General features: G+C 42.8%; 2 protein-coding genes and 1 long non-coding RNA gene across 5 annotated transcripts; 1 reads left to right on the top strand and 2 right to left on the bottom strand.

The window, feature by feature from the left end:
- Positions 1 to 2202: 2202 nt before the first annotated feature.
- Positions 2203 to 60471, bottom strand: drd3 (dopamine receptor D3). Of its 3 annotated transcripts, XM_055644442.1 has the most exons (9): positions 60183 to 60471; positions 58484 to 58669; positions 48085 to 48206; positions 41073 to 41366; positions 31567 to 31676; positions 29731 to 29867; positions 28203 to 28405; positions 8970 to 9291; positions 2203 to 5441 (listed from the first exon to the last, which is right to left on the bottom strand). In XM_055644442.1, the coding sequence occupies exons 4-9, from the start codon at positions 41343 to 41345 to the stop codon at positions 5245 to 5247; spliced, it is 1242 nt and encodes a 413-aa protein (XP_055500417.1). In that variant the 5' UTR covers positions 41346 to 41366; positions 48085 to 48206; positions 58484 to 58669; positions 60183 to 60471; the 3' UTR covers positions 2203 to 5244. The 3 variants fall into 3 exon arrangements, with proteins under 3 accessions (XP_055500417.1, XP_055500418.1, XP_055500419.1); XM_055644443.1 differs by lacking the exon at positions 58484 to 58669; XM_055644444.1 differs by lacking the exon at positions 48085 to 48206.
- Positions 60472 to 64731: 4260 nt separating this feature from the next.
- On the bottom strand, positions 64732 to 80877 carry LOC129702617 (uncharacterized). Its single transcript, XR_008724409.1, has 2 exons — positions 80595 to 80877; positions 64732 to 67040 (listed from the first exon to the last, which is right to left on the bottom strand). It is a non-coding gene; the product is annotated as an uncharacterized LOC129702617 (long non-coding RNA).
- A 182-nt stretch (positions 80878 to 81059) lies between these two features.
- b4galt4 (UDP-Gal:betaGlcNAc beta 1,4- galactosyltransferase, polypeptide 4) lies at positions 81060 to 115695 on the top strand. Its single transcript, XM_055644445.1, has 7 exons — positions 81060 to 81112; positions 90063 to 90471; positions 94528 to 94760; positions 95305 to 95492; positions 103563 to 103685; positions 109366 to 109470; positions 110288 to 115695. Exons 2-7 carry the CDS (start codon positions 90210 to 90212, stop codon positions 110469 to 110471), a joined length of 1095 nt encoding a protein of 364 aa, XP_055500420.1. The 5' UTR covers positions 81060 to 81112; positions 90063 to 90209; the 3' UTR covers positions 110472 to 115695.
- Positions 115696 to 116627: the final 932 nt, after the last annotated feature.

The following is a 116627-nucleotide window of genomic DNA, read 5'->3' on the forward strand; positions in this document are numbered from 1 at the left end:
ACTTCAGCGTGTGTATGTCGTGCAACTTGACGCTTTTATGGCCGCCAGTCACTGACGCTCCTCAGTCACCCAAATGTCACCCAAGTGGGACGGGCCCTTAAGTAACACTTGTAAATCTGTGGGCCCACTCCACTGCAAGGGGGATCTGGATCTTGCCTTCCCCTGTCCTTGTAGCAATCCAGTAGTGGGAAGATTTCCATGAAAAGGTTGGTCAAGCGGGAAATATTTTCTGTCTTACAGCTGAGATACAAATGTGGTTAGGTCTCCATTTATAAACCCAAATAAGGATTTTGCTCATGTTAAGCAATCTATCAGAAGCCTGTAGGAAGTGGCCACCTATTCAGACAAGTAAGTAAGTAAGTTTTATTTATATAGCACGTTTTAAGTTAACTTGCATTGACACCAAATTGCTTTACATAAAATAGACAATAAGTTTCCATACAAACCGTAGAAAAAGGTTAAAAAATAAAGAAAATGGACACAACACATTATAGTTCAACACAAATGTCCCCCTTCAGCAGAATCAAAAATTTCCACTGTGGGGAAAGGCACCAGAAAGTTAAGTCCTCTTCCTCTGAAACACCCAAGGTTGGGGCCCATTTGTGGCCTTGCAGCCAGTCCGATGATTTTCAGGGCCCTCTTGCCATGAAAATGGAACATCCGGCGTTGGGTGAAACATTCCTCAAGCAGCTTGGAAAGTTTGGAGCGGCTACCTCCTCCCCGGAGACCGGGGCACTCGTAGCCCTCAGGCCGCGCCGGTTGGAGCTCCGACCCTGGCGAACTCGATCCCTGGCTCCGCGGCGCTCCAAATCCAGCGCCGCCCGCGGCCGGACGCCCGCAGCCACAGCTCCGCAATGTTGGGAGTCGGCGGCCACAGCGCTCCGGAGCTTACCGCACGGCGACCCAGTAAGGCATTGCTGCTCCCTGTTGGTATCCCAGCTCGGTGCCGCCGCCGAAGCTGTAGTCCCGGCCGGTCCCGACAGGAAACGCCGCTCCTTTCTCGATGGTAGACCGCGAGGACGGGGCGAAGAAGCAGCTTGGAGGGATGCTGCCTCTCCGACCAGGTAGGTGACTAAGAATTAATGTTTCCCCCTTTCCCCCCCCCCCCCCCCCCCCCCCCCCCCCCCCCCCCCCCCCCCCCAACCCCCACATAAAAGACCTCCAACCAACTAACTAACATTTTTTGTCATACACAGACGGCGCCCACTCCTGCACATCCGCCAAGTAATAGGCAATTTGAACTCTCTGCTTTCTTCTGATCTCTGGTTATAATCAACTCCAAATTTTATGGCTAAAGACCAAAAGTTTAATGTGGAATCTTTAGGAAATGATAATACAATTTAAATAAACCCTTACTAGAAATTTGAAATAAAAGCCTATTCAAGATAAGGAAACAAAGTTATCTCAGATTATTTACATGTTTAAAGAGGGGTCCTTGCAGAAATTCTTTAATTACTGGAGATAATGTTTCGAATTGAGACCTTTCTTCAGGTCTCGACTGGAAAAGTCGCCCATTCCTTCTCTCCAGAGATGCTGCCTGTCCCGTTGAGTTACTCCAGCATTTTGTGTCTATCTTCGGTGTAAACCAGCCCCTGCATTTCCTTCCTACACAATCCTTTAATTACCCAGGGCAACAGCTGGCCTATGATTCAATAGGGTTTTGTCGATTTGATTATCTTGTTCTCCAAAGCTAATCATCCTCATACAAAGTTACTTATTTGTCGATAAACTAGGAAACCATATACTCCTGTTTTACATAATGAAATATCAACCTTGAAAATAATATTATAATTTTACAATTTACATAAGATATCTCTGGGAAAGTAGGACTATCTTTGTCTTGTGCTGGTAACTATCTCTCAAACCAATCCATTATCTATGGAAATGACAGCACATTTGAATTGTGCTGAAACCTAATATTGGCTGTTCACTCTACTAAGGGGATGCAAGCAGAAGCCTCCACGTGGTGCATTCCGGGCAATGCTGACGACAGGAACTGTACCGCAGTGACTGACTGAAGTAGCCAATTCTGCAACCACTGACTGTCAATCACTGACCGACCGGAAAGACGTGATATGGAAGATGGACGGACACGAGGAAGAAGACTCTACTAAGGAAATAACACGTGCTAGGTATAATAAAGAAAGCAAGACGATTTTGAAAAAACTATTCTAAGACAGTACATCAGCATTAGTGGTTTTATTCATCATTGTAGCTTCCACAACTATTTAAATATATGTGCATTTACTTTATTTAAATTGAATATTTGATATGTGAAAACATTTAAGAAACACACACAAGATTAACAGAATGATTCAGTTTGGAAAGGAAAAATCTTTGCAACATTTCACGCTTGTACACAACCAGAGATTGCTTCATATAGTCAATGCGAAGGAAAATTTTCAGTCTACTTTGTGTTTAAGCAAATATAAATGTTTTGGAAAAAGCCTCCTGGGCCCTGAAATTCTGACGTACCCATGGTAATTCAGGTACAACAGTGGAAACACCTATAGTGCTTGAAATTCAAGACTCCAGGTGCTATTTGGCAAAATATATATGGGGGGCAAGGGAAAGATGGGTCGAGGGAGAAACACTTGGCGACTAGAGTCCTCAGATTAGGAAGATGTGCAAGAAAAGTGGTTCACGGATGGGTGTATCTCAAGGGAGAACAGGGAAAGAGAGGTAGGGGAGATGGATCTGCCGGATAGATTGGGACTGGGAAGTTGTGCAAGATCAGGGACGGGTTGTGGGTGGAGGTGATGATTGATCAATCTGATCAGATGGCGAGTGAAGTAGATTTTGGCAACGCAAAACTGGGCAGCAGAATTATATGGCACCCAAATATGCCCTACGTATCCGTGGCCTCACCATTTCCATGAAGCCAGGGGTTCATCCCTTGTTCAATGAGCTTTGCAGAAAGGCCAGCTGAGATAACTAACTGGTGATGATTTAAAATAGGATTCCTGCCATGGAATCATGCAATGGACAGAGCTGATTGACCTCACAACCATTGGATTAGATCAGAGCCATGAAGCAGGTGGGTGTTGGAGCTGGTGTACTAGCAACCATGTGAAGCTGGAAATGCTGAGAGAATGGCCCATCCGTTCCTCCAGAGATTCCCTCCATTGCAGACTTTGAAAATAATATTGCAATTTTACAAATCACATCAAGATATCCCTGGGAAAGCAGATGTCATAAGTATCTTTGTGCTTCTCTAGCTAAATAACTCTCAACCCAATCTGCTCGCTATGGAAATGACAGCGCATTTAAACTGTGCTGCAACCTATCAGCCAGTCCAATACACACCACCAGGAAATGGCTGAGACCATTGGATGTAGCAAATGGCTTTGGCCCCAGACAACATTCCAAATTCAGCCCTGAAGACTTGCACTTCAGAACTAGACATGCCTATGATCAAGTTGTTCTTGTACAATTGCAATAAGGATATATATTTCACCAATACAGGAAAGACCAAAAAGCAAGTGAAATCCAATCTGGCTAATTACAATGTCTGAAGAAGGGTCTTGACCTGAAACGTCATCATCCATTACTTTTCTCCAGAGATGCTGCCTGCCCCACTGAGTTACTCCAGCACTTTGTGTCTATCTTCAGTTTAAACCAGCATCTGCAGTTCCTTCATACACTGACTGCCCAATTAGTCATCACTCGATTAACAGCAATGTGATGGAATGCGTCATAGACAATGCTATCAAACATCTACTCACTAGTAACCACATTGATACCTCTTGTGGATTTCACCAGAACCATTCGGCTTCATCCCTCATCACAGTCTTAGTCTAAACAAGGACGAAAGAGCTGGTCCAGAGGTGAGGTGAGAGTGTCTGCCCTTTTAGATGGAGGCAACATTTGAATGGCTGTTTCATGAAAGAGCCTCAGTAAAACTGAAGTTAACAGATATCATAGCAAATGCACTCCAATGGTCAGAGTCACACCTCCCTCAATATAAGATGGTTTTGTTCATTGGTGGCCAATCCTCCAAGCCCAAGTTCATCGTTGCAGGAGTTTCTTTGGTCTGTGTGCTCAGCCCAACCATCTTCAACTGCTTCACCTATGGCATTCCTTTCATTAAAACAATCATACGTGTGGAAGTTTAATGATGATTGCATAATATTCAAATCTATTCTCAACTCTTAGTCAAAAGAAATGAAGCATATGTGCACTCAGCAAAACCTAAACCATATTTACGTGGAGGCAGTTAGTTAGCTAACCCTAAAAATGCCAGGCAATGACCATCAATAACAAAACCAGAATCTAATCATCGATTCATGCCATTCAATGGCATTGCCATAAATTCCCCTCCAAGTTGTTCATTGGCCTATCTTAGAGATATATTGTCATTCTTTCATTGTCCGTGGTCTGGAGCTCCCAGTGCAACTCTGCTGTACCTTCAAAAGAAAGTGCAGGGCATCTCAAGTAGGAGGCTCAAGGATAGTTAAGGGCAGGCAATTAATGCTGAGATCATGTGAATTGAATAATAAAATGATGACAGATGTTGGGAGTTTGGGTACGTGATCATGGACCAGGGCTCTGGGAGCATGGAATGAGATTTGGGTTGGGGTGGTTGGAGTAAGGGTGACGAGAAAGTAGAATCCGTATTGTATTTGGTTGTTGAAGGGAAAGTGGTTTGGGGGGGGAGGGAAGGGTTTTCCTACAGATCACAAATGTTATTACAATCTGCTTGTCCCAGGAGAGCCCAATGCCAGGGCACCCAAGGACTACCTGGTTCAATGTTCCCACAATAATCCCGGCATGGAGAATCATCCCATTTATGAATGGTGAAGAGAATGTACAGACATGTCGTTGTGAAGCGCTCTGCAAAGCGCATGCCTGGTTGCATTCCTAGAGTGACACAAATCGTTCCTAGGATGGATGTCTTTGCATTTCACTCTACTGTCAGTTACGAAACACTGAAAAGCAGCGTTAAGCAATTAAATATCTAGGCCACATCTCTCTACATTTGAAGAATATCAAGCAGAAGAATTAAGTCACAAAGCTGTCTCACTGATCAGTGCGCTTCAGTTTTAATGGAAAAATATCGCGAGTGGTAAGAAATTTACATGAAGAAAGTAAATCTGTACTTTTACTGGGCACAAATTTAATGGAAAATGAGATCTGACCTCTATTTCAGCAATAATTTCATTACGGTGGTTAGGATTAAGGGAAGTTAAATGTTAAAATCCCAACTAGCAATATCTTTAATTAGTAACATCTTTCAGACTTAATTTAGCAAGACAAAATTCTGAGAAATGCTCTTCTGAACTCGGTGTTGAAGGTAGTGTAGATGATGGGATTTATTGCACTGTTGACATATCCAAGCCAAGTGGTAGCACTGTAGAGTTCTAGTGACACATGGCATCGCTTGCAGTGGGTGTTCAGAATGTGCGTGATAAAAAATGGCAGCCAGCAAATGAGGAACATACCTGTGAGCAGAAGAGACAACATAGCATGAGAACAAGCATTCGCAAATATTTCTTAGGATAGACCCAAAATGTTGGAGTAACTCAGCGGGACAGGCAGCATCTCTGGTGACGTTTCAGGTTCGACCCAATATTTAGAGTATTGTGTTCAGTTCTGGGCACCATGTTATAGGAAAGATATTGTCAAGCTTGAAAGGGTTCAGAGAAGATTTATGAGGATGTTGCCAGGACTAGAGGGTCTGAACTATAGGGAGAAGTTGAGTCGCTGGGTCTCTATTCCTTGGAGCGCAGGAAGATGAGGGGTGATCTTATAGAGGTGTATAAAATCATGAGAGGAATAAATCAGGTAGATGCACAGAATCTCTTGCCCAGAGTAGGGGAATCGAAAACCACATGACATAGGTTCAAGGTGAAGTAGAAAAGATTAAATGGGAATCTAATGGATAGCTTTTTCACACAAAGGTTGGTGGGTGTATGGAACAAGCTGCCAGAGGAGGTAGGTGAGGCTGGGACTATCCCAACATTTAAGAAACAGTTAGGCAGGTACATGGTTGGGACAAGTTTGGAGGGATATAGACCAAACGCAGGCAGGTGGGCTAGTGTAGCTGGGACATGTTGGCCCGTGTGGGCAAATTGGGCCGAAGGGTTTGTTTCCACACTGTATCACTCTATGACTATGACCCTTTTTCAGTCTGAGAGTCAGGGGAGAGGGAGATTAGAGATATGGAAGGGGAAAATGACAGATCAAAGCAGACGATTTGCAAGGAAATGTAGTTTGATTCATTGTTAGCTGAGATGAAGGTGACAACAAGTCATATAATCAGTAAAATTAATCAGGAGTTCAGTGAAACTAATCGAAAAACTAGGGAGGGGAAGGGGTGGAGAAAGAGGGAAAGCAAGGGTTACTTGAATTTAGCGAAGTTAAAGTGGTTGCTAAACACTCCTGTTGAGATAGTCCAGCATTTTGTGTCTATCTTTGATGTAAACCAGTATCTGCAGTTCCTTCCTAAATATTTCTTTGGTGCCATCCTTAACTGAATGTAACTGAATAAAAATCCCTTTATTTCACCCAGTAATATTCCCTACATGTAATCTGCAATCATGCATATCGACATTTACATTGACCGTAAAGGATGTCCCATTAGAGTACTATAATTATCAGAGTACATGCGATCATTTCTCTGTCCTGCTTTTGGATGTTCTTGTACTGAATAATGGAGTGTTAAGAAGACACACATAGACTTGGAGAATCAAGGAATTTGATTCTTCATTATGATAGCAACCATTCAACTGGCTCTGAAGCTTGGTACATATATAATGTTACTAACATCCACCAGGTTCCTAAAATAGTGACAGTTAAATTAGTGAGTGATCACACTTTGCATTGGTCAATAGAAGGAAGTTATATCCACATCCATGTCAGTTTGGCTGACAGTTTTACACGCAAATCACTCTCCAAAAAATCTGAATAAATTTCACTTTCCTACAAATTAAGTGAGAAATCGTTAAATAGATAAATAAACAAAATATGAAAAAGCAACAATATTGGCCCTTTTTTAAAAACTCGCAAATCCTAACTACGGGTGCTGTCTGGACGGAGTTTGTACATTCTCACTGTGACTTGCGTGGGTTTTCTCCGGGATCTCCAGTTTCCTCCCACACTCCAAAGACGTACAGGTTTGGAGGTTAATTGGCTTGGTATAATTGTAAATTGTTCCTATTGTGTGCAGGATAGTATTAGTGTGTGGGGATTGCTGGTTGGCGCAGACTTGGTGGGCCGAAGGGCCTGTTTCCACACTGTATCTCTAAACTAAACTAAAACAAATGCATATCTTATTCCAAACACAAAACGGCTGAGTTTATAAAATTATAGAGATTTGAATGTCTCTTTTATAGAAAATAAAATACAATTTGGGACCTAAAGATGTCCATCATGGAGCATCAAATGAAAGACTGGCCTACACAACTAATAGTCAGCAGATGCTGCACCTCAGTTCATTTTGATCACATCTTAAATGTTCTGTTCCATCCTGGTAAGACTTTTGAAGAGACAGGACTGAGAAATTTGCGGAACTGATCTTTCACTGAAAGGTCTCGAACCGAAACGTCGCCTATTTCCTTCGCTCCATAGATGCTGCCTCACTCGCTGAGTTTCTCTAGCATTTTTTTCTACCTTTGACATTAGAGGGCTGAGTTATGAGGAAAGAGTGTTAGGATATCCAGAGCTTCTCATCGTTAAAAGGTATTAAGTGTATGATGACATTAAAGATACAAAATGCAGAAAAAGGCATTGATAAAATTTCTAGCACCCTTTCATAATGGATCACAATAGTCAAACTGATGTGAATTAAGAGCAGGATTTTCATACAGTGGTTTATTCTTTAATGACCCAACAAGCAATTGTATTAATGCGATTATAACTAACTATTTTGTCTTCCAGATTCTCTTGAACCTTCCATTAAATAATAACAAAAGCAATATACATGTAACTGTCACAATGTGTTCACTCCCTGAGCCTTCTAATATTCATTCGGCAAAGCGTACATGCCATACAGATCAAAGATATGGAATGGACCTACAACAGGGGCAAGCAAAATGGAAGTATTGAAGATAACAATCTTACAATGAAGTTAGCAGTCTCACTTCTGATGTGGAGTCTTCAACCTGAAACATTAACTCTTTCTCTTTTTCCAGCGATGCTGCCTGATTACTGAGTGTTTCCAGTATTTTTTTCTCCCAGTTTTTATTTCATTGAGGAAGGTGATGGGGTTGTAGGACTGTTCTTGGAGGACTGGGTCAATGGCAAGAGGAAGCCCCTGCAAGGGATTTCTACATAACGCTTTGGGTGAAGTCAAACACTGTGGAAGCAAAACCAAATTGAACCTATTCTGATGTATTTGGAACGTTACTATAATTGCACAAAAATGTCTCCCTTTTTTGCTTGTGAATATATATTTATTAATACATACACTAAGTAACTACAAATAGTATCTGTGGCCATGTGCTACACAGCTTACACATTTTTCACACAGAGAGTGGTGAATCTCTGGAATTCTCTGCCACAGAAGGTAGTTGAGGCCAGTTCATTGGCTATATTTAAGAGGGAGTTAGATGTGGCCCTTGTGGCTAAAGGGATCAGGGGGTATGGAGAGAAGGCAGGTACAGGATACTGTGTTGGTTGATCAGCCTTGATCATATTGAATGGCGGTGTAGGCTCGAAGGGCCGAATGGCCTACTCCTGCACCTAATTTCTATGTTTCTATAAATCTGTGCCACTCGCTCTCATCACGTACATACATAAATCAGTCCTGGACATTTCTTTCCATTTATTGCAACTGAGAATGTGAAATTGAAACATCCAAAATTCACAGGCTACAGTATTGGTCTCCATAATACGTGCTCTTTTGGACTACAGCACTGCATTAGTTCCAACATTGTAGACTGAACATCCTTCTTGGTACTTTCCATCCTTGATGTCAAATCATCTTTATTTCATTTTCTAAGAGAGGAAGTAAATGACTGGCCACTTACCCAGCACAACCACCAACATCCGAGTAACTTTCCTCTCTCTCGTGTGCAGGTTCCTGTGTTTTAAAGCGGGTCTCAGGGAAGTGGCAGTTTTTCCGCTGGACATGTTTTTCACTTCGGATGCACGCTTTGTTGCACAAACGCTCTTCTTGTCCGATTTCTCAATTCCGTTCTCTGAATGTGCAAACAAAGCCTGGCTGATGGTGCAGTAATTTGCAATTCCTATGGGGGACTGCAGCTCACTGTTTGGGGATAGACCTGTTCGCTTGCTAACGTTCAAACAGGCCAGTGAATGAAATATTTTGGGAAAATGCTCTTTCTTTTCCTAGTAATAAAAACAATTGTCAGATTTAAATAAATCATCTAGCATCAATAATTTGAAATTGTCTCAATTAAAGCAGAAAAAAAAGCCCAACACAAAATAACTAAATAACTAACGAACTAAATAAATAAATAGGCAGAAATAGTCTTGTTGGATATACAGTATTGCAATGCTTATTGCTGAGAAATACATGGAAACACAATCAAGAACATTAATGGAACGGTATTTATATTTACAAACCTATTGCTTTTCTTAATTTGTAGGTCACGGATGTCAGGAACCAATTTCACCCTAAAAACTCAAAATAGTTTCCATTTTAGCGCAACATGGTACTGCCCCAGTCCCACTTAGGAAACCTGAACGGAAACCTCTGGAGACTTTGCGCCCCACCCAAGGTTTCCATGCGGTTCCCGGAGGTTGCAGGTGGTTGCCGGAGGTTGCAGGTGGTGGAAGCAGGTAGGTAGACTGACAAAAACCTCCGGAAACCTCCAGTCTGGAGGCAAAGTCTCCAGAGGTTTCCGTACAGGTTTCCTAAGTGGGACAGGGGCATTACTTTCATTTTTTACTGTACAGTGTTCTGAGGGAAAGTGCTCTCCACCCAGGGTTAAAACAACAGCAGACGTTGGAAACAGTAAGAAGAGGAGGTAATACTTGAGGCCAAGGCAGACTCATTCTTTGGATCATTTGAAAATTAAAAAAATAAATTTATAGAGCAGCTCCTATGATTTTAGGATGTCTCATAGCTATTTGGAATAGATATATGACTACAGTAACAAATTCCATTAACACAGATCACAACTTACATGTTCTGTGCCAAAGTGGTTGATGGTACGATCGACAAAGAAAGACGTTGGCTCTTATGAAAAGTCATTAGGGTCGATGAACTAATGCCTGGTCAGAATGGCTTTTTTTTTGGAAGCATTTTAAAAGAGAGACAGATAAATATTTAGGGAGGACACTTTCAAGCTCAAGTCAGGCAAAGGTACGGTTGTTAATAGTGGCACAATCAATTCTGGAAAGATCACGACACTTGAAGTAGATGAGCTTGAAATATCTTGAATATACTACTGGAGGAGCATGAAAGCAAAGGCTACATGAACAGGTTTGAAAGCAGGAATAGTTCTACAACTTCACTCCCTTCCCAATTGCAACAGGTATATTTTGAAATCCCTTAAAAGAGCAATCAGACCCTTCCTCTAATTTTTGAACCTGGAATAATTAATTGTTCTGCTCTCTTCAATGCTGCTTTATATGCTGAATATTTTCTTTTCAAAGTGGCTTCAGTTGATGAATTTCTCTTCCTGATTAGATGCAGTGATTCAGTATACAGCTAACAGCAGACCTAGCTGCACACTGCTTAGTTTAGTTTAGAGATAGAGAGTAAAAACAGGCTCTTCAACCCCATGAGTTCATGCTGATCAGTGATCATTCATTGCTCAGTGAAGGAGGCTCCATGCTCAGTGAAGGAGGCTCCATGCTGGATTATACTGAAGTGTCCTAATTGCAATCGTTCCTACCTACTTTTGTCTTGACCGACCAGCCTCCCTTCGTTAGACTTTTCTATTAGCAGCTTCTACTCCTTGTCAAACATTTATTCAACCTTTCCTTGCATCGTTCAAGCCTTTTCTGTTGTTCATCTACACCTTTCTGGTTCTTTATCAAGAAGTAGGGTCTATATTGTCTTTGCAATGCAACACTGGCTTTCCTATATTGTTTAAGCCTTTTGTATCGTTTAAGCCTTTTCTGTTGTTTATCTATTTGTCCACTTAACTCTTTCCGATACCAACTCATATGGAGTACTGACTGCACTTTTACAGTAGCTCTCTTTTGCTTAACCCCCTGCCTAACCATCATACTCTTGTAGGACTTAATACGGCGTGCTGCCTTGATTTTCTCTACCAATACTCTGGCTTTGATCCCGCGGTATAAGGCCTGAATACAAATCACTGCTTTTCTCAAACTATCATACTGTCTCACTTGGACATCCCTTATCTGGCATGCACGATATCGTTGCTGTACCGCAATGCAGACCAGCGTAGTTTCTTAAAATACTGATGCTGTTTATGCATCTGATAATAAGTCTGTATGACCTTGGCAGATTTATGCATGCCCCGCAGTTGCTTTCGAACAAGCATTCCTCGGTAGGCTGCCTGAAGCAGTACAACACTGCTGCATACCTTCATGTAAGTTTTGCGATCACTTATCATTTGAAGGTGTGCCCTATAATGGGTTTGCACTGTTATAGCTGCCAATCTCATTGCCTTGTATTGATGGTATACTCTATGCATTCTAAATGCTGCTTGTATTACCGTTGCTGCCTACTGTTTCTTCCGGATCTCTCTCCGTACCTTCATTCCTCATTGCCCTTTGAATGGCAATTTCCCTTTGCCTTTGACTCTTTTTCCTTTGCCTTTTCCCTCTGCACTTGACCTTTGTCATTCTGCACTTGACTCTGGTCCCTTTGCACTTGGCCCTTGTCCTTTTGCACTTGACCATTGTCCTTTTGCACTTGACCTTTGTCCTTTTGCACTTGACCTTTGTCCTTTTGCACTTGACATTTGTCCTTTTACACTTGACCTTTGCCCTTTTGCACTTGGCCTTTGTCCTTTTGCACTTGACCTCTGTCCTTTTGCACTTGACCTTTGTCCTTTTTCCACTGAGGGACTCCCTGCCCTCTTTAGTTCAGGCTCCTTGCCTCTGGATGCCCTTGGAGGTTTTGGCGAGAAATGAGCTCCTCGTACGTTTTCTCTGTGGGCTTTGCTGGCAGCAGTAACATACGTAAGGTATGATAACCCTCTCTTCCTATGCCTAATATGAACCATTCTCTCTTCTTCTCCTCTGTAGTGATTTCATTAGAAATGAACGAAGCCTCCAAGACTCGTCCATTTCTCAAAATTGCACCCAGAATCTAACTGGGGCCACTTTCCTACAATTGAAGTAGCCATGCTACACTGTTGCTATTCAGGTACACTACAATCTGTTCTCTCACACCATGTTCTCTGCACTGGACTTATTTATTTTACATTCTAAGAGATTATCCAGCTCACTAACTATTTCTTAATCTTATAATAATAGATTCATACTAATAACCAACATTTCAGGTTAATGCCAACTAGAACATTTTAAATCATATTCCTTCTATGCACCCAGATTTACTTAAACTATTGATAACAGTGACCCATACATGAAATCCAAACAGCCATGCTTTAACTGTGACAATGCACTACATTCATAGAGGACTTTTATTATGAAGGCTTTCACTGCTCCAGCTTGCTGCTTGTGGACTCCGATGCCTTCTTAACCTCTCGAGCCGTCCCCACCGGTACTTTTGCTGTGGGCCTCACCGGAGTTCCACTGCTGCTTTCAGGCTGGCTTTTGCTGGCCCGCTTGCCTGCTGACCTTCCTCTCTACCACTGCTCCGCCGACTTGCCTGCCCGCTGTCTCCACAGCCCTCCCGGCTGCTACTGGACCCGCTGCACGGCTCGTCGCTGGCTCCCGTGGTCACCCTGCGGAAGGTGACCACGGCACGAGCCCTCACGCGATGTTTGAGGTTCAAACGACGGACGTTTAACTGCCCTGCTTGTTTTCCTTCGCTCTTCCCTGAGCTATTGCTTCCTGTTCCTGCCTTTTTTCTTTTCTTTTTTTTTTCCCTTTTGACGCTGATTCAAAACCATTTGGCGCCAAATCTTTAGGCTTCGTGCTGTTCCGCTTTATTTTCAAATACGCTTCTTTTTTTTTTTTTTAAACTGTTTTTGATTCTTCTTGCTGGCCTTGTTCTTATCTTCGTTCTTTTATCCTCGTCACCAATTGTTATGTATTCGGGATCCAATTAAAATTGAATCTGAATCTGAATCGGACTCTGATCCCGACCAGGCCTTCTTTACTTTCTTCCCCCACCGGGCTGACTGTTCCCGGTTGGGCTGAAGACTCAGCCTCTGTCGGTGACTCTCTGAACCTGTCCGTGGCCTACTAGGTACGAGGCCCTCACTCAACGTCTGTGGCTGCTACTGGGGCTGGCCGTGGGCTACAGGGTCCTCTTCCGTCGGTGCTTCTCTGGACCTGTCCTTGGCCTTCATGGTACTAGGCCCTCACCTGTCATCTGGGGCTGGCCGTGGGCTACACGGTCCTCTTTCGTCAGTGCTTGTCTGGACCTGTCCGTGGCCTTCACGGTACTAGGCCCTCACCTGTCATCTGGGGCTGGCCGTGGGCTACACAGTCCTCTTTCGTCGGTGGCTCTCTGGACCTGTCCGTGTCCTTCACGGTACGAGGCCCCCACCCGACGTCTGTGGCTGCTCCTGGGGCTGGCCATTGGCTTCACGGCACGAGCCCTCACGCGATGTTTGAGGTTCAAACGACGGACGTTTAACTGCCCTGCTTGTTTTCCTTCGCTCTTCCCTGAGCTATTGCTTCCTGTTCCTGCCTTTTTTCTTTTCTTTTTTTTCCCCTTTTGACGCCGATTCAAAACGGCATAGTTGATTTAGACTAGGGATAGAAAAATAACTTAGAAAGAAATAAGGCAGAAACCAGACTGCTAGTAGATTAGAAAGTAACGATATAAGAACAGAGAGAAATTCTAGATAAAAAGTAACAGTAGAAAGACTTCAGCAGGAGATAGTAAAGAAATTAGAACGAAGGGGAAAGGGACACGAAGTCACGCTCAACTACGCATGCTTGATGAGATTACATGAATATGTACGCACACCCACTATGACAAGATGCCTAATTTAAATGCACATGCGATGCATGATATGGGAGGTGTCTTTGACGTTAGGTGGGCGTTCCGAGACGTTCTCGTGGGAAACAGGGCTTTATGTTATGATTGGAAGAAGCTCAATGGGGAGGGATGAGAATGTGATAATAATGAAATGAACTGTATAAAGATAGAAAGCATCTCCATCTTCTTTGTGCCTCTAGAGGACATCAGAGGAGAGGCACCTATTCTGCAGAATATGAAATTAATAAAAACACTTCTTTGTCTGAATTTGTCTCAAGAGCATTTGTGATTTTTGAATCTCACAACTTGGGGGCTCGTTTCCGAGATCCAATACTCTAGACAGCTGACGGGAGTAGACGGACGAAGGGAAGGTGCACCCTGCTGAGTTCAGCGGTCTCAGACTCCTTGCTTGCCATCAGCTGTTTAAGCAGTAGTATCCGGACCACCCACAGAGACTCGGCAAAGAAGTGGGAGTAGTTGGAAATCGTGAAAAATCAATCGAGCAATTTCTGTGCACAGAACCCAGGTAGGAACAATGACTAATAAAGTACTTCCTGGGCGATTGTGGAAAGACCTTGTGGTTGAAGTCCCTATGATGAATTCAGAATTATGGAAATGTATGATGAACACTGTAAAGGAGAATATGGAGAAGCCAAATCCCCGATTTATGAATAGTCCGTTGGGCAATGCTGAACCGCTTATGATAAATAAGGTATTGGAGAAGAACGGTAACATGGTATTAAGAATGGGCCAAAAAGGATAAAAGGAATTAAACAAAGGCTGGGGGGGAAATGAGGCTGTGGGCCAAATCCCCGCCGTGGGGCAATAAACCCCATCTGCCCAATAGTCCGTTGGGGCAAATGCTGGACCCTGGAGGGAAATACCCAGGGGTTGGAGAAGCCAACATGGGATAGGTATAGTCCGTTGGGACAAATGCAGAGCCGGAGGGGGCCAAAATACCCAAAGGAAAGAGAGACAGGGGCCGGGGTGGACGAAGATCACCCGGCCAACAGGACGGGGAGTCAAAGGGCAGAAGGGGAAGATAAGTTCGGTTGAAATTAGACCCCCGAGGGAGGTACCTAGGAGAGGACCCTGAGGGGGAAGGGGGTTTGTTAAATAGCCTCCTTGAAGATCCTTTAGGTCTGACAAGAACAGTTAGATCAATTCCTTTTCACAGAAGTGAAAAACAAGTAGTAAAGATTATGTTGCAGGCAGTAGAAAAACAGCAAATAAAGAACAGAGAGAGACAGGATGATGAGGGAGTTACTCCCGAAAGTAGCAGATAAGAAGACGGCAAAGGCCGGGGACAAGAGTGCAGGACAGGGAGAAAATATAAAATGAATAATCTATTTGAAGTAAGAACGGAACGAATGTGATTTGTATGTAAAAACCGGTTTGGAACGAATGGTTGTAAGATGAAAGGTTGGAATGAGCAAGTTGTAAAATTGAACACAGTGGCGGGAGCGAGATTTCCACTGTAGTTCAAATTGGATTGCGAACAAGCTGTAAAATTAACTCTTTGTATCCTCGTAACCTGAAAAAGGGAAGTTGTAAAAATCAGTTTTTGATTTTCTTTTAATCGTTTCTTGATGTTCTTTTAGATTTCTTGTCAGTAAAGTTAATTTGGAAAATTGTTACTAGTGCTAGGAATTGGACATTTAAAATAATGGTGAATATGGATTGAAATAATTGGAAATAAGTTAATTGATGAAACATGACCAGCTTTTATGGTTTGTTGTTTTATGGTAGACATTCAAGTTGAGAAACAGAGAGAGAGAGAGATACAGACACCGAAACAGAGAGAGAGACAGAGAGAGAGAGAGAGAGAGAGAGAGAGAGAGCCAGACACAGAGAGAGAGAGATACAGAGAGAGAGAGAGAGAGAGATACAGATAGAGAGAGAGAGAGAGAGAGAGAGAGAGATACAGACAGAGAGAGCCAGAGACAGAGAGAGATACAGAGAGAGAGAGAGAGAGAGCCAGACAGCTTTACTCAGAGAGTGGTAGCTGTGTGGAATGAGCTTCCAGTGAAGGTGGTGGAGGCAGGTTCGATATATGGTTAGTTATATGGTATACCCTTAGAAAGTATTTGCTGATGTGGACAATTTGTTGGTTTGTTCCACAAGTGAAGAGAGAGAAATACTTCAGAATATAAGACAGCAGATGATGACCTTGGGAAAGGCAGGATATAGTTCAGACTAGATTGGAAATTTTGAAATTGTATGGTGAAATGGAAAAAGTACATGTCAAAGAAGTTAAATTTAAATGCAGACCAAGCAGCTGAAACAGCATCTGGAAGAGATGTCCAGGGTAAGTCTGAATCGATTTAGGTATGAGCACTGTAGTGTCGTTTATGCTGAATAAGGTAATTAAGAGGTTTGGTAAACCCACAGAAATCAGCTTTGACAACGGATTGTTTTTTTCATTTGATGAAAAGTACCCCCATAATAAATGGAACATTGAAGGTTAAAATAAATATGATTTGTGTAATGCTCTGCCATTGGCACTGAACTGAAGAAAACCATGCATGCAAACTAACCAGCAGGTGGCACAATGGAGAAGTTCCTGCAAGGGACCGAGTTTGGAACAGTTACAGATAGAATTTAAAAAGTATATGAAACAGTTAATAATGATATACAAGTCTATTTATGAACAGGTAAAGTAAAAGCTGTCGGAGATGGACCAGGAGGAAGGACCCTTTAAACCTGAAGACAAGGTGTATGTATTTATTCGGCCAAATTTTAGAGCAGGTATTGGAGGATTTCCCAGGTCACGGGGAAACGCAACTATTACAGTATGTGGATGGCCTCCTTTTGTCAGGAGCAAGAGAAATGGAAGTAAGGGACGCCACAATAAGCCTGTTAAACTTCTTGGGAAGGAAGGGGTTAAGAGTGTCCCGTAACAAGCTTCAATTTGTGAAACAAGAGGTAAAATATCTGGGACATTTGATAAGTGGAGGAAAGAGACGAATAAACCCCGAAAGGATAGCTGGGATCACGAGAGTACCACTACCAAAGAATAAGAAAGAGATCCGAAAATTCCTGGGATTGATAGGATACTGTCGACTGTGGATAGATGATTACTCCAGACAAGTAAAATTCCTGTATGATAAATTGGGAGAAGAAAAAGACAAAGTTCAGTGGACTCCAGAACAGGAGGTGAAATTTGGGAAATTAAAGAACAGTTTGATTACTGCTCCCGTGTTGGCTCTGCCCTCAGTAGAACAACCTTTCCACCTGTTTGTAAATTCAGACAAGGGGGTGGCACTAGGGGTACTCACCCAGAAAAGAGGGGGAAATCGACAGCCAGTGGCCTTCCTCTCAAAAATATTAGATCCAGTCTGCAGGGGATGGCCGGGATGCATACAAGCGGTAGCAGCTACCGCAATATTGGTGGAAGAGAGTAGGAAATTAACCTTTGGAGGCACTCTGGTTGTTTCTACACCACACACAGTAAGAACCATACTCACTCAGAAATCCAACAGATGGTTAACAGACTCCAGACTTTTAAAGTATGAGGCCATCCTGATGGAAAAAGACGATTTGATGATAATTACGGATAAGAACCTTAACCCGTCCCAATTCCTGTATCCAGCAGAGAAACAGGGTGACAAGGAAGAGGGCCCAGTACACTGCTGTAGTGAAATAATAGATTTACAGACAAAAAGTAGAGAAGACTTAGAAGAGCAACCTCTGGCTGAGGGCAGCCGGTGGTTCATAGATGGATCCTCCAGGTGCATAGATGGAAAAAGACATAGTGGGTACGGTATAGTGAACGGGGAAACTATGGAGGAAATTGAAAGCGGCAGGCTGCCTGGTAGTTGGTCAGCTCAATCTTGTGAATTATATGCATTAATGAGAGCTTTGGAATTATTGGAGGGGAAGGAAGGAACAGTATATACCGATTCAAAATACGCTTTTGGAGTAGTACACACCTTTGGGAAGATCTGGAAAGAGCGAGGAATGATAACAACTCGAGGTAAAGAACTAGCACATGAGCAATTGATAGGACAGACACTGGAAGCATTGCAAAAACCAGAACGAATAGCCATAGCACATGTGGCAGGGCATCAGAAGGGTAACACCCTGGAGGCCAGAGGAAATAGGGCAGTGGATGAGGTTGCAAAAAGAGCAGCCACAGAACAGATGGTAGAAATGAAGTCACTAATACCGTTAAGGGAACCAGAGGAAAAGATACCTATCTTTAGTGAGAAAGAACAGGAAAACATGAAAGAAATGGGGGCTCAGCGTACTTCAAATGGGAAATGGTGGACACCAAATGGAAAGCAGCTATTGAACAAAGAAATAATGAGGGAGTTATTAGGGAGATTACATGGACAAAGCCATTGGGGAACACAAGCCCTCTGTGACACCCTCCTCAGAACCTACGCTTGCTGTGGGATGTTTACCATGGCCAAACAGGTCATAAGGGGCTGTGTGATATGTCAGCGAATTAATAAGAAAATCATGAGAGCAGTCCCAGGAGGAGGACAACCATTAGCAGTTAGGCCCTTCCAAAGAATACAGATAGATTTTACCGAGCTGCCCCGGGTACGAACATGGAAGTACCTGTTAGTGGTAGTGGACCATTTCACCAGATGGGTAGAGGCATTCCCCACGGCAGCTGCCACCGCACAGACGGTAGCCAAGATATTATTAGAACAAATTATACCCAGATATGGGATTGTGGAAACAATAGACTCAGATAGAGGGACCCATTTTGCCTCAAAAACACATGAAATGATATGTGAAGCACTGGGAATAGAATGGAAATTGCATACACCATGGCATCCCCAGAGCTCAGGAAAGGTGGAAAGAATGAATGGCACCTTAAAGACCCAAATTACCAAGTTGATAGAGGAAACGAGACTCCCCTGGACTAAGTGCCTCCCGATAGCCCTGTTGAGAATCCGAACGGCACCTCGAAAAGACATAGGGATATCACCATATGAAATGTTATTCGGGCTCCCATACTTAGGGAAGATAGAAGGAGTCCCAACAATACAAGGGAACGATGTGTTCCTGAGGAACTATTTACTGGCAGTGTCCCAATCTCTTGCAGAACTAAAAATTAAAGGATTGCTGGCCCAGAGCCCACCACTGGACTTTCCAATTCACTCAGTCAAGGCTGGAGACTGGGTATTAATAAAAACGTGGAAAGAAGAAAAGCTGCAACCTAAGTGGACTGGACCCTACTTGGTATTACTAATCACGGAGACAGCAGTACGAACAAAAGAGAAAGGGTGGACACACGCAAGTCGAGTTAAGGGTCCTGTGGAGGCCCCACCAGACGATATCAGCCCGTGGACAGTGCGCAAAGGAGAAGAACCATTGACTTTAATATTTACCAAGAACCCGCAGGAAAAATGAAGATTTCGTGTTGGTGGGTCGTGTGTTGGGTGGTTACCCAACTTGTAAGTAATGTAACATGCATAAAAATCACAATACCACAAAATAGAAGGTCCACCACCATCCCATTTAATGTATGTAAAGGAAAAAGGTGGTGCGGCTATAGAATGTATGTATGCACCCATCCCTGTAAAGATTGGCACGCGGTGTTTACTTCATCAAAATATGGGTGGCATCGGACCACCTATCAAACTGATAGGTGGAGAGTATATCAAAACCCAAACGAGAAATTGCCAGGACGCGTATATGTGAGCATACAGAGTGTTCAGATACAGGAAAGTGGTAGGTATTGGATATGTGCAGATAAAACAGGGAAGGACGCATGTCTGAAGTTTGAGATAGAAGTAAAGCGAGATGGGAAGATGGTAATATACGAGGATAGGGGAGAGGTGTTCAAGATAGATGACAGTCAGAATAGGGATCCCGGGGCAACACCTGCACCACCAGTAGTCAGCAATGTCACCAGGGAAAATGAGTCTAAGAAGCTGAAGATAATGATAGTAGCAGGAGAAACAGGATTAAGGCAGTTATATGAGAAGGGAATACCAACAGGGGGAAAAGGAGCCAACACCTGGCTTGCCTGGATGATGTACACAGCCAGAAGTATGCAACGAACCAATTGTTACGCCTGCGCCGGAGCTAGGCCTCAGCTGGTCCCAGTACCATTTCCCCTGAATTGGGATAGAACACCTAGGGCTATGACATGTATACTACAGCTATTCACGAATCCCCTCTTACCAAAAAATGAGATATGCCAGAGTTATCATTACCTATTTCCGGCCAGCAACAACAATACGAAGGGCCGAAGGGAAGATCCTCGACCTCCTCCATTTACCATTCCTTTTGGGGAGGAGGGGTTTGAGTGCTATACAAGAAATAACCCAGAGGGACAGGACATGGGGGAGGTGCTCAACTGCAATCAGACGTATAACATAACGGCTGAGGAACAGGGGCCACTGTTCAATAGCTCCTGGCTGAAAAAGCAGATAGTCAGTAGAGCCGATGTCTGGTGGTGGTGCGGGGAGAATACCCTGTGGCCCCGGTTACCAGGGTCATGGACGGGAACCTGTACCCTCATACAACTGATGATGCCCTTCACCATAGCAGTAGAACATGCTGTAGAACTCAATAAAGGAAGCCGACGACAAAAGAGAAAGGTGAGAGGATCATTCGACACACACATCTATATAGATGCGATAGGGGTGCCAAGAGGGGTACCCGATGAATTTAAAGCCAGAAATCAGATAGCTGCGGGCTTTGAGTCCATACTCTTCTGGTGGTCCACAATTAATAAAAATGTGGACTGGATCAACTACTTATACTACAATCAACAACGCTTTATAAATTACACTCGAGATGCAGTTGAAGGATTAGCGGAACAACTGACAGCTACCAGCCAAATGGCCTGGCAAAATCGCATGGCCTTGGACATGCTACTGGCTGAGAAGGGAGGGGTGTGTGTAATGTTTGGCGAACAATGTTGCACATTCATCCCCAACAACACTGCTCCGGATGGGTCAGTGTCAAGAGCCCTAGCAGGGCTCACCTCTCTGTCTATCGAATTGGCTGAGAACTCTGGAGTTGACACCTCCTGGACCGGGTTTCTAGACTCCTGGTTTGGGAAATGGAAGCACATCTTTACATCTGCCCTAACATCAGTGATAGTCATGGTGGGGTTACTGTGTTTGTTCGGATGTTGTATCATTCCCTGCGTACGGGGATTGGCTCAGCGATTGATAGAAACAGCCCTGACGAAGAACAGTGCAGCCACCATAATGGCCCTCAGAACACAGTATGACCTACGAGAGGAGGATAGGGAGGTGAAGAACCTTCTGCTAGCATTAGAAAAGGAGGAGATAGTATAAATCAAGGGTGCGTAGCAAAAAGAAAAGGATGGATTGTGAGGAAAGAGTTAACAGGCATAGTTGATTTAGACTAGGGATAGAAAAATAACTTAGAAAGAAATAAGGCAGAAACCAGACTGCTAGTAGATTAGAAAGTAACGATATAAGAACAGAGAGAAATTCTAGATAAAAAGTAACAGTAGAAAGACTTCAGCAGGAGATAGTAAAGAAATTAGAACGAAGGGGAAAGGGACACGAAGTCACGCTCAACTACGCATGCTTGATGAGATTACATGAATATGTACGCACACCCACTATGACAAGATGCCTAATTTAAATGCACATGCGATGCATGATATGGGAGGTGTCTTTGACGTTAGGTGGGCGTTCCGAGACGTTCTCGTGGGAAACAGGGCTTTATGTTATGATTGGAAGAAGCTCAATGGGGAGGGATGAGAATGTGATAATAATGAAATGAACTGTATAAAGATAGAAAGCATCTCCATCTTCTTTGTGCCTCTAGAGGACATCAGAGGAGAGGCACCTATTCTGCAGAATATGAAATTAATAAAAACACTTCTTTGTCTGAATTTGTCTCAAGAGCATTTGTGATTTTTGAATTTCTGCAACACTCCCCAGGGCAATTATATTTAATATGTAAGTTCTGCTATGGTGCGTCTTATCAAAATGCAACAACCCGCATTAAAAATCTAATTAACTCCATATAATTTGATTTTAAAATGTTCTTTTTTGTTAATATTCCTGTGAAGCACCTTGGGATATGTTCACTGTGGTACAATATTAATAGAAATGGCTAAATATATTCTGAAGAATTAATCTTTTATAACCTGAAATATTACCTGGTCTTTTCATCGCTGTCAACATTTCTGCTTTTGTTTCAACCCATGATGACCAACTCTTCCTTTCTAAACACTGTATACTAACACATGTGCAAAAACAATGCTCTATTGCAGCCTTTCTGACCCTTCGGGGATGAAAATAGCTAATCTAAAAACTAGGACAGTCAATAGGTTTGTAGATGAAATATAATCACATTGCTGTTCCGAAAAGGGATTAAATTATCTTCTATATGCATAAGCACTGCAGCATAGTTAACAAAACTATTATTCAATAGCATTTTCCCTCCGAGCATTGGATCAATGTAACATTTAATAACCTAGAACATAGTGCAAACAAAGAGATCACTGTGCATTAAATTGGGGATCTAGGGTTTGAATTGTAAAGGGTGTGTTCAGCATTGTGTAGCCTTTACAAAGCAACACAAAACTTTAGTTCTCAGTTTCACATGAACTTTACTAACACCTCCCAGATATGCCCCTCATATCTGGGACTAACCATTGATTGGGAGCTAAGGTTACGAGAAGTTAATATTCTGCCCAATTTATTTTAATACAATATCTTATAAATGCTTCTATTTTCCATCAATTCTACACACTGCCTTTATTTCTTTTATAGGCTGATGTAACTGTGTAATTATACTCAACAAGTATAATTATACATTTAGGTGTTTAAGCCAGATGGCCGTGTCAAACATTTTTTGATACAAATACATCTATAGATGCTCCTGAACACATCATCAGTGATGTAACCTGGGGTCATTGGGTGTTTCGGGTCTTTCAGCATCAGACAACCTCACCCAGGCGACCCAGCCGTGGTTGATCAGACCACGACTTGTGTTCAGGTGGCATTCACTCCTCCCCATGGACCTTCTCTCCTGATCCGGAGCCATCTTGAGGCCTTCTCCGCTGCCTCTGTGGTGTTCTTGATGGCTCTTCTCCTCGCCATTCCGTTGATGCATAGTGTATCACCGCAAGAGTTCTAAATGTGTTTGTGGATGAGGCAGTCTTTAACCCGACGAAAGGACTCAACCCAAAACGTCATCTATTCCTTTTCTCCAGAGATGCTGCCTGACCTGCTGAGTTAGTCCAGCTCTTTGTGCCTATCTTCAATCTATCCTGATGTCGAGAATTGCACACTGGAGAAATGTTAATTTTCCATTTGTACATCAACTGTTCACATTTGCACAACTATAATCATCGAGCCACATCGTCAAAGAGAGAGACAGCCCTTTTGCCCCACCGACCCACACTGAACATCAACCACCCATTTACACCAGTTCCACATTCCTATCAATTTCTCCCACATTGTACTAACCTACATGCTAAGAGAGATTTAGTGACCAATTAATTTGCCAACTTGCACACCTTTAGAATGTGGGAGAAAACTGGGGCTCCTAGAGGAAATCAATGCAGTCACGGGGAGAACATGTAAACTCCACATAGACAGCACCTTAATCACGATTGAACCTGGTCTCTGGCACTGTGAGGCAGTGGCTCTGAGACTGCACCATTATGCCATTTTGACCCATGTGGAACATCAAACCTGGGGGATCTTATATCATGTGTTTGTTGGTGAATTTCTTTAGCATCCATTCAGCTTTCCAAGATTTTTTAGAGTTTGCTTTGCTTTGCTGCATAGGGTCACGTGGCTTGCTCACGTGATGGCAGAAGGATGTTGATAATGTTCCTACACACAGGCATGCCTGTATTTTCCTCTGAGCTGGATTTCCCAGGAGTGGGAATGGGAAATGCTGGAGAGGATGAGGGTTCAGCTGATACCATTCACTGGACCTGGGATAGTCACACCTGGTGCATACAAGGGTTACTGAATGCACAAGAGCCATCACTGATGACCAAGGTCTTCTCCAGCATATGTGCCTTCATCTGTGATGTTAGTCTCAGAGGTTAACACTATATTCTGCATGGCTTTATTGTATTGATGTATAGTATAATTTACCTGGATAGCACACAAAACAAAGTTCATCACTGTATCTCGGTTCACGTGACAATATCAGAGGTGGGGTCTACTCGGGTTGAAAAGGATTCCTCCCCAATTGATCAGGCACTTTCTATACATTCTCCATATATTTTTTGCTGTTTCCAAATTCTCTCCTTTTGTCATCTCTTTTTCTCTCCCTCAACTTTTACAGTTCTCACACTTTGTGGGTTGGCATAGGTTGCACTTCATACTTTTCCATTGTTACATGAATGAACTATTCTTACTTTCTAAACAAATTCAATCATATAACTCCAGCATTTATTTCCTCCTTTTGTCTATCTTTCTATTACTAACCAATTGTGATTCAATGTATTCCTCTCCCTTTGTCAAGAAAAACATGCTGCCTAGAAATGTAATCCTGGTCAGTTGCTTTAAAGTTATGGAGGTGGTATAATTGGAAGACCAAAAAATAAACTGCACATGCTGGAAATCTGAAATCGGAACAGGGAAAATTGCAATTACTTCGGAGATCAGAGCTCTTAGGGATAGCGGAGTTAATGGATATGGAGTGAAGGCATGAACGAGGTACTGGTTGTGGATGATCAACCATGATCACATTGAATGGTGGTGCTGGCTCGAAGGGCCGAATGGTCTACTCCTGCACCTATTGTCTATTATCAGGCACTATTCGTGGATACAGAAATAGTATTAACACTCAGGTCACTGACCTTCCAACAAAACATTGCTTGCAAAAGGTCATTGGCCTGGGAAATTATCTCTGTTTCTCTCTCCTGTTGCCGCCTGAGCTGCTGAGTATTTCCATATTTTTTAATTTTTATTTCTGTGTGTTTTACCCTGCTTTTGAACTTCAGTTAGATGGAAGTCAATGGGATTTAATTTCAGAAGTGCCAGATGCAACTGTCGCTGCAATGTGGCACTGAATAGAGATTATTAATATCTTGAAGATTTCAATTCTGTTTCCAGACTTGGGTAAATAAACGAGGCTGCTTTGCTTGTGGCAAGGTTCTTCAGATAAGATGTCAAACGACAGTGCCATCTAATCTTCCAATGCACCAGGCAGCACGACATGTGATAGATTTGTAGACTCATAGTCTATTTAAAGAATATTTGGACACTTTCCAGATGTCCTAGAAACATTCCCCTCTCATCTCACACCAAAAACAAATTGACAGGACTCTAATCTTATTGTCTGTGATAAAGGGCATTGATAATATTGCCCCAATGGATGTTTCTTTCTTGGTATCAACTTCTCTAAGCAACAACAATCCCAAAAGATTTATTTTGAGTCCTGAATGAAATACTTTATTAGTTTTATTAATATTCTTGTCAGTTTGGGCTCATGCAAGTTTATTGACTGTTCAATCAGCCATTTTCTTAACAAGTTAATGTTTAAGCATCTGCTGCATCTGCTGAATGTCTGCATTCTTGCACACATAGAGTCACAGAGTGATACAGTGTGGAAACAGGCCCTTCGGCCCAACATGTCCCAGCTATACTCGTCCCACCTGCCCGCGTTTGGTATGTACCTGTCTAACTGTTTCTTAAATGTTGGGATAGTCCCTGCCCCAACTACCTCCTCTGGCAGCTTGTTCCATTCACCCACCACCCTATGTGTGATCATATCTCCAGCTATTATCCTGCTATAATGTTCAAGGTCCTATGTTTACAAAAGTAGAACACTGTTGACTATTGTTATATTATAAATAAACATTTCTGATTAAATTTACGGGTACTTTTCATTGTATTTTACAAATAATTATTCAATCAGTGCGCTATTTCTTTGTCAGCCTTCCGGTATTATTAGGTTCCCCACTGCAAATATAGTTTGCTTATTTCCATGCTGTTTGTTCTAAAATTATATCATGATCATCTTTAGTTCACATTTATTTAGCCTTTGAACATAATCCTTGCAAGTAATTCACAGTAAATGTGTGCACCTGTGATCAGGCCCATAGCATCAATGTGATGGAGGCTGATTGTTAATTATGCAATGATGTTGGACTCTTTGTTGACTTCTTTCATTTTTAGATGCACCAAGAGGCAATATGTAAATTACGGTCCTTTACAATCTCCACTAATAACATCAGGTGATGACTCTAATTTCTGCTTGAGTGCCCTGCAGCATTTAGAATGATTCTCATTGCCACCATCTTTTTGGATCTGATACGCCACTGCTGTTTCTGATGATGGATATATCTGCCTTAAGGAAGCTATGTGTGCCAATACTACACAAATCTGTAGCATAAGAATGTTTGCATAATCAATGACCGTCCCATAATTACATGTAAAGTGGCATTTAAAGGAAAAGTGACAATTAAGGAACATCGCAGTAAGCATATTGACAATTTCGATGGACCGGAAAAATTCCAAGGACAGCTGAAAACATTAGCAGAGATTTGCAGGGATAACACATGCATACATGAAAATAAGACGGGGTCTTCTGCCCCTTCAAGTCTGCCCTACCCTTCAATATCACCACAACTGATCTACTCAGCTGCCTCAGCTCCTCCACTGTGCCAGATCCTTAGAGTCCCTATTTCCCTAGTCTTTACTCAGCTCCACTTTAAACACTTCCAAAGATTCAGCCTCCACAACTCTCAAGGCGCAGAAAATATCAGGGATTCGCCACCATCTGCGTGAAAAAATGTTGACATACCTCGGTGTTAAATAACTTGCTCCCTATCTTGAAACTACATCCACTCCTTGAAGACCCACAGTGAAAGCATGTCGGTACCCACCCTGTAGAGGCCCTTTAGGATCTTATATGTTTCACCCTTCATTCCTCTAAACTCCAAAGCTCACGTAGTGACAAACACATACAAAAAAAGAACAAATAGAAAGTCTAAAGTAAGAGTACGTCCAGCAGCATCTTTGGAAAAAATAAACTGAGTTCATATTTTTGTTTGATAATCTTTTTTCAGAACTGGTGGCAAGGCATTGCTCACTTGAGGTGATGCTATTTTCCATGTCAATGCAGCAAACCTATAAAGTTGTCTCCAACCGCCTCCTACAGGATTTGTGGTTGCTCAAGGACATAGCTGACTGATTATGTCATCGCTACACCAGTTCGCAGTCAATGCCAGTTCTTGCTGCTGTTGCCAGATGCACCAATGCCCCCCCCCCCCCCCCCCCCCCCCCCATTTGTCTCACTCACTTCAATCTACAGCTTTAGTTTAGTTTAGTTCATTGTCACGTGTAGCAAGGTACAGTGAAAAGCTTTTGTGGTGTGCTAACCAATAAATGATGGAAAGACAATACATGATTATAATTTAACCATTCATAGTATTCAGATATGTGATAAAGGGAATAACATGAATAACGCTTAGTGCAAGATAAAGTCAATAAAGTCTGATCAAAGATAGTCTGAGGGTCCCCAATGAGGTAGATAGTAGTTCAGCACTGCTCTCTAGTTATGGAAGGATGGTTCAGTTGCCTGATAACAGCTGGGAAGAAACTGTCCCTGAATCTGGAGGTGTGCATTTTCACGTGTCGATACTTCCTGGCCGATAGTATTGGGGAGAAGAGGGGGTGACCAGGGTGTGACTCGTCCTTGATTATGCTGCTGACGAAGCACGAGGTATAAATGGAGTCAATGGAAGGGAGGTTGGTTTGTGAGGTGGACTGCACTGTGTCCACAATTCTCTGCAATTTCTTATGGTCTTGGATGGAGCTGTTCCCAAAGCTGGAATGGAGATATTTTCCATGGATATTTGATCCACTTCATGACTGGTACAGCACAGTGATGAAGCGTGCAGAGCAGCTGCCTCACAGTTCCAATGACTGGGTTCAATCCTCAGCTCAAGTACTGGCTGTGGTGGAGTTTGCATGTTCTCCCTATGACAGTATGAGCTTCCTGCGGCTGCACTGTTTTCCTCCCACATCCCAAAGATGTCTGGTTTGGTATGTTAATTGGCCAATTAATCCCAGTGCATTGGTGCATGAAATAATCTGATGGCAGTCATTGGGAGATTGAGAATAACCTTGGATTGGTGTAGGTGGTTGTTTGAAGGTCTGCAGGAACCGGTTGGGCCTATTTTCTTGCACTGCAACTCTATGACACATTGGAAAAAAATGCTAAAACAAAGAATTGAAAGAACAAATTCCATTGTATAATTAAAATTTTCTTTCACCTGAATTATCTGGCTCTGTGCTGCAACTTTCGTAGCCACGGTAGCACTGTTTTGTCGTAGACTAATACGCTTCCTTCTCTTTTTCAGTACAAAATAAATACGTATATACACCAACAGTGTGATTAAAAATGGCAAGTAGAAGGAAACAATTGATGAGTACACAACAAAATCGGGATTGGATATCGAACATAACCTTGGGTCATCTGCAAAATATCAATAGCAAAACATTAGTGGTGTTATTAATTTATTAAATGTAATTTGATAATGTATTGTGGATCTAACCATTCAAATAAGTAATTAAGAGATAACAGCAATATGTAGATAATCCTAAAACTCTATGACTTTTGCATTACTACTACACTGGACGTCCAATGCAATAGAATTAACATGACAGAGGAAAGCACACTGCTAGGCCCAATCAGTCGAAGATGGCATTTATGTTCCACTGGCAGTAGTGAAAGTTGCACAACACAACATAATGAGTATTCATTTGATACCCAGGTATCAGTCTATACAAGTGAAAGGTTTGGATAGAGTGGATGTGGAGAGGATGTTTCCACTAGTGGGAAAGCCCAGGACTAGAGGTCATAGCCTCAGAATTAGAGGACGTTTCTTTAGGCAGGAGATGAGGAGAAATTTCTTTAGTCAGAGGGTGGTGAACCTGTGGAATTCCTTGCCACAGAAGACTATGGAGGCCAAGTCAATGGATATTTTTACTGCAGAGATAGATTATTGATTAGTACAGGTGTCAGGGGTTATGGGAGAAGGCAGGAGAATGGGGTAAGGATGGGGTAGATAGATCAGCCATGATTGAATGGCGAAATAGACTTTGTGGGCTGAATGGCCTCATTCTGCTCCTATCACTTATGAACAGTGTGAGTATCCATTCCAATCCCAAGCAGTGGTTGTTGAAACACATTTTTTTAATCAAACAACATCAGAATGTGAAGTTTATGCAGTCTGATTTCATTGCAAATGCTGGTATCCAGAAGCATTCATGCTTACTACTGATGACGTTCATTTCCAGTGGAGTGATTAAATGACGAGTAGTGCAGCTTGCAGAGCCATTTAATGCTGACTTTGGGTGCTGTCTATGTGGAGTTTGCATATTCTCCAATTGACCGCGTGGGATTCTTCCTGTGCTGTGGGGGTTAATTGGCCACTCTAATTTGTCCTGAGAGCAGAGGTGAATGGCAGAATCCGGGGAGAACTGATGAGAATATGGAAAGTATATAAACTAGGTGCAATGTAGGATGAGTGGTTGGAACCATTGGACCAAAGTCTTTATGAGTAGGAACTTGGCCTTTTACTTCTTTACTGGTGAATGGGCGATGGGGTACATAACCCAATCCCTGTTCTAATAGTACGACATTATAGAAATCCGGGCTTTGCTAATTATCACCCTGAGTGGGTTCGTGTTATCAATATTTATCAAACCGAACAAGATTTCTGAACGGAGGTTCCTTAATCATTATGAACATGTTCTAAGCGTGATATGATTATTTCATTTAAAACAACAAGATTTTACCTGTTGTATTGAAACCGAACAGGAGAGGACAAGATACTGCCAAAGATAATATCCACACGGCAATGATCATTCCAGTCACCCGCCTCCTGGAACTGCAATTTGTGTTATATTGGATTGGCATCACTACAGCAGTGTACCTGAAACCAAGAGGAAATGAGCTTTAACGAATTATTATTCAGTCCCAGTACAACAAAAATGTTCAGGGCAATAACTTGTTTCTCCGTGGATTGTCACCTTGTCGTGGTGGAGAAGCTTGTGTGGTCCTGTGATCCGGAGAGCGATGCCGTCTGGAGCTATGCTCCTGGTAGGGTCACCCATGGCGGTAAGGTCGGGCGGGGGAGGGGGGAGGTCTCTGACAAAGAGCAATCCAACCAAGACCTCAACGGAGGAACAGGCGGAGGATTATGGCTGACTTTAGTGGACCGTCACAACGGCTGGGAAGGCGGATGAAGGCTGAAGCAGAAAAGGGTCCCCGGTCGTCTTGGATTCCATGCCACTGGATTCTGACCCAGATCTGTCAAGGACCGTGTGGTGGCTGTCTGTGCACCAGTCTCCCCATGTTAAATAAAGTCACGCACAGGCATCCTCCATGAGAGGACAGTCATACTCGGTTTGAGTGACTGCCGGTGATGATGGACTAGCATTGACTCCTGATAGCAATTGCAACATTTGATATAGTTTCTGTCTGGGATGGTTGAGGGCAGAAGTGGAGGGAGATAATACAGAGAAATCAACCATTTCTCTTGACCCAAGCACCTCTGGCAGGTCAAGGAAAATGTACTTTTTTTTAAAAAGAGAATGCAGAACGGTTTGTTTTTGAATGGATTTGAGGCAGATACATCAAGGATGTATTACAGTGTTCATTGTACTAAAACAGCCAGGAGTAGAATATCCGGAAATGGGATTCTGTAGATTGTGGGTATCCATGCCCCCACATGTGAGAAGATTCTAATGTTTTGCCTCATTGGCTTACGACCAATTTCTTGCCTTTATGCTCTCAACTGCAGTCATAGTCATACAGCGTGGAAATAGGCCCTTCGGCCCAACTTTCCCACACCGACCAACATGCATAATCTACACTAGTCGCACCTGCCTGTATTTGGCCCATGTCCCACTGAACCTAAACCTATAAACCTCTCTAAACTGTAAGACAACAGAATGCTGAAGGGCAGGAACATTGGCTATGTGGAGTAGTTGATTGGACACTACATGTGGTGATCTTTGTCCAACATTGCCTGTGATGTGTAATTATAGCCTTTTGTTCAGAGGGGGATCAGTAGAGTGAGTGAACCTACGCACCTGAGGTGTTTGGGGAGGCAGTTGCAGCACAATGATCCAGCAGCTGTGTTGTCCACATGGCAGCACAGTAATGCAGTTAATGCCAGTGTATCTACTACACATAAAGGATCAGCATTCAGCAGCAGGAAGGACCCACTGCTTGTGCTTTGTAAAAAGATTGATCACTTGAATGATCAATCATATCATTCCTGTGGCTACTAGTTTCAGTAAAGCAATACTTGGTGCTTTCAGACATCTTGTGAAAATTCTCAACAATGGTAAGTCAGAAATTCTGCTGAATTCAAGACCTCAAAAATTACCAGCTGTTTCCGTAAATGAGAAACCATTCCTGGCGGTGCAAGCTCGAAGGGTCGAATGGCCTACTCCTGCACCTAATTTCTATGTTTCTATGTATGTTTCCAGACTGGAAGACTGTGGAGAGAGCAGGATTCCCATTCCTGAGTGGTCAACTAGTAGCTAACCCTATGCAGAGTCACAGAGGTTAATGTCCAGTGAGAGGTGTTGCTGTGGTTTAATATGTATGAAGAATAGACCTACCTGTCAATGCTGATAGCACAGAGGTTTAAAATACTTGCGGTGCACATCATAACATCCAGTGTCACAAAGATGTTACAGCTTGTTTGACTGAATCTCCACACCCTTACCACCTGTGGGGAAATAAGGTTCATATTACAATCTTTTGGTGAGATAATAAAGTTAGGAAAGATGCATAAAATTAGTCCAGGTACCTTGCTTATAGCCCTGTCCCACGGTACGAGTTCATTCCAAGAGCTCGTCCGAGTTTTTAAAAAATCAAACTTGTGGGAAGCACGGAGAATGAACATAGCGGGTACGTCGGAGCTCGGGGACCTCTCTTAGTGGCTCGTAATGCTAACAGCAGGTACTCGGGAAGACTCGCTAACGGCAGGTAAGCACGGAAAGACTCGTGAAGATTTTTCAACATGTTGAAAAATGTCCACGAAAGCCCCGAGCACCGACGAGTGGCCATTACCGTAAATCTCCGAGTTCGAATCAGGGCAAACTCGGGAGAGCTCTTGGAATGAACTCGTACCATGAGACAGGGCTTTTTACTTTGATTTCTTCTCACAATTGCTGTGTTAAAAATTGGTAGAAACATCCTGCAAGGGGATGGTTTCTACATTCTCGTCGGTATAAATAAACTTTAAACATTATTTTCCTCAGCTGGATGAACCTCCAGTGTATAACTATACTTATTGTAAAACTAAGGTGTTTGAAACTATGTAGCACCAGCCCAGGTACTAACCTAACAAACAGTGGATTATGCAAAAAACATGACTTCAGAAATTGTGTCTTGATTAAGTCATATTTGGCAGAATTCGGACCTAAAATGAAAGCAATTTAGATCCCAAAAAATGATTATATCAATTCTTAAATTATGCCAGATCCCAGAAAATTACCAGCTGTCAGAAAACATGCTGAACGAACAATCCAGTTCATTTATGTAAAATTGTGTTGTGTAATGAGAATACCGAACATCATCATAATGTTTAACTTTCAGGGCTAGAGTGACACAGAGTCAGTGTTTGGTGATTTCCACCAGTATCATTGCTAGTTGCACATTAATATTTTTACTCTTACCTTGAATGGAATATTTTTTGTCTTGAATTGTTTATCCAATTCCTACTTCCTTACCTTGGTTAACTTGTCATAATTCATTCTCTCTACCTGCAAATATCACTTTCAGCCTCCTGCTATGCAACTCAAAGTCACCAATTGCTGCACTTTATTACTGATTCATCTACCAATGGACATATACGCAGATGGGTCTGCAGCTGCTGTTTTACAAAATGGATATAAAACGCAGGAGTAATTCAGCAGGTCAGGCAGCATCTCTGGAGAACGTGGATAGGTAATGTTTTGGGTTGGGACCCTCCTTCGGGGGGGAGGGGGAGGGGGGAGAAAGCTGGAAGAGAGGTGAGGGCGGGACAAAGTTTGGCAAGTAATAGGTGGATACTAATGAGACCAGGTTTTGCTTGGCAAATTGTTGGACAAAGGGCAGAGATGAAAAGACAAAAGGGGTTCTTAAGGGGTTGGACAGGCTAGATGCAGGAAGATTGTTCCCGATGTTGGGGAAGTCCAGAACAAGGGGTCACAGTTTAAGGATAAGGGGGAAATCTTTTAGGACCGAGATGAGAAAAACATTTTTCACACATAGAGTGGTGAATCTGTGGAATTCTCTGCCACAGAAGGAAGTTGAGGCCAGTTCATTGGCTATATTTAAGAGGGAGTTATATGTGGCCCTTGTGGCTAAGGGGATCAGGGGGTATGGAGAGGGCAGGTACGGGATACTGAGTTGGATGATCAGCCATGATCATATTGAATGGCGGTGCAGGCTCGAAGGGCCAAATGGCCTACTCCTGCACCTATTTTCGATGTTTCTAAAAGACTGTGAGATAAGAAGATAAAATAGGAAAGAAGATAGGTGGAGATGGATGGGAGATAGGAGAAAGGGAGAAATGTGTAATCAGCAGTGGGGCTCAAGGAAGGGAAAAGAAATGGGGTGAAGGGTTTTGTTTGTAGGTTAGTTACATACAATTGGAGAATTCAATGGTTATACCATTGGGCCAAGTTACCCAAGTGAAAGACGAGGAGCTATTCTCTCAACTAACATTCTCCTTTGCCTGGCAGAACTTGGCCTCATCCTTAACAACTTCTCTTTTGACTCATCTCACTTTCTTGAAGTTAACGATGTAGCTGTGGGCACTCACATGGGCCTCAGCTGCGCCTGTATTTTTGTTGGTTACCATGAACAGATTCCTTGTTCCCATTGTACACTGACACCATCCCACAATGCTTTCCCTGCTCCATTCCCTTGGACTATCAGTAACACCTGTCTCCCCTTTCTTGATCTCTCTGTCTCCATCAAAGAGGACAGACTATCGACTGACATCCAATACAAACCCACCAACTCCCACAGTTATTTAGATAACACCTCCTCCCACCCTGCCTCTTGCAAAGATGCCACCTCCTACTCTCAATTTCCCTTCTCCAATGCATCTGTTCCCAAGATGAAGCCCCCCCCCCCCCCCCCCCCCCCAGAACAGGTATAGAGTCCCCTGGTCCTCGCCCTTTACCCCATTAGCTACTACACCCAACACACCATTCTCCAACATTTCCGCCACTTTCGATCACATGATCCCACCATCAGTCACACTTTCCCCATTCCCACTCCTTTTCGCTTTCAGCAGGGTACATTCTCTATGCAACTCACTCATTCACTCATTCCCTTCCCACCCAAACCAAGCCTCCTCAGGAGATGTAGCACTTCATGAGTCCATGAAGTTTTATTGTAATATTTTCTGAAATTGAACAATTCAATTCTTACCTGCAGCAGCACAACAGATATGCAAAGATAGCACTCAGCAGTTTTAGTTTTAGACATACAGCATGAAAACAGGCCCTTCGGCCCATCGAGTCCGTGCCGATCAGCGACCCCAGTGCACTAGCACTATCCTGCACACTTGGGACAATTTCCAATTGTTACCGAAGCTAATGAACCTACAAAACCTGAACGTATAAACTCCGTACAGAGAGCACCCATAGTCAGGATCGAACCCGCAGCAACCCCACTACTGCAACACCATGATAAACAACAAAATGAAGTTCAATATATAAAAACATACAAACAATCTAGTGCAAAGACATAAACGGTGCCCTCAAGTCCTTAGTGCAATGAAGGCTGTTTGTTGTTTGTATTCGTAGTATTCAATCGCCTGATGTAGTTAGGAAGAAGAATTGAACCTGGACGTTACAGTTTCCAGCTTCCTATACCATCTTCCCGATAGCAGGAATGAAATGAGAGTGTGGTCAGGATGGTGTGGGTCCCTGATGATGCTGGCTGCCTCCTATGGACCCCATTGATGGTGGGGAGGTCAGTATCTGTGATGGACTGGGCAATGTTCACCTCTCTTTGCAACCGACTTCATCCTTGGGAGATCAAGGTGCCGAACCAGGATGTGATACAGCCAATCAATATGGGCTCTACCATACACCTGTTGAGGTTCAAGAGAGGCTCAAGAGACACAGCAAATCTCCTCAATCTATGGCATAGTAGTAGAGACACGGATGGGCTTTCTTTATAATTGCATCAATGTGCTGGGTCAAGCAATGATCTTCCGAAAATTGAATATCTGGGAATTTCAGGTTTTTGACTCTTCACTACCGTCCCATAGATGAAGAGAGGTTTGTGGATCCAAGGACTTCCTCTTCTCAGTCAACAATCAGTACCTTGGTTTTACTGACGTCGAGAGCAATATTGTTGTTCATGCACCGTTGATTCAGACGATCAACCTCCCTCCTAAACTCCGACTCATCATTATCTGTAATTCGTCCAACAATGGTGGTGTCGTTGGTGAATTTAATGATGGAGGTGAAACAGTGTCCGGATCTGTCATGGATCTGGAGAGTAGAGTCGGGGACTGAGCACATAATCAGCACATACTTGAGGTGATGGTTATCGAGGAGAAAGTGGTGCTACCTATTTGAACTGATTGTGTTCTGTTGATGAGGAAGTCAAGGTTCCAGTTGCAAAGGGATGCGCAGAGACCCAGTTCCCTGAGCTTAGTAACAAGTTTGGAGGGGACGATGGTATTGAATGCTGAACAACAGCCTGATGTAGGTGCTTTTCGTGTCGAAGTGGTCCAGTGCAGAGTGGAGAGCCAGAGATATCGCATCCTCCATTGATCTACTCTGGTGGCAGGCAAATTGTAGTGGGTCCAGGTTTCCGGTTCTTGTTGTTTGTCCCTATATCGCCTCTCTCACATCCATCAAGGGACCTCAGCAGTCTTTCCAGGTGAGACTGAGGTTGACATGTATATCCTCTAACCACATCTACTGCAGTCAGTGCTCCTGATGTGGTCTCCTTTTCATCAGCGAGAACAAGCGTAGACTAGGCGGTGTTTTGTTGAACCTTTGTTGATCCACAAAGGCCAGTTGGATCTCCCGGTTGCTAACCATTTTAATTCCCTTTCCTATTTCTATTCTTACCTTTCTGTCCTGGGCATTCTTTATTGAGGCAAACGCAAACTGGAGGAATAGCATCTCATATCCCACTTGGATAGCACACAAACCAACATTGTGAATATTCAATTCACCAATTTCAGGTAACTAACCCACATCCCAATTTTACCCCTCCCTCCCCCTTTCTTGTGCTCACCCATTTCTCCCTTTCCTCTTCCACCCCCATCCCCTACCACTCATATTCCTTCCTGTGGCTCTATCTCGCTCCCCTTCTCTGCATGTCACTATTTTAACAACTTCCTGATCAGCAGCGAGGCAGCATGACTTTCAAGCAAAAACCAGACTTCTGAAGGAACTCAGCAGATCAGGCAGCATCGGTGAAGGGCAATGGACAGAGGACGTGTCGGGTGGGGACCTTCTCTGGAGGTCTACTGAGTTCCTGCAACAGTTTGTATTTAGGTCAAGTTTTCAACAGATACAGTCTCAAGTGGCAACATAAATTTCAAAAGAACTTTTGAAAAAAGTTGGCACGTTGGCTTGGTTATTCATTTAAAAATAGATGAGAGACAGACATGAAGGAAAATATTCAAGAGTGTAAATGAAGAGCAAGCAAACAGAATTAAAATATCAATAAAGTCAAAAGCTTCCACTGTGTTTCATCCTGTCTATTTGATCTGACTGAGCTGATTAGTAAATGCTTGCTCCATTTTGTTTTAAAAGCATGTAGTCTGCGGGGAGAACTGAGAATGCAAATGGTTGCCACATCTTTTGATATTATTTGGTACTAAGATCTTTTCAGTCTATGACGTATGCTGGAATCTAACAGCCCCGCTATTGGTCTGAAGAAGCGTCTGGACCCGAAACGTCTTCCATTCCTTCTCTCCATAGATGCTGCCTCACCCGCTGAGTTACTCCAGCATTTTGAGTCTATCATTGGTTGGAAGGTGTTTGCTTTGATCAATCTGCTTTATTTTTGCTTCCAGAGGTTACAAAGTAACCTTGTTCATCGTTTTCTGATTTAACATCAGTTCTATTTCTTAGGAAATTGATCAAACACAACACCTTAAAGTTGTTCCACTCATGATTGAAAACATCAGATCAAGAAAGCTGAATGTCTCTCTAAATTTTCCCTTCAGGGTAATATTAGATCTGGTCGCCAGGAGTGGCTACATTGTGATTCTATGTCACAGACGCACTTAAAAGCTACTCTATTGTGTTTGCTAAAATATCAAAAGGGGAATAGCAACTGTTTGTTCCTAGTTCCTACATTCACATACTCTATTCCAATAGATTTGTTTCAACAAACACTGAAACCTATACATCAGTGTTATTTCCAATTTATTTATGGTCTAAGACCATAAAGACCATTGGCTGAAGACCAAAAGAGGAGTTGAGAATAATCTCTGTTACACTGCATTGTAATCAATTGGAAGGCATTATCCAAACAAAAGATGAAAGCAGATTGAACAGTTCTTTATAAAAACAAACTGTGCATAAATGTGAAAGGGAAGAATACTTAGGGATATATGGAAAGAGCAGGATGGTGAGAATCATAACATAGTCCATTCAAAGAGCAGGTGCCATTGTAGTGGGCCGATGGTCATTTCTGCATGTCCACCCAATGAATATTTACCGTGGCTCAAACGGGCACAGCTGTACACCATGGCAGAGATTCTCTGGTGAGAGGATTGAGGTTAACATCACTACCACAGAAATTCTTATCACAGATCCTTCAGTCTCTCCTCGTGCTTTCAATCAACCACGCTGCCAGTTGTGAACAGATTCCAGATGGGGCACAGACTTCCACTAATGGTGTTTTTACAACAACCCAGACTAACTACAGTAATACATAAAGCAAGTTTCACACTGTCAATGGCTGCCCACAGACTTACCTTCAGCATAAGTCCGAACATGTTATGAAGCACAAAGATCATGACTGGCCATTCAGGAAAATTTCACTTAGTTTATTAATTGAAAGCATGCTGAGTGAAAATTATTTATTTATGCTCTATGTTGCTGCCGTCTCTCATTGCTTTGTATTGGGTACTCCCAACACCTAAATATATTATTTGCTGAAATAGAATTGTGGCCAGAAAGGATTTTTGTTCAGTAAATCTATCTTATATTACTAAAAGTCTGATCTTGACCGCTTTTGGCTCGCTGTGGCGTGATTTCCGAGAGAGCGCCGCCACCAATGGCCGTCATTTCCCCCCACCTCACTCAGAGTCCCCCTCCCCCTTCTGGGACTGGAGGATTTTTCCCATCGATGAAAAATCAGAGAGATATTAATGTTTTTAAATAATTTTCCATTCTCTCTGCTGCCCCTGCTGGAGGGAGGGGGAGGAAATATAAAACCAGGAAGTGGTGTGCCTCACTCAGTCTCTGCAAGATGGAGGAAGCCCGAGGTTCACGTCTCTCTGAGCTCTGAATAAAACTGAACACATGTCTACTCAACTGTGAGTGCCCTTAATGTGGTTTGAAAATGAAAATATGGTTGGGTTGAAGTAAAATGCACTGCTAATGGCTGTTTGGGTTGAAGTAAAAATGCACTGCTAATGGCTTTTTGGATTGAAGTAAAAATGCACTGCTAGTGGCTGATTGGGTTGAAATAAAAATGCACTGCTAATGGATCTTTGGGTTGAAGTAAAAATGCACTGCTAATGGCTCTTTGGGTTGAAGTAAAAATGCACTGCTAATGGTTGTTTGGGTTGAAGCGAAAATGCACTGCTAATGGTTGTTTGGGTTGAAGTGAAAATGCATTGCAAATGGTTGTTTGCGGGGTTTTGGGGTTGAAATAAAAATGCACTGCAAAGGGTAGTTTGGGTTTTTTTGGGTTGAAGTGAAAAGGCACTGCAAAGGGTTGTTTGGGGGGTTTGGGTTGAAGTAAAAATGCACTGCAAATGGTTGTTTGAGTTGAAGTAAAAATGCACTGCAAATGGTTGTTTGGGTTGAAGTAAAAATGCACTGCAAATGGTTGTTTGGGTTGAAGTAAAAAACCACTGCTAATGGTTGTTTTGGTTGAAGTAAAAATGCACTGCAAATGGTTGTTTGGCTAAACTTGACAACTTCCATTTTGCACTATATTGAGTTTAGGTACAACGCTACCACTTATGGCTGTGATTTTTGCCCATCTTACTCAGTCCCCCACCGCTGATCAGGTGCAGAGGATTCTTCCCATCAATGAAATATAAAAATGTTATTAGTGTTTTAAAAATGTTGAGTATCTTTCTCCTGTCAATCACGCCATGAAGGCCACACCTTTTCCAGTGGAAGGGGGAGGGATTATAATCCCGGAAGTGTGGGTGTGGCTCAGTCTCTGTACGATGGGGAGGGAGAGGTCACAACTCTGTCTGTAACACACTGAATGTCTACTGAACTGTGAGTAGTGTTTTGTGTGGTTTTATGGTAGTTTCACCTTGCTTGAAATGGTATGAAACTGCATTTGAATGTGGTGGCCTTGCACCCTCCTTGAATGGTATGAAACTGCACTTGTACCCTGCTCAAAGAGTTGCGAAACTGCACTTGAATTTGGTGGCCTTGCACCCTGCTTGAAATGGTAGGAAAATGGATTTGAATTTGGTGGCCTTGCACTCTGCTTGAAATGGAATTTCAAGGAATAGCCGTGAGTCAACTGCCAGCCCACCAGCCGTGAGTGAGCTGCCTGCACATCAGGCTTGAGGGACTGAGCTGCCACCCCAAGAATCCATTTGTCCACAATGTCCATACTAGCCCTCTGGAGACCAGTAGTCCCTGCAGCCAACAACACCCAATACCAGCTCTCCAGAAAGCCCCCCCCCCCCTCCCCTACTGGCCACCAATATTGGAATTCGTGGAGAGGTGGAATATTGCATCGGGGGACCAGCCCTCCCGTGTGAACATGGGAACCAACGGGTCCCACTTAGTCTAGTATACTTATAAAACTCTCATCTTGTCCTCTTGCGGTTTGCGTTGTTTTTAAATTTGTGCAAAAACGGTACCAGATAGCACTATGATTTGTCGCCACCTTACTCGCCATTCACCTGTGCTACAAGTGCAATAAGTTTTGTTCCGATCTGTGGAATAGTTATGAAGTTGTGAAGGTTTAAAAATCATAAAAACCGCCCATTCTAGCACCCGCTGTCAATCACCTGCGGCGAGGCGAATAAAGCTGAAGGAGCAGAGTGCGGGGAGTGAGCAGCTTGCGGGTAGAGTGCAGGTCCCACTTAGTCTAGAAACATAGGTGTCCTCCAGAGATGTTGTTTGACCTGCTGAGTTACTCTAGCACTTTGTGTTCTACCGTAGTTAAACCCTTGTTTATAAAGCATTCACCATTACATTTTTTTAAAACTGTAACATCGGCCAATGTGTTTTCAAACCATTAATGTTCTGAATTAACAAAGCTGATAAAGGAACTGCAAATGAATGTGTTATAAATTCACCGTGAAAAATTCACATCACACACATCCTAAGCCTGAGCTGAAGATTCTACAGCTATTGTTTAGTTTAGTTTAGTTTAGTTTAGTTTATTGTCACATGTACCAAGGTACAGTGAAAAGCTTTTTGTAATGTGCTAACCAGTCAACAGAAAGACAATACCTTAACTACAATCAACCCATTTACAGAATAACGATTAGTGGAAGGTAATGCCAGCAATGTCCAATCAAGGATAGTCCGAGGGTCATCAAAGAGGTAGATAGTAGCTCAGCACTGCTCTCTGGTTATAGTATGATGATTCAATTATCTGATAACAACTGGGAAGTAACTGTCCCTGAATCTGGTGGTGTGTGTTTGTCATACTTCATTGTACAGGTACTGTGAAAATTGCAAATCTTTGTCTTTCCTTAAGATTTGTTATCTGATGATGATTCCTGATCATTAAGTTCATGAATCAAATTAAATAAAATGAGAGTTCTTGATTTTAATCTTGATACTACTGTTATGAGTGCATTATCACATTTAACATAAACATTAATAGTCTGGACATTTCATTTTCAATTCACATTCAGTATGGGGGAAATCTCATTTAAAGCACCTTCGCTTCATCGCTAATGTACTAATGTAAGTTTTATAAAATATTAGGTTACCTCCAGGTACACGACCCATGGCATCACCAAAGTAGCAACCAGCATGTCTGCTACTGCTAAGCTGACAACAAGGTAGTTCGTAGTTGTTTGTAAAGATTTTTCTTTCAGCACTGCAAGGCACACCAACACGTTCCCAAACACAATGGCAAAGATCAGCAGTATGAAGAACAGGGCAAAGTAGTTGGGTGAATGGTCGCGATCCGTTGAATTAAGCCACCCAAGCAGAGGGTCCGTAGTGTTGACAAATCTAAATACCATCGCAAAGGAGGCCATCAGGAATCAAAGTCCAGAGAACTGACAAAAAAACAGAAAGATCATAATTTGGTTTCAACATATCCTTTGAATTGCACTTTGAGGAATTCATTATACTTCAATGACTAATTCCGGAAATGTCTTTGTTTGCGTTTGCCATGGTTACATTGCTGGGATTTGTGCTTGCTTTTCCCCAAGAGTGATCGGATCAGATACCTACCTGTGAAATTTCAAATACTTCACAGAGCGAATGTCTAATGAATACTGAAAGGGAATTGGACTCTATGGCAATGACAGAAGGTTACAAAGAGAAGGACTATGCCATATTTTGCTGAATTTATATAAAGGGATTCAGACATTAAAAATGGCTCCATTCATAGTGTTAACTTCAAGTGGTTGGAAGTAGTAAGGTGAGAAATTTCAAATAATCAGGCCAAATGACTGAAATCCCACAATTGTTTCCTAAAAGAGGAAAAAATGTATAGCAAGTCTAAGCTGGTCAGTTTCTTGTGGTGGTGAGGACTCTTAGAGAAACAACTCTGGAGAAAATGAATCGTTATTTGGAGAAGTATGGACTAATGATGCATGACCAGCAAGGAGTTGATGAGCACAACTCACATCCTACTATTCAATAAATAGTGCATTGAATAAAAATATTGAGTTTGTAGCTATAACATGAAAAGATCATTCACAATGTTAATGCCCAATGGATTAAAAGGGTGGCAGCAACATATATGCACACCTGGCTGGTGATGGTAGGGAGACAATAAAGGAGAAATATGTTGTTGAGATTGTAGGTAGGTAACCCGTGGTGTATTTAGGGTCCAGTTGAAAGACTTTGTGTTTAAGAAGGAACTGCAGATGTTGGAAAATCGAAGGTACACAAAAAGGTCTGAAGAAGGGTTTCGGTCTGAAACGTTGCCTATTTCCTTCGCTCCATACATGCTGCTGCACCCGCTGAGTTTCTCCAGCTTTTGTGTGTACCTTCCAGTTGAAAGACCACTGGTGATTGTGATTTATGTTAGTGACTTGGACTCGGGATGTAAGTTACAGATGATATCAAACTGGGGAAAGATAAGAAATGGAGATTAAGATCATAGCAAACATCTAAAAGGCACCCATTGTTAGTGAGATGCCAGGCACACTTCAGTACTAAGTGTTATAATTTAAAAAGGGTGAAAGAAGGGAGCCCTGAGGTAATTTATGCAAAACTCTTTTAAGATTTAGGATGGGTTATAAGTGAGCAGTTAAAAAAGCATTTGGAATTCTTTTTTTTTAATATTTTATTTTATTAGAAGTAAGTACAGTCATATGGCACCAAAGTGCCTAATATATATTTTCATAATACATTTTATGTACAACTTCTTTTTTTTTTTTTTTTTACATTGAAAAGCATTTGGAATTCAAGGCTCTATAAGCAAAAACAATGTGAAAGGTTAGAAGTCATAAAAAGCATTAATTTAGCTCAGCTAGAGTATTTTGTATAAATAATGGACATTGCACTTTGGGAACTCATCAACGTAAAAATATACAGAGGTTTCAGCCTCAAAGCAACATCTGACGATGAGGCTATGAGATCGTGAGGAATCTGAAACAGTGTAAATGATGGTAAACCTTTAAACTGAACAGCCTCCATTGTTTGATCTTGCATACTATTAGAAATGTGATGTGTTATTTAATACACAAACATTTCCACAGATCTTTTCTCACTTTGGTGATCATATAAATGAAGTGTAAAATCATTTGTATATTTTTGGTTAAAAGCAAATCAGATCTCATGTAATTGAGTGAATTTGATCCCGGTACATTTGAGGAGCACAATCTAAGCAATGGAGCTCCAGCTCAATGTAGTCTATGCTGGGAAATGACCCTCGTGCAGTGGCCAGACAAAGGAAGCAAGTTCTTTAGTGGTGGTAAGTGGAGAATCCATTGTTTGTTGAAGGACACTAAGGAAGACAAGATGCATTAATTCAACTATTTTTCACTACACATCTGATCACATTAAATGTGTTTGTGAGGGTTAATTGAATACTTTGAGCTTCAAATGGTGCCCAGTTAATTGTTGGAGATTATGTTTCCTATTGAATATTGAATCACAAAGTAATCTTAAATGGTGTCATGCAGTCATAAATTATTGAATAAATTGGGCAATATGCATAAATAGTACAAATACGTATATCATTTACATTTGTTTAAATGATCTATAATTGATTAATTAATCTGTAATAAGAATTTTAATGTGTTTACATATGATTCTGTATATGACCCCAATAAAGTTTATTTACCCCCACTTAAGATAGTAAGAAGATGCCAATTATAGTAGGGATTGTAATATCAAGTCCTATAAGATCAACTGTTCTCTGACAAAGCCTTTGTTGGTAAAGCCTGCCATTTTGCCTTCTCTTGATCTTGCAATATATCATCATTCAGATTTAGAGAGATTCAGCATGGAAACAGGCCCTTCGGTCCACTGAGTCTACGCCAACAATCAATCACACATTCACAATAGTTCTATCTTATCTTATTTTCTCATCCCCTCCCTGCAATTTACAGAGGCCAATTAACTTACAAACTGGCACCGTCTTTGGGATGTGGGAGTAAAATGGAGGAAACCCACAGGGAGGACGTGTGAATTCCAAACTGACAGCTCCCGGGGTTAGGATCGAACCTGGATGTCTGCCAATGAGAGTTGTGAATTTATGGAATTCCCTGCCACAGAGGGCAGTGGAGGCCAAGTCACTGGATGGATTTAAGAGAGAGTTAGATAGAGCTCAAGGGGGCTAGTGCAGTCAAGGGATATGGGGAGAAGGCAGGCATGGGTTATTGATAGGGGACGATCATCCATGATCACAATGAATGGCGGTGCTGGCTTGAAGGGCCGAATGGCCCCCTCCTGCACCTATTTTCTATGTTTCTATGTAATCCAGAATCTGTCAATCTTCTGCCTTAAAATTACCCAATGACTTGACCTCCACAGCCATCTGTGGCAATGAATTCCACAGATTCACCACCATCTGATTAAATAAATTCCTCCTCATCTCCTTTCTAAACGTACATCCTTTTATTCTGAAGCTATGGCCTCTGGTCCTAGACCCACTAGTGGAAACATCTTCTCCACACGCACATCTCACAGGCCTTTCACTATTCAGTAGGTTTCAATTAGGTCACCCTTTATACTTCTAAATTCCAGTAAATACAGGCCCAGTGTCTTCAAATGCTCATCATATGTTAACCCATTCATCCCTGGGATCTTTGTCGTAAACTTCCTCTGGATCCACCCTAACGCCAGCACATCCTTCCTCAGATATGGGGCCCCAAATTGCTCACAATACTATGTGATCTGACCAGTGTCTTATAAACCCTCAGCATTACTTCCCTGTTTTAATACACTAGTCCTCTCGAAATAAATGCCAACATTGCATTTGCCTTCCTTACTACCGATTTAACTTGCAAATCAACTTTTTGGCAATCCTACACCAACACTCCCAAGTCCCTTTGCAACTCCAATTTATGAATCCTCTCCCCATTTAGAAAATAATCTACATCTTTATTCCTGCTACCAAAATGCATGACTGCACACTTTGCTAAGTCACTTCTTAGACCACTCTTCCAATCTGTCTAAGGCCTTGTGCAGTCTTCCTGCTATCTCTACACTACTTGCACCTCCACCTATCTTCGTGTCATCTGCAAATTTGACCACCATGCCTTCAATTTCAATCATTGTCTCATGTGACATTACCATGTGATTACATTACTCATGTGATTCTGACTTACCAGCAGAAATTGGATCAAAAATCAAACCCGTTTTTTGTTTTGAAGATGTTTCTTCATTGTTAAATTAAGTGATCATCCCTGCCATGGATGCCCTCCTCCGAAAACGGTGTCTGAGACGGGCTGGGAAGATCATCAAAGACCCCTCACACCCCAACCATGGACTGTTTGCCCTCCTCCCATCAGGGAGGCGGTACAGGAGCCTCAGGTCACGTACTAGTAGGATGAGGAACAGCTTCTACAACAATACAATTACACTGCTGAACTCGGAGTCCCGCCGATAGATTTCTCTGGTCCCTCCGTCCCCATTGTTTAATTATTCTGTATTTCTTGATTATTCTGTATCTTCTCTCTTTCTATTTTTTTTTTTAATTTCTTTATGTACAACTACTACGGACTGACGCAAAACTGCATTTCGTTGTACTCATACTTGTATTTGTGCGATGACATTAAAGTTGAATTGAATTGAATTGAAAAGGTTTGGACCAATAAAGGGTCCCTGCTGTGACATTGTGTTTACCTGCACTGATTCTTCCATATTGTGTGCTATCTGTTTAATGACAAGCATCACTGGCAAATATCACAGGTTCCCTGCACTAAATCCTACAATTTGTGGCCCCAGGAAATGCAGTGATGGCAGCCTGACCATGGGATCCACACTGTTGGTCCAAAGCATTGGGGAGAGAGTCCATTTCCCAACACTCTGCATTAACTTTACCTCAGCCCAAAGAGAAACTCCCCCCATCCCTCCCCCACCCAAGTTGTACCACTTCAGTCGTCTTGTTTAGTCTCATTGAAAGTACTCGTTCTCACCTAGGCAACAGCAAACAATGGTCTGTTTCCTTTAGCAACGTTACTTTTTTCCATATCTTTCATTCATTTGTTCTACATCACATCACCGTCTGTATCTCTCATTTCCTTTCTCCTAACTCTCAGTCTGAAGAAGGGTCTCGATCCGAAACATCACCTATTCCTTTTCTCCAGAGATGCCGTCGGACCCGCTGAGTTACTCCAGCTTTTTGTGTCTATCTTCGGTTGAAACCAGCATCTGCAGTTCCTTCCCTCACATATTTGAAGCTTGAAACTCACAGAGGGAAGCTCATAGTTTAAATAAGCAAGCTGTACAGCACTAATAAGGAAGGAAACATCGCCGCAAATTGAGAGGAAATCCTTGTGGGAAAAAATGCAGTATTTACTTGTGCTGTAATTGTTATATGGTTGTTATATGGTTATATAGGTGGTTGGACAAAAAAGATGGACTGAGTCATGGAAATTGTGGCTTGAGCAGAGAGACAAAGAGACACTGATGCAATCATAAAGAAAGCACATCACCGCCTCTACTTCCTGAGAAGATTACAGAGAGTCGTTATGTCAAGGAGGACTCTCTCTAACTTCTACAGGTGCACAGTAGAGAGCATGCTGACTGGTTGCATCGTGGCTTGGTTCGGAAACTTGAGCGCCCTGGAGCAGAAAAGACTACAAAAAGTAGTAAACACTGCCCAGTCCATCATCGGCTCTGACCTCCCTTCCATCGAGGGGATCTATCGCAGTCGCTGCCTCAAAAAGGCTGGCAGCATCATCAAGGACCCACACCATCCGGGCCATCTCCCCCCTGCTACCTTCAGGTAGAAGGTACAGGAGCCTGAAGACGGCAACAACCAGGTTCAGGAATAGCTGCTTCCCCACAGCCATCAGGCTATTAAACTCGGCTCGGACAAAACACTGAACATTATTAGCCCATTATCTGTTTATTTGCACTTTATCAGTTTAATTATTAATGTGTGTTTATATTTATGTGATGGTATATGGACACACTGATCTGTTCTGTATTCGTGCCTACTATGTTCTGGTGTGCTAAAGCAAAGCAAGAATTTTATTGTCCTATCAGGGACACATGACAATAAACTCTCTTGAATCTCTTGATCATGAATTGATTTTCATCAGATGAACCAAGGAGCAAGGAAGGAGGTTTTCAATATGTGAGGTATTAAGTTGTGCTTTATTTTCCCATTGATGGCTACTGATGTACAGACAAGAATAATCACTTAAACTGTAACCCTTGCAGACTGAACTTCAATGCGGTAATACTATTGTTAAATTGCAATTCACACTTTCCCTGTATTGTTACCCATTGACTTAATTCACTAACTGTACATTCCAATATTTGCTGCACACTCTAATGTTATTCGCTGTATAACTTCCATTTCCCTCACCTCTCATCCTCCATTCACAATCTAAATTCACTTCCATGACATAATTGCACGAATCCCTGGTATCTGCACTAACAGTCTCGGATAAATGATCGTTCAAGGGACCTTGGAAAGTGGGGAGAGTAAATAAAATGAGATTAGTGTAAAATCTGCATAAATAGTTATTTGATGGTGAATGCAAACTGGATGGGTGAAACAGCCAGTCACTCTATGACATGGGCCTGGAATCTAGAGGGATTTCAAGTGCCCTTTTAACCTCATCCACAAGGCAGGAACCCTGCTGGATCTGATAACATGATGATATTCTCCACTGATTCAAGGCCCGGCTGCCAGTGACAGCAATGTTATTCCAAGCCCATTAATTTCCTGATTAATCTAAAAATATTCCTTACCTGTACACTATGATTCCTAAGACAATGACTGAACAGAGACAGAATGATGAATTTGTGCTTTCTTCTAGATCTTTCTGTGCTCTGTGCTGACATTGATGGGTTGCGAATGTCTTGGTGCTTTATATTTAACAACAGTACAAAGACATTTATGAGCAATTGGATCCGATGTTTAAATTGATGTCTGGTAATGATACATCTAATGTGGTTGGAAGTAGATTTGTAATTCTGATGTAGAGTGACACCACTGAAAAAAATAATATGCATTTAAAGTTTCCCACAGTTGCCCTAAAGACAGTAATCATTGACATAATTGTTCTGAATCGAGCAACTATTAAATTGGTTATTGCGGACATTTTAGAGACATGGAATAATAGTATTATAACTCACCACAATTCTGGTTGTTTCCTAGAACAATGAACACCAATGATGAAAAAGTGATTTGGAATTTTCTGATGCAAAATATGCAGGACATTAGATCAGTGACTTTTGAGTGTTTGATCTGCCTTGACCTGTAAATAGTAAACCGTGAAGAGAATTTTATGATTAAAATATCTTAAAAACTACCCACATACTAGTGGGACAGTGACCGTTACTAGAATTGTTGCCCCCACAGCTCTAGGGTTTGATTCTGACCTTAGATGCTGTCTATGTGAAAACTTGCATGTTTTCCCTGTAACTGTGTGTGTTTCCTCTGGGGGGCCAGTTTCTTCCCATCTCCCAAAGATGTCCAGGTTGGCAGGTTAATTGGTCCCTGTAAATTGCCCCTTGCGCGGGGTTGTGGGTAGATTCCGGGGAAGTTGAGGAAAATGTAGGTAGGATAAAACGTACAGTAGTTGACTTGTGCAAACAGCACTTGATGGTCACTCATTTAAGCCCCTGTCCCACTTACGTGTCCTTGGCACGCAAATTACGCGACCTCGTGGTCGCGACGGCGACGGTCCCGCAAAGGTCGCTCGCGATTTCATGTGCCCGCACAGCCATCTGGAGCGCGTGACGTCATCTGAAGATGGACGCAAAATGCTATAGTAACTGTAGAGAAGGAATGGGTGATGTTTTGGGTCAAGACTCTTCTTCAGTCTGAAAGAAGGATCTTAACCTGAAACATCACCCATTGCTTTTCTCCAGAGGTGCTGCTGGTCCCGCTGAGTTATTCCTGCATTTTGTGTCTATCTTCAATTTTCTTGGCCCCGCTCTGGGAGTAGAAGTGCGGGCGGATCCGGACCGCTACGGCTGTCAGTTACGCGACAGGCCATTGGCGCACAAAGATTTTGTTCGCTACAAAAATTTTGGAGCCCCGCGCGATGTTGCGCACAACTACATACCCCTCCGCGCTTCTCAGTGGGACCAGCTCCACACGGCCATACGATGCACGTGCGCCTCAACGCGACCATGAGGTCGCGTAATTTGCGTGCCAAGGACACGTAAGTGGGACAGGCCCTTTAGTCTATTTCATGCAAAATAGCTCTGTAACAATGAACTGAAGTCGTAAATGCAATTATAAGGCAAACTGATCCATTATTGATGTACCTTGTATCGTATACAAGAAATTATTTGGAAAATGAAGGACATATGTTTCATTCTGTATCCCATGGGGGAGCTATACCTTTCATGAAGTAAAATAGTGTCTGTAGACTTTGAAATTCCTTCCATATCTGTTTCTGAATTGTGGATGATACTGACTTGTTTGCTTCCCTCTTTTCAGACAGTCAAAGATGAAATAAGTGGGAGGTCTAAACAAGAATATTAGAAATGCACGCAGGGACAGGCCATTCAGCTTTCTTGTCTACTCTTGTATACAATACAATAATGCCTGATCCTTTATCTCTCCAACGTTTCCCTCACTAGCTTCTAACCTGAATTTGCCTAATTAAAAAAAAACCTAACCTTTCTGTCTTGAACATATTCAGTGGCTGAACCTAAACAATGGACCTGGGTGAAGAATTCCAGAGATTCGCCGCCGTCTGGTTAGGAAATATTTTTTCACCCCAGTCCAATCCTTTTTTTTGGGACTGTGAACACAGTTGGGGGAAACATTATCTCTACATCCATGCCAAAGTATGTTTGTATGCAATTAACTCATTCTTCTCTAGTTCCATTCAGTTTAATCACTCAAAGTAAAGGGCCTGTCCCACTTGGACGACCTAATCCGCGAGTTTAGAAGACCCCAGACGAGTTGAAAAAAATGTGAAAGTCGTGTTGACTCGCCAAAGTAAAAGACCTCCAACGACTATATCTACGACCTCCTACGACCCCCCTCGACCTCAGTCTTCCACACCTAAGGCCAACTATGGGTGGAAAATGATCACATGATAAAATGATGTCATGTTTGCATTTTTTCTCGGGTCAGTTACTGACCTACGACTACATACAACTACCATCACGACTATCAATGACTACCATCACGACCTACTACGACCTACCTACGAGTAAAAAGTATCAACTTTTTACATGCCAACCTTTTTTTACTTATGGACATTTTGTATCAGGCTGGAAAAAACACCGCGACCTACTTGAGGCCACCAGTACGCGGAGACCACTCACGAGCATGAGGAAGAGTTACGAAGACCTCCTATGACCTCGTGGCGACCATGCTGTGAGTATATCAAGCGCAAACTCGGCAGAGGTCGCCAATTAGGTCGTGAAAGTGGGACTGGGGCTTTACGTAACAACACTCCTACTCATCCACCCAGATTCCATAAATCACTGAGGTAAATTTTTTTTTCACCTCCTCTATAGAAAATATTTTGTTCCTTAGTTGGTGGAACCAAAATGTTCGCTACATTCTTGATAGGGTCCTATATAAATGTGCTAACATGTGTTTTTAATCTTACACTCAATTCCTTTTCCAATAAAAGCCATCATGCCACTAGCCTTAGAAATTGACTGAGGTACCTGAACATTAGTTCTAAATGATTCAAAGAATATTCAGATCCCTCTGAACACACTTTTAAATATTTGAACATTTAAAACAAAATCTGTGTCTCTTGGGCATTAAGTTAGACTATCTAAATTGCCTGTGAAACCTCTGTGTCACTCTCACAACCCACATCACCACTCAGCTGGGTATTATCAGCAAGCTTGCATATATTACACATGACCCATCATCTGCATCATTAAAGGTAGACAAAAATGATGGAGAAACTCAGCGGGTGAGGCAGCACCTGCTGAGTTTCTCCAGCATTTTTGGCCACGTTCAATTTTTCCAGCATTTTTGTCCACGTTCGATTTTTCCAGCATTTTTGTCCACGTTCGATTTTTCCAGCATCTGCAGTTTTTTCTTAAACATCTGCATCATTAATATAACTTGTGAACAGCTGAAGTCCCAGCAGTGATTCTTTGGGGCATCACACTTTGTGATAAGTCTACTAAATTGATTATGACCCAAAATGTCCTACTCTCTAGTCTGTCGATTTACTAAATTCCAGTCCCCCTTTACAAATGATGTACCCGTCCATATGCTTTTTATATATTACTAGTCTAAGTGGGACCCGTTGGGTCCCTGTCACACCGGAGGCTTGGACTCCAACGCGATATTCCACCGCTCACCTATAGCCCCCAACTGCACATGTGCAGCTCATTTCCCATCATCCCCAGCACTCTCTCCCTGCCTCTTCACCCTCCCTCTTCTCCTCCCCTCCCCAATCCCTCCCACACCTCTTTCTCCCTCTCCTTTCTCCTACCCTCAGTCACTCCCTTCATCACTCCATAATTCCTCTCCCCTCCCTCCCCCCCTATCCCCTCTCTTCCCCCACTCTCCTTCCCCATAATCTCTCGGTTGCCGCTCCTCTCCCTTCTTGTGTGCCCCGGAGGAGCATCAGCCGTCGGCGCCGATCCTTGGCTCGGCCCAGAAGCACCAGCAGCTACGGCTGCGCTGGCGTGTGGGCGGGGAGGGGGGGAGGGGAAGAGCTTGGAGAAGAGACGGGGAAGAGCCACGGGGAAGAGGAGGATATCACGGGAGAAGGTGGCAGGAGCCAGCGAAGGGGCCAGAGGTGAAGGGGCTGGAACTGCGGGGTGTAGTGATGATGGTGAGTTTGGGAAACACAGCGGTCACTGGACGCTCTCCTCCGCCGGGATCAGATTCTCCGTTTTCCATTTCAAGACATCTCCGCGCTGCTTCCGGTCCCTCCAAAAATTGTGTCCGGATGGAGACTTCCACCGACCACCCACAGCGTCCCTCAGCTCCAGTAAAGATGCAATGGCGCAGGAAGGGGCAGACCGTCCTCCAGAGTGACAGGAGAAAAGACCAATCCGTGCAGCGCTTACTGGCAGGAAAGGAGATCGATCTGCGCATGCGCAGTTTTTAAGATTTTTAAACCTCACTAACTTTTACAATATACCACCAATCGGAACAAAATGTTGCACTCGCAGCACAGGAGAATGGTGAGTAAGCTGGCGAAAGATAACGCTATCGCATACCGTTTTTGCGCAAATCGATAAACCGCGCAAACTGGAAGAGTACAAGGTCGAGTTATAGTTATGTATAGATTATTGTATCTGCTGAACTGCTTTCTTTGTCAGTTCATTCTATATACTGAACATCATTTGTGTGAAAACGTTACCCCTCAGGTTCCTATTAAATATTTCCCCTCTCATGTAAAATATATGCCCTTAGACTGTGCATTCATCCTGTCTTTTCCCCTCATGATTTTATACACCACCAAAAGAGCACCTCAAAGCCTCCTGCACTCTAAGGAATAAAGTCCTAGCCTGCCCAACTTCTCCCTATGCATTTTTCCTATGGCAGGGAGATCAAAACTGAACGATACTCCAAGTACACCTCACCAACATCTTGTACAACTGTAACATAACGTCCCAACTTCTAGAGACATAAGGAATGCCGGTGCTGTGTTACAAAAAAAGACACAAAAATGCTGGAGTAACAGGGGGTCATGTATCAACTATAGAGAACATCATTAGAAGATATTCCAGGTTGGGACCAATCCCGACCGGAAAGTACTGAGGGAGGAGGGGTGGTGTGGTTTGGGTGGGAAGAGATTAGGGAACAAAGGAGTTGCAGAGCGAACTACAAAAGGCAGAAAGGGGTGGAGATAGGAACATGGGAGTGAGAGCAATACTGTGGGATACTGAGTTTAGGGATCCATCTATGACAGCAGGGGGGAAACCACATTTACTAAAGAAAGAGGACATTTTGGATGTCCTATAATGGAAAGTCTCATCTTGGGAGCAAATGCAGCAGAGATCGAGGAGTTGAGAGTAGGGGATGATGTCTTTGCAAGAAGCAGGGTGGGAGAAAGTGGAGTCCAGACAACTGGGAATCAACAGATTTGTAGTAAATGTTAGTCAATAGTCTTTCCCTGTGATGGAAACAGGGAGATCTAGAAAGGGGAGAGCGGTGTCCTAGATAGTTGCGGTGAATTTGAGGGCAGGATGGAAATTGGTGGTGAGGTTAATGAAATCCACGAGGTCTGCAGGTACAGTCGGCAACTCTGATGCAGTCGTTGATGTAGTGGAGAAAGAGTTAGGGGATGGTACTAGGGTACTCCTGAAATAGACTGTTCGGTGTAACCTACAAAATAGCAGGCATAGCTGGGGCCCATGCGAGCGCCCATGCTATATCTTTACCTTGGAGAAAGTGAGAAGATTCATAATTGAGGTTGTTGTGGGTGAGGACAGGTTCTGCCAGGCCGAGAGGAGTGAAATTAATTGGCTCTCTGTTTGCGGAAGAACTGGAAATCCTTTCTGGTGGTGGTTGGAGATGCAAAGGGACTGGACAACCATGGTAAAGATGAAGCAATGGGGGGCTAGACATTAAAAGCTATGCAAGAGTTGAATGGCATGTGGTGTCTTGAATGTAGGTGGGAAGGGATTGGACAAAGGGGGGGGAGGGGGGTTAGGATGGGATCAAGGTATGTGGAGATGAGCTCAATGGGGCAGGAGCAGGCAGAAACAATGGGTCTGACAGGGCAGTCCTGTTTGTGGATTTTGGGGATAAGATAGAAGCGGGCAGTGCGGGTCTAGGGAACGATGAGGTTGGAGACTGTGGAGCGGAGATTGCCAGAGGAGATGAGATCAGAAATATTTAGAGAGATAATGGCCTGGTGTTCGTCTGTGACATCATGGTCAATAGGTAGGGATGAGGAAGTGTCTGAGAGCTGGTGCCTGGCCTCAGCACAAGACTACATGGATGTGGGGCATTATTTTTAAGAGCAGAAAATAAGCAGTGATCCACTCTCTTCCATTCCTGTTCATTACATAGTAAAAGTAAGAATACATAGATAAGCATATTTCTGAAAAAGCCATGGCCATTATTGCTTCAAAATCCTACATTTCATAACTTTTGTCCTAATCGTACATTAACTTTAGTGTACACATGATTCTGAATCTTGCTTTATTACCATGATAAGTGCTTTGTCACCTATTTGTCAAAATGCATATCAGTGATGTGCAAATGCTTTGAAGGTTATTTAAGAACTGTGGCAATATTGATCTGGCACATGCAAACATATAACAAACCAGGAAATTCCAACTGTTTACAACGTATATATACTTTCAATTTTAATATTTTTAACTATATATTTCTTGCAGACTTGATAACCTTCTTGATAATCTTCTTGAATTTTGTAGGATTCAGAGATTCAGATATGTATATTTTGGTATTCTCTTTAAAATGCCTTGCAGCAAAGTTTATACCTTTGATGAAATTGGTAATCTAAACAGAGGTCGGACACGATCAGTCTGACCTGCACAGGTTTCCATATTTGATACTGTTCCTGCTCTCTGCTTATGCTGATTTATATTGTCACGAATGCATGGCCTTTATGAAGCAGACCTTTACCTAAAAATATATTTATGAATGTGATGCAATTTAACTAATCTACCTGAAAACTGATTTGCTGCAAACAACAAAGCATGTTTTATATGGGAGTGTGGATCACAAGTGCTGAAAGACCTGATTTTAACTGAAAATAAACTAATGCTAATCTTAACGGAGAATAAATGACAAAATTATATAATGCAATATGTTAAATAATTGCTGAAGACCAATCTTTTTAATCAAATATGAAATATTTTAAATATTTAACCTTGCACCTGTGAAAAACAACTGTCTCTGCAAAATAAAAAATTAAAAATATGCTCAAAAAGCATAGATGCTGCCATCTATGATCTTGAAGAGCTGTGGTCAAATTGGTGCACAAGGTTGGTTTCCAATGAAATAAATTGGAAAAGATTGCAATGTATGATTAATTTTAAATTGAATTATTAAGATATTTGTCATATTAGTAAAGCAAGCGTTGTAATGTATTATTTTCAAAGAGAATCAGACAAAGACACAGATGGCTGGAGAACGTGGACAGGCTGACATTTCGGGTCGAGACCCTTCTTCAGACTGAGTCTCACTTAATAAACCAGGTGACTTGACAAAGCTACAACTGTCAACAAGTTCTAACAGAGCTGGGAAATCCATTTTTCACCCAAGGAGAAACTATTTCATTCAGAGTCAGCATTTTATTTAATATTCTGTGTTAAACCTGTTTCTCACCAACTAGGAATATTCAGACTTAAATGTTTCCATAACTTAATTCTGTTAAATCTTGCACAATTCCTTGATGAAATGACTCACTTTCAATATTGTAGGCTGCTTTATGCTTGGACTTGATGTTTTAGTAAAGTGCAGAGAACAACTTGGACGATTCCAAGACTGGCATCTCATTTATAACTAATTATCAAATTCGAATGAATCCATATATCTGGTTATAAAACTGGTGCTGTGGTTCGTTTTTTTTTTCACAGGAGTGGTTTATTTCCGTAACAATTGCAGGTTTGTATAATTTAAAAGATTAAAGTTAGGATTATATAAAAAATGTTGTGTTGTGTGATTAGTTTTTCCAGCATTTAAGTTCTACTTGGCTTCTGTACTGAATCACATTAAAAGTAGCGGCCAAGCTTTTTTATTGGCAACAAGAGAAAGGACAACAGAAATAATCTGCTAGCTGAGACATCAGCATTCATCCTATAGTATTTTCCCTCGGGACACATATATATATATATGTGTGGAAACCCCAGGAATCAGACAGTAATGGCACTGAAAGCAGCTACCTGTGCTCCCCATCCGGGTTGAGAAATACCTATTTAATCTTCCAGTTATTGGTCTGCTGCCCTATAGCTTATAGTCCATCTAGCGTTTCTGCAGGTGTTTTTTTTTTTAATGCGAGATGGATTTCTGCCCCCACCATCCTTTCAGGCAGGATTGATTCAGACTCTATCATTCCTTGGCTAAGAGGAATCCTTTCAATTCTTCTCAGTCACTTCAATGCACCATTGACTGTACCAATCTAACAATGTACTAATGTAATCAACCCTTGCATCTCCCTCTCTCCCTCTCTCCATCCCTCCCCCACCAAAGTTGTACCAGCTTCATAGTCAGCTTGTTGAGTCTCATTGTCTATACAATGGCCTATTTCCTTTATCATCATTACTTTTTTGCATATCTTTCATTCATTTGTTTTATATTTCTCTGCATCACCTGACTCTCAGTCTGAAGAAGGGTCTCAACCCGAAATGTCACCTATTCCTTTTCTCCAGAGATGCTGTCTGACATGCTGAGTCACTCCAGCTTTTTGTGTCTATCTTCGGTTTAAACCAGCATCTAGTTCCTTCCTACCAATCTATATCTCCTAGTTACCAGCCTCTCTGTTAGAGGATACATCTCCTTTTTTCACCCTTGATAATTTTATGCACTTCATTTCAGTCTCCCATATTTCTTCCTATGTTCCAGCCTAAACAATCTTACCACATAACTGAACATGCCCAATCCATAGCATGATTCCTGTAAAATGCTTCTGTACCTTCTCTACCATTGCAACAACCTTTCCATTGTATGGTGGCCTGAACAGAATGCAGTGTTCAGACTGTGGCCTGAGTAATGTTTTATACAATTCCATTGTGATCAACGTCACCTCCTGGTCAGTATCTTTGTGAACACAAAAGAGGCTTTTTATGCTGGAATCTCGAACACAAACAAAACGTTGGAAGAACTCAGTGGGTCAAGCAAAGTCTGTGAAGGCAAAAGGTGTAAATAGGTGCATCAAGTTGAGTCCCTGCATCAGGACTATGTCAGGGCTTGACACAAAATGTCAACTGACACCTTCTGGCTCTACAAATTAGTTGGGTGCTTTTTAACTGCCTTATCCACCAATTCCCGATGTTGGGGAAGTCCAGAACCAGGGGTCACGGTTTAAGAATAAGGGGTAAGCCTTAGAACGGAGATGAGGAAAAACTTTTTCACCCTCTGTTGTGAATCTGTGGAATTCTCTGCCTCAGAAGGCAGTGGAGGCCAATTCTCTGGATGCTTTCGAGAGAGAGTAAGATAGAGCTCTTAAAGATAGCGGAGTCAGGGGATATGGGGAGAAGGCTGGAGCAGGATACTGATTGTGGATGATCAGCCATGATCATATTGAATGACGGTGCTGGCTCAAAGGGCTGAAAGACCTACTCCTGCACCTATTGTCTATTGTCTAAGATTGTTAAATATTTTCTCAAAGGCATCTTTGCTCCTGTAAACTTTTAAGTATGTTGCCATTTATTGTATGGGCCAATGCCTTAATTTTCCAAACACAATCATTCATAGCGACACAAGGAACTGCAGATGCTAGTTTACAGAAAAAGAACAAAGTGCTGAAGTAACTCACAGGGTCAGGTCACATCTCTGAAGGTCTGAAGAAGGGTCCTGACCCAACATGTCACCTATCAATGTCCTCCATCCTCCACTGATGCTGCCTCACCCATTGAATTGCTCAAACACTTATTTTTCTTGCATTAACAGACGGGTCAGTAACTAAGAGACTTCAAGGGGCATCCCAGTCTGAGCAGGTCCAGTCTGGTGCTGGGAGTTGAGTCACGTTGGGCAACTTTATTTGAGTTGCATGCCTCGTCATCTTGGGCTACCACTCCCAGCAACAGTGGTAGCAACCCTTGATCAGAACTCATAGGCACCCCCACCACCTGCTATGTCAACCTTCATCTCTTTCCATCTCCAATCCTTCACCCTCTTCCTTTTCTCCTGGCCTCTTGCCACCATGGTCTTCTGGACCCAGTCCCAGCCCTGGAAACCCCTTTGCACACACCTTGAGCCCACACCTGAATTATTGTGTGGAGTTTGGAGTTTAGGTCTCCAAATTTTGAGGAAGGACATTCTTGCTATTGAGGGAGTGCAGTGTAGGTTCACGAGGTTAATTCCCGGGATGGCGGGACTGTCATATGTTGATAGAATGGAGCGGCTTGTATACTCTGCAATTTAGAAGGGTGAGAGGGGATCTTATTGAAACATACAAGATTATTAAGGGATTGGACACGCTAGGGGCAGGAAGCATGTTCCTGATGTTGGGGGAGTCCAGAACCATGGGCTTCAGTTTAAGAATAAGGGGTAGGCCATTTAGAACAGAGATGAGGAAAAACGTTTTCACCCAGAGAGTTGTGAATCTGTGGAATTCTCTACCTCAGAAGGCAGTGGAGGCCAATTCTCTGGATGCTGTCAAGAGAGAGTTAGATAGAGCTCTTAAAGATAGCAGAGTCAGGGGATATGGTGAGAAGGCAAGAACAGGGTACTGAATGTGGATGATCAGCCATGATCACAGTGAATGGCTTGAAGGGCCGAATGGCGTACTCCTGCACCTATTGTCTATTGCACCTCACCATTGCAGCAGGTCAACCCTGTGCACCCCCGAAAACACTTATTGGTCTGCTATGTCCACAATGCCAGTTATGAATATTTTTTGTTCGTTTAGCAAAACTCAACTGTTTAGAATTAGATGAATGAAAACTGTACCTTGCAGTTGCTCTCTCTGTTATTTTCTGGAAGTAGTTGCCCACGATTATCAGATGTGGCTATTGTTTCAACAATGTGACTGCTGGTTCACGATTGCCAATCAACCTCACTGCACCAGAAAATAACTCACTGCATGTGTAAGATAACCCAGGAAATGCTGGATGCATTCAGCAAGGCAGGCTGCATCTGTGGAAAGAGAAACATATTTCACTTTCGTGATCCCTCATCGGGTGGAAGTCAGAGACTTTCTTTCTCAGTTCCGATGAAGGGTTTTCGACCTAATGTGTTGACAATTTATCTTTCCACGGATGCTGCAGAGTTTTGTTTCCCAGCATTTTCTGTTTTATTTAATGTTACATTTCTAGAGTGTACACCCACCCCCTCACCACTCGTTTTCTATTAGAAGGGTTATTTCTTCAGCTGTGGTAGTTCTAGATCTTTAACAATGTCATCTACTTTTTTTTTCATTTTAATTATATTTCCAAATCCTTTCCATAATCTAATTTCTCAACCCCTCGTTTTATTTCTCTGACGCTACATGCACGCATTGCACCTCCTTTTCTCTTTATTTTCTTCAGTTAATGGGACATTGGTGGCATCGATGATCTTGTTTTCTTTGCCAAGCTGTTATAGGTTTGCACTTTTAACAACTGTGGCAACAACGGTTTTCAAAAAGCCGTCTAATTTGAGCTGCCGGACTGTATAAGACCATTCGGAACCGTCTTCTCAGATTTAAAGAATGAATCAAGTTTCACAGAATATTGCAGAACAATTCCTCGTTTCCGCGCCGACACTAATTGTATTTTAAAAAGAAATTCCTTACATTCCCACCAACCCCTCAGATTTTACCCCTTGTTGGGGGCAATTTACAAAGGCCAATTAACTTACAAACATTGCACGTCTTTGCAACAGCATCCGAAACCGGGATTGAACCTGGGTCCCTGGCGCTGCGAGGCAGCGGCTTTTGTCTCTGTGCCGCTCAAGTGGCTTCCACGGGCTAACACATGGCTCAACACGGGTTAATCTACGACTATTGATAGACTTCCCTTTAAAACGATCAACGAATAGGCTATCAATGTATTAGTAAAGTCCTGACCGGAGACTCGTCTTTCCATTCTCTCCCCAGATTGACATACAAAGCTGGAGTAAGTCAACGGGTCAGACTCAGACAGCATCTCCGGAGAAAAGGAACAGGGGAACTGAAGAAGGGTAACCCGCTGAGTTACTCCAGCTTTCCGTGTTTATCTTCGGTTTCAACCATTATCCGCAGTTCCTTCCTACACATTCTCCACCCCATATGTTGCCTGACCTCCTGAAGTCCTCTCTAGCACTTTGTGTTTTGTTCATTGTATAGGCTAAGGGGTGCATTAGTATAGTCGGGTGCCTATGAAAAGTCATCTATTTGCTTCTTCATTTGGTCGACCTGACCTTGTTGGACGTTGAGTTTGCCACTGATGATAGAAAACACACGATCACTTTCCGAGTTACAATAAAATATTAAAATCCTGTAAACTTGATCGTTCTTGCTTGTACAAAGCCGCGTACAAGGGCAAACGTATCATTTCTAAAGTGAAGAAGACAATATAAGGCGCGATTAACAGTGGTTTTCGAAACCAATGAGAATAATAATTGGGAACGGGTTCTCTCACATTTATCTGGCGATAAAATATTAAAATACTTTAAGATTCTGAGTCCTTACCATGTAAAAAACGAGCGGCAAGTCCCCAGGGCTGTCAGCACCGTTAGCGCCGCTCTTCAGCGCAATAATAAATCCCGAAGCACCCACGGTTCTTTCACTTCAGCACCTAGTTCGCCAGCTATGCCCCGGGAGCATGAGGTCTAACCCGTGGTAATAGCCGGAGTCGTGTCGCTCATCGTGGCTCAGACCTGACTGGACGCCTGGCCAGCCGTCTCTCTGGAGAGGGTGAAGCTTGAAGGAGCCAACTGTTAGCTGGCTGTGAATGAGAGCAGCGGATGCAACGATGAAGAGAGGGGGAGAGAGAAAGGAAGGGGAGGGTGTGTGTGTGTGTGAATCAAGGGGGGGGAGGGGAGGAGAAAGGGAAATGATACACCTGATCGAAAGGATAAAAAAGCACATTCAATGGGAACTGCCAAAAGAAAATTGCAACGCAGTCAGGAAAAAAATAGAGAAATCAGGACCAGACTCGATGGACCCAATCAATGGTCTTTCCATGCTGCTAGTTTCAACGATTGTCGCAAAGAAACAGATCCTAACATTGAAACTTTGAAATTCGTGACATTTTTTTCTCAAAAATGTGTCACGAAAAAAGTGTACCTCTATCCACCTATCATCACAGAAAAGTCCGGAATTAGTGACATTTTTGCCCAACAGTGTTGAAATTCCTTTTAGCCAGTTCTAATGAAGGTGCAGACAAAAGGAATAGCAGATGTTGTTTTACAAAAAGAGTCACAAAGTGCTGGAGTGTGCAGTGGATCAGGCAGCATCTCTGGAGAACATGGATAGGTGATGATGTTTCAAGATCAAGTACCCTTCTTCAGACTGATTGTAATGGGGTGGGGTGAAGAAAAGTAGAAGATGGATAGGGTAGGACAAGTAAGTGGTAGGTGGATACAGGTAGAGTGGTGTGATCAAAAAACATCCTTAATGGGCTGTCCCACTGCGGCAACCTAATCTGTGAGTTTAGAAGAGTTTTCCCTCGACTCAAACTCGCAGCATGGTTTACACATGGTCCTAGTAGGTCCTATGAAGTCACTGGAACTCTCCTTCATGCTCGAGGGAAGTTCCCGCATCCTCGCGGCCTCAGATAGGTCACGGAAAATTTCTCAGCATGTTGAAAAATTTTCCGTGATTAAAAATTGGTCGGCATGGTTCTTTTTCACTCGTAGTGCAGTGGAGTGGGGTCGCTACCTAGTTACAGGCAGTCGAGGGCAGCCGTAGGCAATCTCCTTCACTGACCGGTCACTTTAATTGGCTCATTGGAGTTTTCAGGACCAAGGAAAACTGACTGGTAGGTTAAATGCCAGCTAAACTTTAATAAATGTTGGCTGACTTCTTAAAAGTGTCTCTACCTTCTCTTCTTCTCCCACCCCCCTTCAAGTGTCTCCACTCCTTCTCGTCCCCCCCCCTTCTCTCCCCCCCCCCCACTCTCTTCTCCCCCCCCCTTCTTCCCCCCCCCCCTCTCCCTCTCCTTCTCTCCCCTCCTTCTCTCCCCCTCCTCTTCTCCCCCCCCCCCCTTCTCCCCCCCCCCCCCCTCTCCCCCCCCTTCTCTCTTCCCCCCCCCCCTCTCCCCCCCCTTCTCTCCCCCCCCTCTTCTCCCCCTTCCCCCCCTCTCCCCCCTCCCCCCCCCCCCTTCTCTCCCCCCCCCCCTTCTCTCCCCCCCTTCTCTCCCCCCCCCCTTCTCTCCCCCCCTTCTCTCTCTCCCCCCTATCTCTTTCTTCCCCCTCTCTCCCCCCCCCAGCCCCCCCTCGCTAAAGACCCCCCTTACCGTTACTCTGCAGCCCCCCTTCTCTCCCCCCCTTCTCCTTCCTCTTCAGCGGGCGTCGCTAAAGAAAGTACCGTTACTGTGCAGCCGTCTTTTACCTTCCTCTTCATCGCGGGTGTGAATTTCAGACAGCGTTTCCCCGCTTTCCCTGGCCCCCGTCTTTGCGATGCGTTTGTGTGTATGCGGTTGGCCGATCCAGCACGCGGTTTCATCGCTGACGGTTGATCCAGCTCGAGGTTTTCCAGGCGAGTGCCCTCGAGCTTGAAGGTCGAAGATACTCTTCTGAACTCGCGGATTAGGTCGCCGCAGTGGGACAGCCCCTTTACCTCTATCCACCTATCATTTGTCAGGATTTGTCTTGCTCCCACCTCCCTTCCAGCTTCCTCCACCCCTCTCCCCCACCACACCCAGTCTGAAGAAGGATCTTCACCCGGAACATCTCTTATCCATGTTCTCCAGAGATGTTGCTTAACCCGCTGAGTTACTCCAGCACTTTGTGTCTTCTGTTGAACATGCTTCATTGCACCAGGCAATATCCTTCATTCATTTCCTCTCTCTCTCCATTGTGTTGCATCTCATTATTTTACTCTCTGTTCATCCTTTCCTGTCTGTTGCTGTTAGGGAATTAACCCTAGTAGATGTGATTCAATAACATATGATTACATCATCAACATACAATACCAAGCAACACCAGTCTCATTGTATTGTCTCCGGATTAATTATTGTTGCCTTTAAGTATGTTACTGCATTTAATTGTAAAAGGGATTGGGCCCCGAAGAGCAAATGTGAACAGGGAATACTCTCTGGCAATGGTGCAGAACAAGAACTATTGATGCAAAAACAGCTGTAACACTGAGCTCATAAAATAAGCTTCCAACAAGAATTAGCTGCACAATGCTAATATGTGCATGAGTAATAGTCTGTGGCACTGTGCTCAACAGGCCACCTCCTTTACTGGAAGGGCAAAGGAGCACAGAACAGGAACGAACAGCTGCATTTGGGAAGACTTTGACATTCATGGGGCAATGTAGGGAGAGATCGGAGCAGAGCCACGATCATCTTCCTGGCTTTCATTCACCCATTCCTCCACTAACTCAAGCTTGAAGTCAGATACCAAACACAGAATAATGCCAGTATAACATTACTTTGGCTGTATTTTATATAAGCGTTCTAACCTGCCTCTCTTCCAGTCCTAATTACGGCAATAAAGATTGTGGCTAAACTTTCAGTGCCTAAGAAGAAGACTGAACTGCTTGTTATGTGGAACACACTGCCTGAAATGATACTCTTACAACATTTTGAAAGTAACTGGCAGAGTATCTATTTTGCCAAATGCTAGTACATGTAATTAGTATAGAAGGCTATTTTTCTGTCTGAAATGGTCTGGGCATGTTTCTCTGCTGTATGATGCTGTGGCTCCATAACTTTAATCCAATGCCACTCACTTTTCCTATTGAAAGCATATTCACTCAAGGGTATTTACATAGCTTTGAAAAACAAAACATAACTAAACTGCATATGTAGTGGGCGGTAGAGTTGCTGCCCTACAGTGATTACAGCGCCAGGGACCCGGGTTCAATCCTGACGATGAGTGCTGTCTGTGCGGAGTTTGTACGTTCTCCCCATAACCGTGTGGGTTTCCTCCGAGATCTTCGGTTTCCTCCCACACTCTAAAGACGTACAGTTTGTAGGTTAATTGGTTTGGTGTAAATGTTTAAAATAAAACATTGTCCCTAGTGTGTGTGTGTGTGTGTAGGATAATGTTAATGTGTGGGGATCGCTGGTGGCTGAAGTGCCTGTTTCCGTGCTGTATCCCCAAACTAAACTAAAAACTGACATAAAACATGAATACTTGGCAGGTCAGCAAGTACCTGTGGAGACTGAAACCATGTTAATGTTTCAGTCATCGACTCTTTTGAGGAAGGAGTGGGGCGTACATAGAGAGCTTAACAGAGCAGCAAGCAGTATGTCATTGTGGTAGTGAAGGCATGGGTTTGATTAAACTCATGCAAATTCTGATTCTGCTCTCATAACCTGAGCATTTGAGTTAGTTATGGGTGAATTCAAAGCACCCAACAAAAGTTATTGGCATCTTTGAAACAGTCAACTATAATTATTATGAAGCTTTGTGTAAAAACGTATTGGAAGTGCCCTTTGCCAAGAGCTCTTCAATAAATGTCCCCAAGAAGGTTAAGAGAGAGCCATTTTTAGGTTTCTCGATGGTGCTAAAGGACTGCTGTGTGTAGTGTGCACAGGGACAGGATGTTTGGGAGCATGTTTTAACTTGGAATGGATTAGGTGTGAACGGGAGACACTGAATTTAAGCAGCACAGTAGCTTAGCTGGTGGAGCCGCTGACTCACAGTGCCAGAGACCCCAATTTGACCTCAGGGTGCTGTCTGTGTGGAGTTTGTATGTTTTCCCTGTGACGAGGTGAGTTTCCTCCAGCTGCTTTGGTTTCCTCCCATGTGCACAGGTTTGTAGGTTAATAAATTGTCCCTAGAGTATAGAGAGTGGATATTATTCTTATCGAGTCCACACACAATATTTGTAGGGGTTTTGCGTTTCCCTTTATTTCATTTCGGGCCCAACTGCCCGAGTTATTCTCTCCCTTGTCGGAGGGTCAAACAGCCACCACTCCACTCGAGCGGTTTCCAAGAGAGAGAATACAACAAAAGGGATTCCCCTGGGTTCTAGACCTCGGAATTATGGTGGGATATGATAAAAGGTTGAATTGACCAGAGTGTGCTGATGAGGGAAAACAGAAACCAAGATGGACTCAAAGCAAGTCTAAAATTTACAGGCTTTATTAAACAATGAGAAATTGAATCTCACCAACACTACATAATACGTGGCTAAACTTATGCTTTAAACTAAGACTATGGACGGAAAACTATCGGGCATGTCGTAAAACTTACTTTACACAATTTTACTTGCAAGTACCCCCTTTCCCCTTCTTCTCAACCTCTAGCCTATTTCGGGAATTTCACCAGGTCACTAGGGTACTTACAGTTGGTCTCACGAGCCGTCCAGCAGAGCAGAAAAAGAGAAAGAGTTCTGGCTTGACTCCTGTTTTATACCTGAGCTTCCTTTGAAACCCCCAGGTGGTCCTCTGGATAAAAGGGTTCTTTTGATGATTCCCAGTTTCGATCTGGCATGAACAATAGGCTTCCGATGATAAGGGGTTTGCTGATGTCATGATCCCTCAGCCTGATCGTTATCCCATCGCCTGGATGGGCTCCTATTGTCTTGATGGATGGGTCATCCAAGATGGTGATTGAGCTTGGGCTGGCCTGTTTACCACCGTCTGCTGAGGCTTGGTTCCTTCCTTTGTGTATCCAAGATAATCTCGTTATCTCCGTCTCAGCCTTTCCTGTCCACATCATTCGCATATTTGTGTGATGCCCAAGTCCACAGGGCAGACAGGTTTGTGGATTGGGGTTTTTTTCGTTGCAGCCATTAAAATATCCATGTCCTTATCCGAGTTCTTCCATAATTTTGGAGGATTTGCCCCAATAACTTACATATTAGAAGTTGTTAAGCCAGAGCTGCGTACAACGTATGCATCTGCATACAATGGTATCTGTCTTGTCGTTTCTTGTGCGTGGTGGTGGAAAGCAAAGATCTCTGCTCTAAGATCTTTGGTGGAAAGATTGGTGGAAACAGGGCCGTGACGTGAATGCTCTTTCCTTGACCCCAGAGAGTGGATGAGAAAGTGGGATAACAGCATTAGTGAGAAGAGTGATTCAAGGTCAGCATGGACTCGGTAGTCTAAAGGGCCTGTTTCAATGCTGTATCTCTAAACTAAGAGCAGATGCAGGTGCAATTTTTTCAAAGTGTGCTACAAACACCGTCCACATTTTCTCTCTCCCATTTCACCAGATGAGTACAGATCTGCCAGAGAGCAGTCAGGACAAAACCCACTTCAGTATTTGCAGAATCATGCCTTGACTCACAGCAAGAACATATATGGCATTAAATACACATCTACTAATCGCAGTTTGCTCCTGCAGCACAATATTATACTCTGAATGACAATACAAGGGAAGCACTATGTTTGAACGTACATGTGGAACTTCTTTGAAATTATTGTCTTTTCAAGTGTATCCACGGGTTTTTGTTTTCTGATGCTGCATTATGAGCCAGAGGCCGTCCAGCTGATGATGGTTGAGCTTGTGCAGTTTGCCGCTCAACAAGAGTGCCTTCAGCAGAATTAAATCCAGTGCCTCCATGTGTCGAGGGTCAACATCTCACTGTGACAAGAGTCTTGACTGTGCGGACATTTACTACAGTAGTTCTTGGATAATTTATAGGCAGAGTTGCTGGTGTTTTGAATTCACCCATAACTAATTCAAATGTGTAAGTTATGAGTACTGAATCAAATTCTCAAGAATTTAAACAAACCCACACCTCCATCGCCACAAAGACATACTGCTGCTCTGTTAATCTTACTGTTGTACATTCATGCTTCTGTCCATGATTGAAATTCTCTTGGCAAAGTCATAATGTTGTTTCTCTCTGCAGATGCTGCCTGTCGTAGTGAATATTTTCAGCCTTTTCTGTTTATATGTCAGATGTTTGGAAGCTGCATTATTTCCCATTTGTTATCCAATGAATTGCTCTCTCCAATGATGTTTTAGATCTTCAAAGGGAAATATGTGTGGAATAGTGACAATCTGGGAGGTTCTGGTAAAGCTTTACTGTAAAACATCTTTGATATGGAAAAGTTCTTATCATCTCATCCTTTCCATAGATGATCCCAGTCTGAAGTGTCACCAATGTATTATTACATATTTGATACTTCTATCCATTGCAAGAGTGATTGTTTAATAGATTGATAGTTTAATATCACATGTGATATGTCACAGTGAAATTCTTTGTTTTGCATTCCATACACAAAGTATGTAAAGAGGGTGTCGACAAAGTCACAAAGTCTTCAATGGTCCTTCTTTGTTCTCGGCCACCGTCCCATGCCGGGTCCCCCTTTGTTCTCTCGGCGGCGTGTCCTCTTCCGACCTCCAGCACCCACCGCTCGCCCGTCCCACCTCTGGCAGCCCCATGGCCTGTCCGAACTCCGGCACCCACCGTGGCCACCTATTAACCAGAATTAAGAATAAAAACTATCGTTCCAATGTGACTTCTAGGAGTTCATGCTCAGACAATAATCTTAAAGTAATAAAGATGTGAGCCTTTCATGAGAAGTAAATGTTGAATAATGTCCTCCTACATTTATGAAGCGTCATGTATGAAGTAGAACATCCCAAGCCTCATCATACCTGTGATAATCAAACAAAATTCAATGTTCGGTAGGTTGAACCAAGCATCTTTGGACGGTAAATTGAGGAAGCATTGCTTATCCATTCCTGATGCTTCAGTTACCCACCAAGTTACTCCAGCACTGTGTTTTGCTCAGGGCTCTGGTAAACCTCTTCTGCATCCTCTCACGCCTTCACATTCATCACAGTAATGGGATGAAGAATTGCACACAATATTCCATATGTGGCGGAACCAAATTTGTATAAAACTGCAACATAACTTCCTGATTATTGAACACAACGAATGTCAACTAAACTCCAAAGTACGAACTGCCTCGGTTGCACTAGGATCTTAGGGCTTGTTCTGTTTTGCACCATATTGTTTTTTTTATTTCTTAAATTTTTCTGGTATTGTTTATTATCTTTAGTGTTTACCGTACCCCTTTATAATGTGTTGCGGTTGTAGCACATGGACCTGCCGACCCACTCACCACAGCTTAGAGCGCAGGCTGCCCGCACCACCCCTTGACTTGCAAGGTGCACCAGCGAGCCCTTATTCCACTTCCTTGTCCCATGGAGTTGCCGACATCCTCTACCTTTGAAGCGGCAGCGGGTGAGAGGGGAGGGATCCCCATGGTGACTGAGTGTATTTTGTAGTTGGCAGGGGCCAGAAGAAAACACTAACCCCACAGGCTACAACGTGAGCCACAACAGCAGCCATGTCACTGCACGATGCAGCAACTGGTGAAGAAGGGCTCGCTGGTGCTGACCAGTGGCATTGTCGCCTAGTTTGAAGGTGAAATCACATAAACTGCTGGAGTAAGACTGAATCAGTCTGAAGAAGGTTCCTGACATCACCTGTCTATGTTTTCTAATGATGCTGCCTGACCAACTGAGTTACTCCAGCACTTCGTGTTCTTTTGTGTATTAAACTTCATTTGCAGTTCTTTGTTTCAACTACATTCGATGATAATATCTTACTCAGTTACAATGTCCAATTACAAGTAATGGACACCTTTCCCCTTCCCCTGTGGTCGGTTATAATGCGGGTTTACTATACTGTGTTTATAAACCTTTGGTCATATTGCTGCAAGTAAGAATTTCATTAGTCCGTTTTGGTACATATGATAATAACATTCTCTTCACTTTTTAGTCTTGATGCTTGACTGATTTTTGTACTCAAAGCCCCTATCATTTTGGGATATGGCCAAAGAGGAGGATGAAATTGATGGCCAGTACAAGTCCACCACCGCTTTCACGGCATAGCTTGGTTCCAGAGCCTTGCCGGATTATCCATATACTGGCCCATCAGAGGTCACGTAATAACAATTCAACAATATACCTTTGACCCACTAATTATACCCCACTCATTCTAAAGTCTAGTCCCACCTGCCTGCATTTGGCCTATATCCCTCTAAACCTATTCTATCTATGTACCTATCCAAACGCTTCTTAAATGTTGTGGTAGTACCCGCCTTAACTACCTCCTCCGACAGCTCGTTCCATACACCCACCACCTTTAGTGTAAAAAAAGTTACCCCTTGGGTTCCAACTAAATCTTTCACCCCCTCACCTTAAACCTATGTCCGCTGGTCCTCGATTCCCTAGTTTGGGCAAAAGACTTTGTACGTTTACCTGATCTATTCCTCACATGATATTGTACCCCTATATAATATCACCCTTTATCCTCCTGTGGTCAAAGGAATAAAATGCTAGCCTGCTCAACCCCTCCCTATGGCTCAGGCCCATTGAGTCCTGGCAAGATCCTTGTAAATCTTCTCTCTACCCTTCCCAGCTTGGCAATTTATTTCCTATAACATGGTGACCAAAACTGAACACAATACTCTAAACGAATATTACCAACATCAAAGTAACATTAGCAAATTTGCAGATGACACAAAGCTGTGTGGTAGTTTGAACTGTGAGGAGGATGCTATGAGGATGCAGGCGACTTAGACAGGGTGGGTGAGTGGGCAGATGCGTGGCAGATGCAGTTTAATGTGGATAAATGTGAGGTTATCCACTTTGGTGGCAAAAACACAAAGGCAGATTATTATCTAAATGGTGTCAAATTGGGAAAAGGGGAAGTACCACGGGATCTGGGGGTCCTTGTTCATCAGTCACTGAAAGTAAGCATGCAGGTACAGCAGGCAGTGAAGAATGCGAATGGCATGCTGGCCATCATAACAAGAAGAGTTGAGTATAGGAGCAAAGAGATCCTCCTGCAGTTTTACAGGGCCCTAGTGAGACCACACCTGGAGTATTGTGTGCAGTTTTGGCCTCCAAACTTGAGGAAGGACATTCTTGCTATTGAGGGAGTGCAGCGTAGGTTCACAAGGTTAATTCCAGGGATGGCGGGACTATCATAAGTTGGTAGATTGGAGCGGCTGGGCTTGTATCCTCTGGAATTTATAAGGATAGGGGATCTTATTGAAACATACAAGATTATTAAGGGTTTGGACACGCTAGAGGCAGGAAACATGTTCCCAATGTGGGGGGAGTCCAGAACCAGGGACAATAATTTAAGAATAAGTGGCAAGTCATTTTGAACGGAGATGAGGAAAAGCTTTTTCACACAGAGTTGTGAGTGTATGGAATTCTCTACCTCAGAGGGTGGTGGAGGCTGGTTCTCTGGATGCTTTCAAGAAAGAGTTAGATATAGCTCTAAGGGATAGCTGAGTTAAGGGATATGGAGAGAAGGCAGTACTGATTGTGGATGATCAGCCATGATCACATTGAATGGCGGTGCTGGCTTGAAGGGCCGAGTGGCCTACTCCTGCACCTATTGTCTATTCTCTCACTGCAGCATGACCTCCCAACTTCTTTACTCTTTAATTGGACTTTACTGGACTTGCACTCTCTTGCACTAAACGTTATACCCTTTCTCGAGTATCTGTACACTGTGGACTGCATAATTGTAATCATGTCTAGTCATTTTGCAGACTGGATAGCACACAACAAAAAGCTTTTCACTGTACCAAGGTACACATAATAATAAATGAAACTGTACTAAAGTAATTATCATTACACCATGACAATGGCTGCAATATATATGTTTTCATTGTGATAAGTTTTCACATGTCTTGAATCATCTTCATAAGAATGTAATGTGTTCAGACTGGTTTCATTTGTGATTTGGCATTCTTTTTCCAGGTCGCCTCCCCCTTGGCCTAACAACAAGGATCAGCGCGGCCTTTCCCGGAGATGCGCCTGGGGCTTCAGCGGCGGGCGCATTGCGGACTCGGCGTGGAGCGGGCGAGCCCTCGCTGGTGGGGAGCACTCCGTTTCGCTGGCCCACGGCAAGCCGCGGTCTGCAGAGCTCCAGCTGGCACGGCGTCTGCAGCCCGGGATCCCTCGTGGGGGACCCGGGGGGAAGAAGAAGCTCCGAATGCCGGCCCGCGGCCAACTTCTACCGCGGGCCCGGCGTGAACTTACCATCACCTCTGGAGGGGAGCTTCGACCGCCGGCCCTGCAGTCTGCGGTGCATCTGGCTGCGGCGCAAATTTTAAATATTCGACCGCCGGCCTGCGGCCTACACCAGCCTGAAGCCGCGGTCTCCGGTGGGGAAGAGCCGATCCTGGACTTACCTTGACTTTTACCTTGTCCTTTATTATCTGGACGCCCGCAGCGACGGCTGCGGAGGGTTGAGGTACCGACCACGGGGGAAAATGGGGGAGGACTGGCCAATTTCTGTGCCTTCCACCACAGTGATGAATGCTGTGGTGGACGTTTGTGTTAAATTTTTATTGTGTTTGTGTGTTCTTTATCATTTTACCGCTGCTGACAAATTCATTTCACTTGCACTTTATGTGCAATGTGACGAATAAAACTGATTGATTGATTGATCGATTGATTGACTATATCCTCTTCCCAATGGCAGGAGTGAAATAAGAGTACGTCCAGGATGATATGGTCCTTGATGATGCTGGTTGCCTTTTTGAGGCAACACCTCCAATAGATCTCTTCAATAGTGGGTGGTTACTACCCATGATGGACTGGGCAATCACAAAACGTTCACCACTTTTTGTAGTTTTCTTTAATGCTGGTTGTTCAAGTTGCTGAACCAGCACTTGATGCTACCAATCAATATGCTCTCTATCAGAAGTTCAAGAGAGTATTGTTGAAATAGTGAATCTCCTCAATCTTCCAAGGAAGTAGAGTTATTGATAGGCTTTCTTTATGAATGTATCAAATGCTGGGTACAGGCAGATCTTCAGAGATATGCATAGATATTCAGAGAGATTTTCGGCCATTAGAGGCGCCGCATGGTGACAGCTTCTGCCTACTGTCTGTCTGTTTTTCTATCTTTTTAAAATTTTTAGTTTGTTAAAAGTATTTTTTGGAGGATTTTGTTAGTATTTCTATGTGGGGGAGGGTGGTAAGGTAAGGGGGAAACCGTTTCCCAGTCACTTCCTGGCGAGGATCACGTACCCAGAGGAAACAAATAAACGTTGCTCAACCAGTGTCCATTCAGTGTGCAGTAAAAAATAAATAGAAATAAAAATACATATATCATCATGAACAAATTAAACACTCTACTCTCTACTAAACATCAACAGGCGTTCCGATCGGCAGCGGCACGACAGTGGCTCTGCTGCAGTGTGTCCAGGTTGGTGGTTGGTGCGCGATACTTTGGCAGGGGGGCAAAGTCCATTTATCAGTATTATAGCCTGCGGGAAGAAGCTGAGGAGCATCCTGCTGGTTTTGCAGCTAATGCTCCTGTACCTCTTCCCAGAGAATATGTGATGCGATGGGTGGTAGGGGTCTTTGATGATGGAGATGGCTCTGCTGATACATCTCTTCCTGTATATGTCCAGCTGGAGAGGGAGTGGAGCACCAATAATCCTGCTGGCGGTCTTCACAATCCTGTCTAGTTGGTGCCGTTCGTACGCCTTGCAGCTCCCGAACCAGGAAGTGATGCCGTAGGTTAATGTGCTCTCGATTGTCCCCTATAAAAAGTTCGTAGGTGTGTAGTGGGGAGACCTGCTTTCCGTAGTCTTCAGAGAGGGTGTAGTCGCTGCTGGGCTCTCTTGACCAGTGCTGTGGTGTTGGTCGTGGACGTCAGGTCATCTGACAGGTGGAGTCCTAGGAACTTCACGCTGCTGACCCTTTCCACATCAACTCCATCGATGTGCAGAGGTGTATGGTGTTGTTTTCCCCCCCCTCCTGAAGTCAACCACCATCTCCTTAGTTTTTCCCACGTTGAGAATGAGGTTGTGGGATTTGCACCATCCTGTGAGCAGCTCCACCTCCATCCTGTACGCCGACTCATCGTTGTCACTGATGAGACCCACCACTGTTGTGTCATCAGCGAACTTGTTGATGAAGTTGTTGTTGAGTCTAGCAGTACAGTCGTGTGTAAGCAGACTAAACAGCAGGGGGCTTAGGACACAGCCTTGGGGCGAGCCAGTGCACACAGCTATGGTTTTTGATGTCCTACTGCCCACCCTGACTGTCTGCTGCCGTTGCGATAGAAAGTTCAGGACCCAGTTACACGTGCCAGCATCAACCCCCCCTATAGCTCCAACTTCTCCACCAGCTGCTGCGGAATGATTGTGTTAAAAGCAGAGCTGAAGTCTATGAAGAGGATCCTGGCATAAGTATTTTTCCGATCAAGGTGTGACAGTACAAGGTTCAGTGTTGTTGAGACTACGTCCTCTGTGGGTTGGTTGGCTCTGTAGGTGAACTGCAGTGGGTCTAGGTCAGCAGGTAGACTGTTTTGATATGCTGCATAACCAGTCGCTCAAAACACTTAATTACTATGGGTGTTAGAGCCACTGGTCGAAAGTGAGATGTTAAAAATGTCTGTGAAGACATCTTTCAGTTGCTCGGCGCAGTCTCTTAAAACGCATCCAGGCCTTTTTAACGCTGGTTGCGGACAGCCTGAGCGACTGGTCACTGGGAGATGGCAGTAGTGCACGTGTCTGGGTGCTGTTTTTTACCTCAAACCGTGCGTAGAACTCGTTCAGTTCAATTGATAATATGACTAGTTACACCATTAGGTCCAGATGCTTTCCGAGGGTTCAACCCGCTGAAAGATCTTCTGACATCAGCCTCAGTGACTGATATCGCAATATCATCAGGGGCTACGGGAGCCCGAGAAGGCACATCAGTGTTCTCCCTATAATGGATGTCATGGGACACATTGGGCTCGTCCGAGAGTGATGCCTCAATGCCGCTTGAGCTGCCACTTGATATTACCTTGTAGTAAGCGATGGCGTGCAGGCCCTTTTACAGCTGTTGGATGTCAGAGTGCCAGTGCATCTTTTTAGTACCATATCTAGTATCAGCATATACCAAGCACAAAGCTTGATTTTTTTTTTTAACCTAGTTGTGTACTTCTAGTGTAGTTTTTGTCTCAAATCCTAAAATTGATGTTTTGGAAGGATCTTGGTGAAATTGGTATAACACTGCCACCAAGTGACCAAATATTTTTAAGACCCTTGGGAAAGAATAATTAAAGAACTATTGTAATATTTGTGAATGGATGCAGAAACATTCTTTATTTCCAAGACATTTTATTGAATTAATATGAATAATTTATTGACATTCCCCAGCATGTACACATTTTTCTTCAGAGCAAAACCAGATACTATAAATGCCATCAATTTTATCCTCCTCTTTGACCACAATCCCAAACTGATAGTTCATAGCCTCAGACGATTATTCATGGCATATATTGAAGAGTGGAATTTGCCCCAGTATAATTTATTTAAACATGGCCATTATACACTGCCTTTCATACAGATCTGCTGGTGCAAGGTTTTCATCCAGAAGCAAGCAGTGCAAGTGAAAGAAACTTCAGGGACAGTTTCCTCCCAGCAGTTATCAGGTGACTGAACCATCCTACCAACAACTAGAGAGTAGTCCTGAGGTACCTCATTGCAGACCCTTGGACTATCTTTAATCGGACTTTATATTGCACTCACGTTATTCGCGTACTTCCCTTTTATCATGTATCTGTACACTGTAGATGGCTCAATTGTAATCATGTATTGTCATTCCGCTGACTGGTTAGCACGCAACAAAAGCTTTTTACTGTATCTTGGTGCACGTGACAATAAACTACTGTAAACTAAACAAAACAAAACTGGAGACCAGACTCTGCTGCATAATTCACACAGACTTCAATTTTTCTATTCATTAAAAATATTACAAAATAAATTAAAAATAGGTCATACACAAGTTGAAAGGAGTTCAATTTTCACTTGCAAATAGAAATTTACTAGACTAAGTGGGCCCCGTTGGGTCCCATGTTCACACGGGAGGGCTGGTCCCCCAACGCAATATTCCACCTCTCGGCCGGTTCCTATATTGGTGGCCAGTGGGGGGAGGGGGGGGGGGGGGGGGGCTTTCTGGAGCACTAGTATGGGTGTTGTGGGCTGAAGGGACTGGTTTCCAGAGGGCTAGTATGGACATTGTGGGCCAATTTAATTCTTGGGGTGGCAGCTCAGTCACTCAAGCCTGATGTGCTGGCAGCTCACTCACGGCTGGTGGGCTGGCAGTTGAATCATGGCTATTCCTTGAAATTCCATTTGAAGCAGGGTGCAAGGCCACCAAATTCAAGTACAGTTTCATACCACTTCAAGCAGGGTGCCAGGCCGCCAAACTCAAGTGCAGTTTCATGTCACTTCAAGCAGGGTGCAAGGCCGCAAAATTCAAGTGCAGTTTCATGCCACTTCAAGCAGGGTGCAAGGCCACCAAATTCAAGTGCAGTTTCATGCCACTTCAAGCAGGGTGCAAGGCCACCAAATTCAAGTGCAGTTTCATACCATTTCATGCAGGGTGCAAGGCCACCACATTCAAATGCAGTTTCATACCATTTCAAGCAGGGTGAAACCACCATAAAACCACACAAAACACCACACTCACATTTCAGTAGACATTCAGTGTGTTCAGTTGATTCACAGCTCACAGCTTCTCCCTCCCCCATCTTGCAGAGACTGAGCCACACCCACATTTCCGGGTTTTATAATCCCTCCCCCTCCCTCCATAAGGGTCGTGGCCTTCATGGCGTGATTGATAGGAGAGAGATTCTCAACATTTTTTAAACACTAATAACACTTTTATTTTTAATTGAAAGGAAGAATCCTCTGCACCTGATGAGCAGAGGGGGACTGAGTAAGATGGCCAAAAATCACAGCCGTAAGTGTCAGCGTTTTTTCAAAAATCAATATACAGAACACCAGGAAGTGGTTAAGATCAGATTTTTAGTAATATAGATAGATATCTTTCATTGGGTGTATGTTCACTTATCTTAGGGTAATTCAAATTTACTCCAGTACTGCACTGGATGAGCAAGAACCTTGATCTAAACTGCACCTTATTCTCAGACCCTTGTGATTTGAAACAGTTTTAAACAGTAAATTCTCTGAAATCGCTTTCTTCCTGTCAGCTTTTCAAAGGATAAAAGTGAAATTTAACCTGTAAACTTTATTTGTCGAATCATACAGCTACAAACTATCATTTGTCCATTTTTTCATCTTTCCTAGGTTCCAAGAATAAAGAATTAAATTGAAAAGCGATGGTTTGCACCCTGTTAATTGATTCAAAACATTGATAAATGTTGTAATTGACAAATTTAAAAAAGGCATACTAGTCCAATGAAAATTTCTTTTTGCAACCTAAAAATAGCTAATTCCTTTGATTGGCAATTAGAAACATAGAAAATAGGTGCAGGAGGAGGCCATTCGGCCCTTTGAGCTAGCACTGCCATTCGTTGTGATCATGGCTGATCTTCCCCAATCAATAGCCCATGCCTGCCTTCTCCCCATATCCCTTGATTCCACTAGCCCCTACAGCTCTATCTAACTCGCTCTTAAATCCAACCAGTGATTTGGCCTCCACTGCCCTCCATGGCAGGGAATTCCACAAATTCACAACTGGGTGAAAAACTTTTTTCTCACCTCAGTCTTAAATTTATTCTAAGACTGTGGCTCCTGGTTATGGACTCACCCAACATTGGGAATATTTCAATTGAAAATGTTATACAGGCACTTCCCGGGTTAAAAACACTTGACTCATAGACAACCATACATATGACCTAATTCCCCAAAATATTATATTCAAATGAGAATCGGTATAGAAATTTAGATTTGGAACACCTCTATAAATTCTACCCTTAACGCATACTTATCTAAAGAGAACATTCCCCCTTCTCATATTGGAAGTCCCATATCCCCAGTATCAACCTGTCTTCAACAATTCTCATTCTTTGTTTATTGCAAGATGCCCTAGAACTGCGCAAAACGATGCAGGTGAAGTGTACGTAGTGCTTTATTGTAACTTTCATTCTTTTGTACTTTTTTATAACCTAACGATTCTCTATGGTTATAAGAGCCTCCTCATTTCATCAAGATCTTACAAACATCCCGGATCTATGTTTCTACCGTCACCTGCAAGGGTAAAATGATTTGATTTTGAGTCCACAAATGAGTTATCCATGTTTCAGAGACTGAAGAGTGGTTCTTAAACCTGCAGCAGACTACTCACTTGTTATAGACACTCGGTTAGAAGTTTCACACAGAGAGTGGTGAATCTCTGGAACTCTCTGCCACAGAGGGTAGTCGAGGCCAGTTCATTGGCTATATTTAAGAGGGAGTTAGATGTGGCTAAGGGGATCAGAGGGTATGGAGAGAAGGCAGGTACGGGATACTGAGTTGGATGATCAGCCATGATCATATTGAATGGCGGTGCAGGCTCGAAGGGCCGAATGGCCTACTCCTGCACCTAATTTCTATGTTTACAATAGGGGAGTTGCACGTAAGGTCACTGGGTCATAGGGCTTGACGCACGGAGCCGTTCAATCCATCTGGAGGACATCTGTCACTTCTGGTATATGTTATTAATGCAAGAAACGCGTACTTTCCTACCTGTTAAAAGCCACCAAAATATTGAATTTTTAAGCTGAAAAAAATTGTGGATTTCGGGGTAAGTGTGAGAGACATGTACCCAACTTTAGAATTCCAAAAGTGAAGCGAAATGATAAAGAGAAGTGAGAGCTGAAGGGACAACAGCAGCTAAAGTGCTTGGTAAACATTGGCCGTGCAGATATCGTAATTGAAAATATTGTGAGTTATTGTGCTCACTGCATTTCATCAACAGTAAGGCATTATTTGTGTTTTTTCTTGATTCCTTTGGTATCTAAAAAGTCCCAGAAGTGATCAATCTGGCTGTAACATTTTCTTCAGATGCGTTTTCATTTTGTATGTAAAAACCCACTTGAGAACCATGGGCGATTTAAAAAATTTACAGCCAGATTTATCACTTCTGAAACTTTTTAGATGCCAAAGAAATCAAGAAAAAACACAAATAATGCCTTAGTTGATGAAATGCAGTGAGCAAACGGCCAATGTTCGTTAAGCACTCTGTCTGTTGTTGTCCCTTCAGCTCTCACTTCTATTTACCATAATTTCTCCTCACCTTTGGAATTCTGAAGTAGGCTAAACGCTTATCCCGATTTCCATAATTATTTGCAGCGCAAAAATTGACATTTTCGGCAGGTTTTAACAGGCTACGCTGGAAACAATGGTGAGTGCCTACCTGCAGTACATCGCGTGTACACCATTTGGAGTAGCGTAGCAACAGTACGGGTCATGTGTCTGACCCGACTGCCGTGAAACCTCCCTATACTCCAGGTAGACAAAATTCTTCAAACTAGGTTTCGACCCGAATCATTGCCTATTTCCTTCGCTCCATAGATGCTGCCTCACCCGCTGAGTTTCTCCAGCATTTTTGTCTTCCTTCGATTTCCCAGCATCTGCAGTTCCTTCTTAAACACAATACTCCAGGTGTGGTCTCACTAGGGCCCTGTACAACTTTAGAAGGACCTCTTTGCTCTTATACTCAACTCCTCTTGTTATGAAGGCCAACATGCCATAAACTTGCTTCACTGCCTGGTGTACCTGCAAGCTTACTTTCAGTGACTGAGTGATGGACCCAGGTCTCGTTGTACTTCCCCTTTTCCTAACTTGACATCATTCAGATAATAATCTGCCTTCCTGTTCTTACCACCAAAGTGGATAACATCACATTTATCCACATTAAACTGCATCTGCCATGCATCTGTCCACTCACCCAACCTGTCCAAGTCACCCTGAATCTTCGTAGCATCCTCCTCACAGTTTACACTGCCACCCAGCTTTGTGTCATCTACAAATTTGCTAATGTTACTTTTGATCCCTTCATCTAAATCAGAGGCTTTTCAGCATGAGGGCCACATTATATATTTGGCACATTTTTGCAGGCCATAGGAAAAAATAAAGAAATGTCAGTTTTATAAATTTAATGATGTAGAGAGAGAGAGAGAGAGGGGGGGGGGGCTGAGAGAGGGCATAGAGAGATAGAGGGCAGAGCAAGAGAGGGCATAGAGAGAGGGCAGATACAGAGAGGGCAGAGAGAGAGAGAGGCAGAGAGGAACGATCACACTTTATAACGCGCCGCCAACCCATACTGGCCGTAGCCACCGAACAACCCCCCTCCCCATTGCACCCTTCTTAACGGTGGCCCTGTGATGTCTTGGCTCTGACAATTTGAGGGACCTACCCGGTAACAACACGAAGAGCATTTCCGGACCGCGGCGCTCCCTGACTCGAGGGACAGACGCTCCGTCCTGCGTTGTGCTTCCTGCGGGCCAGATAAAATCTCATGGCGGGCCAGATGTGGCCCTCGGCCATAGTTTGAAGACCATGATCTAAATTATTCATGTATATTGTCAATAGCTGCGGTCCCAGCACCGAGCCTTGCGGTACCCCACCAGTCACTGCCTGCCATTCTGAAAGGGACCTGTTAATCCCTACTCTTTGTTTCCTGTCTGCCAACCAATTTTCTATCCATGTCAGCACTCTACCCCCAGTAGCATGTGCTCTAATTTTGCCCACTGATCTCCTGTGTGGGACCTTATCAAAAGCTTTCTGAAAGTCCAGGTACACTACATCCACTGGGTTGCCATTGTCCATGTTACATCCTCAAAAAATTTCAGAAGATTAGTCAAGCATGATTTTCCCTTCATAAATCCATGCTGACTCGGACCGATCCTGATACTGCTATCCAAATGTGCCACTATTTCATCTTTTATAATTGACCAGCATCTTCCCCTCCACCGATATCAGGCCAACTGGTCTATAATTCCCTGGTTTCTCTCCCACCTTTCTTAAAAAGTGGGATAACGCTAGCTACCCTCCAATCCACAGGAACTGATCCTGAATCTATAGAACATTGGAAAATGATCACCAATGCGTCCACAATTTCTAGAGCCACATCCTTAAGTACCCTGGGATGCAGACCATTAGGCCCTGGGGATTTATCAGCCTTCAGTCTACCCAACACCATTTCCTGCCTAATGTGAATTTCCTTCAGTTCCTCCGTCACCCTAGGTCCTCTGGCCACTAGTACATCTGGGAGATTGTTTGTGTCTTCCTGTGTGAAGACAGATCCAAAGTACCTTGTCTGCCATTTCCTTGTTCCCCATAACAAATTCACCTGTTTCTGCCTTCTCAGTGGACTATTTCTGTATATTTTGCTAATTGGGGATTGTGCTTAGGTATGACAATACTTTACTGAACTGTATGCAATCAAATAAAATAATTTCACTGAGCTTTTGCACATAAAGTACCATTGAATTGACCATTGTTGCCACTGAAGCAAAACCAGCAAATGAAAGGTCAAAGATTTTAGAGCAAATATTCTGACTGGGAGTTTGCAGCTGCAAACCATTATCGATCATATAACAGAAGCTTTTCTGCCAGGCAACCAAACTGGAGACACAATCGCAGGCATTATGCAGCCAGGACTGGAAACAGGAAACAGCAGTCCTGCTCTTACAGAAGTGATGATGCAAATTGAGTTTGGCTGCTGCACTAAAATTTTTGTCAGTAGGAAGTTTAAAAAACAGTTTCAAAATGGCAGCACACATCTGCACATCACAGGAGAGAAGTTAAACACCTGACACAAAAGGCATCAAGGGGTAAAAGAAGGAGTAAAAGCCAGTTTAAGAAAAAGGGGTAGGCCATTTAGAACAGAGATGAAGGAAAAAAAATCACCAGAGTTGTGAATCTGTGGAATTCTCTGCCTCAGAAGGCAGTGGAGGCCAATTCTCTGGATGCTTTCAAGAGAGAGTTAGATAGAGCTGTCTCTGTTCTCTATCCACATCAATACTGAACCCCTGTCCTGTCTCTATCCTGGGAAGAAGGCAGGAACGGGATGCTGAGTGTGGATGATCAGCCATGATCATAGTGAAAGGCGGTGCTGGCTCAAAGGGCCGAATGGCCTACGCCTGCACCTATTGTCTATTGAGATCGCATGCAAGAGGCGCTAAGTTTTGGCACCATTCCAAGTGCAGTCCGGCTCTTATGATCGGCGCTCGATCCAGGCGAATCCCACTCCTCATCCTCACCTTTGCGCCTGAGGGGCGCCTCCCTGAATTGCTTCTGAGAGCACGGAAAGCCAGAGCCCAGTTCACAGCTCACGTCTCTCTGGTCTTTATGGGATGAGCAGTGGCTGACATGGTGGATTCCCTCTGCAGGCCGCGGACCGCCAGGGCTTCTGCATCTGGCCACATCGCCCACAGGTTCTTCTGCAGTATTCAGCAAATATACTAGAGGAGCTCTGCTCTTATAATCTTTAGTATTCAGTACAGAAACAGTATGATTCCTCCTCTGCGCGCGCTCACGTTATAACCTCCCCACCCGGGCGCGCGCGCGCCCCACCCACCCCGGAGCGTTTATAACGTGAGCCCCCCCCCCCCCCCCGCCGCCGGAGCGTTTATAACGTGAGCGCGCGCCCCCCCCCCCCCCCCCCGGAGCGTTTATAACGTGAGCGCGCGCCCCCCCCCCCCCCCCGCCGGAGCGTTTATAACGTGAGCGTGCGCCGCCCGCCCGCCCACTTGTCGTCCCTTCCAGGGGCCGTTGTCTGGTGAGTGCTGTATCTGCTGTGAATGCTGTATGCGTATATTCCCTCACCCCGGTGTGGTGCGGTGCGGTGGGGGAAGCGGGGGCTCACATTGAAACTGGCATTTCCGTTTAAAATCAATTTGTTTTGTGGACGCGGTAGTCTGAAGGCTTTTTCCTGGTGGCACTGGGTAGCGGTGATCGTGCAACAGACAGAGGGACCCGCTGGCTATGATTACATGATGGTGAACCGTACAGTTGTGAGTCTGTCCTGCCCCAGTTGCATGTGCAGAATCAGTCTCGTTATTTTTATTAATTAGAAGGACGTTTCTGTAGCGCCTTTCGTTTCCCCCAGGATCTCCAGCATTTCTTCAGCGAAGTATTTCCTGCTGGGTCAATAGAGGCAAGTATTTAAGGGGACAGTTTGGGGAGGGAGAACTCAACAAATGTGTGTTCAATTAAGACATGCGAGCTCAGCAAGGAGGGAGGAGGGGAGGGAAGAGGAGCAATTAATCGTGGTAGTCTGAGGTAGTGAAGTGTTTTATTTGGAAAAGATGTACAAAGCTGCCTGCTATATTAAATCAACATATTCGTTGTGAGTGGTTTTGGAAAGCAACAGCCAACGATCCAACAATGATAAAACGGGGCGAAACTGGATTTCGTAATGCAGAAACAAGACCTATCGATGCTGTAAGACATTCCACAGTCTGACGAGGAAGTGTTGCAAACTTTTACGTAGCACCAATGACGAGAAATTATAATTGGCAATGCAGAAATGGTTGAATGATTACATTTAAAACATCCACTCTCATTATAGAAGCAGAACGAATGGTTCCAGAATGGTAAGTTTGTTGTAGAATTAGATTTTGGCGACTATTTAGAGCTTAAAAGAACGAAGAAACACAGAAAAGTAGATGCAGGAGCTTCGAGCCAGCACTGCCATTCTGAGAGATGTTCAGAGTAATCTGGTCCAGAAATAAATGTGAAAAATGAGAGATAAGTACTTTGGTAGACATTGCAGTAGAAAGAATTAAAAACAAATTATAATAGCCTATGTTTAAGAAGGAGCTGCAGATGCTGGAAAATCGAAGGTAGACAAAAATGCTGGAGAAACTCAGCGGGTGAGGCAGCATCTATGGAGCGAAGGAAATGGGCAACGTTTGGGGCCGAAACCCTTCTTATTTCCTTTGCTCCATAGATGTCCGCTGAGTTTCTCCAGCATTTTCGTCTACCTTATAATAGCCTATTGTGTATTTGTACCTGCTGCTGTAACCATATCTCTAAACACGCCTGACTGCTTCCAGTAAAACAGTTCTAAAATAGCCTATGCCGTTTCGGAGAAGTTGAGAGCTTGATTTGCTGAATCAACATACCGAGAGGAGGGGGTTGAGGAAGGCCCTTGTGACATTCTCTATGGCAGGCAGCAAAGAGACACCTCTGTGACTACAATCCAACAAATGAATACAATGGTGGCATTTGAGGTACCCTGGTACATTCCCCCCCCTTTCTAGATATGAATGATATTCTTTAAAAGTTTTCCACGGTAAGATGAGTTGTTTGAGTGACATGAAATGATTTGAAAAGGTAAAAAGAATTACAGATATTCAAAATCTGAAGTAATAGCAGAAAATATCCAACCGGCGAGACACCATCTGTGGAGAAGAGCAAGCTGTTTCATGGGAATTTAACCTTGCGATGTAATCCATACCAACAATTTCCTGTTGGGTTAATAGAGGCAAGTATTTAAGGGGACAGTTTGGGGAGGGAGAGCTCAACAATGTGTGTTCAATTGAGACATGAGAGCTCAGCGAGCGGGCGGGGGGGGGGGGGGGGGGGCAATTAATCGTGTTAAACTGAGGTAGTGAAGTGTTTTATTTGGAAAGGGATTTTGTAATGCAGAAACAAGACCTATCGACGCTGTAAGACATTCCACAGTCTGACGAAGAAGTGTTACAAACTGTTACGTAGCAACAATGACGAGAGATTATAATGGGCAATGCAGAAATGGTTGAGGGATTACATTTAAAACATCCACTCTCATTATAGAAGCAGAACAAATGGTTCCAGAATGGTAGGTTTGCTGTAAGAGGAGAGAATAAGATTTTGGTGACTATTTAGAGGTTAAAAGAATGAACACAGAAAAATAGGTGCAGGGGTAGACCATTTGGCCCAACGAGCCATTCAATATGATCATGGCTGATCATCTAAAATCAGTACCCTGTTTATGATTTTTCCCCATATCCCTTGATTCCTTTAGCCCTAAGAGCTAAATCTAACTGCTTCTTGAAAACATCCAGTGAACTGCCTTCTGTGGCAGAGAATTCCACAGATTCACTGCACTCTGGGTGAAAATGTTCTTCCTCGTCTCAGTCCTAAATGGCCTACCCCTTCTTCTTAATGACCCCTGGTTCTGGACCCCCCCCCCCCCCCCCCCCCCCCCAACATCGGGAACATTTTTCCTGCATCTAACCTGGTATTGCACAATACCCAGTCTAGGATGGCCTGCCTTCTAGTTGGTTCCTCTACATATTGGTTTAAAAAAAACATCCCCTATACATTCCAGGAAATCCTCCCCGGCGCTGTTACCGATTTGGCTGTCCCAATCTATATGTAGATTAAAGCCACCAAATGCCATACCAAAAATTAACTATATCATTTACTGAATGAAACTCCTGAAAGGACAAATGAATGATCGTTGTGAAGGTAGCTTCCTGGTTTCATACAGGGACCACAGCAAAACCACTAGGTGAGACAGGCACCTTTTCAAATCTTGTCTACTGCAATTGGCGCTCTGAATGTAGCCTCCTTTACATCGGCGAGACTAAACATAGACTGGGTAACTGTTTCGTAGACCACTTTCGCCGAGGCCTGCAGGATCTCCTGGTCGCTAACCATTTTAACTCCCCTTCCCATTCTCACACTGGGGTTTCTGTCCTTGGCCACCTTTTTTGACAGAGCAAGGACACGCGTAAACTGGATGAAATTATAAATATGTTTTGCTTAAGATTCCAACATCTGCAGTTCCTTGTGTCTCCACACTTAAAATAAGTCTTGATGGTAACTGCATATCAGATTTGTTTTTTTTTTAAAGTTAAACAGCATCTGGTATACTTGCATACAATTATGAATAATGTATTGTAATATAAATAGTCTAGAATGCAGCCAGTAACAATAGACTTCGTTGGGCCAGTAGTTGAAGGTGTCATAATATATTTGCGGAATAAAATAAAAAAATCAACCATTGTATTATGGAAGAACCTCTCTTAACAATTGCCATTCGAACTACGACGTAACAAAGAACTATCTTACGTCTTTTGAATGCACAATAATGGTAGGTGTATAGTGTAGGAAGGAACTGCAGATAATGGTTTACACTGAAGATGGATGAAATGCTGGAATAACTCAGTGGGACAGGCAGCATCTCTGGAGAGCAGGAATGGGTCGAGATGTTTCGGGTCGAGACCCTTTCTGAGAAGTCTGAAGAAGGGTCTCTGCCTGAAACATCGCCCATTCCTTCTCTCCAGAGATGCTGCCTGTCCCGGTGGTAGGTGTCTATCCCAGTTGCACACCATACTTTGAAATACCATATTTTTATTGTTGCTGCTATAAATCATTTATACTTTCTGCTTTTAGGATCACACTAAATGCAGCAGAAATGTGTGAGACAATGGGGTTACTTCTGTTTCAAAATTGGCAACAGCTCTGACTAAACTAGGTGCAATACAAATTGGATTTTATAAGTTCAATTGAGAGATAAAATTCAGCCTAGGTTTAATGTCTCTCATAAAGATACATAATTGATTCAGTTTAAGTTTGTATTTTGGTGGGATTTTAAATCAACATCTGATTTGAGAGCATGTTACCCATTAAGTGACAATCCAGGAATCTCTTTCGAGCAATGACTGGTTATTAGGAAATTAAGATGTCGGTGTTATTGTGTTCTGTTAGTTTGTTTCTGAGATTTTTGTGTTTTAATAACAATTTGATTTTGTAGTTGCCATATGCTGTCTTGTATATGGATGTTAGTTCACTAAGTTTAAATACCCCATTAATGGGGTAGAATCTATTTCTGAAATATGAATCAAAACCTCATGTTTCTTGCTTTAAGAAATGTGTTTACCATTATTGCCTGTAGACACAAAAAACTGCAGATGCTGTGTAGAACCTAGAGTGCTGGAGTAATTCAATGGGTCAGGCAGCATCAATGGAGGACATGGATAGGCGATGTTTGGCGACGAGACCCTTCTTTAGACTGACATTATAGCCTGTGAAGCAATGATAGTCCTGAGCTGGCCGATACGTATTCAATGGTGTTTTTTTTTTCTAATAGGATATATAGCAAACATATTTGTATGTTTCTGTGACATTGAGGAATTAAATACAGGTGCACAACCTTTTATCCGGTGTTCCAGAAACCGAAAAGCTCCGAAAACCGGCCATTTTTTCCAGATGTCGTCTGCGCACCAAAGCTCGCGTTTGGCGCCAAACCTGACCCAAAACGACCCACGGTCAACCCAGGTCTGTACTACTGTAGCGGCTGCCTCCTCCCTGGAGAACGGGAGACGCTTAAACATCTGTAAATCATTGCTTAAATGTTAGTCAGTTAGTTTGGAGGGCTTTTATGTGAAGGGGGGTGAAGGGGTAAACTTTAATTCTTAGTCCCCTACCTGGTCGGAGAGGCGGGGAGCGGTCAATGCCTTACCGGGTCGCTGTGCAGTAAGCTCCGCAGCGCTGTGGCCGGTGGGGCCGCGGGTGGCGCCGGTTGTAGCTCCGACCCCGGCAACTCTACCCCTGGCTGCGAGGCGCTCCAAATCCAGCGCGGCCCGCGGCCGGACGCCCCAGCTCCGCGAATGTCGGGAGTCGGCGGCGTCGCAGCGCTGGGAAACCAGCGAGGTGCGGGCAATGCCTTACCGGGTCGCCGTGCGGCAAGCTCCGGAGCGCTGTGGCCGCCGACACACAACATCGCGGAGCGTCGCTGGATTTGGAGCCGCGTAGCCAGGGGTAGAGTTGCCGGGGTCGGAGCTCCAACCGGCGCCGCCCGCGGCCGGACGGAGCCCCCAGCTCCGCGGCTCCAAATCCAGCGACGCTCCGCGAATGTTGGAAGAAGGCGGCCACAGCGCTCCGGAGCTTGCCGCACGGCGACCAGGTAAGGCATTGCTCGCTCCCCGCTGGTATCCCAGCGCTGCGACGCCGCCGACTCCCGACATTCTCTGAGCTGGGACGTCCGGCCGCGGGCCGCGCTGGATTTGGAGCGCCTCGCAGCCAGGGGTAGAGTTGCCGGGGTCGGAGCTACAACCGGCGTCGCCCGCGGCCGGACGGAGCCCCCAGCTCCGCGAGGTTGGGAGTCGCCGACCAGGTAGGTAGGGGACTAAGAATTAAAGTTTCCCCCTTCACCCCTACACCACCACCACATAAAATCCCTCCAAACTAACTGACTAACATTTATGCAATGATTCTCCCGGTCTCCGGGGAGGAGGCAGCTGCTCCAGACTTTTCAAGCCGCCCGCGCTACCTACCTAATCTACGCTAAAAATCTTCCATTCTGAAATCCGAAAATGTCCGAAATCCGACAAGTGTCTGGTCCCAAGGCTTTCGGATAAAAGGTTGTGCACCTGTATTATGTTTACAAATTGACTTGACAATTGATGTCTTTGAGTTTAATTTCATCCATATTGTTTACAACGTTTAAAATTTTATCTGTCAAATCTCCCTAAGAGAGGTTCAGAACCTCTGATTATAGAGCAGTATGGAATATTCTGTAATGTGTTCTGCGCTGAAGGCCACTGTTAACCATCGGAGTAACAAAATGAATGCTTTTATCATTATTTATTACTGTTCACGTAGTCTCTGTAGATTAACTTTGTATTTATAAATAAAGTGTGGAGTCGGAGCACACTTTGACCATGGAAACAAATTTGCTTTTCTGTGATGCTGCTGCAGAAGAGGTATGAATGAGTCTTTTAAATATTTAACTGTACATTTAACCACCCATCTCTAGTTTACAGTGATGTACTTTGGGTGTGCACAGCATAATCTAGTGATATTGATAGCCCCACCTGGACAAAGTGGCTTTGAATTTCTAGTTCTATTTTTTTTGATTCCCTGAAGAATGGATGGAAATCTTGCTGCATGCCATGGATGAGATCACATCTGTTCCAAAATCCATTGAGGGCAGCTTATTCATACAATCTTTGTAGTTACTCCGAAGCTATTTCTCGGCAAATAAGACAGCTTAACTGGTTGGAATCTTTTGAGTTTTATAATAGCATTAAAAAGTAATGATTCATTGATTCTTCGTTCCAATATTTATCATTTTAACTTGACTGACTTCAATAATACTGCTCAATTGTATGTTGCATCAGTAAGAGCAAAGGTAAGGTTGTTTACATTTACGTCTCCAAAGCTCTGCTTGTTTTGCAAAGTTGTTTGTTTCAAAGTGAGAAGAAATTAATATACAAGCAAAGATGTTGGATGTTTTTGAGAAGGGAAATTATACGGTAAGTGTGCAACTAGTGGTGTTCCTCACAGCTTCAGGAATCACGTCATTCCCCTCCTGAAAGTTGCACATTCTCTCTGACTCCAGGTTTCCTTCTGCATTCCACAGATGTGGGTTATGTGTTGGTGAGTTGTAGAATCTGGGAGGAGTTGGGGGAGCATTAAATGTGATTTGTTTATTTAAGGGTTGATTCTTGGCACAGGCTCGCTCAGGGGCCCATTTTCATGCTTTGTCTGTTCACGAGATTTGTGGGATGAGTATTGTAGCAGAACAATAGTGTTGACCAGATTCTGAGTGGAGGTTGGAGTTGGAGGGTATTGCCACAGTGGAAGCGATAACCTGTTCGCAGCATCGAACTGCACTTAACTGCAGTTAAGTGCAAAGATCTTATAAGATCTTTGGTTAAGTGTGTGAATTTCATAATCCATCCAGTGGGGGCAGAAAGAGTCAGTAAACATGTGATTGAATAAAGGCAAGATCAGTTGAGTTCTGAATGAGTTGTAATCTGGAAAAATGTGGGAACTCAGGAGGGTGGCGAGGGAAATAAAAGATGCTGGCCTTGTAATAATTATCTAAAATTTACATTGAGTATAAAGTGCCAGCACCGATGCTGCGAATAGATGAATTGTGTCCATGTGTATGGGCTTTGCTTGAATAAAAGGCCAGTAATAAGTATTGAATTGGATGCTTCATGGCATCTGGAATTATGTTAGCCCCTCATCGAGACCACCCAGCCTTGGGCACACTGAGGGGAAACTCCATTTACGGGGGAAGTGTCATTATACGAAATGGGTTGACTAGAAATCCTGTTGGAAATTACTTTGCAAATTGGACCAAGGTGAATTAGTAATGGTAAGAAAGGAATTAAAACAGACTATACGAAGAAAGAGTAGATGCTTAGGATATCAGTGCTGGTCTTAAACTATGCAACCATGTGCTGTCGCAAACCGAAGTTGAATTTGTGTTGTGGCAGATTTGAATAGATTATACAGAATGTATGGCAATTGAACAGGATAGAGGATTTTTTTCTTTAATGTGATTTGTGAAAATGAATTGGATCAGCATTGGAGATTATCCAAGTGTATGAATGATTAGTAATGTTCTTGGCAACAGGGTAGGGTGCTGACACTTTATCCTCAATGTGAATTTAGATAATTTTCAGTGTTTGTATTTGTTTTGTTCTGAAATTAAGTAATTTAATGGTTTGGACTTTGCAGATCTGCTATTCGATATTTTTTGTGGTCCTGTTTCAATTTGTAATTTATGGAGTTCACTGAGAATTCTTTTAAAAAACCTTTCGAAGAGCCAAAATGGCCTTTGCCATTGTCAAGCAAACTCTGGGATTCAACAGAATAACATGGCATAATTTTTGTTTTGCGACTAGTACGAAAGAAAAGGTCTAGTTGCCTTCAAGTGCCATTGAGCATCTCTATTTTTTGCTGTTGCTTCCTTCGAAATAAACATAAAGTATAAGCCCAGAACTGGCTGACTGCATGTGCAAGGCTGGCACTGAGGAAGCCAGTAGAAACATCTGTTCCAACTTTTACATGGTTAAACATTTCTTTTTCCCTGTTTTGGGCTGGACATCAAACTGCAGTGTTGTCATCACGATGCGTTGTGGGAGTAAACTCCACTTGAGTTTGCACCAAGTGGAGAAAGGAAAAAACCTACTACCATTGTTGTTTCCACAAACAACTGAGAGCTGGATCATTGCTCTTATGATTGAATAGGTTACTAGCAGCGTTTTTGGACTTCTATATTGCCATACTGAATTGTATTTGTGTACGCCATTAATTTGGGGTAAACGAGCAACTTGATATAGCCACTTTTGTAACCACTACATAGTGCCTCTGTTCTTGTCTATCCTCACCCTAAAAATGGAGAGAAGCCAGTGTTTTATTGTTTTGCCGTGAAGGAGTTGCAACTATATTGCATCGGGGTTTGACTTTTAAACCATACGGCTAATTTGTAATATACTGTTATGAAGATGCCATCAATCTCATCCTTTTTCTAGAATAAAATAATTTTAAATCTCTAAAGAATTCACAATTTGGATAACACTTTGTACATTTTGAAGATTGTTCCATGTGCAGTAACATGTTTAGAAATATTAGCATTTTGAGGCATCTTCAAAAGCCAGTATGCACATAATTGGATCCTACAGAGATAAAGTGACGTGGACTATGGAAATAAGTGTCCTAAGTTTTGATTTTTGGTAATGTAAAGAGAGCAAGTTTGTGTCATCCTCATCACTTTACCCTTTTTACCTGTAATTAAATGAAATCTTGTTATAAATAGTGCTAATTATAATAAATAGAATTGATTGTGTTTTGGTTAAACTACATGTTATTATTTTTGAGATAGTAGCCTTGGTTCTATAAATTGCCACAATTTTTACAGCAGAAATTATTGTTTGAAGTCTTTTCTGTGAATGATGTGTGTTATCTCAATTAATTACATTTTGATTTTTGTCTCCTAGGTTCAATGACTAGCAGTACAAACTATAAGCTGCACTGTACGATAAATAGATGGAGAGACTTGCGGTAGATTTCACAATATTCCTTGATCACTAGTTGATACCGCTCATCTGTGATCCATTACATCTACTGATCTTCTATTTATTTCAATGGCTTGCATTTCGACGACAAGAGGTTTTCTTTCACGTATCAAACTTTTGCTAATTATTATTAGTTTTGGCTCTCTTGTCATTTGGATGATAATGGGTAATGCACAAAATCTTGTACCGGAAGTCAGCCGTCAATCTATGATAAATACCTTTTGGAAGATGACAAAACTGGATCAAGAAAGGATGACATCAATGATAACTCCAAACATAACTCCGTCTCCAAATTATCTGCCATTGTGCCCACTATTAACACCATACTTGCGTAAGTATAGATATTTTTAATCTATGAGAAGGGAGGAAGAACTTGCAGAATAATTTAGTTTGGAAACTGATAAGTTTATATATTTTAGTTGGTGAGGATGCAATTAAATATTTAATATTGGTGCAGGCTGAAATAGTAGTCGTGTAGAGAATCATAGTATTAATTCATGAGGTATTGTATTTGTTTAACCAGCAATGGCTTGTAATTTGGCATACTTGACCATACTGGCATTATTAAAATAGAAGGAAAGATAATTTGCACTGTTCATCAAAACTGGGCGATGGGGTGCTAGATACTGTTTTCAGCCATTCCAGTTCCTATGAGTTCTGCTGTTATAGTTTGGGGAAATTCTGCAACCAATTTGTGAACATGTAGAATATTTTTTTCAGCGGTTTGAAAATAACCAAAACACCATGTCAACTATTGCTGTTTGAGGGAAAAAAATCAATTTCAATGAATGTTTGAGGGATACATATTGACTAGAACAGTTTATGTTAATTTTATTGTGTTTTTTGTGTTCTTTCTCATTGTACCGCTGCTGGCAAATTCATTTAATTTGAACTTTATGTGCAATGTGACGAATAAAACATATTGTATTGTTGTTGAACACTGGATATGGATTTTACTTCGGAGTCACGTGAGTGACTACGTGAAGACCCCGCCAGCATGCATGCGCGCCATTACGTCTAACGCATGGTGCAGCGACCAGTTGGACAGGTGCGCTGCTCCTGCACTGGTAAGTTTAAAAGCCTGCAGGTAAGTTTTAAACTTCTTAGGTTGTCCTTTGTTCCAGGAAACTCTTCTCGCAGAGTTTCCTGTGGGATATTGCATACAGTAGCCCGGTCGGACCGCGGGGTAACCAATTGCACCACTGAGATGCTGGCTACGGGTATGCGGGTGGCCGTCGGGTTTGCTGCTCGGGTCGCTGACAGTGCGGTCAGCGACTCCTGAAGTATTTTAATTTCGGGCCTCTGGGTTCTTTTAGACCGAGGGTCATGCTGGCTACGGTTCGCGGTAGAGTGAGTAGCTGGTGGCCGTCGGGTCCGAGTTCCCGACTCGCTGACGGTGAGGTCAGCGACTCCCGAGGAATTCAATTCGGGCGGCGGAGTTCTTAGACCGAGGGTCATGCTGGCTACGGGAGAGCGTGTAGCGGTGGCCGTCGGGTGTGCATCCCGACTAGCAGACAGAGTGGTCAGGGACTCGTGAGGATTTTAATTTGGCCGGCGGGGTTGTTGACCGCAGTTATGCCAGCACGGTTCGCAGTAGAGGGCCGTCGGGTTACTACCTGACTCGCTGGCGGTACGGTACGCTTCGGCAGCTCATGGCAACGTTGCAGACAGAGGCTTGGGCTGGATGAGGTGGCCACGAGGTTTCCCTCCGTTATTACTGGACTTCTACACCACCTGATATGGTCCACGGACAGGGCCATATCAGCGCAGGTCCTCGGGGGACTGCGGCAGCACCTGTTTTCAGGGCTGCTTTCTAATCTCCCCTCAGTGGAGAGAAGTGCAACCCTGGAAGTGTGTCTAGAGCACATTCTACTTTAGATTCCAGTATACCTGGGGGGGGTCATGTTACTTATGACTTCATCACCCTTGCCATCACCATTTATTTAGTTACCACTAGGTCATGTCGTCACTATCATACCAAGAGAGGATTTATTTTCACTTACACCAACAAATTGTGTAGTAGAATTGGACCTGCCATGACGGTCTTAATCACTGGCTTGGAAAGCCTTGTTGAGCTTAACTATCGTCACCTGTGCGAGCTATACATGGTGGCGTCATGGTAATTCCGCTCATTAAGGGACTGTGGAAAATTCTTCCCCAAATTGCCGATATCAATTAAGTAATTAAATCTCTCGTTAACTGGGATGGGCGTCTTCATTCAGGTAAACGTCTTTGGCCATGACAAATTGTCAGGTTTGTGTCCAGCATTTCTCCCACTATGTCTGACGTACGGGGGCCAGAGGCGCTCCAGTCCCTCTGTATACTGCGTTAGCATCGGAAAGGAGCAGGATTCGGAGTCACTAGCACGTGCAGCCTGTTTGGGGACTGAGGATACCAACAGAGCATCGATTTGCACAGCTAGTCCTGGCGGCTGCTGAAGGAAGCAACCAGACAAACCCAACTCGGAGTGAGTGCCAAGGCTTGGGCATCTATGTCAGGCGAGATTGCGATTCATCGCAGTCAAAGAACGCTCCATCTAACAGCATGTCAGGCAGCAGCTTCTGGTTCAGGGTTGCAAGTTCCTCCCACTCAAAGGACGGAGTGGTAGAGAGAGTGCTACAGGAGTATGCATATGTGCCTGAAGCAACGCCTGGTTCAGAGTTGCCATTCCTCCCACTGTGTTGAGCGCAGTGATGAAGATGGTGCTAAAATACATGTGACATGTCCCATGCTTAATGCAAATACATGTCCCATGCTTAATGCAAATAAATGTCCCATGCTTAATGCACGATGGTAGCATGAGAGAAAATGGTGCTTAATGGTAGTTCTAGTTTCTCGAATCTTGCTATTCTCAGGTCAATGTTTCCTGTCTGACTTCACACCGCTGCTTCGAAGATTGACGCGCATGCGTGCTGGCGGGGTCTTCACGTAATCCCTCATCGTAGCTCCTCATAAAATAAAGATCAAACTTCAACAATTAAAATTAAAATTTAAATTGAAGGATAATCAATATTTTAAATATATACAGGTATGTGACTTTATGAAGAAATATACACATAGATTTCAAACTATATTTTTAGACCCTTTAGAAGAAGCAATGAATATTAAGGCTGATTCACAAAAATTAATATCATACTTTTATAATAATATATTAAATAGAGAATCACCCTCAACAGAAGCATTAAGAGAAGAATGGGAACATGAGCTAATGATAAAGATCTTGAAGGATAGATGGGAAAAGTATTTGATGAATACACATAACTGTTCTATTAATGCAAGACATAATTTAATTCAATTCAAATTATTACATAGACTATATTATTCAAAAACGAGGTTGAATAAATTTTATCCAAACGTCTCTCCCAGATGCGATAAATGTTTGTTTCAAAACGCTAATATAACACATTCATTTGTAGGATGTACAAAGTTGAATAAATTTTGGAGTGATATATTTGATATATTTACAAAGCTTTTCAAGTCAAGAATAGAACCCAAAACGGAATGGATTATATTTGGAATAATAGGAGAAGATACCAATTTAAATAAAGATCACAATGTTTTTTTTAATTATGGGTTAATAATTGGAAAGAAATTGATACTTACACTTTGGAAAAATACAACCACACCAACTGTTAAAATGTGGATTAGGAATATGATGGACATAGCACGCCTTGAAGAAATGAGACTCCGACTAATAGATAAATATGACCAATTCTTAAGGAGTTGGTCTCCTTTCATCGACTTTTTGGAATCATGTGATGCAGCGGTACCGTAAAGATTGCTGATTTCAGTTCATGACGCGGATTGATCTACATCTCCGAATACAGATTTGAAAAATTCTCTTTTAAGGGGCCTTCTCTTCTATTTCTACTTTCCACTTTCTCTCTTCCTTTTTTATTTTTTATATACACACTTCACGTTTTTCTACTCTCTACCATCTATTTTTCCACTTTTTCCTCTTTCTATTGTTTTCTTTTTCTTGTCTTGCTTACTTCCTTCTCATAACATAAAACTAGAGGTTGTACATAGAATGGATTACGGTATTACATAGTTGGCACCTAAAATTAGGTTCCACTGTACTGTTTTGTGCTGTATTAACTTCTAATAAAATAAACAAAAAAAAAAACTTCAAACTGGTAAGTTCTCGTATGTTTTTCAATAAAGTAGACCTTTTGTGCTCCTTTGTGTTTTTTGGAGTGAATTGGAAGCCTGTGAATTGAATTGAAAGAGCATGTATACAGACAGCCCTTTGGCCCACCACTGGCATGGTGATTATCAATCACCCGTTTACACTAGTTCTATGCATCATACTTTTGTATCCACTCCCTAAACACTTGTTCTTAATAAATAATGGGATAAACATTTTTTTTTAATTTCATTCTTTTAGGTGGTTCAACAAAGTTAATATTTGATACACGACTCACCTTGGAACGAACTCAGAAGAAGAACCCTAAAGTACAGAGAGGAATGTTTGCCCCTCAAGAGTGCCATTCACCTCAACGTGTGGCCATACTGATTCCGTTTCGGAATCGGGAAAAACATCTCCTGTATTTACTGGAGCATTTGCACCCATTTCTGCAGCGACAGCTTCGAGATTATGGGATATACATCATCAATCAGGTACTTAATAATTAAATAATACTGAGAAGACTGTACTTTGACTATCAAATTTACTCATCAATTTAACCGTAAATTATGTAATTGTAGTTCAGTCTTGATGGACATTGAGTTTTATTAAGTTTGGTGATAACTTTAAAGCCTGAAAAGTTATCCTTGCTAAATGAATATCTATAAATTGAGTTTCTTATATGATGAAAGGCTTTATTAAAATGGCTTTCCTTTTGTCCACCATCTCCATCACTATTCCCTATATGGAGGATGCATGTGCGTAACTTTGTTTAACGTAGGGAGACTCGTGCTCAGACAGCCACCCCACGGTTCTTACCTCGACCTTAACGCCATGGGTGGCCCTACCAGGAGCATAGCTCCAGATGGCATCGCTCTCAGGATCTCGGGTCCACTCAAGCTTCTCCACCACGACAAGGTGACAATCCATGGAGAAGGAATATGGGAAGCCATATATAAGCTATATATTATCTGTATATAAGTTTTTGCAGGGAGTCTGGTATAGATGAAGCATGCTGATTGTCTTTTGCTCCATCAGGCTGGTAAGGATGTGTTTAATCGAGCCAAGCTATTGAACGTGGGTTTCCTGGAAGCGTTGAAGGAACGCAAGTGGGATTGTTTCATCTTTCATGATGTTGATCTTATACCAGAGAATGACTACAACCTGTACACCTGTGACCAGGAGCCAAAGCACTTTGTTGTGGGTCGGAATTCTACTGGATATAGGTAGGTGGAATTTACGGAATCTCACTTTTACACCAGATGTTATTTGAATGTGTCTAAATGGAAAATTGTATATGGAACTAATAAAAGATCCGTATTCGATTCAGCGTGCTGAATTGATGAAACCCAGTAAAAGGCCAAGGTCCAATTTTTGCAAAATGGCACATTTAAAAAAAATTGTCTGCCATTTCCTTGTTCCCCATGATAAACTCACCTGTTTCTGTCTTCAAGGGGCCCACATTTGTCTTAACTCATTTTTTCCTCTTCGCATACCTAAAGAAGCTTTTACTGTCCTCCTTTATATTCTTGGCTAGCTTACCTTTGTACTTCATCTTATCTCCCCGTATTGCCTTTTTAGTGCCTTCTGTTGATCTTTAAAAGTTTCCTGCTCATCTTTGCTATGTTATACTTTTTTTAATTTTTAAACTATCCTTGACTTCTCTTGTCAGCCACGGTCGCTTCTTACTTCCCTTAGAATGTTTTTTCCTCTTTGGAACAAAATGATCCTGCATCTTCTGGATTATTCCCAGAAATACTTGCCATTGCTGTTCCACCGTCATCCCTGCTTAGGTCCCTTTCCAGTCAACTTTAGCCAGCTCCTCCCTCATGCCTCCATAGTCCCCTTTGTTCAGCTACAATACTGACACTTATGATTTTCCCTTCTCCCTCTCAAATTGCAGACTAAAACATCATATTTTGGTCACTATGTCCTAATGTTTCCCTTATCAAATCTGGTTAATTACACAACACTAAATCCAGAATTGCCTTCTTCCTGGCAGGCTCCAGTACATACTGCTCTAAGAATCCATCTCGGAGGCACTCTACAAACTCCCTTTCTTGGGGGCCCAGTACCCAACCTGATTTTCCCAGTTTACCTGCATGTTGAAATCTCCCATAACAACCGTAGCATTACCTTTGTTACATGCCAATTTTAGTTCCTGATGCAACTTGCACCTTACATCCAGGCTCTCTCTGTTTGGGGGTCTGTAGATAACTCATTAGGGTCTTTTAACCCTTACAATTTCTCAGTTCTAACCACAATAACTCTACATCTTCTTATTCTAAGTCACCCTTTGCAAGGGACTGAATTTCATTCCTTATCAACAGAGCTACCCCACCCTCTCTGCCCAGCTGTCTGTCTTTTCAATAGGACATATGCCCCTGAATGTTTAGTTCCCAACTACCTGACTGAACGACCACAATATGTGAAGCTACAGAACTGTGTCTCGGACATGGTAGTGAGCAATACAGCGGATAGTTCTATCTCCCTTCCTGTTCACCTCCGGACTCAGAAACCGCTTTATTCCCAGAGCTATAACGGCTCTGAACCGGCCCTGCTGAGTGCCCCCATCTCCCCCCCCCCCCCCCCCCCCCCCCCCCCCCCCCCCCCCCTCCCCCCCCCCCCCCGGACCCCTCCCTCAGGTGGTCACGTCGCACAGTTTATTTATTTATCTTATTTTTTGACATTGGTTGGAAGCTGCATACTAAATCTCGTTGCACTAATGTGCAATGACAATAAAAGATATTATTATTATCTACACCTCGGGCTTCAGATGTAATTCTGACTCCTGCCACCTGCAAAAGTTTTTGGATGACTCTGCAATTGTGGGCTGCATCAGTGAGGGGAGGGAAGCTGAATACAGAGGTGTAGTCAATGACATTTGAGTGCTGTTGGCTGAATCACCTGCAGATCAAAACAGACAAGACTAAGAAGTTAGTGGTGGACTTCAGGAGGAGAGGAACACCCCTATCTCTTCCCCCCCCCCCCCCCCCCCCCCCCCCCCCCCTCCATCAGTGGTGTGGATGTGCAGTTTATCACGGAATACAAATGCGTTGGAGTGTACCTGGACTGTTCCAGGAACGCTGAGGCCCTGTAGAAGAAAGGACAGAGCCGGCTATACTTTTTGAGAAGGCTCCGCTCATTCAACGTCTGCAGTGAGATGCTGCAGATGTTCTACCAATCGGTGGTAGCCGGTGCCATCTTCTTCACGGTTGTGTGCTGGGGCAGTAGGGCGAAGGCTGCAGACGCCAACAGGATTAACAAGCTCATCAGGAGTTGGATTCATGGGCGGTGGTCTTGGAGGGGAGGATGCTCTTCAAACTGCAGAGCAGCTTGGACAATGACTCAATGACTCAATTCTTTGATTAGTATGGGTGTTGGGTGTTATGAGGCGAACGCAGGAGAATGGGGTTAGGAGGGAAAGATAGATAGCCATGATTGAATGGCAGAGTAGACTTGATGAGCCAAATGGTCTTATTCTGCTCCTATTACTTATGACACTGGTCAACGTGAGGAGTGCCTTCAGCAATGGATTGATTCCACCAAGATGCCGCACAGAATGCCACAGGAGATCCTTTTTCCCTGTGGTTATCAAACTGTGCAACTCCTCCCCCTTCTGTAGTGGGGTGGACCGACTCCCCAACACCCCCCCCCCTTCCCAAACCCTCCTCATGGCAAATCTGTGGTCCTATGCATTAATCTGGTGCATCTAAACTAGAACGGTTGGGGGGAGGGACTCAAATAGAGAAAGCTAGTAGACAGTGTGTGAGGCAGGAAGGCAGAGAAGGAAAGCACTCAGACCCAACATGTAGGGGAGAAAGAAGAAAAATATAATAAACAGAGAATAAGTGGTGGGTTTCTTAAATGGGTGAGCAGAGAGACAGAGGGGTGTAAATTGAGGGGAGAAGCAAGGTGAAAAGTGAAAGTGGCAGGCAGACAAATCCAGGGCAAAAATCGAAAAGGGCCACTTTTCCACACAATTTTATAAGGGGTAAGAGTGCCGTAAAAACAAGCCTGAAGGCTTTCTGTCTCAATGCAAGGAGCATTTGTAATAAGGTGGATGAGTTGAATGTGCAGATAGTTATTAATGAATATGATATAGTTGGGATCACGGAGACATGGCTCCAGGGTGAACGAGGCTGGGAGCTGAACATCCAGGGATATTCAATATTCAGGAGGGATAGACAGAAAGGAAAAGGAGGTGGGGAAGCTTTGGTGGTTAGAGAGGAGATTAACGCAATAGAAAGGAAGGACATTAGCTTGGAGGGGGTAGAGCTGTGAAACACTAAGGGGCAGAAAACGCTAGTGGGAGTTGTGTACAGGCCACCTAACAGTAGTAGTGGTTGGGGATGGCATCAAACAGGAAATTAGAAATGCGTGCAACAAAGGTAAAACAGTTATAATGGGCGACTTCAATCTACATATAGATTGGGTGAATCAAATTGGCAGGGGTGCTGAGGAAAAGAATTTCTTGGAATGTATGCGGGATAGTTTTCGAAACCAACATGTAGAGAAACCAACGAGAGAGCAGGCTATTCTAGACTGGGTATTGAGCAATGAGGAAGGGTTAGTTAGCAGTCTTGTTGTGTGTGGCCCCTTGGGCAAGAGTGACCATAATATGGTTGAGTTCTTCATTAGGATGGAGAGTGACATAGTTAATTCAGAAACCTTAAAGAAAGGTAACTTTGAGGGTATAAGATGTGAATTGGCCAAGATAGATTGGCAATTGATTCTTAAATTGTTGACAGTGGATAGGCAATGGAAGGCATTTAAAAACTGCATGGATGAACTACAAAAATTGTTCATCCCAGTTTGGCAAAAGAATAAATCGGGGAAGGTAGTGCATCCGTGGATAACAAGGGAAATCAGGGATAGTATCAAAACAAAAGATGAAGCATATAAATTAGCCAGAAAAAGCAGCCTACCAGAGGACAGGGAGAAATTCAGTCCAGCAGAGGAGGACAAAGGGATTAATTAGGAAAGGGAAAATAGATTATGAAAGAACTTGCAGGGAACATAAAAACTGACTGCAAAAGTTTTTATAGACATGTGAAGAGAAAAAGATTAGTTGAAACAAATGTAGGTCCCTTGTAGTCAAACAGGTGAAATGATCATGGGGAACAAGGACATGGCAGACCAATTGAATAACTACTTTGGTTCTGTCTTCACTAAGGAAGACATAAATAATCTTCCGGAAATAGCAGGGGACTGGGTGTCAAATGAGATGGAACTGAGTGAAATCCAGGTTAGCCAGGAAGTGGTGTTGGGTAAATTGAATGGATTAAAGGCCGATAAATCCCCAGGGCCAGATAGGCTGCATCCCAGAGTACTTAAGGAAGTAGCCCCAGAAATAGTGGATGCGTTAGTGATAATTTTTCAAAACTCTTTAGATTCTGGAGTAGTTCCTGAGGATTGGAGGGTAGCTAATGTAACCCCACTTTTTAAAAAAGGGAGGGAGAGAGAAAACTGGGTATTACAGACCAGTTAGTCTAACATCTGTAGAGGGGAAAATGCTAGAGTCAGTTATTAAAGATGGAATAGCAGCACAATTGGAAAGTGGTGAAATCATTGGACAAAGTCAGCATGGATTTATAAACGGTAAATCATGTCTGACGAATCTTATAGAATTTTTCGAGGATGTAACCTGTAGAGTGGATAAGGGAGAACCAGTGGATGTGTTATATCTGGACTTTCAGAAGGCTTTCGACAAAGTCCCACATAAGAGATTAGTATGCAAACTTAAAGCACACGGTATTGGGGGTTCAGTATTGATGTGGATAGAGAACTGGCTGGCAGACAGGAAGCAAAGAGTAGGAGTAAAGGGGTCCTTTTCAGAATGGCAGGCAGTGACTAGTGGGGTACCGCAAGGCTCAGTGCTGGGACCCCAGCTATTTACAATATATATTAATGATTTGGACGAGGGAATTGAATGCAACATATCCAAGTTTGCAGATGACATGAAGCTGGGGGGCAGTGTTAGCTGTGAGGAGGATGCTAGGAGACTGCAAGGTGACTTGGATAGGTTGGGTGAGTGGGCAAATGCATGGCAGATGTAGTATAATGTGGGTAAATGTGAGGTTATCCACTTTGGTGGTAAAAACAGGAAAGTAGACTTTTATCTGAATGGTGGCCGATTAGGAAAAGGGAGATGCAACGAGACCTGGGTGTCATGGTACACCAGTCATTGAAAGTATGCAGGTACACAAAAATGCTGGAGAAACTCGGGGCCGAATGGCCTACTCCTGCACCTAATTTCTATGTTTCTATCTTCACCCCCATTTTGCTTCCCTTATGTCAAAAGTCCATATCTCTACACTATAATACATAAATGGTCTGGCAATTAGAAAATTAATTGTAGCAAGAGGTCTGTATTCTTGTGCTCAAATCCTTTTGCAATTATGATTGCATTATTTACCATGCTAATTGTTTGCTGTAGGTTACAAACAGCTGGGGCCCCAGTTACACATGAATCAATGTGTAATCAAATTACACTTGTAACTGCTTCCCAGCCTAAAAATAACCTGTTGATTTCTTCCCTTGTTTTCTGCTCCTGTGCCAATCCATATTCTATTGCCATTGCCTTACTCATGATGTTATATGGTCTTATTTTATTTAATGGTCTCTTTTCTGACACCTTATCTAAGGCTTTCTCAGTGACCAAGCGCACTGGTTTTCCCCTTATCTACAAACATAGTAACTTCAATGATTGTACTGCTTACCTTTCATATACTCTTGTTTATGCAATCCAGTATGATAGATAAGCACAAGCATCGATGAGTACAAAACTGTAATGATCGTAGTGTAATGGTGGACTTCACTAAACCTGTAAACAAAGTGTCGTCAAGTTTCTGCCGCCAACAAATTTTCTAAATTCTTAAGAGTGCAGTCTCATTTTGACCTTGAAGGCCCATTGTCCTGGCAGCACCGTTCCTCTCTTGAAAACAGCCCTTTGTACAGCATACATGGTTGGAAAATGTAGGAAGGCTATAGTGCCATCTGCAAACTTACTAATCATGCCTTGTGCATTCTCATCCAAATTATTGATGTAGATGGCAACCATTAATGGGGCCCAGCACTGAACCCTGAAGCACACAAGTCACAGGGCTGCAGTCCAAAAAAACCCCAACCTTTCATCATCACCCTCTGCTTCCTTCCATGAAGCCAATTTTCTATCAAATCAAGCAGCTCACCTTGGATCCCATGCAATCTAATCTTCCAGAGCATACTGCCATGTAGTACCGTGTCAAATTATTTGCTGAAATCCATATATACGCCTACAGTTCTGCTCTCATCAACTTTGTTTTTTCAAAAAACCCAATGAGATTAATGAGGCCCCATGTACAAAACTGTGCTGACTATCCCTAATCGGCCCCTATTCATCTAAATGCTTGTATATCTTATCCATCAGAATACTCTAGTGCCTTTCTGATTACATATGTTAGACTCACTGGCCTGTAGATCCCAGGCTTTTCCCTACTGGCCTTCTTAAATAGAGGCACAACATTTGCCATCCTCTAGTCTTCCGGCACCTCATCAGTATGTAATGATGACTCTTAAATCTTAGCCAGGGCAGCTGCAATTTCTACTCTTGCTTCCCACAATGTCCTTGGTTATATCAGGCCCACAAAAATTGTCTACCTTCATATGTGTTAGAACCCTCAGCACTTCCTCGACCATAATACTGCTGCCCTCAAGACACTTCAATTGACTTCCTCAAGTTCTCTGGTCCTTGTCTCTTTCCCCATGGATTATCCTTAATATTATCACCAGAGCTATCTCCTGTTCCTTTTTGTCCTTCTGATTTCCTTTCTTAGCCTGCGCCTCAGTTCCCGAACTCCTCCAGAAATACTTGACCCCAGCTGCCTACACCTGCCCCATGCTTCCTCCTTACTCCTGACGAGAGAAATTGTGGCTCTCGCAGTCCAAGCTTGCCAATGCCCACCTGCATTGCCCTTCCCTCCAACAGGAGCATGCAGGAACTCTTGTCAGTGCACTTTTAAAAGCATCAAATTTTTCAGATCTCCCAGTTCTCCCACCAGTCTTACTATCTCTGATTTCATTCTATCTCTGTCCCACCCACTTCCCTGACATCAGTCTGACGGGTCTTGGCCCAAAACATCACCCATTCCTTCTCTCCAGAGATGCTACCTGCCCCACTGAGTTACCCCAGCATTTTGCATATACCTTACATTTTTTAGATGTTCCTTTACCTTCAAATATCCTGCTTCAATGAACTTGAGCGAGTTCCTGTCTAATACCTTCAAAGTTGACTGCCCCAATTCAGAATTTTAACTCGTATGCATACCCTGTATCTATCCATAACTATCTTAAACCTGATAGAACAGTGGATCCTGGGCCCAAAAGCTAGTCCACGAATACTTGATTGTCCTCTCCTGTGTAGGGTCCTCTAAATATTAGCTAAGGAGGCCTTCATATTGCCTGAGGAATATCTTGCTATTAAATGCTGCATAGCTTGCAAAATAGTGGTATTCTGGAAAATATATTTGTAATTTAATCCAGAAGTAGGTGTGATAGTGAATTGGAAATTTGTTACTGCAGAACCTACTTTTGAGAACAAAACAAAAAAGTTAAAATGCAATTTTCCATAACATTGTTTAACTTGGTTATCACATTAACTTCTATTATGTTTGTTACATTAATGTAGAGAATTATTCGTCCAAAGATTTAGCAATGGCTGCCCCTTATTCTAACCGCAACTAAGTGTATTTTTGATTATTTGTCAATAGATTCACTGTAATTAATATATCCAGTTTCCATAGGCTAACAAATTTAGTCAATGATATTATTTCCCTGAAGAAATACCATGGTACTGATCATTTTTATTTGGGTTTTGTGCCCCTTGAATATTTAGTTACTGTGTAAGCATCTTGCGGTTGTGATAAATGTAATTAGATCTGTCTACATGCTATCATTATTGCACTTCCCGTATTTTATCATGAAGTTATTAATTTGGTGGTAAAACATTTGCAGTTTATGGCTGCATAATAATTGAATCCAATTACTAATTTATTTTACAGCCATTTAATTTGGGGAAAGTTTTCATGTTTTCCTTCATTGATCCTCAAGGAGGCAAGAAATTATTGTAAGGTATCAACCAATAACTAAATAGTCAACTAGTCTCGGTGGTGGTGTTAAAACAAAACTAATATTTTCTCTTGTATAGTCAGTGTTTATATTTTAATTATTCATTGGGCACAAAGTAAACATTTTTTTCATTTCCACCTTTCTTTCCCCTCTCCCACTCCCATTCTTGTAAATTCCCAAATAACTAGGTTACACTACAGGGCATATTTTGGTGGAGTGACAGCAATGTCCAGGGAGCAATTCTTAAAAGTCAATGGGTTCTCAAACCGTTACTGGGGCTGGGGAGGAGAGGACGACGATCTCTGGAGCAGGTAGGTTGCTGTATTTATAAACGTTGCGATAAGAGATATTTGGATAATTGCCTACTTTGGATCATTATTCATTTTGATTGTTTTGCTAACATGCGTGAATATGTGCAAATCAGATTCCTAGATAGTTTGTGTTAACTACTGCCTATTTTAAATTAAAAAATAGGCAGAGGTTTATTTTTAAGATGTTTAAGAAGGAACTGCAGATGCTGGAAAATCGAAGGTAGACAAAAATGCTGGAGAAACCCAGCGGGTGAGGCAGCATCTATGGGGCGATGGAAATAGGCAACGTTTTGGGTCAAAACCCTTCAGACTGGTGGGGGGGTGGGGAATAAAGGAAGAGGTGGAGTCAGAAGGCTGAGGGTGTTCCAAGAAGGGGAGGAGAAAGTAAGGACTACGTGAAATTGGAGGTCAATGTTTATGGGGTGCAAGCTGCCCAAGCGAAATATGAAGTGCTGCTCTTCCAATTTACGGTGGTCCTCACTCTGGCCATGGAGGAGGTCCAGGACAGAAAGGTTGGATTCGGAATGGGAGGGGGAGTTGAAGTGCTGAGCTACCGGGAGATCAGGTTGTTCATTGCGAACCGAGCTGAGGTATTCGGCGAAGCGATTGCCAAACCTACGCTTGGTCTCACCGATGTAAAGCGACTGACATCTGGAGCAGCGGATGCAATAGATGAGGTTGGAGGAGGTGCGGGTGAACCTCTGCCCACCTGGAAAGAATGCTTGGGTCCTTGAATGGAGTCATGGGGGGGGGGGGGGGGGGTACTTCAACTACCCCTCTCATTCCAAATCCGTTGTTTGTACCATTGTTTTCCTCTCTGAGGCCATGACCTCTTTTGGTCTAGCAATAGGGATAATCCAGACAGGCTCCGTAACCAAGGATGCCGGAAAGTTGGTGGTGGACATATTGTAGATTATGAAAATTAGGAGGGACTATAAGGGGTAAGAGCAACAACAGTGCAAAAAGAGATGGTCATAAAATTAACAGTTTTGCCCCTTGAAGTTGAAATTATTATAAAGTCATACAATAGGGTAAGAGGCCCTTTGTCCCAGCTTATCTATGCTTTTCCTATTTACCCATATTTGACCCGTATCACTAAATTCTTCCTTTTCATGAACCGATCCAAATGTCTTTTTTAATGTTATTGTTCTGTATGTGATTCAACCACCTTCCTCTGGCAGCTTGTTAAATATACTGGCCATCTCTGTGTGGAAAATGTTCCCCACTTGGGTTCCTTTTAAATCTTTCCTCTTATCAAGAACTAGAGGGCAGAGGTTTATGGTGAGGAGAGGAGCGGAAGATTCAGCATTCACCATTGTATATGCCCCTCGTTAAAATACACCTTTTTCAGATGATCATCCTTCAGACTCCTACTTTCCAAAAAATAAAGTCCCAGCCTACCCACCTTTTCCCAAAAACACAGTCCCTCAAGTCCTGGCAACATACTTGCAAATCTCTGCATTTCTTTCCAGCTTGATAGTACCAATAACAGTCACCATCCTATGATGGCACTTTCAGAGAATTATGTACTTGGACTTTACTCTAATGGTTAATGAAGATTTGGCAGACGCATGTGGTCATAGTTTCATATGTCTTCCCTATGGAGAACATTGATATAGGTAGAGATAATAGAGGATAACAAAGTTTAATGATAATGAAGTCTGTCTTTGAGGTTGTTAGCCATTAAAGGGACTGTGCATTTGCAAAATATATTAAGGGGACTAATATCAGATGGAAACCCTGCAACGCCAGGTAACCACAATCTCCACATTTGGAGACATATTTGGGAGTAACATTTTAGCTTGGATGGAGAATTGATTATCGGAAGGAAAACAGTAGAATGTAAACAGTGTAGGAAGAAACTGCAGATGCTGGTTTAAACTGAAGATAGACACAAATAGCTGGAGTAACTCAATGGGACAGGCAGCATCTTTGGAGAGATGGAATGTGTGACGTTTGGGGTTGAGACTCTTCAAACAGTACAGCACAAGAATAGACCCTTCGGTTCACAATGTCTCTACTGAACATAAAACCAAGATCAATTCTCATCTGCCTGAACATAATCCATGTCCCTCCATTCCTTGCATATCCTTGAGCCTATCCAAAAATCTCTTTAATGCCATTTAACACTAGCCTGTATGTTCCAGGCACTCGCTGCCCTCTGTGTGCAAAATCTCCTTTAAACTTAGCCCATCTAACCTTGGTTATGTCCTCTAGTATTTGATATTTCCATCCTGCGGAGAATGGTTCTGACTGTCTACCCTGTATATCTCATAATTTTATATGCTTCTACCAGGTGTCCCCTTTGCATTCCAAACAAAGTCTGTACAACCTCTCCTTGTGGTTGATACCCTGCAGTCTAGGCATCATTCTGGTAAACCATCTCTACAGCATTTTCAAAGCCTCCACCTCTTTCCTGCAAACTGCAACCAGAACTGCATGCAGTACTCTAAATGCTGTCTAACCAAAGTCCTATAAAACTGCATCCTGACTTCCTGCCTCTCATACTGAAAGCCTCAAACAATGAAGGCAAACTTATCATAACTGTCCTTTGTCACTATCTGCATGTGTTGCCACTTTCAGGGAGTTATGGTCTTGGACTCCAAGATCACTCTGTACATGAATGTTGTTAAGGGTCTTGTAATAATGTTTTTTTTTCTCCTTACATTCGACCTCCCCAAGTGCAACACCTCACACTTGAAACTCCTGCCATTTACCTGCCCACTTCTATGGCTGATCTACATTCTGCTGTGTCCTTTGACAACCTTCCTCCCAGTCTGCTATCCCAGCAATCTTTGCGTCATCAGCAAATTTGCAAACAATCTACCAATGGTTACATCAAAGTCATTTATATGTATCGTAAATAACACAGGTTCCTGCACCGATCCATGTGAACTCCACTTGTTACAGATTCCTGGCCTGAATATTGTATTTCCACCACAACCCTGTCTTCTCAGTAAACTAATAATAATAATAATAATAATAATAATAAATATTTTATTGATCCCTCAGGGAAATTCAGATGTCCAGAAGCCCCCAACCAACAAACCCACAGATTCAAAATGAACGCAGACAGAAAATACATAGAATACACTGTGGACACTACCTGGGAGCAATAAAAACTTTAAAAGACCAATAATTAACAATTAAAAATTGCAAAAATGCATCCCATACAGCCGAATTATAAAATCTAATGGCTGCAGGGGTGAAGGATCTCCTGAACCGCTCCGTTCTACAGGGCAGGGAGAGGAGCCGGTTGCTGTTCCGAGTGCTCTTTTGACTCTCCAGGATTACATGGCGGGGATGCCCGGGGTTTTTCAGGATGACCTGCACCTTGTGCCTCATACACCTCTCAAGCACACATCCATCCCAGAGTCTACTCTCCCCTCCAGCACTGAGCTAGCTCGTTTAACCAGTTTGACCAGCTTCTTGTTTTTTTTCACTAATGCTGTTGCCCCAGCAGACAACAGCGTAGAAAATAACACTTGCAACCACAGTGTTGTAAAACATGTGCAGCATGTCACTACACATTGAAGGATTTGAGCCTTCTGAGGAAAAAGAGTCTGCTCTGGCCATTTTTGTAGAGGGAGTCAGAGTTGACGGACCAGTCCAGTTTGTTATCAAGGTGCACTCCAAGGTATTTATGTCTGCACCACCTCAATGTCAGCCCCAGCAGCGTTGACCGGCTGAAGGGGGAGCTTGGACCTGCCAAAGTTAACCACCATCTCTTTAGTCTTAGTTGTGTTCAGGATGAGACTGTTCTCTTCACTCCAGGCACAAAAGGAACTGGTCAAGTTCCTGTATTCCTCCTCCTGCCCGTTCCTTACACATGCCACAATCTCCTTACACATGCCAAACTAGTTTAGTTTAGAGAAACAGCGCGGAAACAGGCCCTTTGGTCCACTGGGTCTGCGCCCACCAGCGATCCCCGCATATTAATAACTATCACGCACGCACACGCAATTTTTTATTTTTTATTTTTTTTTAACATTTACCAAGCCAATTAACCTACATACCTATACGTCTTTGGATCCTGGATCTTTGTGACCAAGTCTCTGTTAATTCTGTACATCTTAATCTGGTTAGGGGATTTATTAAAATCCATGTAAACCCTCATCAATCATCTTCGTTAGTTCCAAAAAAAAATTGATCGTTACTATGCCGCGACCTAGTAAACATTGTACAGTCTAGCACAGCAACAGGCGTCTTTGTGCGACCATGATGTTAAATTAAACTAACTCCATCTGCCTCCACATAGTCTGCCCCTTCTATTCCATGCCAGTCCATCCTCTTAAACATTGTTCTTTTTATTTGCTACTATCCCCTCTACTCTCTGCGCGGACTTATCAGGTACTTATCGGTCTTTTAAAAATAAATAAATAAATAAATAAAATTACTCGCCTGTAAACCCCCTTTTAAGCTTCCATCTCTCACCTTAAACTGATGCCCTCTAGTAATTGGCATTTATACCCTCTCCAAAGCCATCGCATCTAAATCACACTTTCCTTTTGTGTGATGAACAGAACTGCATACGGTACTCCAAATGCTGCCTAAACAGTTTATAAAAAAAAAAAAGCTGCAACATGGCTTGCCAACTTTTATACTGCATGACCCAACTGACGAATACCAGCATGCCACATGCTGCCTTCGGCACCCTAGCCCTTTGACAACCTTGCTTGCTATCCACAAGTCCAACTGCAAAGTCACTAATCAGGCTACCTATACGTTTTATATATAGTGGTCCCAGCAATGATCCTGGTTGAACACCATTGGCTAAAAATGTTGAGAAACTAGTTGACTTATTGGACTACAGGTATATAATTCCTTTAAAGTGGCATGGCAGGTATAGTGTGATGAAGATGACTTTGGCGTGCTGGCCTTCATCAGTCGGGGAATTGAATATGGATATTGTGTTACAGTTGTTTAAGACATTGGTGAATCTGCGCTGGGAGTCTTGTGCTATAGAGAGGTTGTGTAGGCTAGAATTTTATTCCTTGATGATGCACAGGAGTCTGAATGATGATCTTAGGGAGATCACAAACAAGAGGGCATAGATTTAAGCTAGTGGGGGGAAGGATTTAACAGGAACTGGAGGGGCACGTTTTTCACACAGGATTGTGGTTATATGCAATGAGCTGCCAGATGTAGTTGAGGTGGTGCAAAAACATTTAAAAGCCATTTGGATAGAAAAGGTTTGGAGGGATACAGGACACCATGGATGAGTTGGATTGAAGGGCCTGTTTCTGTCCTGTGAGACCAGTAGTTATGTGCAAAGGGATCTGAGATTACTGGTATAGACCATCCAGTAAGTGGATGTTGCAGATATTACCATTGGTTTAAAAATGCAAAAAAGTATGTTGAGATTGATTGCAAGGGGTTTGGATATCAAAAGTAAGGAGGATTTGCTGGACTTTGGGATTTCACATTTTGAATGCCCTGCAACTTTGGTGTTTGTGTTAAAACGAAGGTACAGATCTTGGATTGCTGCAGCATACATTCACAGGATTGACTCAAAATCGGAAAGTTGGTCTTGTAGAAGCAATTTTTTGGAGGCTTGGAGTAGACCGGTAGCATTTTGAGTATCCCACCTTCAAAGTCCCAGAAATTTTAGTCTGCTTTAAAACTGGGATGGAAAATTTGCAAAAGTGTTATGGCCACTAAAATGTATTTCATTCTCTAGAGCTCAGCTGCAAAAAATGAAACCGGTGAGGCCAGCCCCTGAAGTTGCCAGATACACGATGACTTTCCACACAAGGGACAAAGGAAATGAAGCCAATCGTAATAGGTGGGTGAAGGGCCTGTCCCATTGCGGGGCCATAATTTGTGAGTTTAGAGGACTTTGCGCTCGACTCAAACGTGCAGCATGGTTGACACGTGGTCATCGGAGGTCTATATAACTCCTTCATGCTCGAGAAAAGTTCCCGCATACACGCGACCTAAGTTTGGTTGAGGATTATTTTTTAGAATGCTGAAAAATTGTCCGTGAGTAAAAATTGGTCGGAATGGAAAAAAATCTATATATTTTTTTATTCGTAGGTTTAGTCCAAGTAGGTCGTAGTAGGTCAGCATGTTATTCGTAGGTAATCAAAGGTAGTCGTAGATAGTGTTAGTATAGTCGAAGATGGTCGTCTTCACTCTCCACTATTCGGTGTTCAATTTTCCAGAGAGTACCGGCGAGTAAATCGTAGATAGTCGAAGCTAGTCTTCAACATAGTCGAAGGAGATCAATGGAGGTCTTCAACATGGTCGTAGGAGGTTCTCTACACAGTCGAAGGAGGTCGTAGGAGGTGTTCTACTTCGGTGATACAACAAGACCATGACACTCTCCTAAACTCTTCTAAACTCTCAAATTAGGTCACTGCAGAGGGACAGGCCCTTTAGAATGTAAACTTTGGCAGCTACTCATCTCCATTCTAGTTTGTTTAGTTGTATTTATATTTTTTAGAAGTGAATTTATCATTCTAAATGTAAGTTGGACTTTGATCATTATGGCACAGCATCACCAAACAGGCCCAAGTTAATTTATGTCCTATACTAAGTTTAATTTTACATTTATTTATACTGTTGACCGTGAGCTCTTGAACATCTGATATTTTTTACAGGGTGAAGCTTCTAAGAGAAGTCTCTAAAGCCTGGAAGACAGATGGTTTGAACTCGTGCTTCTACAATACGATATCACAAGATCATAGGCCTTTGTACATTAACATCACAGTGGACATAGGTGGACCCCATCGCAAACCGGAAATTACCAAACGGAGTGAACCTAATCTTGTTGGTGGCGTTTAGATTATTGGCTGTTCTTCAGCCACTGTACTGATTCTCATTTTGAGCTAAATGATCAGATCTTTGAGTTGCTATACCTGCAATAACTCCTATAAGTGACGTTTTGTATGTTACCAGCGAATCAACCCATCTGAGGTGTGTGTATACAATGAGTTTTTTTAAACTCAAAGCAGTGAATCTGCTGGATAATATAGTTGGGCTAACACAGCAAATAGATATTGCTCAAGTACTACATTAGATCATATTTAATCAGAGTTTAGTGAAGTTCTAGGTTGAAACCTTCAAATTTCTACCGAATGGTGCTTCAAGATGGGGACTCGCCAGCACCACTTTGGTTAGACAACAAATGCGATGCCTATAGCCCAAGTATGAATAATACATGTTTTTGTTTTAACTTGCAGAGAGGTTTTGGATGTGATGTGGTATCATATTTCCTTTTGCGAAAACCTGTCAGCTCTTTGCTACACAATTGGCAAATCTCCATGTAACTTGAACTCTCCAACATCACCTCTTTCCAAAGCATCAGATCATGGGAAAGGCCTGCACACTAGTTAGTGGTCATATACTTCTGTTGTGAAGAAATCAAAGTCACTTCAACTTGTGCATGCATATCAATCTGATTACATATTTAAGTGATACAAAATCGATCTACATGCAACTTTCAGAAAAACACATCTGATGCCCACTTTTTTGTTTTCTTTTTTCATTCTGTTTATATATAATTCTGAACAAAATGTGGGTTAAAGTACACAAAATGTGGCATAAGGACTTCTACGCCTTATGTACGAGTGGGCACATTGGGTCAATCTTAAATTGGTAGGAAGCAAGTGAAATTTGCATAATGCAGGCTTTTATATAGATTGGGGAAAAGTGAGTAAGTTTTCTCTGCAAAAATATTCCTCTTGCATTTTCCTGGAATGAAATGTGAAGAGTTCATTGTCCTGCTGACATGACATTGGTACAGTGTGATAAGTAACAGAAAGATAGAGCAACTATCTGAACCTTGCATCATCCTTAGAAAGAGGACAGGAAGCAAGAAACTGACTGCTGTAAATTCTATATTGTTCTTGTCTCTTGTAATTGGACTGTGGGTTACGGATTTGTACCTATGGCTGGGTGCTTGGCTGTGTAACTGCATTTTAGCATTCAGTTTGACTGTTGTGGATAATCTCTGATGTCTGCCACAGGTCATTTGCATTTACCAATTAATAAGAGAGCTAGTTTTCTGTACCTTAACTTAAATGCGTTCTTGTAAACATATTCGCAAAGAAGGTAAGGGTATAACTAGAATACCATCCCTTAAAAGTGCCCTAGGTCAATATATTGATCGAAGAACAAGACTTGTATGGCACACACTACATCTGAGTGACATGGTTAATTTATACTAAATCAGGAACACATGTTGGCCCCAAGGTTGCTTGGAGCTAGACTGAGCTTTCCCAATTTGTGCGAGGACATGCGTTCCAATGAGAAGGATCAAAAGGTAAATAATAGTCTGAATGGAGACAGATGGCCATTGCATACAGAGTGCAGATGCTTGACAAAGTGTTTGCCTGATCTGAGCTTGATCTCACTAATGTAGAGGAGGCCATAAAATATTCCAATTCTGCTTTGCCTTTGCTGTGAAGTTGATTCAGGTCAGAATTCATGCTCTTTTTATGAGGGTTCCAGAAAAACTTGAAACATTTCAATATTCAAGTACAATTATGCAAAGCAGAGATTAGCATCCAGTTGAGATAATGTATTGCTTCATTCGAAATTAAGCAGAAACTCTGTTGCTTATATTTGGATTATGTGTTATTTTGAATGTGGTAATTGGCATATTTTGCAGATATTTAATGTCTGATCACTTCTATTGGTGCTGGTACAAAGTGGATTCGTTAATTGATTCTACTGGCATCACGTGAGATGAGGTTTGTTGGAGCATATTGGGCAATTTGCCTTGAGTTCACCATGAGCATTTGGAGCTGGCCGAAAGTCTGATCAGGCTTTGAGTCATTTTGGTCTATTCTCTGACCACCTGCTTCAGGTGTATGTTGTCATCATGGCTCAGATTTTTTTACTCCAGTGTGTAGTTCCTATATTACAGTTGGGGATGAAGGATGATTTAGAAAAATAGATATTACCCCTGCAGAATTTGTAAATCACTGCCCAGTACTTGGGATGCAGAATAAAATTCACACTAGTTGAATTTATTTTGGGGTGGGGAAAAGTAAATGCCAGTAAGGGAAACACTGGCGCAATGGTAGAGTTGCTGCCTTATAGTGCCAGTGACCCAGGATCGACCCTGTCTACGGATTCTGTCTGTACGGAGTTTTTTGGATGGTCTCCCTGTGACAGCGTGGGCTTTCTCCAGGTGCTCCGATTTCCTCCCTCACTCGAAAGACATGCAAGTTTGTATGTTAATTGGCTTCTGTAAATTGTCGCAGACCCGGTAGATCGAAGGGCCTGTTTGCACTCTGTATCTCTAAACTAAGCACTTTTCTTTTCCAACTTGCGTTTTAATGCCTGCACAGTTGGTGGAGTATCCACTTCATGTCATCTCATCACTATTGAAACAGATGATATAGATTTTAGAAAGTATTTTAGAAAATTAAAACAATTGTACTCATCCATGAACAGGCTGCAGGTATTAAGTTACTTTCCAGTCAAAATGAAAGCCTGTAGGAAGGGACTGCAGATGCCAGTTTAAACTAGACACAAAAAGCTAGAGTAACTCAGCAGGTTTGGCAGCATCTCTGGAGAAAAGGAATAGGTGAGGTTGTGGACTGTCCTTCAGACTGTCATGTGAAGGAAAATGAGAGATATAGATGGTGATATTGAGAGATATAGAACAAATGAATGGAAAATATGCAAAAAAGTAACGATCAATGAAAGGGCGAACTCACAATGGTCTATTGTTGGCTGTGGGTTAGGTGATAACGAGTTATATGGACAATTAAACCTAACTGGATGACAGTGAAATTAGTACGACGACTAGAGTGGGGGACGGGCAGGGGGAACGGAGAGAGAGAGAGGGGATGCAAGGGTTACTTGAGGTTGGAGAAATCAATATTCAAACAGCTGAGTTGTAAGCTGCCCAAGCAAAATATGAGGTGCTGTTCTTCCAGTTTGCATTTGGCCTCACTGACAATGGAGGAGGCCCAGGACAAATGGGTCGGTGTGGGAAGGACCAATAAAATGTTTGGTAACTGGGAGATCTTTCATTCATTTGTTCTATATCTCGCTATATCACCGCCTATATCTCTCATTTCCACTTCCCCTGACTCTCAGTCTGAAGAAGGGTCTTGACTTGAAACAACACCTATTCCTTTTCTCCAGACGCTGCCCGACCCATCGGCCCGATCACTCTAGCTTTTTGTCTATGAAAAGGGAGTCTTGTTAATTGCAAAATGGGTTATTGATTTGTTGCTAGCTTTCTTACTGATCGGTTTACAATTGACTCAAAGTATTTTTTAAATGAAGCAAAGAACTTGTTTGAATTTTATCAAATAAAAGATCTCTTCAGTTAATTTAATTATTTCAAATTTAAGTTTGCCTCTGCCTGAACTGAGCTTCCCAGTGTTTTCTGTTTTCACTTTAAATTTGTTTAAATTCATCTTTTGTAATCACATGTGGGCACACCAAGGCCTGGAAAATGTCACCCGTGTTATCCTAAGCTATGTCTCTGTCGTTCAGACAGCATGCAAGGAGAAAGTAGACATCCAGCGTTATAGTTGGAGCATTTTTGTTTTGAGTGGAAATGTGGACATACAAATGAAGATTTCTTCTCTGGTATTCCTTTTAGTAACCTCACTATGACAGAGCCTGTAATTGCTCTTTATTGGAGCTAGGTTTCTGGCCATCATAATAAACCTTATAAAGAGTAGTCGAGTTCAGCTTCGGGTGTGTTGGCGTGAGGCGATTAATGGTTAGTGATGACATGGGCCTCAAAACAAACAGCATGAATGTAATCAGGAAACATGGGACAGTAAATGCTGGAAACTGGAGCAAAACTAACGTTCCTAGAGGAACTCGGCTGGTCCAGCAATATCTACGGAGACAAAGGGATGGTCAACACTTTGAGTGAAGACCCTGCCTCAGTCCTGATGCAGGATCTTGACTTGAACATAATTTGCCTGCGAGCATACAATCAGGAGAGACGATGAGAGATGTTATGAAATTATTGAGTCAACGGTGAAATCCTTGCTAAGCGATAACAAATTCTGGGACATCCTGTTGTAGGGAAATCAAACTTGGTGCACGTGTAGAGGATGGGAAAAATATTTGAATTAAATGCAACAGCAACAGCAATGGGAATGGAAAAGCTGATAAGAATGGTTAAAAATGTTTCCCTCCTTATCTCTAATTAAAATGAAATTGATAGCAACCAGGTCCTTGAAACGTGCGTAAATAATATGAACTTTCTCCTATCACTACATGATTTTACGTTTAATGGCCATTAACTGGAAAACCTTTTCCATTCTATTAATTCTGACACTGGTTCAGGGATTGTGTTGAATTGTGAACTATTGGCATTTTCACTTGACTGAAAGGTAAATTTGTGGCACTGCAGTTAGTTTTACTTGTGTCACTCAACCTTAATACTAATCTTTGATTGGCTACTGGCCATTATTTGTGGGTTTACTTAGTTCCATGGAGTTATAAAAATTATGTTTTTGCTTTTATTGGAAGGAATTTATATTCATGCATATGTTATGTAATAACTTTTATCAGTTGGGGGTAATTATAAATCAAGTGTTTAACGTGATTAAATGTTATTATGTGCACTGGAGAAGCTGCAGGAAATCTTGCTTTTTAATTATAGGAAGGGGCGATTTAGTTGACGTTCGAATTGCTGTAATTGAATTGATTGAAATCACTGGTGGTTATTATTGAATCTTTATTATATTACTGTCATGCATAATTTAGTCAAGTATTTCGACTATCGTTTTAAAAATGTATTTATTAGTCTTGCATTCCATTTCCAGTTTATATTACTTTAAAGTGAAGAAATTCTCTTTCCAGATTTCTATCTTGTTCTATTTGGAATCATGTTCTTAGACTCTGTAAATACCTAAAGGTTCTTTACAAAAGATTATGTATGTTGGGAAATTGTTTTGTATACAAGTTGTTTAATACCAAAGAGATTTAGGCTATACCTGAAGGATGTATTTTGTATTTCTATCGAATTGCTAATTTTGAAATGATACATGTCAACGTGCAATAAACTTTAGCTGAAAAGAAAGTGTTTAATGTGAAAAGCTCTGGAAAATGCTGCATTAAATGTGGAGTCTTATTAATTTACACACAATAATGTAACTTGAATCTAACTCTTAAGGGCATTTTTGTTGATCTATGGAAATGAATATTAATTTGCACACACCATCACCTGAATCAGTTCGCTTGAGGTGGTTGTGAATATTCAAAGACTAAGTATAATAAAATGTTCAAGCAAAAAACACACAAGGGCAAAGAGTCAAGTGAAAAGAGAACTTATTTTGTGACCTAGAGATAAAAGGATCTGCCCACCAGTTATTGGGGGATGAATGGTTCCTTTGGGAACTACTTTGGCATTGTAATAAATATGTGGTTTTGTGGATTCCGACTTCCCTCCCTAGTCTGGGTTAGTAAAACAATGAATCGAACACTGGAATCCAGACCTTTCTTTATTAGTATTCACTGCGGGGCCAGCCTCGGATCCACTCAATCAAGCCCTCAGCCGCCTCGTGCAAACAGAACAGAAGGAAATACACCCGACCCACCCAACAAAACGATCACCCTTTTATATCCCTGGAAGTGGGGCACTAACGGTGTGAAAATACAGGGGGAGGTAACCCTTACAAACCAATCACAATTACCAGTGGGAAGATTCAATGGGAAGGCAATTCCTTTGCCCAATCACAGATTCAGTGCAAAGACACAAAGTAGAAACCTCTTAAGGAGCCCAGATGCGATGGCAACAGGTAGGTCACATGAGCAGAAGCTTCTTGAAACTTCATCAGAGGTCCAGACTTGGTGGTGGCGGGTGGGTCACATGATTACCAAGAACTGGGCCTCCACCCTATGATGTCGCAACCAGTGAAGCACAGTCTTTCACAGACACCTGCCATTTTCCAAAACACCCCAAACCATGCATAATTCACATTCCCTCCTTTTATCATTTCATGATCACCACCT

This window comes from Leucoraja erinacea, chromosome 13 (genome assembly GCF_028641065.1).
Source record: "Leucoraja erinacea ecotype New England chromosome 13, Leri_hhj_1, whole genome shotgun sequence".
NCBI classification, from domain to species: domain Eukaryota; kingdom Metazoa; phylum Chordata; class Chondrichthyes; order Rajiformes; family Rajidae; genus Leucoraja; species Leucoraja erinaceus.

Excerpts from the sequence above, each read along its gene's own strand:
- drd3 (XM_055644443.1), bottom strand. The coding sequence starts at position 41,345 with ATGGCCTCCTTTGCGATGGTATTTAGATTTGTCAACACTACGGACCCT. Across the intron at positions 31,677-41,072 it reads CATGGGTCGTGTACCTGGAG|GTGGTAAGGGTGTGGAGATT; the intron begins GTAACCTAATAT and ends ATTTCCCCACAG. Across the intron at positions 5,442-8,969 it reads GATGTTGGTGGTTGTGCTGG|GTATGTTCCTCATTTGCTGG; the intron begins GTAAGTGGCCAG and ends TTCTGCTCACAG.
- b4galt4 (XM_055644445.1), top strand. The coding sequence starts at position 90,210 with ATGGCTTGCATTTCGACGACAAGAGGTTTTCTTTCACGTATCAAACTT. Across the intron at positions 95,493-103,562 it reads CGGAATTCTACTGGATATAG|GTTACACTACAGGGCATATT; the intron begins GTAGGTGGAATT and ends CCAAATAACTAG. Across the intron at positions 109,471-110,287 it reads AATGAAGCCAATCGTAATAG|GGTGAAGCTTCTAAGAGAAG; the intron begins GTGGGTGAAGGG and ends TATTTTTTACAG.